The 139,177-nt window shown below is 45.0% G+C and overlaps 2 protein-coding genes across 2 annotated transcripts; one reads left to right on the top strand and one right to left on the bottom strand.

Annotated features, from left to right (window-relative positions):
- Positions 1-6,551: 6,551 nt before the first annotated feature.
- Positions 6,552-67,771, bottom strand: LOC132764234 (sodium/potassium-transporting ATPase subunit alpha-2). Its single transcript, XM_060758134.2, has 23 exons — positions 67,543-67,771; positions 49,241-49,345; positions 47,360-47,419; positions 44,183-44,386; positions 42,892-43,005; positions 39,504-39,638; positions 37,739-37,856; positions 37,364-37,632; positions 34,453-34,651; positions 32,452-32,561; positions 29,867-30,001; positions 27,183-27,372; positions 25,068-25,243; positions 21,846-21,982; positions 19,953-20,103; positions 19,318-19,486; positions 16,791-16,945; positions 14,481-14,604; positions 12,412-12,557; positions 12,165-12,295; positions 8,561-8,662; positions 6,890-6,981; positions 6,552-6,684 (listed from the first exon to the last, which is right to left on the bottom strand). The coding sequence occupies exons 1-23, from the start codon at positions 67,552-67,554 to the stop codon at positions 6,656-6,658; spliced, it is 3,063 nt and encodes a 1,020-aa protein (XP_060614117.1). The 5' UTR covers positions 67,555-67,771; the 3' UTR covers positions 6,552-6,655.
- Positions 67,772-96,565: 28,794 nt separating this feature from the next.
- IGSF8 (immunoglobulin superfamily member 8) lies at positions 96,566-130,867 on the top strand. Its single transcript, XM_060758136.2, has 7 exons — positions 96,566-96,874; positions 112,002-112,376; positions 115,220-115,693; positions 118,307-118,732; positions 120,391-120,795; positions 123,021-123,157; positions 126,674-130,867. Exons 1-6 carry the CDS (start codon positions 96,772-96,774, stop codon positions 123,134-123,136), a joined length of 1,899 nt encoding a protein of 632 aa, XP_060614119.2. The 5' UTR covers positions 96,566-96,771; the 3' UTR covers positions 123,137-123,157; positions 126,674-130,867.
- The last annotated feature ends 8,310 nt before the right edge of the window (positions 130,868-139,177 follow it).

A 139,177-nucleotide genomic window follows, 5' to 3' on the forward strand; every position in this document is an offset into this window, starting at 1 on the left:
TGGATCTGGTCTTTATTGCGGATGGGGGTAACGTCGGTGTAGAAGAGCTAAAAATTCTTCCGTTGTCATGGAGCGACCATTACCTGATCCGCCTTAGCCTTACCGCAATCTCGAACCTCTGCATGGGTGGTGGACCCATTAAATTGCCTTGAACAGGCAGGATTACTTTTAATATATGTGTGTTATGGCGGCAAATTTTATGCATATTTTGTTTTGTTAATCTTATGGTTATGTTGTTTTTACTTTGTATGTTCTGTGATTTTTACCTGGGAACCGCTCTGAGTCCCCTTGGGGAGATAGAGCAGTATATAAATAAAGTTTTTATTATTATTATTATTATTATTATTATTATTATTATTTGTCTGTTGATATGGCACCAAGTTGTTGCCGATTGTAAGGCCGCTCTGAGTCCCCTTCAGGGTTAAGAAGAGCGGGATATAAATACATAATAAATAAATAATAAATAAATAATTCAACTCAATGTCTTTCCTTTCCAGTTCTCTTTTGGGGGGAATGTTATATCCTTGATATAGTGTATGAAAGGCAGTCTAAGAATTTTCTCTGCCAGCTTTGCAACATTCCAATCATTTCTCACTTACCAGACAGAAAATTAGCCTCCTCTTGGCATCTCAGCCATGTAGCTTGCATTAGCCTTTATCTACTTGCTTGCCCTGAAGGCTACACCGTACCCTCTGACTGTCCTAGCTTAGCGGGAACAGGCTTGATTCATTCTTTGCCATCTTATTTCATAACTGTAATTTTGCTACCGTTATGAATCATTTGATATCATCAGATATCTGATATGCAGGATGTATTTTCATTCACTGGACCAAATTTTGCACAAATACCCAATACGCCCAAATTTGAAAACTGGTGGGGTTGGGAGGATTGATTTTGTCATTTGGGAGTTGTAGTTGCTGGGATTTATAGTTAACCTACAATCAAAGAGCATTCTGAACTCCACCAATGATGGAATTGAACCAAACTTGACACACTCAACTCCTATGACCAACAGAAATTACCAGAAGGGTTTGGCGGGCATTGATCTTGTGTTTTGGACTACATCCAGAGAGCACGGTGGACTCAAACAATGATGGATCTGGACCAAACTTGGTATGAATACTCAATGTTCCCAAATGTGAACACTGATGAAGTTTGGGGGAAATAAACCTTGACATTTGGGAATTGTAGTTGCTGGGATTTATAGTTCACTTACAATCAAAGAGCATTCTGAACCTCACCAATGATAGAATTGGGCCAAACTTCCCACACAGAACCCCCATGACCAACAGAAAATATTGTGTTTTCTGATGGTCTTCGGTGACCCCTCTGATACCCTCTCGTGACCCCCACAGGGGTCCTGACCCCCAGGTCAAGAAACACTGAGTTAAGGAAATGTTTACAAGGTTCCTTACGTTAAGAAGGAAGTCAACACAAGGCTCCTTACGTTTACCAACACTGATTGGGGACCCACCTACCTGCATGACCGTGTCTTTGTGTAGGAACCCACACGATCCCTTCGTTCATCTGGAGAGGCCCTGCTTACGATCCCACTGGCATCGCAAGCGCGATTGGTGGGGATGAGGGATAGGGCTTTCTCGGTGGTGGCCCCTCAACTCTGGAACTCTCTCCCTAAGTACATCAGGCAGGCCCCGTCGCTAGCAATCTTTAGGAGGAGCTTAAAAACGTGGTTGTTCCAGTGTGCCTTTCCAGAATAAGGAAACTCCTAGCATTATGTCCCAACACACTTTATCAGAGATCCAGGATATCTGCATGCCCACCCCCCTCCAAACACCCCCACCTTGTCATGCCCAGCACTTTTAATTTTAGTTTTAATTATTACACTTGGCCCGGCCATTGTTTTTAATTGCATCATTGGGTGCTGTTTAATGTTATTGCTTTGTTTTTGAGTTATTGTGTTGTTGTTGCTACTGCTGTTTTAATTGTTGTATTTGGGCTCGGCCTCTTGTAAGCCACACCGAGTCCTTCAGGAGATGGTAGCGGGGTACAAATAAAGGATTATTATTATTATTATTAAACAGAGTCAACATTTGCCAGGAACTGAGATGAAGCCAGTTGGAAAAACATCTATCATTCATTCACAACTTTGGAATTACATCAGCAAGAAATATTGCTATATAAGAGTCCTTATTACAATCCAAAATTGTGGCAGACCAGAGGAGTCTGGTCCACCTGCCATGCTCTTCTTCTTGGGAAGGAGAGAGATAGTGTACCTTTGGGCAGAGGCGACCCTAGGTAATTTTCAACAGTAAGCAAACAGTATTTTGCCCCCCCCCCCCCCAACCAATCACTGATAGATATTTTCTATTCGTCGTGGGAGTTCTGTGTGCCGTATTTGGTTCAGTTCCATCATTGGTGGAGTTCGGAATGCTCTTTGATTGTAGGTGAACTATACATCCCAGTAACGACAACTCGCATATGTCAAGGTCTATTTCTCCCCAGGAGCGCCCCTGGAAAAATCAACTATACTGCAAATGCTTACTTTGTGTAATGGGTTGAGCCGTCCCTGATTTTGGGAGTAGCAGATCTGCAGCGGAACACAGTCTGGTCATTTGCTCTTTTCTCACAGGAAGAGAAAGGAGTGTGATTTTGGAGTCATGATACAATTCTAGAGTCTAGAGTTGGAAGAGAACCCCAAGGGCCATCCAGACCAACCCCCTCCCATGCAGGAAGACACAATCAAAGCACTCCTGACAGATGGCCATCCAGCCTCTGCTTAAAAACTCCATAGAAAGAGATGCCACTGGACTCGGAAGCAGCTGAACAGCTCTCACTGACAGAACGTTCTTCCTAAAGTTGAGGTGGAATTGCTTTTCCATCATTGCAATGCATCCCAGAGAGGCGACCCTTTCCCATCATCCTAGCTGCAGGGTAACTTGAGAGCACAAGGAAAGTTTGTTTTCCCGCTGAGTGAATGATTGGGTTTACCTCCCAGAGTCAAATTCTGCATGCGTGTGGATGTGTCTTTGTGCCGCGCACACAGCTGGGGAAGGGAAGGTAAGGCCAGGCCAGAAGTCTGTGCGGATGGCCCTTGCAGAAGCCTTTAAGGCAAGCTATGTCCTGGAAGGTTATTTTTAGTCGTCCCCCTCTTTGCCTCCCCCCAAGAAGCCTCCTGCCCAGGACAGCTGGCGTTATTTTAATCAGCGCAAAATGCCGACTTGGTCCTGACAGCTTAAGTGAGCCGTGGCACTATTTTGGCCCTTTCTGCTGATGAGCAGCCTTATTTTTAAACCGCCTCTCCAGCTCTTCTTACCGTCATTAGCACCTGGAAGATGAATCTGGGGTTGGAAAAGGGGGAGATGTTGGGGAGACGGTCTGTGGGACAAGACGGGCCCCATGACGGGATGCCAAGCTGACCAAGGGTTGGTACCCAGAAAGAGAGAAATGAACCCAAGCCAAATCTTGGGACATCTGTGACCAATCCACTGGAGACAAACAGAGACACATTCGGAGCTAAGAAGATGGTCTTGTTAGCAAGAAAGTGCCATCTTTTGAAACATCTTGAGTTGCTTGAGGTGGTGGGTGTTTTGGGGAGGCAGAGAGGGACGCATGAAGAAATCAGGTGGCAATTTTGGATCAATGGACCAAAGTTTCATGTTGCATAATCATAGCACCCAGGTCCCATTTTAATCGTTGTGGCAGCATCTAGAACAGTGGTTCTCAACCTTTTTTCGACCAGGGACCGCTTTGACCAGGGACCACTTTGACAAGGGACCACTTGACCAGGGACCACTTTGACATGTGATCATTTTGACCAGGGGCCACTTTGACAAGAGACCACTTGACCAGGGGCCACTTTGACATGGGATCACTCTGACTAGGGACCACTTTGACCAGGGACCACTTTGACATGGGATCACTTTGACTAGGGACCACTTTGACCAGGGGCCACTTTGACATGAGATCATTTTGACCAGGGGCCACTTTGACAAGGAACCACTTGACCAGGGGCCACTTTGACATGGGATCACTTTGACTAGGGACCACTTTGACCAGGGACCACTTTGACAAGGGACCACTTGACCAGGGACCACTTTGAATAGGGACCATTTTGACCAGGGGCCACTTTGACAAGAGACCACTTGACCAGGGACCACTTTGACATAGGACCGCTTTGACCAGGGACCACTTTGACATGGGATCACTTTGACCAGGGACCATTTTGGCCAGGGACCACTTTGACTAGGGATCATTTTGGCCAGGGACCACTTTGACATAGGACCGCTTTGACCAGGGACCACTTTGACATGGGATCACTTTGACCAGGGACCATTTTGGCCAGGGACCACTTTGACTAGGGATCATTTTGGCCAGGGACCACTTTGACATAGGACCGCTTTGACCAGGGACCGCTTTGACCAGGGTCCACTTTGACCAGGGACCACTTGACCAGAGGCCACTTTGATCTGGGACCACTTTGATCTGGGACCACTTTGACCTGGGACCATTTTGACCAGATACCACTTTGACAAGAGACCACTTGGCCAGGGACCATTTTGACCAGGGACCATTTTGACTAGGGACCACTTTGACCATAGACCACTTTGACCAGGGACCAGAGTACCAAAAGGTTACAAATCAGTTTTTAGATTTAGTTTGGTTATTTGGGGTGCTGATTCAGACCACTACACTGGATAGATCACATCAGGTCTAGTTTCAGATACAGAACATATACCATCCAGTAGTCACCATCGGTTTGCCCACAGAAAACCATATTTAATCATCTGGAGCTGATGTGGTAGTAGTAATCTTTCATGGGTAGTCAGCCTCTCCCTTCCCAACATCCCCATTGCCTTGGCACTATAAGAGTGTTTCGTGAGACCAGTTGCTCTAGTTGCCATGTGGTTTCGAGTCAATGGTGTAGTGATGATGAGGCCATGGACCATATTTTTGTTCTTGTGGACTACTGGTGGTGCATGGACCACAGGTTGGGAACCCTGGGATTTGTAGCTTTTTCTGCCAGAGAATTCTAAGTACTTCCTGAAATCTCAGTTCTTGTGGGTTTTTTCGGGCTATATGGCCATGTTCTAAAGGCATTTCTCCTGACGTTTCGCCTGCATCTATGGCAGGCTTCCTCAGAGGCAGACTTCCTGAAATCCCTTTAATTCCATAACACTGTGTCCTGGGTGGTCTCCCTATGGATGTCCCAATCCTCAAACACTCTCTGCTTCATTCGGAAAAATGCTGCACTCGCACAGCTCAGGCGGTGTTGTATTTTGGTGTCGATGTTGACTTTGGTGGAGAGGTGGCTGCCAAGGTAGCCATCTGGGTAGACAGGTGGACAAGAAGTCAACCAAGGCCATAACAGGCAGTAGTCAGTCTTTGGTAAGCACTTTGGAGACTGGTCTTAGACTCCTGCTGGACAACTACCTGGAAGCTCAGGTTTGAGAGCCAAGAATGATGTCCTTGCACACTTGACCATTGTTTTCATCATCTCTATTATTATCAATAGTTTATCAGGTGTGAACTGACTATCGGGACTATCAGCAATCCAAGAAGCTTGGAATTGGCAAGGATCTGGTTGAATTATATTCTGAGCAGGGCTGATTGTTTTGCACAGGTTGGATGACATTTTTGTCATCCAGCCTGTTGCAATTTCCTTCCAATGTGTTGTCACTCCATTCCCAATGATAAACAGCATTGATATGGCCCCCTTTCTCCCAAGCTAGAAGTTAAAGCAGCTTACAAAGGATCACAATAAATTGTCTAAGGCTTTCATGGCCGGAATCACTGGGTTGTTGTAGGTTTTTTTTTCGGGCTATATGGCCATGGTCTAGAGGCATTCTCTCCTGACGTTTCACCTACATCTATGGCAAGCATCCTCAGAGATAGTGAGGTCTGTTGGAACTAGGAAAAAGGGTTTATATATCTGTGGAATGACCACGGTGGGACAAAGGACTCTTGTCTGCTGGAGCTAGGTGTGAATGTTTCACACCTAGCTCCATTCACAGATGCCTGACCACTGTCTCCCAAAGCAGTTGCTCTACCCTGAACTCAAGAATGGAAAATGGCATATTGGTGGACAGGAAACAAAATTTAAAGATGGGCTCAAAGCCACCCCTAAAAGCTCTGGCATAGATACTGAGAACTGGGAAGTCCTTGAGCGCTCCAGCTGGAGGTCAGCTGTGACCAACAGTGCTGCAGAATTTGAAAAGGCACCAATGGAGGGTGAAAGAGAGAAACGTGCCAAGAGGAAGGCGCGTCAAGCCAACCCTGACCGAGACTGCCTTCCACCTGGAAACCAATGCCCTCACTGCGGGAGAAGATGCAGATCAAGAATAGGGCTCTGCAGTCACCTATGGACCCACCAGAACACTGATCCTGGAAGACTATCCTACTCGGCCAATGAGGGATCGCCTAAGTAAGTAAGCCAGATGGTGGACACTGACAGCCCTAACTTGGGGGCGAGCATGGGCCCATTGAAACCAATACCTGCCAAGCAACGTTGTGGGACTGGAGTGAACCTACTGGTTGTGCAAAGTATTATATCAGGTGGAGACGCCTTATATGCCCTGGCAAGGCAGTGGGGAGAAGAGGTTAAGTTACATTTATTGCATCCTGCCAACTACGCATTTGGCTACATGTTGTGAGGGGCAGGGCTTCCGGTCGGAGGCTTCGACTTGACGTTGTGGGTTTAGTAGTACGTCTCCTTCTCCACCCAGCCTGGCAAAAGAAGGCAGAGAGGAGACACCAGTTAGGGTTAGTGGTGGAGGAAAACCAAGGAAGAAGGGGGGGGTCTGTGAGGTCATGCAGTCCAACCCCCTTCTATCATGCAGGAAGACACAATCAAAGCCATCCAGACAGATGGCCATCCATCTTCAGCTCAAAAGGGGATAAGGATGGTATAGGGCCGGAGGGAGATGCTCACCACCAGGATAGCGCCGGAGGAGGAGTTTCCTAACTTCGTCGTAGATGAAGATCAACAGGCTGTAGGGGAAGGCGCAGAACCACCAAGTGACCCTGGAGGAGAAAAAAAAGTGGTGGAGGGAGAGGAGAATTTTAGAAAGGGAGAATGAGCAAATACATCCATTTCAACATTTTGTGATGTAAAAATATTGAGGTTTGCTTTTGGGTAGTTGAATCTGCGGATGCGCCATCCACGGATACGGAGAGCCAGTTGGGGCTCAGCAAGTGTCTACATCCAGAGAGCACTGTGGACTCAAACCATGATGGATCTAGACCAAACTTGGCACAGATACTCAATATGCCCAAATGTGAACACTGCTGAAGTTTGGGGAAAATAGATCTTAACATTTGGGAGTTGTAGTTGCTGGGATTTATAGTTCACCTGCAATCAAAGAACATTCTGAACCCCACCAATGATAGAATTGAACTAAACTTCCCACACAGAACCCTTAAGAGAAAATACTGTGCTTTCTGATGGTCTTTGGTGACCCCTTTGACACCCCCTCATGACCCCCTCCCAGGGGTCCTGACCCCCAGGTAGAGAAACACTGCCTTCAGCTGTTGGGTAGTTTCCCAGTGAAGTCAGATTAGGTATCCGGATGGATGAAGCGAAAAATAAGATTAATTGGGCATTCTGAGAGATTTTGTGAGAAATCCTTGAAGCCCAGGTGCATTCGTCATGACTTCATGGCATCTTGGTTGGGCACATTTGGGAGTTGTCGTTGCTGGGATTTATAGTTCACCTGCAATCAAAGAGCATTCTGAACCCCACAAATGATAGAATTGGGACAAACTTCCCACACAGAACCCTTAAGAGAAAATACTGTGCTTTCTGAAGGTCTTTAGTAACCCCTTTGACCCCCCCCCCCCCCGAGGTCCTGACTCCCAGGTAGAGAAACACTCCCTTCAGCTGTTGGATAGTTTCCCAGTGAAGTCAGATTAGGTATCCGGATGGATAAAGCGAAAGATAAGATTAATTGGGCATTCTGAGAGATTCTGTGAGAAATCCTTGAAGCCCAGGTGCATTCGTCATGACTTTATGGCATCTTGGTTGGGCCTGGGCTTAAATTAAATTGTGTTTACTTGGTGTCTCTCAGAGGAGATAATGTTGCCATAAGGTTTGGGTTCCCGTCTCAGCTCTCAAGTTCATGATTCAAGTTTCCCGTGTTTGCCTTGGAAAAGGTGCCTGTAATCATGCTTATGGATTTATGTCTGCGATTTTGACTCTCTCGACTTCATGTATTTTGCCATTTTTGGATCACTGCTCTTTTGTATATGGACTTTCCTTTTCTACTGTTCAGGTCCTGCCTATCTGCACGACTACCTTCTCCCTTACGAGCCCACGCGGTCCTTAAGATCTTCCGGGGATGTTCTTCTCTCGCTCCCACCCCCCCTCTCAGGCACGGTTGGTGGGGACGAGAGAGAGGGTATTCTTGGTGGTGGCCCCCCGTCTCCTCTCCAAGGAGATTAGGCTGGCACCCTCCCTAGCCACATTCCGTAAGGAATTAAAGACGAGGATGTTTCGTCGTGCTTTCGATTGACGACTCCTATGACTCCTATGCAAGGAGGCAGGATATATAGAAAGGGCAGGACCAAGCGGGGATTGTACCCCCATCTTCCTCCGGACACTCACTTCAGTGGGTACATGCGCAGCGCTACACCCATCCCTGGGCAGTAGGACAAGAAGGCGGCCAAGGCTGTTTCTTCCAGGAGGCCAAAGATCAGGATTTTGTTCCTGCGAAAAGCAAAAGGGAAGAAAAGAGAGCGTCACTAGGTAGGATCTCAGAGGGGAAAAGATGACAAGGGAGCAAACGTAACCCTATGGCTGGTCTTGCCACCGATGGTAACCCGGATGTCTTGGACAGGTGAGATATGTCTGTAGGTGCATCAAAATAATTATAATACTCTATATCTATATTCACATTTTATCAAGCCATTTTATTTGGTTTGGTATTGTGATATGGCCTAAGGGCTACTCAATAAAATTTACTACTACTTCTATATCTATATATATAAATGCTCTGTTTGTTTTGAGTGACATAGAATCATAGAATCAAATAGTTGGAAGAGACCTCTTGGGCCATCCAGTCCAACCCTCTGCCAAGAAGCAGGAATATTGCATGCAAATCACCCCTGACAGATGGCCATCCAGCCTCTGTTTAAAAGTTTCCAAAGAAGGAGCCTCCACCACACTCCGGGGCAGAGAGTTCCACTGCTGAACGGCTCTCACAGACAGGAAGTTCTTCCTCATGTTCAGATGGAATCTCCTTTCTTGTAGTTAGAAGCCATTTATCCGCGTCCTAGTCTCCATAGAAGCAGTAAACAAGCTTGCTCCCTCCTCCCTGTGGCTTCCTCTCACATATTTATATATGGCTATCATATCTCCTCTCATCTTTCTCTTCTTCAGGCTAAAAATGCCCAGCTCCTTAAGCCACTCCTCATAGGGCTTGTTCTCCAGACCCTTGATCATTTTAGTCGCCCTCCTCTGGACACATTCTAGCTTGTCAATATCTCTCTTGAATTGTGGTGCCCAAAATTGGACACAATATTCCAGGTGTGGTCTAACCAAGGCAGAATAGAGCATGGGGAGCATGACTTCCCTGGATCTAGACACTATGCTCCTATTGATGCAGGCCCAAATCCCATTGGCTTTTTTGCCGCCACATCACATTGTTGGCTCATGTTTAACTTGTTGTCCACGAGGACTCCAAGATCTTTTTCACACGTCCTGCTCTCGAGCCAGGCATTGTCCCCCATTCTGTATCTCTGCATTTCATTTTTTCCTGCCAAAGTGGAGTATCTTGCATTTGTCACTGTTGAACTTCATTTTGTTAGTTTTGGCCCATCTCTCTAATCTGTCAAGATCATTTTGAATCCTGCTGCTGTCCTCTGGAGTATTGGCTCTCCCTCCCAATTTGGAGTCGTCTGCAAACATCGTAATTCAAAATCCGCTGGATGAATTGCTGCCAAATTTGGCCCAAGAAACCCACTAAACCAAGGAGTGACCATCACTCAAAAAATTGATTTTATCATTTAGGAGTTGTAGTCCTAATGCCGCAACCCCTTAATACAGTTCCTCATGTTGTGTGACCCCCAACCATAACATTATTTTTGTTGCTACTTCATAACCATCATTTTACTCCTGTTATGAATTGCAATGTAAATATCTAAATGCAGATGTATTTTAATTCACTGGACCAAATTGGGCACAAATATCCGATACGCCCAAATTTGAATACTTGTGGGGTTGGGGTGGATTGATTTTGTCATTTGGGAGTTGTAGTTGCTGGGATTTGTAGTTCACCTTCAATCAAAGAGCATTCTGAACCCCACCAACAATGGAATTGAACCAAACTTGGCACACAGTTCTCCCATGAACAACAGAAAATACTGGAAGGATTTGGTGGGCATTGACCTTGAGTTTGGGAGTTGTAGTTCACCTACATCCAGAGATCACTGTGGATTTCTTGGCAAAATGGGGTTGGACTGGATGGCCCACGAGGTCTCTTCCAACTCTAGGATTCTACAGCTAAAGGCAGGGTACAGCACAGTTAAGACATGGTACTGTGGTCTGCACGATGGCACAGGAGTGCCAATGGTAGTTGAAAATTAGGACCTCTCCCCATATTCTAGCAGCACAGCACTCCAGGGGTCATCTAGATTACTGTTTTTTTCATCTGTGGGTCCCAATCCCCATTTGGATCCCTTAATTGAATGTAGGGGTTGGAAGAATTTGTGTAGCTTGCCACCTTGTGGCTATTTCAGACTTATACAGACTTATACATGGGGTGTGGTTAAGAATCACAAGCGTAACTTATGCATTTTTGCTGGTGGTAGTGGTACTGAAATTAGGCTTTGAGTCTTCTTGCAGAGAGAAAGTCTAATCGAGTCTGACTCTGGGGGGTGGTGCTCATCTCCATTTCTAAGCCAAAGAGCCGGCATTGTCCATAGACATCTCTTAGGTCATGTGGCCAGCATGACTACATGACTTCCAACCAGAGTAGTGCCTATTGATCTACTCACATTTGTATGTTTTCAAACTGCTAGATTGGCAGAAGCTGGGGCTAATGACAGGAGCTCACCCCATTCCACAAATTCAAACCGCCAAGCTTTTGGTCAGCAAGTTCTGCAGCTCAGCGGTTTAACCCGCTGCTCCACCACAGCCAATTGGGGCATAAATAAATTATTAATAATAATTCATTAATGTATTGTCGAAGGCTTTCATGGTCGGAATCACTGCGTTGTTGTAGGTTATTCGGGCTGTATGGCCATGTTCTAGAAGCATTCTCTCCTGATGCTTCACCTGCATCTGTGGCAAGCATCCTTATTATTAATAATGTATTGTTAATAATGTATTAATAATAAATTATTAATAATTATAAACATACAATATTATTGGGTTGTTGTAGGTTTTTTTGGGCTATATGGCCATGTTTTAGAAGCATTTCCTCCTGACGTTTCACCTGCATCTTTGGCAAGCATCCTCAGAGGTAGTGAGGTCTGTTGGAACTAGGAAAAAGGGTTTATATATCTGTGGAATGACCAGGGTGAGACAAAGGACTCTTGTCTGCTGGAGCTAGGTGTGAATGTTTCAACTGACCACCTTGATTAGCATTTGATTGCCTGGCAGTGCCTGGAGCAATCTTTTGTTGAGAGGTGATTAGAAGTCCTTGTATGTTTCCTCTCTGTTGTTGTGCTGTTCTAATTTTAGAGTTTTTTTTTAATACTGGTAGCCAGATTTTGTTCATTTTCATGCTTTCCTCCTTTCTGTTGAAATTGTCCACATGCTTATGGATTTCAATGGCTTCTCTGTGTAGTCTGACATGGTGGTTGTGAGAGTGGACCAGCATTTCTGAGTTCTCAGATATTATGCTGTGTCCAGGTTGGTTCATCAATACAATATTATTATGTTTATTTATAATTGGGATATAAATAAACACAATAATAATAATAATAATAATAATAATAACAGGCTGCATTTCACAACCAATGGTATTGTACAACTGAAGAAATGTGGTTGATGTATGTTTGTACCACAAAGGCTCCCAGATGGCTTGATGGATCTGGACCAAACTTGGCACACGTACCAACCCTGCTAATATTTTCAGTTGGATAATGAATACATGTTTGCATAGATCAATAGATCCATTGATTGATCTACCAATAGATAGACCAGAACTTCTCAGGCAAGAAAGGGACATGAGTGGGAAAAGGCCTGATCTAGACTATGCACGTACTTCATGCCTTGCTGGAAGACGGAGTTCCTCCTGGTCTTGCAGATGATAAGGTCAGCCCACTGGACCACCACAATGCTGGCGAAGAAGGCTGTGTGGCAGGTGAACTCTACCACTTTCCGCTGTTCGTAGGTCTGCAAGCAGGAGGAAAGACAAAGAATTCATTGTTCCAGCCAACAGATTCCAGTATCTGAAGTGTAGGCTCCATTAGACTGCCATGGCTTTGCCACCTTGAAAGGGACTCACTCACCCACTCCTGACCATAGCTGTCCTCCAGGTCGTTTTTGGAGCGGTCGTCCCAGTCCAAACGGATCCCCAGCAAAGTGGTGGGCAGAAAACCATTTTCAGCCAGGATCACAAAGTACGTGAAAAAGCCTCCGAGGGCCTGGATCATACCTGGGCAAAGCAGAGCAGAGTTAGGCCTCTACTTTAGAGGGATCCAAGCAATGATATTCTCGCAGGAACAGTTTTTCCATAGAGGGGGAAAAGGCTGGAAGGGCTAAAATGCCACTTATTCTTATAATCATCGTCGTCGTCATCATTATCCAAAGAACGGTGTTATGCCTCTGCTTGTAGTCTGTCTGTGCGATCCTCAGCTGCTGCAAGAAGATTGAGCAGACAGACTACAAGCAGAGGCACAACACCGTTGCTCAGGTGATTCATTGGAACTTGTGCCACAAAAACCATCTGTCTGCGACAAAGAACTGGTGGGATCACAAGCCTGAAAAATAGATCATATCCTCATCTGCTGCAAGAAGATTGCGCAGACAGACTACAAGCAGAGGCACAACACCGTTGCTCAGGTGATTCATTGGAACTTGTACCACAAATACCACCTGCCTGCGACAAAGAACTGGTGGGACCACAAGCCTGAAAAAGTTACAGAAAAGGAACATGTCAAACTACTCTGGGACTTCCAAATTCAGGTTAAAATAAATAAGGGTTCAATATTGCAACTCCTTTTTGTGACCTTTGGACCACTTTGTGTATGCCTGGACAGATGGCAAGCTATTTAACCTCAGCTGACTGAAAGCCAAAACTAAGGTTACAATAACATTTATTATAGAACTCCAGTATGCTGATGACAATGTCATCTGTGCGCTTTCAGAAGACGACCTAAAAGTCACTCTAAACACCTTCGAGGAATAATAATAATAATAATAATAATAATAATAATAATAATAATACTTTATTTGTACCCCGCTACCATCTCCCAAGGGACTCGGTGCGGCTTACATGAGGCCAAGCCCAAAGCATACGAGAAGCATACGAGCAGCTCGGCCTGTCATTAAACATCGAGAAAACCAAAGTGCTCTTCCAGCAGTCACCAGGCAATCCCTCTCCAATGCCATAAATACAGCTTAATGGTGTAATATTAGAAAATGTTGACCATTTCCGCTCCCTTGGCAGCCACCTCTCCACCAAAGTCAACATTGACATTGAAATTCAACACCGCCTGAGCTCTGCGAGTGCAGCATTTTTCCGAATGAAGCAGAGAGTGTTTGAGGACCGGGACATCCACAGGGAGACCAAGGTGCTTGTTTATAAAGCTATTGTTCTCCCAACCCTGCTATATGCTTGCGAGACATGGACAATCTACAGACGTCACATGCAACTCCTGGAACAATTCCATCAGTACTGCTTCCGGAAAATCCTGCAAATCTCTTGGGAAGAAAGGCAGACAAATGTCAGCATGCTGGAAGAAGCAAAGACCACCAGCACTGAAGCGATGGTCCTTCGCCACCAACTCCGTTGGATCGGCCATGTTGTCCGGATGCCTGACCACCGTCTCCCAAATCAGTTGGTCTATTCCAAACTCAAGAACAGAAAATGGAATGTTGGTGGACAGGAAAACAGATTGAAAGATGGACTCAAAGCCAACCTTAAAAACTCGGCATAGACACTGAGAACTGGGAAGCCCTGGCCCTTGAACGCCCCAGCTGGAGGTCAGCTGTGACCAGCAGTGCTGTAGAATTTGAGCAGGCACGAATAGAGGGTAAAAGAGAGAAATGTGCCAAGAGGAAGGCGCATCAAGCCAACCCTGACCGGGACCCCCTTCTACCTAGAAACCAATGCCCTCACTGTGGGAGATGATGCCGATCAAAAATTGGGCTCCACAGTCACCTATGGACCCACCAAGAGAACACTGACCTTGGAGGACCATCATCCTTGAACTACAAGGGTTCGCCTAAGTAAGTAAGTATGCCTGGGAAGCAGAAGGCTCTGATTTCAAATCTCATTCTTAATCAAAGTTATGTTTGGTCTAACTTTAAAGAGGGTTGCCAGAGTGCTGCAGTTCAAAATAATCTTTCTGCTCACCAATCTGTCCATAGGCCATACTAATAAGACGTTCATTGACCAGCTTGTCGGTTTTCGGGTTGCGCGGCTGCCTCTTCATGATGTCGCTCTCGGCCGCTTCATAAGCCAAGGAGATTGCTGGCACCTAGAAAATATGATCAAGGGTCCTATGAATGTTATGGATTTGATTGCTCTTGGATTTGATTAATATGTGTTCTTTAAGAATGTTTAGGTTCTCCTCTGTGTGATTTGGTAATCCATTTTTACCAGAGGACTAGAAATGCATCAAGAGAACATTTCTCTTGGCCTTTGGAAGTCCTTCAGTGAGATTCAAGTGGGCATTGACCATGGAGTTATTTATGCTGGAGGACATAAAGAGGTGTCCTCTCAAGTAAATAAATTGTGCTTGCGTTATTAGTGGTTTTCACACTCTCGAGGACTACCGTCTCACCCGCCTCATAGGAAACCTGCTACAAAACAGGAGCTTCTTTGTTGAGTTCCAGGGCCAGAGAAGCAGATGGTGGAAACAGAAGAACGGCCTGCCTTAGGCAAGCGTGCTTGCCCCATCCACGTTCAACATCTACACAAATGACCAGCCACTGCCAGAAGGGACAGAGAGCTTCATCTATGCTGATGATCGTGCCATCACCGCTCAAGCAGGGAGCTTTGAGATGGTAAAACAGAAGCTCTCCGAAGCTCTAGGTGCTCTTACTGCCTATTACAGGGAAAACCAGCTGATCCCTAATCCATCTAAAACGCAGACATGTGCCTTTCACCTTAAGAACAGACAAGCATCCCGAGCTTCGAGGATCACCTGGGAAGGAATCCCACTGGAGCATTACAGCACACCCAAATACCTGGGAGTCGCTCTGGACCGTGCTCTTACCTACAAGAAGCACTGCCTGAACATCAAGAAAAAGTGGGTGCTAGAAACAATATCATACGAAAGCTGACTGGCACAACCTGGGGATCACAACCAGACACAGTGAAGACATCTGCCCTTGCGGTATGCTACTCTGCTGCTGAGTATGCTTGCCCAGTGTGGAACACATCTCACCATGCTAAAACAGTGGATGTGGCTCTTACTGAAACATGCTGCATTATCACGGGGTGTCTGCGCCCTACACCACTGGAGAAATTACACTATCTAGCCGGTATTGCACCACCTAACATCCACCGGGAAGTAGCAGCCAATAGTAAAAGGACCAAGGCAGTGACATCTCCATCTCATCCCTTGTTTGGGTATCAGCCAGCACCTCAATGACTTAAATCAAGAAATAGTTTTCTAAGATCTACAGAGACACTCGCTGGAACACCCCAGCAAGCAAGAGTCCAAAAGTGGCAGGCTCAAACCCAGAACCTCAATCAATGGCTGATACCAAATGAGGGACTCTCCCTGGGCACACAGAAGACTGGGCGACTTGGAAGGCGCTGAACAGACTGCGCTCTGGCACCACGAGATGCAGAGGCAACCTTCAGAAATTGGGCTACAAAGTGGAATCCACGACATGCGAGTGCGGAGAAGAGCAAACCACTGACCACCTGCTGCAATGCAACCTGAGCCTTGCCACATGCACGATGGAAGACCTCCTTGCGGCAACACCAGAGGCACTCCAAGTGGCCAGCTACTGGTCAAAGGACATTTAATCAACTACCAAGCTTGTAAATTCTGTGTTTTGTCTGTCTGTTTGTTTGTTTTTGTTAAAAATGTAATACAAATGTCTGATTGCTGATGACACGATAAATAAATACACTCTCAAGGAGGCCCTATGCTCTTAACTCCAGTTAAGCACAGGTTAAACCACCAGCTGTAGAAAATCTTGTCGATCGAAAGGTTGACAGTTCAAGCCCAGGTTGGGGTGAGCTCCCACTGTCAGCCCAACTTCTGCTCACCTAGCAGTTCAAAAACAGCAATGCGATAAAAAGGAGGTAATAAAAGGCAGACATGATGCCAATTTGATTGGGAGAGTGTCTAAGCTCCTCCGCATGGAAGATGGAGCGACAGCACCCCCTGTGTCTGGAGTCAAGCACAGCCTCCAGATGCCGGAGATGGAAAAAGATGGGAAGCCTTTACCTTTGTTTATGTACTGTCTGTCTTTGTTAATTGTATAACAGCATTGAATATACGTTTACCATATATATGTATTGTAATCCACTCTGAGTCCCCTCAGAAATATAAATAACATATACTATTATATTGCGGGAGTGCCGCAGTATATTAATATACTATTAATATACTATTAAGGGTTAAAACAAAACAGAGTATTGGTGCTTTGTAACCAATGTCCGTAGGGTTTCCTTCCTTGTTCCAGATGTTATGGCTGCACTCACCATGTCTGTGCCCAGGTCGATGCACAAGATGGTGACGGTGCCCAAGGGCAGAGGGATGTTGGCGATGATGAACAGGAGGAAAGGTGTGATCTCTGGAATGTTACTGGTGAGAGTGTAGGCAATGGACTTCTTGAGGTTGTCGAAGATCAGGCGACCTGCCAGACCGGATAAAAGAGACACGAGGAGAGGTTTTGAGGTTTACAGTTTGTGACATCCAGGTTCTAAACTTTCGTAGAGTCACAAAACAATCAATGACCTCGTGGGCCATCCAGTCCAACCCTCTTCCAAGAAGCAGGAAAATCATGTTCAAAGCACTACCAACAGATGGCCATCCAGCCTCTGTTTAAAAGCCTCCACAGAAGGAGCCTTCACCACACCTCAGGGGCAAAGAGTTCCACTGCTCAACAGCTCTCACAGTCAGAAAGTTCTTCCTAATGTTCAGGTGGAATCTTTTTCCCTTGGGAAGTCTGACTTGGCCACGGTGGTACATGCTCTGGTTACATCCCGTATAGATTACTGCAACGCTCTCTACGTGGGGTTGCCTCTGAAGACTGCCCGGAAGCTACAACTAGTCCAACCTGTGGCAGCCAGACTACTAATGGGAGCGGGGTACAGGGAGCATGCTACTCCTCTGTTGCGTCAGCTCCACTGGCTGCCAATCAGCTTCCGAGCACAATTCAAAGTGCTGGTGTTGACCTATAAATCCCTAAACGGTTCCGGCCCAATTTACCTGTCCGAATGGATTCTCCCCTATGAACCATCAAGGTTGTTAAGATCTTTAGGAGGTGCCCTGTTCTCGGTCCCACCTCCCTCGCAATCGCGTTTGGTGGGAACGAGGGACAGGGCCTTCTCGGTGGTGGCCCCTCGGCTTTGGAACTCCCTCTCGTTAGCGATTAGATCTGCCTCTTCCCTCCTGACTTTTACAAAGCTGGTAAAATCATGGCTTTGGGATACTGCATTTGCAGAATGATGATTGAGTCAATAACTGCTGACCTTTCTGGCGGATGGCGATGAATTTGTGATTCACTCTGACAAACTGACTTTTTTGTAACTTTTTTGTAAATTGTATGAATTGTATTTTAATGTATTTTATATGGATGATGTATATTGTTTTATTTTATTGTATTGAACCCTATGTTGTTAGCCAGCCTGAGTCCCTCCTCGGAGGATGAGAAGGCTGGGTTATAAAAACTCTAAATAAATAAATAGTTTGATACTTCTCTGCATCCTAGTCTCCAGGGCAACAGAAAATAAGCTTGCTCCCTCCTCCCTATGACTTCTCCTCACATATTTATACATGGGTATCATGTCTCCTCTCAATTTTCTCTTCTTCAGACTAAACATGTCCAGCTCTTTAAGCTGCTCCTCATAGGGCTTGTTCTCCAGACCCTTGATTATTTTAGTCGCCCTCCTCTTGACACATTCCAGCGTGTCAATATCTCTTTTCAATTGTGGTGCTCAGAATTGGACACAATATTCCAGGTGTAGTCTAACCAAGGCGGAATAGAGGGGTAGCATTACTTCCCTAGATCTAGACACTAGGCTCCTACTGATGCAGGCCAAAATCCCATTGGCTTTTTTTGCTGACGCATGACATTGTTGGCTCATGTTTAACTTGTTGTCCACGAGGACTCCGAGATCTTTTTCACACGTACTGCTCTTGAGCCAGGCATCCCCCATTCTGCATCTTTGCATTTCATTTTTTCTGCCTAAGTTTCATTTTTCCGCCGTGTTTTTAAGGGCCATCAAGCCAACTTTGACTTCTGGCAAGAATATCATATTTTTTGTAGCCAGTTTGTTTCTATTTTGTGGTTGAGAAAGCCTGTGACTTGTGCAAGACTTTATGGCAAGGTGTGGATTCGAACCCTGGTCTTTAGAGTCCAAGACTCAATCAATGCATCTTGCTGGCTGATAAATACCATAAATCTGATTAACGGGCCTTGCCCAGAGTGTGTGTATGTGACTATGTGGTACTGTTGAGACTAACTTCACAATTCAGCAGCAGATCAGTTGCACAACTTCAGCGCTTTCCAGTAGCTTCTTCCTGCACAGTATTTTCAGTCAACTGCTCCCACAGCCTGCAGTCACTCTGGAACCTTTTACAGACACTTGAGCACATGCCCGGCCATTGTCAGTTTTACCATTGTCTTTCCCCCAGTCTAGATGATATTACAAACTTACCACAGCATACAGTTATATCTTGTCTTTGCAGACAGGCTCTTTTAATTACATATAGCCTTCAACGAACAACATCACAGCATAAGGAGAGAGAAGACACTGTACATGACTTCCTTATATACAATTCATTCACACATAGCAATCACTGATTGGTTCCCAACTCACTGACTCAACCCAAACCCAGGATTGCATCATTCACAATCACCTGGACTAGGCCAGAACACATTCCCCAAATGAAGTTCTATATACAGTTAATGCATGACTCAGCATTTCCAATAGAAGCCCATTAGCAGTGCATGACTCAGCTATATTACATTACAATACATTGTAAAACCTGACAGGTACCCACCTTCCTCCACTCCTGTCACAATGGAGGCAAAGTTGTCATCCAGGAGGATCATATCCGCTGCCTGTTTGGAGACATCAGAGCCAGCGATGCCCATGGCAATGCCAATGTCGGCCTTTTTGAGGGCAGGCGAGTCATTTACGCCGTCTCCGGTCACAGCCACAATGGCCCCCTAAGCAGCAGGAAAAGACAGTCAACACATTGTTAATGCCAGCAGGAGAAGTCACATACACACCCTCTCTTTGTCTTTGTAGCTAACAACAATGGGAATGACAGTGTTGTTTCATGAAGACCATTCGGTCGCTACCTGCCAACCATTATCTATGATCCGGATGTTATATTGTTATTGTATTCATATGTTTTTATGTAATTATGATGTTGTTGCTCCTTCTTGTTAGCTATTCTCACTCTCCTTCGAATTCTGAATTCCAAACAGTCAGCCCGATCTAAGGTTCCCGTTTCATCAAGGTCAGTCTGCTCGTTAGTGTCAGCCTGTTTCCCTTCCTGCTCATTATCATGCTGAGAACTGCCCTCCTTCTCTGAGTCAATCTGCATCTGCACCTGGCTATTTTCAGTATCAACAATCTCATTCCTTGCTGTGGGAAACTGCATTTGCACACCCTGTTCTTCCCCCTTACCTGCCGCTGGCAACCTTCCACAATGATGAGTTTCTGCTGTGGGGAAGTGCGGGCAAAGACGATCTCAGTGTGGTTCTTCAGGATCTCGTCCAGGATTTCAGCAGTCATGTCCTTGAGGTCGGAGCCATGGACCACACAAGCCTTGGCTTCCCTGCGGGGTAGAAAAAACCACATAGGGGGGTGAATCCAATAAGAGACAGAGGGGAATGTGGGGAGATGGAAGGAATATCAGCATCTGGATGTCAAAGACCTACCTATCTGGGGTTGGCCTGGTTGACGGAAGTCAAAGGAACTATCTACTTGGAGCTGACCTCATTGATAGAGATCAGGGGATTGGCCTATCTGTGTCGCACCTCAGAGTAGATTCACCTTGCTGAAAACACCAAACTGCACACAGCCTTTATAGTTTATTAAAAAATAAAAGGTAAAAAGTGTCAGGATTTATTGCGGTATTATGTGTATGAGTTTTAAATGTAGTATTTGTGTAGCAAATATGGATGCCACTGAGAATGGAAATGCTGTGCTGAAATGTTTATGTTGAGGCTGTGATTAAGTGACCTTAAGATAAGCTCTCTTCTGCTGAGAACTTCTAAGGAGTTGCCGCTTGGAGCAAGAAAGATTAACAGCTGCAAAGTTCTGTTTTGACTTTCGTTTTTCCTCTCTCTTCCTGTGTGTCGCTTGCTATAGATGGATGTGTTTTTTCTGTGCTTAGTACACTGAGTTTTCTTTTGTAACCAAAGTCTCCAGAGTCCTTGATTTACAGAGCTGTGTCTGGTGGATCTAGCATTGCTTCTGTCAAGTTGCGCCTAAGCTTGACAAAAAGTTCTTAAAAGCAAATGTAATGTTCTAAAACAGGGGTCCTCAAACTATGACCCGGGGGCCGGATGTGGCCCTCCAAGGTCATTTACCTGGCCCTCGCTCAGGTTCAACCTAAGTCTGAAATGACTTGAAAGCACACAACAACAACAACAGCAACAATCCTATATCATCAGCCAAAAGTAGGCCCACACTTAATAATAATAATAATAATAATAATAATAATAATAATAACACTTTATTTGTACCCCGCTACCATCTCCCCAAGGGACTTGGTGCGGCTTACATGAGGCCGAGGCCGAACACAACAGTGCAAGCAATAATCACAACAATACAAGTAATTAAAATTAAAATAAAACATAAACAGTAAACATATAACATTAACAATAAGACAACATACAATATCCTATTGAAATACTAATAATTTTATATTTGTTGAAATTATTCTTCATTTTGATTATTGTATTGTTTTAAGTGTTTTTTGCACAACAAATAAGATATGTGACCTCCTTCTTGTTAGCTATTCTCACACTCCTTCTGTGGCAGCCATTAGAAGAAAATAAAATAATAATAAAGGGAAAATCATAATTTAGAATAAAAATAAGAGTTCTGAAATATTCACCACCAGAACTTTAGCAACACTGTAGAAGCAAAGCACCGGCGCCCTCTAGTTTTCACCACCAGAACTTTAGTTGTGTAAGTTCTTTAGAGCCATTTAGAACCATGGGTTGCCCATGCTTAGTGGTTATATACCACTGAAGAGAATATTTTGCTCAACAGAGTCTTTGGCGCTTCTCTGGAAGATCATACATTTACAAAAGGTTATGATTTTCAAATGGTGGTGAATGCCATTTTTTTCTCCAAAAGGTTAGGGAGATTCTGATTTTCCAAAAATCTAGTTGAGAGATATCAAAGGACTTTCCTACCTAGGGCTGATCTAGTGACTTATCTACTTGGAGCTAACCTCATTGATGGAGGTCAAAGGAGCTGCCTATCCAAGATTGATCTGGTTGAGGGATATCAAGGACCCACCTACCTGAGTTGACCTGGTTGATAAATGTCAACAGACCCACCTACCTGGGGTTCACTTGGTTGACAGGGATGTTGAGCCGGTCCGCGATGTCCTCCACAGTCTCGTTTCCTTCGGAAATGATGCCGACACCCTTCGCAATGGCCTTGGCTGTGATTGGGTGGTCACCGGTCACCATAATGACCTGCCGAAAAAGGAAATGGAAGGGAAGGTGTAGCGAATTTGTTGATCTATGTTAAATTTTTGATGTATAGCTCTATGTTGCAATGTGGCAGAATTAGCTCAAATAGGGTAGCAACAGTAGAGGCAAGATTAATTTGTATATGTACAGCCGATTGGTCGTATGCAGATGAGTGTAGGCCAGGATTTGAAAAGGCCACTGAGCCAGAATGGCAGTTGGGGGAAGAGAGATGAACATTCCAAAGGGGCGGAGTTAAGTTTAAAAATAGGCAGTTAGAGAGTCAGAAAAGATTCAGTTAGGGATTCCTGTTTGTGAGGTACGGTTAGGAACTTCTGTGAGAGAAAAGCAGTTAGGAAAATGGATCTCAAGTTTTAAGGAAAACAAAGAAGTGCCAGTGTGGTTTAAGGCTGAATATAGTTCTGTCAAGTGTGTATGAAAAAGTAACATATTTGTTGATGTGAAACAGTTGAAGTTTGATAGGAAAAGTTAACCAAGTGGATGATATTGAATGTAAGACTCAATACTGTAACAGAACACACAAATGTAACCATAAGCATTGGAGCCAGAAGCTATAAATAAACTTTGTTACTTCGTTTATTACAAGAGTCTCTCAAGCCTGTGATATAAAGCCTCAAGGTAAAAGCTCACAAGAAAGCCCCAGCCAATTTTAAAGGGAAACTGTTTCAGTACAAGAGAGTAAAAAGAAAATATTTTCCCCCCACATCGTCATACATAAAAAGGCACCTGTGAAAGGACTGAGATAGTGAAACAGCCCTCTCAGAAGGCTTAAGGAAAAGTGAGCAGGGGAGGATGTGAGGCAAGGGGAGACTTGGTAACATGACAGTTGGATCCTTAACTTTTGTCTGACCGAGAAGGCCTTTTTGGGCAGTCTGGAGATGGGATGGAGCCCACCATAGCTGGCTTATAATGACAATGGGAGGTAAATATTGCAGTGTCGGTACGAGGAGGACTCAGCTGTGGGAAGGAAGAAGGGTTGGGTTCAAATATCCAACCGATTGTAGACTATTAGCTAGTTTTTAAAAATTTACTCCTTGCTGCAACTTGCAATGACTCCCATGGAGGTCCACGTATTGACTTAGTGAGCGAGGAGGAACACACTTCTCATGTCACTTTCAGATTCCTGCCATAATTTCTGAAGGGGGACCCATATTCTCTTGTTGTGTTTTCGAATGAGCAACAGCAGTTGGTATTTAGTGACAAACAGTTACTCACATCCCCAAGGATTTATTTATTTACTAGCTGTACCCAGCCACGCGTTGCTGTGGCCCTCAGAAAAAAAAAGGATGCAGACATGAAACAATCTGGGCTAGGCAACTCCTCTCACCAAAGGTTTCCCGCTGACTAGTAGAAGCCAGGCTTTTAAGATGCAAGGTTATTCAAAGGTAATCCAGGTGGGCAATTGCAGCATTCACACTTGGCTCAAGTAGAAATAATTTATTTTTCCCACCCTGGACCTTTCTGTCAGGTTTTACAATGTATTTTAATGTAATATAGCTGAGTCATGAACTGCTAATGGGCTTCTATTGGAAATGTTGAATCGTGTATTAACTGTATATAGGGAATCATTTGGGGAATGTATTCTGGCCTAGTCCAGGTGATTGTGAATGATGCAATCCTGGGTTTGAGTGAAGTCAGTGAGTTGGGAACCAATCGATGATTGCTATGTGTAAATGAATTGTATATAAGGAAGTCATCTACAGTGTATATCTCTCCTTGTGCTGTGATGTTGTTTGTCGAAGGCTATATGTAATTAAAAGAACCTGTTTGCTAAGACAAGATAGAACTGTATGCTGTGGTAAGTTTGTAATATCATCTAGACTGGGGGAAAGACAATGGTAAAACTGACAATGGCTGGGCATGTGCTCAAGTGTCTGTAAAAGGTTCCAGCGTGGCTGCAGGCTGTGGAAGCAGTTGACTGAAAATACTGTGCAGGAAGAAGCTACTGGAAAGCACTGAAGTTGTGCAACTGATCTGCTGCTGAATTGTGAAGTTAATCTCAACACTTTCATATATCTATAAATATATTATTCTCTTCCCTTCACCAGTCCCTTCCTTCCTTCCTTCCTTCCTTCCTTCCTTCCTTCCTTCCTTCCTTCCTTCCTTCTTTCTCCCATCCCTGCCTCCTTTCCCTTCCTTCTCTTTCTTTCCTTCTACCTTTCCTTCCATTCATATTCTTCTCTTCACTAATCCTTTTCTTCCCTCCTTTCCCTTTCTTTCCCTTCCTTCCTTCCTCCCTCCCTCCCTCCCTCCCTTCCTTCTGGGGCAGTCTGTAAGGGTTTTTATGGGGTTTTTATGGGGGGGTATGGAAGGGTGGAAGGGGGGGCGGAGGCCAAGTGGGGGAGTTGCTAGTCTTCCCATGGTTCACATTTTCCCTTCACCCAACGGGTCTGGGGAGGGAGAGCAGTAGGCAGCCACTTGTGCAACCAGGCTTGCCTTGCAATCCTCCGGTCTTGGGGGGAGGGTTGCCTGATGGGCACTTGGGCCTCAAGGAGTCACTGTGGTGGCTCCAGATGCTGCCGGGGCTTGCCTCGCCAAGCCTCCATGCCCTCCATTGGTCCAGGCCTTCTCCTTCCTTCCCTCTTTCCTTTCCTCAATGCCACCCCTCGCCAAAAGAAAGAGGACTCTGCCTTCCTGAAAGGGACTCCATAGCTGGGTTTCTCTTCCTTCACAATGGTTTATGCATTATTCTTCTTGTGCACTGGGGAGGGGGGCTTTGTGCATGCTCTGTAAGGTATTTTTTTCTTTTGTGGAAGTTTTAAGTTATTTCTCCTTCATTTTTTAAGGACATAAATTGGATTAGTATATGTTTTGCTGCCAAATTTGATGTCAATTCATCCAGTGGTTTTTGAGTTATGTTAATCCCACAAACGAACATTACATTATTATTTGTATATATTTATTTACAACATTTATATGCTGCCCTTCTCACCCCGAAGGGCACTCAGAGTGGCTTACAAGATAGATAGATAGATAGATAGATACATACAATATATTATGTTTTCTCTCTGCTTCGGGCTTTGGCCCAGAAGCCTCAAGGTCTTGAACAATCCTGAATGGGTGACCTTACCTTGATCCCAGCGCTGCGGCATTTCCCCACGGCATCTGGCACGGCGGCTCGCGGTGGGTCAATCATGGACATGAGCCCCACAAAGCAGAGGTCGTTGATGGGGAAGTTGACTTCATCGACATCAAACTTAAAGCCCCGTGGAAACTGGTCTTCAGGGAGGTAATAGTGGCAGAAACCTATGGGTTGGAGAGATGGGAAGAGTGAATGGGTTGCTGGGAGAATCGTGCTTCTCAGAATGAGACCAGTTACCCCCAAAAGCCAAATTGTTTTCCCAATGGGAAAATAAAATCAAGAACGTCTTTGTGTTGTCGAAGGATGGAATCCTGGGTTGCTGTCTGGCCATGTTCCAGAAGCATTCTCTCCTGACGTTTCACCTACATCTATGGCAGGCATCCTCACAACCTCTGATGATGAGGTTGCTTCTGGAACATGGCCATACAGCCCTGAAAACTTATAACCACCCAAGAACCTCTCTACTGGTTGTCAAAGGTGTTTGGCACTCAAGCTGTTCTGCTCTTCCCTCTTGCATGTTTTCTTCTTCCCTCTTTACTTTCCTCCCTCCTTGAATGATCCTTTCTTTCTTTTCCTCCTCTATTTCCCTCTCTCCTAATTCCTTCCTACCTGTCCAAACGTATTGCCCACTATGAACCATCATGGAGATTAAGATCGTCTGGTGAGGCCCCGCTCTCGATCGTATCTTCTTCGCAAGCGCAGTTAGTGGGGATGAGAGACAGGGTCTTCTCAGTGGTGGCCCCTCACCTGTGAAACTCCCTCTTTAGTGATAGCAGAACAGCCCCCTCCCTCTTAGTGTTTAGAAAAAGAGTCAAAACCTGGCTCTTGGAGCACGCGTTTGAAAAATGGAGCAGTGCAGGAATGTTAGTATGGAATATGTGCAATCCATAGTTGAATATGTGCAATTCGACCATGGATTGGGCTTTAGACTATGACTCTGGATGACGTGATTCATTGAAATGTATTATTATTATGCATATTATGTTTTAATGTTTAACTTATGCTTTAACTGATGTGATACAATAATAATAATAATAATAATAATACAATAATAATAATAATAATAATCTTTATTTATATACCCCTTTATCTCCCTGAGGGGACTCAGAGCGGGGACTCAGAGCGTTCCAGAGTACCCCGAGGGGACTCAGAGCGTTCCAGAGGCAGGGGGCCACCACCGAGAAGGCCCTCTCTCTCGTCCCCACCAACCGTACTTGTGACGGAGGTGGGACCGAGAGGAGGGCCTCCCTAGAAGATCTTAGAGTTCGTGCCAGTTCATAGAAGGAGATGTGATCGCGGAGATAGGTGATATGTTTTAAGGCACCATGGAGGTGCAATTGTAAGCTGCCTTGAGTCCCCTTCAGAGTAGAGAAAGGCGGGATATAAATAAGGTAAATCAAGGTTATTAAGATCTTCTGGAGGGGCCCTGCTCTCGGTCCCACCACCCTCGCAATTACGGCTGGTGGGGACGAGGGACAGGGCCTTCTTGGTGGTGGCTCCCCGGCTGGAGATTAGATCTGCCCCTTCTCTCCTGACTTTTAGAAAACTGGTGAAAACCTGGCCCTGGAATTTAGCATTTGATGGGTGAGTCAATAACTCTTGACCACACGGACGGATGGCGATGAATTGTGACTTCATTTTGACGATTTGGCATTATGTAATTATATGATTGTATTTTAATGTTTTAGTGAATTATGGGATGTGATGTTTTTAAATTATTGTATATATAAAAGTTCTAAATAAATAAATAAATATTATTATTGTTATTATTATTATTAATAATAATAATAATAATAATAATAATAAATAATTCCTGCTTTCCTCTCTCCTTCCCCACCCTTCCTCCATGTATTTCCTTCCTTTCTTCCTTCCCTTCCTTTTTGTCCCTTTCCCTTCTTGATGTTTGTTACCCAGACCTGAATACTAGACTCCTTTGGATACAGCCTAGAATCATGTTGGCTTTTTATGCTAACACATTCCATTGTTGACTCAGCGTGTGGTCTACTAAGACTCCTAGATCCCTCCTTCCTCTCTTTCTGTCTTTCCTGCCCTTTCATTCCTCCCTTTCTCTCCCTCCCTTCCCTCCTTTCCCCAAGGCCTCACCCAGCACTCTTTCTCCCAGTCCTCCCAGTTCAAGGTATGCATTCTGGAAGGCGTCCCGCATCTCCTCGTCGAGGGGAGCCTCTTGTCCTTGGAGTAGGATGGTGGAGCAGCGGTCCAGGATCCGTTCAGGCGCCCCTTTCATGACCAAGACATAGCCATTGGGCCTGTCTTCTGGCTCATGGATGGAGAGCTGCAAGAAGAAAAGGAGGGAATCGGTAGGGAAAAGGCCCCAGTAAGAAGCTTTAGTTCAGCTCCAGCCATCCCTCTTCCCTCAGAGCTGTCCTTGGTACTAAACCATTTACAGGCAGTGCAGTAGGCATGGGCAATCCATGGTTCTAAATGGTTCTAAAGTACTTACAAAACTAAAGTTCTGCTGGTGAATATTAGGGGAGTACTTGTGCTTTGCTTCTGCAGTGTTGCTAAAGTTCTGGTGGTGAAAATTTCAGAACTCTAACAAAACTTTCAAAATTATTTCATTATTATTTCGTTATTGGAGATTTTTATGACAGAACCAATCAGGAACTGCAATTTATAATGACATTTTGAAAGTTTTGTTAGAGTTCTGAAATTTTCACCACCAGAACTTTAGCAACACTGTAGAAGCAAAGCACCAGCACCCTCTAGTTTTCACCAGCAGAACTTTAGTTTTGTAAGTACTTTAGAACCATGGATTGCCCATGCCTAACCGGCAGTCCTCAAGTTATGAACAAGATTCGTTCTGTAGATTTCTTCCTAAGTTGAATTTGTTTTTAAGATGGAACAGTTACATTTCTTAAGTGTAACTCCAACCATATACCTATACACTGGGTTGTTGTAGATTTTTCGGGCTATATGGCCATGTTTTAGAAGCATTCTCTCCTCACATTTTGCCTGCATTTGCCTGCATCCCCACAACCTCTGAGGATGCCTGCCATAGATCCAGGCAAAATGTCAGGAGAGAATGCTTCTAGAAGAACATGGCCATATAGCCTGGAAAACCTATGACAACCCAGTTATTCCAGCCATGGAATCATTTGGCTATCTATCTATCTATGTATCTATCTACACACACATACACATACACACACACAATAACGTGTGTGTGTGTGTGTGTGTGTGTGTGTGGCTGGGCTGACTACTAACACAGACAAGTTCCTGCCTCCACAAACAGCTCTAGCTCCCACTACTCAGGAGACACTAAAGGCCCTCCCTCCAATGACATTGCAGGTTATAGTGAGCTCCATGAACATGTCCAAGAGCCCTGCCAATGTCCTCCACCAATGCCATACTGTCCACCACCCAAGGAATGTTTTCATACAGAGACAGTGTCATCCTAGATTTGATGTGCTTCCTCCACCCCAGACATCCCAGTGTTCCTTACTCTCTCCATTGGTGTGGAATTTGCATGACCCCGCCCACTGCCTCTCCCTGAACCCTTTCTTATTTTTTTCTATGGCACACAGCAAACAGAGGAATTGATCAGCAACTGAATATACTAGAGAGGTTTGGGGAGAATTCACCATGATTTATAGGAGTTGTAGGTACTGGGATGTATAGTTCACTTCCAATCTAAGAACACTCTGAACTCCACCAGGAATGGACCTGGACCAAACTTGGTACACAGAACCCCCATGAATACTGGAGATCTTTGGAGGGCTTTATAGGAGTTGTAGTTCACCTACATCCAGAGCGCACTATGAACCCAAACAATGATGGATATGGACCAAACTTGGCAGGCATACCTTATATGCCCAAATTTGAATACTAGTGGGTTTGGAGGGAAATTGGCTTGGGTATTTTGGAGTTGTAGGTACTGGGATTTATAGTTCACCTGCAATCAATGAGCACTCTGAACTCCACCAAAGATGGAATTGGACCAAACTTGGCACACAGAACTGTCAGGATTATTTTAGTTATATGTGTGTTTTCAAATGTGCTTCTATGTGATTCCAAGATGGAGTCTACTGTGTATTAGAAATGCTGTGCAGAATGTTTATTGAGGCTGTGATTATGTAACCTTGAGATAAGTGAGATAATGTTTGCTCTTGCTGAGAACAGAAGGGAGTATCTAGTCTCAGCAGGAGAGAAGAGAGATAAGCAGATGTGAAGAGACTTTTCGTTTTTGTCTAGTTCCTGGTTGTAGCTCACTGTAGCAAGATATGTAGTTTGAGTGCTTAGTTTCTTTTGTAACTGAAAGCCTGCAGAGTCCTTATTTTACATCACAGTGTCTGCTGATCTAGCAAACCTTCTGCTGCGCACCCCCCAAACTCTGACAAGAACCCCCATGACGGGCAAAAAATATTGGAGGTCTTTGGGGAAAATTCACCTTGATTTGGGGGAGTTGTAGTTCACCTACATCCAGAGAACATGAGAGCCAGGTTTAAACATGTGAAAGGAGGTCACACTGAGGAGGGGACAAGCTTATTTTCTGCTTCTCTAGAGACCAGGATATGGAGCAAGGGAATTCAAACTACAGGAAAATTGATTCCACCTAAAGATTAGGAAGAATTGGTGGTTGGAGATGTTAGATGGTGGAATACAATGGTGCCTTGGTGTTTGGTGGAGTCTCCTCTGGGTTTTTTAACAAGAGAGGCTGGACGGCCATATCTCAGCTTTGATTATATGTGCCTGCATGGTAGGAGGTTGGACTGGATGGTCTCATGGAGTCTCTTCCAACTCTAGGACTTCTCCTTTCCAGCTCCCACCTGGTATTTGTTGGTGGAGTTGAAGGGAATCTCGGTGACTTTGGGGCTCTTGTCCCTCATCTTCTGGACACAGCCACAGGATAGCTCAATGCATTTCAGGAGGGCGGACTCGGAGGCGTCTCCAGCGGTGTCTTTCTGGAAGAAGGAAAAGGAGGAAGGAGGAAGTGAGAGAAGGTTGTCAACAAGCTCTGCTTCAACCAAGGATGGGAGACACACAGCTGTCTAGATATGGTTGGACCCAAGAGTGTAGCTGGGTCCCTTTGGGGAGAGAGGGCAGGTTATCAATCAATCAATCAATCAATCAATAATTATAATAATTATTATTATTATCCAGGTTTTGAACCACTAACGGGCCCCTGGTGGCGCAGTAGGTTAAACTGCTGAGCTGATGAACTTGCTGACTCTGAAAGGTTGGCAGTTAGAATACGAGGAGTGGGGTGAGTTTCCGCTGTTAGCCCCAGCTTCTGCCAACCTAGTAGTTCGAAAACATGCAAATGTGAGTAGATCCACAGGTACTGCTTCTGTGAGAGGTTCACCTCCATGCAGTCATGCCGGCCACGTGACTTTGGAGGGATTTACGGACAACTCCGGCTCTTCGGCTTAGAAATGGAGATGAGCACCACCTCACGGAGTCGGACTTGATTAGACTTAATGTCAAGCAGAAACCTTTACCTTTGAACCATTGTAATATGTTTTGAAATTTTATTTATTTAAAACCATTGCTTTCTGCTCTGGGGTGAGAAGGACAGCATATAAATGTTGTAAATAAATAATGGGCATCTAATGATTTCACTATGTAACAAATTTTGAAAAAGTCCGTTCCTGGTTTGAAAGACCTATTTGCTGTTTAGCTGTACAGTCTTTACTTTGAAAGTAGATCTTAATGATAATAAGAATAATAGTAGTAGTAGTAATAATAATAATAATAATAATAATAATAAATACATTTTCCGCCCTTCTCCCCTAAGGGACTCAGAGCAGATTAAAGAATTTTACATACATAGCCAAACATTCAATGGCTTTACAATCATTTACAATGAAACAGACAAACACAAACAAAGGTAGAGGCTTCTCCTTTCATTTCTGGCTTCATCTCTGGCTCTGGGGAGGTGCTTTCTCCATTTTCAAGCCAAGGAGCCTGTGTTGTCACCTCCTGGTTGTGTGGCCAGCAAGATTGTTTGGAGTGTCTCTTTGACTTTTCTCGCCGAAGCAGTACCTATTCATCTACTCACATTTTCATTTTTTTTGAATTGCTAGATTAGCTGGAGCTGACAGAAAGGAGCTCACCCTATCTCGCAAATCTTCAGGTCAGCAATTCAGCAGCACAAGGGTTTAACCCATTGCACCACTGCGACTCTTACTGTATTGTTTTATTCCAGAAACTTTGTTTTTATTATGCTGTGGCAGCCGTTAGGAGAAAATAAAATAATAAAGGGAAATCATAATAATTTAGAATAAAATAGAAGATTCATGTTCATACCTGATTCCTGAGAAGACCATTTTTAATGAGTGAATTTGCAAGCATGAAAAACCTACAGATGATATCGATTGACACTGGACCTGGTGTCAGTATGCTCTAGCCAATGTTTACATAGATATGAAGTCAACAAGAGAAGTTTGGCAGGACAAAGAAATCAATAGTATTGATCCAAGACTTCGAACATTTAAGGTCATATGGTGAGAGAGCGCCATCCTCTGACCACTTAATGTAAATAGCAGGCAATTTCAGAAGAGCTTCATCCTAAGTAAATTCCTTCATGGTCTTCATATTAAGAAATAAGTTATAATGAAGTAATTAAGGCTGAATTGACTAGAGGAGATTGCCTTGATCAAATCTTATGTTATAAGCATATAAAAGTTATAATTCAATTAGAGATTTAAGGAATTGAACATATAAGAGTCATCTTAGGGTAACGGGTGAAGGTTGGGATAAGTTACATAATCGAGCAGATGTTTGGGGTCACAATGTGGCTGCCAAGATCTGATAAAGATGTCCTTGGCAACTATACATGGAAACACCTGTTAATGATTGTATTGTGCAAATGTCAGACTCTTTCTGTGCATGTGTGGAAAGGGTGATATTCTGCAATAAAAGACCAAGGCGATTCAGACTCAGTGGTGACAGTCTTTTGTTCTGTACACCCTATCTTGCTTGATAGTAAAGGCCTGAGAATCGATTGCTGTCTCCGTTCTCTTCCTTCCTAATTGTACTCTAATGATCTCGGGTAACGTATATTCTGCAACAATACAATGTAGTTCTACTCCAGAAACTTTGTTTTTGTGGGTGCCACAAACTATGTTGAATTCGTTGAGACTATGAGATATATTATTGAAAAACTATAGCAAAATGTGCTGCAGGGTGTCCCCAAAAACATAGTTTTTGAAGTTTAATTATCTTCTTCCTATGTTTTTGTGATAGAACCAATTAGGAAATGACATTTATAAACCCGGAATGAAAGTTGTGTTACATAATGTTATCTGCCTCAGTTGGTTGCTGTTGTTGATATTATAGTCATCCTTCCAGATTCTCCAGGGTTAGGCACAAACAACAACATTCTCCTTGGGCCACCCGAGAACTTTAGTACCTTGGAAATTGGGATGTTCTCCTGCCCTGCTTTGAAGACGGCTCTGTTGCACAGCCCTGCGATGCGGGCCAAGGCAGTCCAAGTAGGAGAGCGTTTGTCAAAGGTGGCTCCTGGAGGGAGAAAGAGTGAAGTAGGGGGTGTCATTGAGAAAGTCCTTAAAGACAACCAGGGCATTCAATGTATAGGTTCTCCCTTTCAGCCAAATTAATCCCAGCTCCTTACACCCCTGAAGCCTGCAAGATGAAGGCAGAGCTCTGTCTCCTAAATTCCACCCATTGGAAACTCAAATCAACAACTCATTTTGCAAAAAAGGGGAGGAGAAGGAAGAAGACCAGCAGCAGCATCATACAGAGCAGATAGCTGTGTCTGTAATACCTATAGTTGCATTGGCTGTGAGATGCTGGGAGTTGCAGTCAAGAAAAGTAACTCTTCCAAGCTCTGCTTCCCAAGAGAAATCCACGATCCCTGTGCCTGCCTCCTTTTCCTCTAAATCAAAGCAGCTTTTGAGGTTTTAGCTCCCCCTGCTGGCCTTTACATAGGATTCGTGTCAGGAGCGACTTGAGAAACTGCAAGTCGCTTCTGGTGTGAGAGAATTGACTGTCTGCAAGGATGTTGCCCAGGGGACGCCTGGATGTTTTACTATCCTGTCCCCGCATGAGAAGCTGGAGCTGACAGATGGGAGCTCACCCTTCTCTCCAGGTTCAAACCGCTGACCTTTTGGTCAGCAGTCCTGCCGGTACAAGGGTTTAAACCACTGTGCCATGGGAGGCTCCACGTCTTCAAGTTGATTCCCATCGGCACCAGATCCCATCTGATCTTGGAAGCGAAGCTAAGTCATTGCTTTCAAACAGATTGTGTGGTTTGATTTTATGCTGCCTTCACGTCTTAGCATGATGGGAGGGACATAAAGAGTGGTCTAAACAACTAAATCAGTGTTTCTGAACCTGAGGGTTGGAATCCTTGGGAGGTCGCGAGGGGGTGTCAAAGGGCTTGCAAAGACCATTAGGAAACACAGTATTTTCTGTGTGGGAAGTTTGGCCCAATTGTATTATTGGTGGGGTTCACAATGCTCTTTGATTGTAGGTGAACTATAAATCCCAGCAACTACAACTCCCAAATGTCAAGGTCTATTTTCCCCAAACTCCACCAGTGTTGGGAATATTGAGTATTTGTGACAAGTTTGGTGCAGATCCATCATTATTTGTGTCCACAGTGTTCTCTGGTTGTAGATGAACTACAACTTCAAAACTCAAGGTCAATGCCCACCAAACCCTTCCAGTAGTTTATGTTGATCATGTGTGCCAAGTTTGGTTCAATTCCACCGATGGTGGAGTTCAGAATACGCTTTGATTGTATGTGAACTATAAATCCCAGCAACTACAACTCCCAAATGTCGAGGTCTATTTTCCCCAAACTCCACCAGTCTTCACATCTGGGCATATTGAGTATTTCTACCAAGTTTGGTCCAAATCCATCATTATTTGAGTCCACAGTGTTCTCTGGTTGTAGATGAACGACAACTCCAAAACTCAAGATCAATGCAAACCAAACCCTTCCAGTATTTTCTATTGGTGATGGGAGTTCTGTGCGCCAAGTTGGTTCAATTCTATCATTGGTGAAGTTCAGAATACTCTTTGATTATATGTGAACTTTAAATCCCAGGAACTACAACTCCCAAATTACAAAATCAATCCCACTCCCCAGCACCACCAGTATTCAAATTTGGGCATATCGGGTATTTGTGCTAAATTTGGTCCAGTGAATGAAAATATCAGATATTTAAATTACAATTCATAACAGTTGCAAAATGACAGTTATGAAGTAGCAACGAAAATAATGTTATGGTTGGGGGTCACTACAACATGAGGAACTGTGTTAAGGAGTCATGGCTTTAGGAAGGTTGAGAACCACTAATCTAAATGTTTAATTCCTGCATCCCATGAACAGCTCCGGAGCACACATGTTGCAGCCAGGAAGGAAATAATGAATGTCAATCCTCACCCGATTGGTCCTCAGTGGTGTCGGCCTCGTGGATTTGGTTGTCGAACCACATGTGGGCCACGGTCATCCGGTTCTGGGTCAGGGTCCCCGTCTTGTCTGAGCAGATGGTGGAGGTGGAACCCAAGGTCTCCACCGCCTCCAGGTTCTTCACCAGGCAGTTCTTGCGCGCCATGCGCTTGGCAGTCAAGGTCAGGCAGACCTGGTTGGAGGGAGACAGAAGTCAGGGTGAACCTGGGTGACTTTTTGGTAATGTCTCCTTGGAGTACAGACCCTTTAGTGGTGTCTTTTAGTAGAAGAGTAACTCTCCTTTTGGTCCCAATCACACATTCCCACCTATGACTCTCGGGGTCACACACTGGCCCAAATCCGACACCAGTTTCAAACAAAAACAAATGTTTATGGCTCGAATCTCCCATGAAGTTGAGGACCTTGAAATAAACCATCAAGCTTAAGGCACATGGAGATACACCTTTTTGGTTGCATGTCCATGTGGCACTATGTCTTTAGCTCAATGGTTCTCAATAGAATAGAATAGCTTTATTGTCATTGTACAATGAAATTAAGTGTTTTCCCCACTATATATTACAAAATCAATGCACCCATCCCTCCACGCTCCAGCCACTACCACCGCACAGCCCCCAATGCTTTGAACTGGACTATATGGCAATGTAGACTCAGATAACACAGTTCAAAGCAGATATTGTGGGATTTTCTGCCTTGATATTCTGGGTTATATGGCTGTCTGGAACGTCCCTCAGTCTGTCTGTCCTTGTCTTTGTAACTGTAAGACTGTAGGATCTATATAGCAATATTAAATAACCACTCACAAGTCGTTTCTGCTTTGAAATGGATATATTGCTTGTATCTCTGCAGCAAAGAAAGACACTACTGACTTTTTCCCACCACTACTTCCTTTAATACACCTTTCCTGCCCATTCCCCCCCAAGAGTTGGAAGAGACCTCATGGGCCATCCAGTCCAACCCCATTCTGCCAAGAAACAGGAATATTGCATTCAAAGCACCCCTGACAGATGGCCATCCAGCCTCTGTTTAAAAGCCTCCAAAGAAAGAGCCTCCACCACACTGCGGGGCAGAGAGTTCCACTGCTGAATGGCTCTCACAGTCAGGAAGTTCTTCCTCATGTTCAGATGGAATCTCCTCTCTTGTAGTTTGAAGCCATTGTTCCATTGCGTCCTAGTCTCCAGGGAAGCAGAAAACAAGCTTGCTTCCTCCTCCCTGTGGCTTCCTCTCACATATTTATACATGGCTATCATATCTCCTCTCAGCCTTCTCTTCTTCAGGCTAAACATGCCCAGCTCCTTAAGCCACTCCTCATAGGGCTTGTTCTCCAGACCCTTGATCGCTTTAGTCTCCCCCCTCTGGACACATTCCAGCTTGCCAATATCTCTCTTGAAATGTGGTGCCCAGAATTGGACACAATATTCCAGGTGTGGTCTAACCAAAGCAGAATAGAGGGGTAGCATGACTTCCCTGAACCTAGACACTATGCTCCTATTGATGCAGGCTAAAATCCTATTGGCCTTTTTTGCCGCCACATCACATTGTTGGCTCATGTTTAACTTGTTGTCCACGAGGACTCCAATATTTTTTTCACACGTACTGCTCTCGAGCCAGGCATCATCCCCCATTCTGTATTTTTGCATTTCGTTTTTTTCTGCCTAAGTGGAGTAACTTGCATTTGTCCCTGTTGAACTTCATTTTGTTAGTTTTGGCCATTCATCTCTCTAATCTGTCAAGATAGTTTTGAATCCTGCTCCTGTCCTCTGGAGTATTGGCTCTCCCTCCCAATTTGGTGTCGTCTGCAAACTTGATGATCCTGCCTTCTCACCCTTCATCTAAGTCATTAATAAAGATGTTGAACAGGACCGGGCCCAGGACGGAAACCTGCTTGTGGCACTCCACTCGTCACTTCTTTCCAAGATGAAGAGGAAGCATTGGTGAGCACCCTCTGGATTCGTCCATTTAACATTCAGTTCCCGGATGCTCCAGCAAACATAGCTAACCCTTAGGGATTCTGGGAGGTGAAGTCCAAAACATTTGGAGGGCCAAAGACTGAGACCCTGTGCTGTGGCTTTCTTGGGGAGACATAAAAGAAAGAACTGGGCAACAAGTCACATCAGAGGAAAGACATTATGAACCGTGGCTCTTCCTCTAACTGTGTCTCTTCTTCTAACCCAGGGATCCTCAAACTATTTAAACAGAGGGCCAGGTCACAGTCCCTCAAACTGTTGGAGGGCCAGATTATAATTTGAAAAAAGCATGAATGAATTCCTATGCACACTGCACATATGTTATTTGTAGTGCATAAAAACACTTAAAAATAATACAATAATTAAAATGAAGAACAATTTTAACAAATATAAACTTATTAGTATTTCAATGGGAAGTGTGGGCCTGCTTTTGGCTGATGAGATGGGATTGTTGTTGTTGTTGTTGTGTGCTTTCAAGTCGTTTCAGACTTAGGTTGAGCCTGAGCAAGGGCCGGTAAATGACCTTGAAGGGCCGTATCCGGCCCTCGGGCCGTAGTTTGAGGACCCCTGGTCTAACTCATGCTCTTCCTCTAACCTGGTAGGCTGTTAGGAATTATGGGAGTTGAAGTCCAAAACATCTGGAGGGCCAAAGTTTACCCATGCCTGTTCTAACTCAAACCCAGAGTTTGGAAAACTAACTTTTCCTGCAATTTATGATTTTTTTGTTGATTGTTTATTGTCCATTCATAGGTTTTGTTTTGCACTTGTTGTATTTTGCATGTCACACTTTGAGTGTTTTGTGAACCATCCCAAGTCCCTCTGGGAGATGATGGTGGGATATAAATAAATAAATAAATTATTTATTATTAATTATTATTATTATTATTATTCCCCCAAGTGCTGGGGCTGGAGGCACGCACCGTGACAGTAGCCAGTAGCCCTTCAGGGACGTTGGCCACAATGATGCCGATGAGGAAGATGACGGCCTCCAACCAAGTGTAGCCCAGGATGAGGGAGAGGATGAAGAAGGAGAGCCCCAGGAAGACGGCCACTCCGGTGATGATGCGGATGAAGTGCTCAATCTCCATGGCAATGGGGGTACGGCCCACCTCCAGGCCAGACGCCAAGGAAGCAATGCGTCCCATCACTGTGCGATCGCCAGTGGAGATGACAATGCCCCGGGCCGTACCTGTATTGAGACAAAGGGTGGGCTTACCAAGAGGCACGTGCCCTTCTTGCCCTCCTATTCCGGGGCCTATGCTGCTCCCCTAGTACTTTCCTTTATTTTCTCTTACCTTCCACGCAATTGGTGGAGAAGAAGCAAATGTTGCGAGTCTCCAGCGGGTTTTCATGGGTGAACTCGGGCGAACGGGTCTGCGGTTCCGACTCGCCGGTCAAGGAGGAGTTGTCCACCTGCCCAAGGCAAAGGAAGAAGCTGCCTTACGATCTCAGAAACATAGGTGGATCCTGCAACTGTTGTCGAGCACAGCTCCTCCCATCCCAATGATTTATAGTTCTCCAAGGACACCAAAATGAAATAAGTAATTTCCCCTGGTGGCATAGTGGGTTAAACCGTTAAGCTGCTGAACTTGGCGGTTTGAATCTGGGGGGTGGGATGAGCTCCCGCTGTTAGCCCCAGCTTCTGCCAACCTAGCAGTTCGAAGCTGGGAGCTCACACTGAACCCCGGATGTGAACCTGCGACTTTTCGGTTAGCAAGTTTAGCAGCTCAGCCGTTTAACTCACTGTGCCACCGAGGCTCCAATAATAAATAAATAATAAGGGGCCACGGTAGCACAGTGGGTTAAACTGCTAGCTGCCGGAAAGCTGCTGACCACAACGTTGGCTGTTCAAAGCCACAAGTCAGGGTGAGCTCTCGACTGTCAGCCCTAGTTTCTGTCAGCCTAGCAGTTTGAAACCATGCAATGCGAGTAGATCAATAGGTACTGCCTCGGTGGGAAGGTAAAAGGGTGCCCAATGCAGATATGCAGACATGCTGGCAACACGATCGGAGATGTCCATGGACAACAAGCTCCTTGGCATGGAAAATAGAAAAAATAGAAGAAGAGCGCCTCCTTGTGGCTGGAGTTGAGCATTGTCTTCAGACTCCGGAGATGGAAAAAGGGGAAGGCCTTTACCTTTGTTTGTTTTGAATGTTGATGTTCATTGTGGGTGTAAAAAGGCATTGAATTTTTGCTTCATATGTGGATTGTAATCCACTCTGAGTCCCTCCGGGGAGATAAAGTGGAATATAAATATAGTATATTATTATTATCACTAGCTGTACCCGCCACGTGTTGCTGTGGCCAACCTTCCCTCCCTCTTTCTCTCCTTCCTTCCCTCTTTTTCTTTCCCTATCTCTCTTCTTTCTTCCCTCTCTACCTGTTTCTTTCCTCCCTTTCTTTGCTCTTTGGTTACACATTTCCTTCCCTATCTTTTGTTCCTTCTCTCCTTCCTTCCCTCTCTTTTTCCTTTCACTTTTTTATTTCCTTCTCTCCTTCCTTGCTTCTCTATCTTTCTTTCTTTCTTTCCTTCCTTCTTTCCCTCCCTCCTTCCCTCTTTCCCTCCTTCTCTCATTACTTCTTGACTGTCCCTTCCATTTAATATTGTATTTATATCTTACATAGAAAGAAGGAAAGGAGGAAGGAAGGAGGGACATGAAGGAAGGAAAAAGGAAGGGAGGGAGGGAAAGAAGGGAAGGAAGGAAAAGAAAGAAGGAGGGACAGGGAGGGAGGGGAAGGAAGGAGGGAGGGAGGGAAAGAAAGGAGGGGGATGAAGAAAGGAGGGAGAAAAGGAAATGAAGGGGAAGGAAATGAAGAAAGGGAAAGAAGTAGGAAAGGGAGAGAGGGGGGAAAAGAAGGAAAGGAAGGAGAAGGAAAGAAAGGAAGGACGGAAAGGGAGGAAAGAAGGGAAGGGAGGGAGAGAAGGAAGGTCCTTCATTCAAGCACCGTGGACCTTCCTCGCCACTGACACCACCTTTACTGGTTTGTGCCAGATTATCATTATTATTATTATTATTACTACTACTACTACTACTACTACTACTACTACATCAACCTCACCTTACAGCCGTGAGAGGAGATAATCCTTAAGTCGGCAGGAACCCGGTCTCCTCCTTTCACCTCCACTAGATCTCCAACCACCACACTTTCAGCGTTGATTGAGAGCTTCTCGCCTTCCCGAACCACCAAAGCTTGCTGTGGATGAAAGGCATTAAAGCTGTAGCAGATGCCACAAAGGTACCCAGTTATCCACCTGACAGAGAAGGCAAAAGACCTTGGAAAACGACAACTTCCGGGAGTCCAAAGCATAAAGCCATGGCAGTTCAAGGGGTGTTTTGCTACTGTTATGAAACACAATGTAAATATTTGATATGCAGGATGTATCTTCATTCACTGGACAAAATTGGGCACAAATACCCGATATGGCCAAATTTGAATACTGGTGAGGTTGGGGGGGGGGGGTTGATTTTGTGATTTGGGAGTTGTAGTTCCTGGGATTTATAGTTCGCCTACAATCAAAGAGCATTCTGAACTCCACCAATGATGACATTGAACCAAACCTAACACCCATCACCAACAAAAAATACTGGGTTTGGTGAGCATTGATCTTGAGTTTAGGAGTTGTAGTTTTCCTACATCCAGAGAGTACTGTAGACTCAAACAATGATAGATTTTGACTAAACTTGGCACAAATACTCGAAATGCCTAAATCTGAACACTGGTGGAGGTTGGGGAAAACAGACCTTTGACATTTGGGAGTTGTAGTTGCTGGGATTTATAGTTCACCTACAATCAAAGAGCAGTTTGATCTCCACCAATGATAAAATTGAACCAAACTTGGCACGCCGAACTCCCTTGATCAACAAAAAATACTGGGTTTGGCGAGCATTGACCTTGAGTTTAGGAGTTGTAGTTCACCTGAATCCAGAGAGTACTGTGGACTCAAACAATGATAGATTTTGACTAAACTTGGCACAAATACTCAAAATGCCTAAATGTGAGCAGTGGTGGAATTTGGGGGGAAATAGACCTTGACATTTGGGAGTTGTAGTTGCTGGGATTTATAGTTCACCTACAGTCAAAGAGCAGAGAGAGACAGAATTGGGCCAAACTTCTCACACAGAACCCCAATGACCAACAGAATATACTGTGTTTTCTGGTGGTATTTTAGTGACCCCTCTGACACCCCCCTTCCAACCGCCCAGGGGATGAGAAACGCTACCGCATGAAGTTTCCAAACTTTGGAACACACATAGCATAGAATGGTATGCATTAGTGTTCCTGTCTTGGCCACAAGAGGACACTGAGATACAGCCTATCTCGCAATATGACCATTATTCTCTCTGCAGCGGTTTTTCTCCTTTTAGGAGATGGAAAATAGTTCCTGGAGCAGAAAAATTCATCTCCCTTGGCAACCTTTCTCAGGAGTCTGACGCACAAGAAGAAAGAAGCTTGCGGACGTGTAAGGCGTCTTGTTCTGACCGCCTCACCCAAAGCCTTCACACATTTCTGGGGTTTTTCTCCCTGCCTTGTGTGTTAAACAAACTCATCCAAATAAGCATTACGTTTCTTTTTATTAGACAGTTTTATATCTCACAACAAAGCTGGTTTTAAACAACAGAATAGCAGCCAGTTTGGGCAACTTTTGCAACATTGGTCGTGCGGTTAGTTAAACCACTATGTGTGTGTATCCAGGTGATGTTGCACTGCATGTCCCATTATTCCCTATCCCATTGACAAGGCTAAAGGAAATGCCAAGGATTCCATAGCACTGAGCCTTGGCAGTTAAAGTGGTGCCAAACTGCATGAATTACACAATGTAGATGCACCCAAAATTGCTTGGTTTGTTTAGTTCTTTTATATGATTACTAGCCATCCCCTGCCACACGTTGTTGTGGCCCAGTCTTGTTTATATGTGTTTTATGTGTGTATATATGTGTATATATGTGGTTATGTGCATGCATTGTAATACATAATTTTTAAAAATTGGCTTTTTAAGTCCCTTCCGCTGTGTTTTCCAGTGTTTTTATGAGTGATGGTCACTTGTTGGCCTGAGAGGTGTTTTTGAGTTATGTTAATCCCTCAAACGAACATTACATTTCTATTTACGTGGTGGCGCAGTGGTTAAACACTGGTCTGCTAAACTTGTTGACCGAAAGATCACAGGTTTGAATCCGGGGAGCGACATGTCAGCCCCAGCTTCTGTCAACCTAGCAGTTCAAAAACATGCAAATATGGGTAGATCAATAGGTAACAGCGCTCCATGGGAAGGTAACAGCGCTCCATGCAGTCATGCTGGCCACATGACCTTGGAGGTGTCTGTGGACATGTGTGTAAGTGTATATGTATGTGTGTGTATACTGTATGTGTAAATTTGTATGTGCTTGCATATATTTCTGTGTTTATATGTGTATATGTATATTGTGTATATATGTGTGCTTGTGTATATGCATGTATGTGTATATGTGTGCAAGTGTATATGTAGGTGTGTATATGTGCATATTTGTGCGTGCTTGAGTATATATATGTGTGTCTGTCTGTATGTGTGCTTGTGTATATGTATACGAATGTATATGTATATATGGTTTATTTGGGGGGGGGGGGTTAAAGTCCATTCTGCTAGTTTTTTGTGTGTGTTTTTAGAGGTGATGGTCACTTGTTGGCCTAATAGGTGTATTGTGTCCAAATTTGGTGTCAATTTGCCCAGTGGTTTTTGAGTTATGTTAATTCCACAAACAAACATTACATTTTTATTTATATAGACTAGCCGTCCCCTGACTACAACTCCCAAATGTCAAGGTCTATTTTCCCCAAACTCCATTTGTGTTCATATTTGGGCATATGGAATATTTGTGCCAAGTTTGGTCCAGATCCATCATTGTTTGAGTCCACAGTGCTCCCAGGATGTAGGTGAACTACAGCTCCAAAACTCAAGGTCAATGCCCACCAAACCTTTCTAGTGTTTTCTGTTGGTCATGGGAGTCCTGTGTGCCACGTTTGGTTCAATTCCATCATTGGTGGAGTTCAGAGTGCTCTTTGTTTGTAGGTGAACTATAAATCCCAGCAACTACAACTCCCAAATGACAAAATCAATTTTTTGAGTGATGGTCACTCCTTGGGTTAGTAGGTGTCTTGTGGCCAAATTTGGCAACAATTCATCTAGTGATTCTTGAGTTATGTTAATCCCACAAACGAACATTACATTTTTATTTATTATTATTTTCGTAAATATATATTCATGATTTTACTGCTATTTAGAAGAGGGAACTTGTTTGAAGTTGCCAATAGCAGATGGATGTCAACAATTGGGATTTGCAAAGCTTCAGTGCAAGGAATGGGGAGTGCAATCCACCGCCAAGTGGCTAGACCTCATGGTTCAAAGTCCCAATCCTTGACAGTTTCCCATCTTGCGGCATGAAACAGACACCGAGGAAATGCAGAAATGTACCTGTGGCACCATGTTTTTGAAGGAATCCATAATTTTGGAGCTCTTGGCCTCCTGATAGTAGGAAAAGCAGCCCGTGACTATCACGACCGCAGCCAGGACGACCCCCAGATACAGCTAGGAAAGAAATGTGAATATTGGTAAACCATGAAATCTAACAAATTCCATATCCTGGATAAAATCCAAATCATGTTAAACTGATATGTAAACACATAGTTCTTTATAATGTTTTCAGACCAGAAACCACCACAAAGCTCAAGCCCAACAACTTGGATCTTGGAACCATTGGGTTCCGGGTGTAAATGCAGCCAATACATCTGAATGAAACTTATTCTAATACTACTACTACAACAGCAGCAGCAGCAACCACTACTACTACTACCAACAACTTAGATCTTGGAACCATTGGGTTCTGGGTGTAAATGCAGCCAAAACATCTGAATGAAACTTATTCTAATACTACTACTACAACAGCAGCAGCAGCAACCACTACTACTACTACTACCAACAACTTGGATCTTGGAACCATTCGGTTCTAGGTGTAAATGCAGCCAATACATCTGAATGAAACTTATTCCAATACTACTACTACTACTACTACAGCAGCAGCAGCAACCACTACTACTACTACTACCAACAACTCTGATCTTGGAACCACTGGGTTCTGGGTGTAAATGCAGCCAATACATCTGAATGAAACTTATTCTAATACTACTACTACAACTACAACAGCAGCAACCACTACTACTACTACTACCAACAACTCTGATCTTGGAACCATTGGGTTCTGGGTGTAAATACAGCCAATACATCTGAATGAAACTTATTCTAATACAACAACAACAGCAACAAATAATAATAATAATAATAATAATAATAATAATAATAGCACTAATACTAATAATAATTATACTATGTAATGCTATTTTTGTTTCTGTATTATAAATGTCATTTCCTAATCGGTTCTATCTTTAAAATATGGAAAAAGTTTATCCAACTGCAAAAACTTTGGGTTGCTGTGAGTTTTCCGGGCTGCCTGGTAATGTTCCAGAAGCATTCTCTCCTGACGTTTTGCCCACATTTATGGCAGGCATCCTCCGAGATTGTGAGATCTGTTGTAAACTAGAAGAGTGAGGATGATATATCTGAGGAATGGTGTCCAGGGTGGGAGAAAGAACTCTTGAGGCAAGTGTGAATGTTGCAATTGGCCACCTGGACTAGCATTTAATGGCCTAGCAACATCCTGCTCGCTCCAGTTTGTGGCACCCCTTCCTCTTTGTCTATAGGGACTTACGTTGTCGTTGGATGGCTCGTCCTCCATGGCCGCTTGGATGCTGTAAGCCAAGAAGCAGAGGATGGCCCCGATCCACAGCAGGATGGAGAAGCCCCCAAAGAGCTGCCGGCAGAACTTGACCCACTCGGGAGTCGTGGGCGGAGGGGTCAAGGCATTTGGGCCATCGCGGGCCAGGATCTCTGCTGCCCGAGTATTTGTCAAGCCCTGTGGATGGAGGAGGAGGAAAAAAACATGGAATGGAGAGGGAGAGGAGGAGAAGAATTGGACCCAATGAATGAGGCGATACAAATATAGTAAAGGTGACACCCGGCTTGAAAATAGTCCGTGGGAAAGGGACCTAGGAGTCTTAAGAGACCACAAAGTCAAGAGCAGTGGTTCTCAACCTTCCTAATGTGGTGACCCCCAACCATAACATTATTTTCGTTGCTACTTCATAACCATCATTTTGCTCCTGTTATGAATTGTAATGTAAATATCTAATATGCAGGATGTATTTTCATTCACTGGACCAAATTGGGCACAAATACTCGATACATCCAAATGTTAATGCTTATGGGGTTGGGGTGGATTGATTTTCTCATTTGGGATTTGTAGTTGCTGGGATTTGTAGTTCACCTACAATCAAAGAGCATTCTGAACTCCACCAATGATGGAATTGAGCCAAACTTGGGATACAGTAATATGGATGGATGGATGGATGGATGGAGAGATAGATGAATGGATGGATAGATAGATACTTGGGTGCATCATTGAGCAGAGCAGTAATATGGATAGATGGATGGATAGATGGATGGATGGATGGATGGATACTTGTATGAAGAGCAGTAATATGGATGGATGAATGGATGGAGAGATAGATGAATGGATGGATAGATAGATACTTGGGTGCATCATTGAGCAGAACAGTAATATGGATAGATGGATAGATGGATGGATAGATAGATGGATGGATAATTGTATGAAGAGCAGTAATATGGATGGATGGATGGATGGATGGATGGATGGATGGATGGACGAATGGACGGATGGACGGATGGATGGATGGATAGACAGATGAATGGATGGATAGATAGGTACTTGGGTGCATCATTGAGCAGAGCAGTAATATGGATAGATGGATGGATAGATGGATGGATACTTATATGAAGAGCAGTAATATGGATGGATGGATGGATGGATGGATGGAGAGATAGATGAATGGATAGATAGATAGATACTTGGCTGCATCATTGAGCAGAGCAGTAATATGGACGGATGGATGGATACTTGTATGAAGAGCAGTAATATATATGGATGGATGGATGGATGGATGGATGGATGGATGGAGAGAAAGATGAATGGATGGATAGATAGATACTTGGGTGCATCATTGAGCAGAGCAGTAATATGGATAGAGGGATGGATAGATGACTGGATGGATGGATGGATGGATGGATGGATGGATGGAGAGATAGATGAATGGATAGATGGATGGATGGATAGATAGATAGATAGATAGATAGATAGATAGATAGATAGATAGATACTTGGGTGCATCATTGAGCAGAGCAGTAATATGGATAAATGGATCAATGGATGGATACTTGTATGAAGAGCAGTAATATGGATGGATACTTGGGTACATCATTGAGCAGAGCAGTAATATGGATAGATGGATGGATAGATGAATGGATTGATGGATGGATGGATGGATACTTGTATGAAGAGCAGTAATATGGATGGAGAGATAGATGAATGGATGGATAGATAGATAGATACTTGGGCGCATCATTGAGCAGAGCAGTAATATGGATAGATGGATGGATGGATGGATGGATGGATGGATGGATGGATAGATAGATAGATAGATAGATAGATAGATAGATAGATAGATGGGTGGGTGGGTGGATGGATGGATGGATGGATGGATGGATGGAGAGAAAGATGAATGGATGGATAGATAGATACTTGGGTGCATCATTGAGCAGAGCAGTAATAAGGGATAGATGGATGGATAGATGGATGGATGGATGGATGGATACTTGTATGAAGAGCAGTAATATGGATGGATGGATGGAGTGATAGATGAATGGATGGATAGATACTTGGGTGCATCATTAAGCAGAGCAGTAATATAGATAGATGGATAGATAACCAACAGAAAACACTGGAAGGGTTTGGTGGGCATCGACCTTGGATTTGAGAGTTGTAGTTCACCTACATCCAGAGAGCACTGTAGACTCAAACAATGATGGCACGAATACTTGTAGTTCGTGTACAATCAAAGAGCATTCTCAACTCCGCCAATGATGGAATTGAGCCAAACTTGGCACACAGAACTCCCATCATCAACAGAAAACACTGGAAGGGTTTGGTGGGCATTGACCTTGGATTTGGGAGTTGTAGTTCAGATACATCCAGAGAGCACTGTAGACTCAAACAATGATGGATCTGGACCAAACTTGGCACAAATATTACATATGAACACAGTTGGAGTTTGGGGGAAATAGACCTTGACATTTGGGAATTGTAGTTGCTGGGGGTTATAGTTCACCTACATCCAGAGTGCACTGTGGACTCAAACAATGATGGATCTGGACCAAACTTGGCATGAATGCTCAATATGCCCAAATGTGAACACTGGTGGAGTTTGGGGAAAATAGACATTGACAGTTGGGAGTTGTAGTTGCTGGGATTTATAGTTCACCTACAATGAAAGAGCATTCTGAACTCCACCAACAATAGAATTGGGCCAAACTTCCCACACAGAACCTCTATAACCAACAGAAAATACTGTGTTGTCTTTTGTGACCCCTCTGACACCCCCTCACAACCCACCCACGTGTCCCAATCCCCAGGTTGAGAAACACTGGTCAACAGCATGATGTGATAGCTGAATATAAGCTAATGCAATTCTAGGCTGCATCAATAGGAGTATAGTGTCTAGGTGGAGGAATATCATATCCCCGTCCTCTTCTGCTTGAGAAGGGAACAAGTTTGCTTTCTGCTGTTCCAGAGTCTAGGACACAGAGCAATGATATTCCATCTAAACATCAGAAAGAACTTCCTTTTTGGAAGGGGTAATTTCCCTAGGAGTTGCCAATGAAGGGACAGGGCAACACAATATATGAAGGTGGAGGTCTTGTAGGTGGTTTATCAATAATAGTGACCTTAAACACCTCATTCCGGTGGACTCACCCGAGACAGATCCACTTGATACTTCCTGCTGATCTCGTCCAGAGAGAGTCTATGGTCATCCTGGCAAAAAAGAACGAAGAGTGAGCGAGACACAGGCTTCGAAAGGCCATGAATCCCAGCCAAGGGCAGGAGAGCTGAATGTCCTTGGAGAGGAATCAGATCCCAAGGGAACGTAGGACTGGCAAATGAGGAGGCACATTCTTCCCGGCTCTCAGTTCCACCCAAGCATCTTCCCTTTTCTCTGGAGATCAAGCAGCCGAATCATCGAAAAAGGGACATTTGGAAACGGGAGATGGTCTTATATGCAACCATATGCCCAATTGGCACCCTTGGGACTGGTGTCACTGATTGAGTATGTTGTCATATACGCTTTCAATATTATTTTTTGTGTTTTGCTATGCGCTTTCTTAGATGCATTTGACAATATTGTGCCCGCCTCAAGAGAAAAGGAGAGGTGGGGTAATAAAAAAACATATTATTCTTATTGTAGTAGTACTATTATTATCATTGGGTTGCTGTGAGTTTTCTGGGCTGTAGGGCCATGCTCCAGAAGCATTCTCTCCTGATGTTTCACCCACATCTATGGCAAGCATCCTCAGCAGTTGTGAGGACCTCAAAACCTCTGAGGATGCCTGTCATAGATGTGGTGAATGTTTCTGGAACATGGCCATACATTTACGACACCATAAAAAAAATCTCTAGCAGTGTGCAAAAGAATGAGGAAGTACTCCATCAGTGTCACAAGTGGACGGTGAAGCGACAGCTCCCCCAGTGGCCAGAATTTGAAGCACAGAATCATAGAATTACAGAATCATAGAATCAAAGAGTTAGAAGAGACCTCATGGGCCATCCAGTCCAACCCCCTGCCAAGAAGCAGGAATACTGCATTCAAAGCACCCCTGACAGATGGCCATCCAGCCTCTGTTTAAAAGCTTCCAAAGCATACCCTCATAAAACTGGAAAGTTAAATAGCCTCTGTGTGTCTGTCTATATAGGTTGTGTGTCTATGGCATTGAATGTCTGCCATGTATATGTGCATTGTGATTCGCCTTGAGTCCCCTGCGGGGTGAGAAGGGTGGAATATAAATACTGCAAATAAATAAATAAATAAATAAATACAGCCCGGAAAACTCACAGCAACCCAGTGATTCTGGCCATGAAAGCCTTTGCAACACATTTGTATCATTATTATTATTATTATTATTATTATTATTATTATTACTATTATTGTTGTTATTATTATTATATTATTATTATTATTGTGTAGTAGTAGTAGTTGTTGTTGTTGTTGTGGTAATGCATGGTACCTTCCCATGGACCTCCTCCCATACCAAACCATACAGAATCCTAAGTTGTGTCTTGTCTATGTATATTATTTGCAAATCGCGATTCCAGTATATTACTGGTTCTTTCTATATCAAAAGGAGCCCCCAGTGGCGCAACGGATTAATCCGCTGAGCTGCTGAACTTGCTGATTTAAAGGTTGCAGGTTCACATCCGGGGAGCTGTTAGGATTTCTGGGAGTTGAAGGCCAAAACATCTGGAGACCCACAGGCTGAGAAAGTGAAGGAAGGGGAAGTGAAGGAAGGAAGGAGGGAGGGAGGGAAGGAAGGAAGGAAGGAAGGAAGGAAGGAAGAAGGGAGGGAGGGAGGGAGGGAGGGAAGGAAGGAAGGAAGGAAGGAAGGAAGGAAGGAAGGAAGGGATGGAAGGAAGAGAAAGGGAAGGAGACGATATATAGGAGGAGGGAAGGAAGGAAAGAGGAGAAGGAGAAAAGAAGGGAAGAAAAAAGGGACACCTCCCCTCTGAGAGTGTAAGCCAAGGCAACTGGTACCCCTCATAACATCCCCGGTTTCTTCTCTATCCCACCCCATTAGGTCTTACCAAGTTAACCTCCTTCTTGAGCTCATCCAGCTCTTTCTCCTTCTGCTTCTTCTTGCCTCCTCCATTTTCCGGCGTGGCCCCAGGAACCGTAGACTCTCGTCCTGCCTGCAAAGGGAAAGGCGGATATATTATGTCCAAGGAGATGGATATGAGCTACAGAGATGGAGAAAGGCTGCCTTTGGAGGGGTCTCTGACTTACAGAGACCTTTTCCAAGGGTTTTCTTTGCTATTCCAATGAGTTTTGCCATTCCTTTCCTCTGAGGTATGTGGCTTCTCCAAGGTCTCTCCACAGGTTTCAATGGACTAGGGTCAGAATTCGAACCCTAGTCTCCCTGTGTGACAGTCCAACAAACATTAATAATAATAATCATAATAATCATAATCATAATAATCTCCCAAAAAAGGACTTGGGGTGGCTAACAAGGCACTGAAATTATTAATAATAATAATAATAATAATAATAATAATAAACTATCTCCCAAAAAGGGACTTGGGGTAGCTAACAAGGCACTGAAATTATTATTATTATTATTATTATTATTAATAATAATAATAATAATAATAAACTTTATCTCCCAAAAAGGGGCTCAGGGAGGCTAATAAGGCACTGAAATAAATAATAATAATAATAATAATAATAATAATAATAATAAACTTTCTCCCAAAAAGGGACTTGGGGTGGCTAACAAGGCACTGAAATAAATAATAATAATAATAATAATAATAATAATAATAATAATAAACTTTCTCCCAAAAAAGGACTTGGGGTGGCTAACAAGGCACTGAAATAAATAAATAAAGTAAATAAATAACTAATAAACTATCTCCCAAAAGTACTTAGAGCGGCTAACAAGGCAGTGAAATAAATAATTATGATGATGATGATGATGATGATGATGATAATAATAATAATAATAAACTTTATCTCCCAAAAAGGGACTCGGGTGGCTAACAAGGCAGTTAAATTATTATTATTATTAATAATAATAATAATAAATTTTATCTCCCAAAAAGGGACTCGGGGCAGCTAACAAGGCACTGAAAGTGCAGTATAAACACCAACTATACATGAACGTAAAACAATATTGGCACATTGCCATTGGTTCTTCATTTGGTCATCTGTTTAGAGTTGAATGTTGTTGTTGTGTGCCTTCGAGTCAATTCTGGATTATGGTCACCATAACACAACACTATAATGGGGGAAACTTGGAACCAAGTCCCAGTGGATACCTAACGCTTGCAGTACACATTTTTGAAGCGTAAACAAAGATCGAGTTGTACGTGATTGCATGTTCCTTTATGGCAAATGGGGTTGGACTGGATGGCCTTGAGATCTCTCCCAGCTCTTGGATTCTGAGCCCAGTAAAAACAATATCCATAGTATGTAGCCATTTAAAGGCACAGAAAAAAGGGAAAGGTGGTAATTTGTGTCAGTGTATGATTTATGTATGATGTATGTTTAAATGTAATTTTATGTAGTAGAATTGTGATTGTAATAGACTGTAATAGAATTGTATTGCCAGGATGTATGTTTACACAAAAGAGCTGTGAGAATGTGACCCTGAGTTCTTGCTGTGTGAAGAATTAGGGAGTGTCAGAGATAACTCTATTCCAGCTGCAGTTTGTCTTTAGTGCCTATCTCTTTTGGTTAGTGTTCTTCACATCTTGTTCGCTCATGGTGTGTGTTGGATTTATGAACTGCTCAAGTAAAGCCAATGGGATTTTGGCCCGCATCAATAGGAGCATAGTGTCTAGATCTAGGGAAGTCATGCTCCCCTTGTATTCTGCTTTGGTTAAACCACACATGGAATATTGTGTCCAATTCTGGACACCACAATTCAAGAGAGATATTGTCAAGCTCGAATGTGTCCAGAGGAGGGTGACTCAAATGATCAAGGGTCTGGAGAACAAGCCCTATGAGGAGAGGCTTAAGGAGCTGGGCATGTTTAGCCTGAAGAAGAGAATGCTGAGAGGAGATAGGATAGCCATGTATAAATATGTGAGAGGAAGCCACAGGGAGGAGGGAGAAAGCTTGTTTTCGCTTCCCTGGAGACTAGGACGCAATGGAGCAATGGCTTCAAACTACAAGAAAGGAGATTCCATCTGAACATGAGGAAGAACTTCCTGACTGTGAGAGCCGTTCAGCAGTGGAACTCTCTCCGGGGAGTGTTGTGAAGGCTCCTTCTTCGGAAGCTTTTAAACAGAGGCTGGATGGCCATCTGTCAGGGGTGATTTGAATGCAATATTCCTGCTTCTTGCAGGGGGTTGGACTGGATGGCCCATGAGGTCTCTTCCAACTCTTTGATTCTATGAAAGCTGAAACCTGCTTTTTACTGGTGACTCCAGAGTCCATTATTCAGTGCTTCCATGATACTTCTCCTAGCGCTAACCATTTGGACCTCGTACCAGCCACTTTGGTGCTGATTCCTATAGGCAATGCCCTAATTTTCAAGGCTTGAAAGACTTCTAGTTAAAGGAGGGAACTTAAGGCGACTCGTAACCTGAGCCAGTTTCTCCCTGGCAGAGTCTTCAGGGGTTTCCTTCCTTCTGAAGCTTACATTTTGTGCCACACAGAGGCCGGGCTTGGAAAGTGAGGCATTGCCTTGGCAGCCCATTTGTCAGGGTGGGCGAACACAAGCAGAGAGAGAAAGAGCGAAAAAGAAAGAGAGATGTTGTTAGTACGCCAGGCATGTCTTGCCGAGATGCAAGCAAAGGAGCCCGACCGAAATCTGGCACGGACCAAAGGAAGTGGATGCAAGCCTTGTCCTTTCAGCCAGGCATTAAAAGGCCTCTATTCTCACTCTGGTCTCTCATTCAGTACGTCTTCTCCCCCTTCCCCTCCTTTTCCTTCTTTCCCTTTGTTGCTGGGATCTTGGCTTGGCAGCCTCGGGCACCTCATAGGCTCTTGGAGACATTCGAAAGTGTCCCTTCCCTGGCCTCACAAGGGGCAGCGAAGGAACGGCCAAGAAATCTCTCATTCCTTGCAACAGGAAACCTTATACACCAAGGATTCCCAAACTCTAGTCCAATGGTCAGGGATTCTGGGAGCTGGAGTCCACAAGACCTGGAAGGACCAGAATTTGGGAAACACTGCCTTCTATGCTGACTGCCCTTTGGTATTGCGATGCTGGAATGTGTCCAAAGAAAGGCGACTAAAATGATCAAGGGTCCGGAGAACAAGCCCTATGAGGAGCGGCTTAAAGAGCCGGGCATCTTTAGCCTGAAGAAGAGAAGGCTGAGTGGAGACATGATAGGCAGTAGGCATGTGCGATCCATGGTTCTAAAGTACTTACAAAACTAGGGGGCGCTGGTGCTTTGTTTCTAAAGTGTTTCTAAAGTTTTCGTGGTGAAAATTTCAGAACTCTAACAAAACTTGCAAAATTTCATTATAAATGGCAGTTCCTAATTGGGTCTGTCATACAAACATGGCAAAAGTTTATTACACAGCAAAATCTTTGTCTTTGTGCAAGGGACACATTTTGGTTTGTTGGGTCTCCACAAATTTAACAAAGTTGTTGCCTCAAAGATAAAGTTTCTGGAGTAAAGACGACACAATGAAACAGGAAATCACATTTTCAAACCAGGAACAGATTTTCAGTATTATTTAAAATGATTTATAAAAACTTTGAAAATCCACCGAAAATCAGTGGATAAGTCAAACGTTCTGAAATTTGGTGAGCTAACAGTGGTGAAATTTTGAGTTTTGTTAGAGTTCTGAAATGTTCACCACCAAAACTTTAGAAATACTTTATTTATTTATTTTTTGAAATATTTTTATTGGTTTATAGTAAAGATACATGGAAAGTGGGGGAATGTTTCGAAGAAGATAGTAAAGTTGGAAAGAAAGTATGTGATTGTAACTTCTATGCACATATAAAAGTTTAGAAATACTTTAGAAACAAAGCACCAGCACCTGCTAGTTTTGAAAGTACTTTAGAACCATTTAGAACCATGGATCGCACATGCCTAATGTTGTTGTTGTTGTTCATTCGTTCAGTCGTTTCCGACTCTTCGTGACTTCATGGACCAGTCCACGCCAGAGCTCCCTGTCGGTCGTCACCACCCCCAGCTCCTTCAAGGTCAATCCAGTCACTTCAAGGATACCATCCATCCATCTAATAGCCAGGTATAAATATGTGAGAGGAAGTCATAGGGAAGAGGGAGCAAGCTTGTTTTCAGATACCCTGGAGATTAGGACGTGGACCCCCCCCCCCCCCCCCCCCGCTATGTCAACTCCACTGTGTTCTATTTCTGAGCACAATTCAAAGTGCTGGTCTTGGCCTATAAAGCTCTATACAACTCCAGCCCAGCTTACTTGTCTGAACATATCTTCTTCTACATTCTACCTCGTAGTTTAAGAGCCACCAGGGAGGCCCTGCTCTTGGTCCCACCAGCCTCGCAAACACATCTGGTGGGGACGAGGGACAGGGCCTTCTCGGTGGTGGCCCCCCCACTTGTGGAATTTGCTTCCAGCGAGATTAGATAAGCATCCTCCCTCCTTTCTTTTTACGAAAAAACTGAAAATGCAGTTTTGGAACCAAGCTTTTGGCTAGCAGGCACAATGGCACTTTGAACATTGAACTGGACCATACGATTGTTATAATGGAAATGGCTTTATGATTGTTTAATTAATGTTTGTTTTTAATCTATTGTGTTTCTGGTTGCTTCTGGAGTCACTCTGGACCGTGCTCTTATCTACAAGAAGCACTGCCTGAACATCAAGCAAAAAATGGGTGCTGGAAACAATATCATACGAAAGCTGACTGGCACAACCTAGGGATCACAACCAGATACAGTGAAGACATCTGCCCTTGCGCTATGCTACTCTGCTGCTGAGTATGCATGCCCAGTGTGGAACACATCTCACCACGCTAAAACAGTGGATGTAGCTCTTAATGAGACATGCCGCATTATCACGGGGTGTCTGTGCCCTACACCACTGTAGAAATTACACTGCTTAGCCAATATTGCACCACCTGACATCCGCCGGGAAGTGGCAGCCAATAGTGAAAGGACCAAGGCAGAGACATCTCCAGATCATCCCCTGTTTGGGTATCAGCCAGCACGTCAATCAAGAAATAGTTTTCAAGATCTATAGAGACACTTGCTGGAACACCTCAGCAAGCGAGAGTCCAAAAGTGGCAGGGTCAAACCCAGAACCTCAACCAACGGCTGATACCAAATGAGAGACACACAGAAAACTGGGCGACTTGGAAGGCGCTGAACAAACTGTGCTCTGGCACCACGAGATGCAGAGCCAACCTCAAGAAATGGGGCCACAAAGTGGAATCCACGACATGCGAGTGCGGAGAAGAGCAAACCACTGACCAACTGCTGCAATGCACCCTGAGCCCTGCCACATGCACAAGGGAGGACCTTCTTGCGGCAACACCAGAAGCACTCCAAGTGGCCAGATACTGGTCAAAGGACATTGAATCAACTACCAAGCTTGCAAACTCTGTTTTGTCTGTTTGTTAAAAATTTGTTAAAAATGTAATACAATTGTCTGGTTGATACTGACCCGATAAATAAATAAAATCTATTGTGTTCAATAGAAATGAAGTTCAACGGGGACAAATGCAAGATACTCCACTTAGGCAGGAAAAACGAAATGCAAAGATACAGAATGGGGGACAATGCCTGGCTTGAGAGCAGTAGGTGTGAAAAAGATCTTGGAGTCCTCGTGGACAACAAGTTAAACATGAGCCAACAATGTGATGTGGCGGCAAAAAAAAGCCAATGGGATTTTGACCTGCATCAATAGGAGCATAGTGTCTAGATCTAGGGAAATCATGCTCCCCATGCTCTATTCTGCTCTGGTTAGACCACACTTGGAATATTGTGTCCAATTCTGGGCACCACAATTCAAGAGAGATATTGACAAGCTGGAATGTGTCCAGAGGAGGGCGACTACAATGATCAAGGGTCTGGAGAACAAGCCCTATGAGGAGCGCCTTAAGGAGCTGGGCATGTTTAGCCTGAAGAAGAGAAGGCTGAGAGGAGATAGGATAGCCATGTATAAATATGTGAGAGGAAGCCACAGGGAGGAGGGAGCAAGCTTGTTTACTGCTTCCCTGGAGACTAGGATGCAATGGAACAATGGCTTCAAACTACAAGAGAGGAGATTCCATCTGAACATGAGGAAGAACTTCCTGACTGTGAGAGCCGTTCAGCAGTGGAACTCTCTGCCCTGGAGTGTGGTGGAGGCTCTTTCTTTGGAAGCTTTTAAACAGAGGCTGGATGGCCATCTGTCAGGGGTGATTTGAATGCAATATTCCTGCTTCTTGGCAGGGGGTTGGACTGGATGGGCCATGAGGTCTCTTCCAACTCTTTGATTCTATGATTCTAAGAACTTCCTGACTGTAAAAGCCGTTCAGGAGTGGAACTCTCTGCCCTGGAGCATGGTGGAGGCTCCTTCTTTGGAAGCTTTTAAACAGAGGCTGGATGGCCATCTGTCAGGGGTGATTTGAATGCAATATTCCTATTTCTTGGCAGGGGGTTGGACTGGATGGCCCATGAGGTCTTTTCCAACTCTTTGATTCTATGATTCTATGATTTTATTTTGTTGTTATAATGTGATATTTGCAGCATCGAATTGTTGCCATTGTTAGCTGCTCTGAGTCCCCTCTCGGGGGTTGAGAAGGGTGGGGTAGAAATGTTGTAAATAAATAAACAAACAAACAAACAATGGCTTCAAACTATAAGAAAGGAGATTCCATCTGAACATTAGAAAGAACTTCCTGATTGTGACAGCTGTTCAGCAGTGGAACTCCCTGCCCTGGAGGACCAGGGGATCCAGTGCGAGGCAATGTAAAGGCACTAGAAGCAGTTTTTTGTTTAATGTATTGTCGAAGGCTTTCATGGCCGGAATCACTGGGTTGTTGTAGGTTTTTCGGGCTATATGGCCATGATCTAGAGGCATTCTCTCCTGACATTTCGCCTACATTTTTGTTTGACTTTTCGAAGTTGACGTTGATGGGAAAGCTCCCCCATTGCCAAGGACAACTGGCATTTGCAAAGGGACGCCTTACAGAGTTGCCTCAAGGGAATGAGAAGCAGGGCTTGGGAAGGTTTCGACGTTGAACTCCAGTTCCCAGGAGCCATGCTGTCTTGGGGATGCTGGGAGTCAGCGTCTCCCAAATCTCTCCAGACGCCGGGTCACGCCTTCCATGCCAACTGTGCCCAACTCCTTTCCTTACCTCAAGCCACCCCCAGACAGGACTAAACATGATCCTCTCTGTGTTATCCCTCATTTATAAATAGAAACAAATTAATAGGCTTTGGCACTGCCGGGGGGGATTTCTGCATACCGTCGCTGCCCTCGGTTTCCTGTCAGCCCCCTTCTAGATTCCTAGCACTGGGCAGTTTCTGGTTTATATATGACTACCTTGGATACTTGGTGTCACCCTGGTTATTTGAAAAGGTCGGTGTTTTAATTGTACAAAAATGCATATGGTTGTGGGTGAACTACAACTCCCATCATGCCAGGTTAACCCCCAGAAACTCCATCAGTACTTAATGTGCCGTCGCACCTGGAGGCTATAACTCTTAGTGAAAGAGGCATGGAAAGAGGCATGGACGTGGCATCTTTCCCCAGGGGATTGCTTCTTGCCCTCCCATAGGAAACTGGAACTCCCAAAGACCAAAACACAACAGATAACTCGAAATGGTACTTATTGTTCACAATGAGTTATCTTTCTCAGGCATAAGCTTGATGTTTCAACAGGGATAAAGGAAATATACTTTACAATCTCTGAAGCCCAAGGAGTTTGCAACTGAGAAGCTTTTCCTGTTTCCTCTTTCCTCAATGGCTGTGAATATCGGAATAAACACAACCCCAGTCCAATGGCCTTTGTTGAAGGGACAAGACCTTCCTCTGCTGCCAAAAGAACTGGTTTGAAGGCACTTGGGTCTCCTCAATGTTGTCCAGGACGATCTGGACATAAAGCATGAGTCCCAAGGGTAAAAAACCTTAGAATTGGTGCTGAGAGGTAATTTATGCAGGGGCTTTTAGAGCCAAGTCTCTTACTCATGTCCATCTGATAGACACTCTGATGGCAGAATGAGAGAAGGGAAGCACTCCCCTCCTCCAGGAAGAGGTGGAGCCAGGCAATACTGATTGACAGCTATAAATAACCAATCAATCCAACTATACATAAGCAGGGTAAAAAGGCAAGATTAAGCATGATACAACACTTTAAATCTTGCAACTAACAGTTCTACACATAGGTGGCGCCACTCGCGCTGTCGCACTTAAAGTTGGTTACGTTGGGCAAGTTTGTTCTAGATGCATCATCGGTGGGGTTCAGTGTGCTCTCTGGCTGCATGGTAAACTACAATTCCCACTACGGTGAGACAGTCCCCCAAAGTCTTCCAGTAGGTTGAGTTAGTCATGGGGGTTCTGTGTGCCAAATTGTGTTCAGGTCCAACATCAGTGGAGGTCACAGTTTCCCTGGTTGTGGGTGAACTACAACTCCCAGAAAGGAAGGACAGCTCCCCCCAAACCTCTCCAGTAATCACATTTTGACATATCAAGTATGTGTGCTGTGTTTGGTCCAGATGTATCAGTGTTTGGGATCACAGTGCTCTCTGGATGGAGGTGAACTACAATTCCCATAAACAAGGTGAATTTTCCCCAAAGGCCTCCTGTATTTGTTGCTTTTCCTGGTGGTTCTGTATGCCAAGTTTGGTCCAATTCCACCTTTGGTGGAGTTCAGTGCTCATTTATTGCAGGTGAACTATAAATCTGAGTATCTACAACTCCAAAATGTCCAGGCCAATTCCCTTCATAACCCACCAGTATTCAAATTTGGGCATATCAGGTATGCGTGCCAAGTTTGGTCCAGATCCATCATTGTTTGGGTTCCTAGTGCGTTCTGGATGTAGGTGAACTAGGTTAAAGTAAAGGTTTTCCCCTGACATGAAGTCCAGTTGTGTCTGACTCTGGGGTTGGTGCTCATCTCAGTTTCTAAGCCGAAGAGCTGGCGTTGTCCGTAGACACCTCCAAGGTCATGTGGCTGGCATGACTGCATGGAGTGCCATTACCTTCCCGCTGGAGCGATACCTATTGATCTACTCACATTTCCATGCTTTCGAACTGCTAGGTTGGCAGAAGCTGGAGCTGACAGCAGAAGCTTACACCACTCCCCGGATTCAAACCTGTGACCTTTCGGTCAACAAGCTCAGCAGCTCAGCGCTTTAACCCACTGTGCCACCAGGGGCTCCAGTGAACTACAACTCCTATAAACACCTCCAAAGGGGTTGGTCATGAGGGTTCTGTGTGCCAAGTTAGTTCCAGGTCCATTGTTGGTGGAGTTCAAAGTGCTCTTAGATTGCAGGTGAACTATACATCCCAGTACCTACAACTATTATAAATCATGGTGAATTCCCTTAAACCTCTCTAGTATGTTCAGTTGATGATCAATTCCTCTGTTTGCTGTGAGATAGTGAAAATAATAGGAAAGGGTTAACGTAGAGGCACCTCTGTGTTGTGCCATGGCAGTTAAAGTGGTGCCAAACTATATTAATTCTACATCGGGTGCGCCCAATGTTTCCTCAAAAATCCCTTTTTGGCCCCTTCCAGCTATATAAAATCCTCATTGATCTGGATTATATGACAGTGTGGACTCAGATAATCCAGTTCAAAGCAGATATTGTAGATTACTTGCCTTGGTGTTCTGGGTTATATGCAGGGGCGGCTCAACCATTACGCAAAGTAAGCGTTCGCAGTACAGTTGATTTTGTCCAGGGGCGCACTTGAGGCGCTGTTGGTGAAAATAGACCTTGACATATGCGAGTTGTAGTTACTGGGATGTATAGTTCACCTACAATCAAAGAGCATTCTGAACTCCACCAGTGATGGAATTGAACCAAATGTGGCACACAGAACTCCCACGACAAACAGAAAATATTGGGGGGGGGGGGGGGACGCCAAAATACTGTTTGCTTACCGTTGAAAATTACCTAGGGCCGCCTCTGTATATAAACCTCACTTGCCCAGTTTCCAACAGACCTCACAACCTCTGAGGATGCCTACCATAGTTGTGGGCAAAATGTCAGGAGAGAATGCTTCTGGAACATAGCCATACAGCCTGGAAAACTCACAGCCACCCATAAAGGAATTACTTATGAGTCATCCATTTCCTGCTTCTTGGCTATCTTATCTTATTCACTCCCAAATATCACTTTATGACCCCCACAAGGAACGGGTTCAAATTACTTATTTACTTGTTATCTTCAGGAACTTTGTTGCATTGTCAATACAAACCGATTAGTGTTCAAACTGTTGTTGGGAACGGATTTGGATGGCCTTGTATGTTTTCAATGCCTTCCTTTGAGGAAGCGGGTTCAGATTCTAAGCCTTTGTCATTTCAAGGTCTCCTTCCAAATTTACTATTTTGCCGTACAGCTTTCAGTCGACATTTTGGATTGCCAGCCTCTCTGAATTATTCTATTCTTCCTTAGTAACCTAAGCCATCTTGACTGCGCCCTTGAAATAGAACAAGGCGGAATATAAATGTATTGATTGTCATAGCCTCAGCTCCAATAATAATAATAATAATAATAATAATAATCATCTATATAAATAAAAATGTAATGTTCAATGTATTGTCGAAGGCTTTCATGGCTGGAATCACTAGGTTCTTGTGGGTTTTTTCGGGCTATAGGGCCATGTCCTAGAGGCATTTTCTCCTGACGTTTCGCCTGCATCTATGGCAAGCATCCTCAGAGGTAGTGAGGATGCTTGCCATAGATGCAGGCGAAACGTCAGGAGAAAATGCCTCTAGAACATGGCCCTATAGCCCGAAAAAAACCCACAAGAACCTAATGTAATGTTCATTTGTGGGATTAGCCGAACTCAAAAACCACTGGACGAACTGACACGAAATTTGGACACTATACCCCTAACAGACCAACGAGTGACCATCACTCATAACCCCCCCCCCCAAAAAAAAAACAGCGAAAAGGACTTAAAAATCTCCAAAAGCTTAATGACGAAAAGCTAAATGATGATGTATCAAAAAGGGAAGGAAGAGGGAGTGAGAGAAGGGGAGAAATAAAGGAAGGAAGGAAGGAAGGAAGGAAGGAAGGAAGGAAGGAAGGAAGGAAGGAAGGAAGGAAGGAAGGAAGGAAGGGAAAGAGGGAGGGAGATAAAGAAGGAAAGAGAGAAGGAAGGAAAGAGGTAGAGAAGGAAAAAAGGAGAAAAAGAGGAAGGAAAGGAAAAAAGGGGGAAGGAAGGAAAGAGGTAGAGAAGGAAGGAAGGAGAAAAGGAAAGAAAAAAGGGAAGGAAGGGAAGAGGGAGCAAAGGAAGGAGGGAAAGAGGGAAGGGAGGAAAGAGAGGATGGAAGCAAAAAACAAAGGAAGGAAGAAAGAAATGAGAGAAAACAAAGATAAAGAAAAAGGAGGGAGGAAGGAAAGGTAGAGAAGGAAGGAGAGAAGGAAAGAAAAAGGGAAGGAAAGAGGGAGCGAAGGAAGGAGAGAAAGAGGGAGGGAAGGAAAGAGAGGATGGAAGCAAAAAACAAAGGAAGGAAGGCAGAAATAAGAGAAAAAAGAGATAAAGAAAGGAAAGATAAAAAAGGAAGGAGAGAAGGAAAGAAAAAAAGGAAGAGGGAGCAAAGAAAGGAGGGGAAGAAGAAAAGGAAGAGGGAGGGATGGTTGGCCACAGCAACACGTGGCGGGTACAGCTACTCGATATAAATAAAAATGTAATGTTCGTTTGTGGGATTCACAGAACTCAAAAACCACTGGACGAATTGACACCAAATTTGGACACAAGACACCTAACAACCCAATGTTTGTCCTTCACTCAAAAAAAATGATTTTGTCATTTGGGAGTTGTAGTTGCTGGGATGTATAGTTCACCTACAATCAAAGAACTTTCTGAACCCCACCGATGATAGAATTGAACTAAACTTGGCACAAGCTCTCCCATGACCAACAGAAAATACTGGGTTTGGTGGCCAGTGTCCTTTGGTTTTGGAGTTGTAGTTCACCTACATCCAAAGATGACTGTGGACTCAAACAATGATGGATCTGGACCAAACTCTACAAGAATACTCAATATGCCCAAATGTGAACACTGCTGGAGTTTGGGGAAAATAGAATCTTGACATCTGGGAGTAGTAGTTGCTGGGATTTATAGTTCACCTACAGTCAAAGAGCATTCTGAACCCCACCAACGATAGAATTGGGCCAAACATCCCACACAGAACCACCATGTGGGGCTAGTAATAATAATAATAATAATAATAATAATAATAATAATAGGCACACTGGGTACAGTGCCTAAAGACCTTGGCCTGCACTTAAAAACAATCGACGCTAACAAAATTACCATCTGCCAACTGTAAAAAGGCCCCCCTACTCGGAGCTGCACGCATTATTCACTGATACATCACACAGTTCTAGATGCTTGGGAAGTATCCGACGAGTGATCAAATGATGCTCATCTCCATTTCTAAGCCGAAGAGCCGGCATTGTCCATAGACACCTCCAAGGTCATGTGGCCAGCATGGAGCGCCATTACCTTCCCGCCGGAGCGGTACCTATTGATCCACTCAAATTTGCATGTTTTCAAACTGCTAGGTTGGCAGAAGCTGGGGTTCACAGCAGAAGCTCATGCCATTCCCCAGAATCGAACCTGTGACCTTTCGATCAACAAGCTCTATGTTTTTACCTGTATGTAATGATTGTATTTTGATGAAATGATGAAATGGTGCTCATCTCCATTTCTAAGACGAAGAGCCAGAGTTGTCCGTAGACACCTCCAAGATCATTTGGCCAGCATGACTGCATGGAGCGCCGTTACCTTCCCGCCGGAGCGGTACCTATTGATCTACTCACATTTGCATGTTTTCGAACTGCTAGGTTGGCAGAATCATAGAATCAAAGAGTTGGAAGAGACCTCATGGGCCATCCAGTCCAACCCCATTCTGCCAAGAAGCAGGAATATTGCATTCAAATCACCCCTGACAGATGGCTATCCAGCCTTTGTTTAAAAGCTTCCAAAGAAGGAGCCTCCACCACACTCTGGGGCAGAGAGTTCCACTGCTGAACGGCTCTCACAGTCAGGAAGTTCTTCCTCATGTTCAGATGGAATCTGCTTTCTTGTAGTTTGAAGCCATTGTTCCTTGTCCTAACCTCCATGGAAGCAGTAAACAAGCTTGCTCCCTCCTCCTCCCTGTGGCTTCCTCTCACATATTTATACATGGCTATCATATCTCCTCTCATCCTTCTTTTCTTCAGGTGAAACATGCCCAGAAGCTGGGGCTGATAGCGGAAGCTCACCCAGCTCCCCAGATTTGAATCTGTGACCTTTCGGTCAGCAAGTTCAGCAGCTCAGCAGTTTAATCCACTGCACCACTGATGGTTCCAAATGGATTAAACATGAGCAAAATCATGCAAGTCTGAAACCTCGCAGGGACCATTTTCTCAACTTGGTTCAATGAATGATGCTCATGTGCCCTTGATCTGCAACATGCTCCATGCCAGTGCCGAGAGTCTTAAAGTGTGGCAAAAGTAGGGCCCGCCATGTTGAAAGGTTTAAATTCTCTGATCCATATATTCATGCACAGACAGAATACTCTGTTAACATGGTATTTTCCAAATGCTTTGGACTCCAGTACCCACCAACACTGGCCACCATGGCAGGAATCATGAATGATAGGCTTTGTAATCCAAAAAACAACTAGAAGGCATCACTTTGGAGCAAAGCAAGGCACATACTATCCAGTTCCAAGTCACACAAAACTGTACAGCTTAGAAAAAACTTCCTATCATGGGCTCTTTGTCACCACTCTCTCTGCAATATTGCTAATATTTTCTCAAAACTCACACAACATTGGTCTTCTATCTTCTATGCACATAATAATAATAAAAGTAAAAATATGTATGTGTGTATGTGGCTGGGATGTCCAAATTTGAATACTGGTGGGTTTTGATGGGAATTGGCCTGGACATTTTGGAGTTGTAGGTACTGGGATTTATGGTTCACCTGCAATCAATGAGCACTCTGAACTCCACCAAAGATGGAACTGAACCAAACTTGGCACACAAAGCCCCCATGACCAGCAAAAAATACTGGAGGTCTTTGGTGAAAATTCACCTTTATTTGAGGGAGTTGTAGTTCACCTACATCCAGAGAGAACTGTGAACCCAAACACCAATGGATCTGGACCAAACTTGGCACACATACCTGATATGCCGAAATTTGATTTCTGGAGGGGTTTGGGGGAGGGGGGATTGACCTTCCTTTCTGGGAGTTGTAGTTCACCTACATCCAAAGAGAACTGTGAACCCAAACACCAATGGATCTGGACCAAACTTGGAACATATACCTGATATGCTGAAATTTGTTTACTGGAGGGGTTTGGGGGGAATTGACCTTCCTTTCTGGGAGTTGTAGTTCACCCACAACCAGAGAAACGGTGATCTCCACCGATGATGTGACCAAATTTGGCACACAGAACCCCACTCAACCTACTGGAGGGGTTTAAGGGGACTAACTCGTTAAAAAAATGACTTTTTTCAAATAACCCAGGCAACGCCAGGTACCCAAGTTAGTATATATACAAATTTGAGGTATATATCAAAATGTGTATCCTGATTTTTCCCCCTGGAAGTGGGAAGGCAACACCATGACACAGAGAACTAAACCAATAAATGACTTAACAAGCCAAGGTTTCGATTACAGTAGAGCAGCGTTTCTCAACCTGGGGGTCGGGACCTCTTGGGGGGTCGTGAGGGGGTGTCAGAGGGGTCGCCAAAGACCATCAGAAAACAATATTTTTATTGGTCATGGGGGTTCTGTGTGGGACCTTTGGCCCAATTCTGTCCTTGGTGGGGTTCAGAATGCTCTTTAATTGTAGGTGAACTATAAATCCCAGCAACTACAACTCCCAAGTGACAAAATCAATCCCCCCCCCCCCCCCCAAACCCCATCAGTATTCAAATTTGGGTGTATTGGGTATTTGTGCCAAATTTGGTTCCAGTGAATGAAAATACATCCTACATATGAAATATTTACATTATGATTCATAACAGTAGCAAAATTACAGTTATGAAGTAGGAACGAAAATAATTTTATGGTGGGGGGGGGGGTCACCCAGAGGCAGCCCTAGGAAATTTTCAACGGTAAGCAAACAGCATTTTGCCCCCCCCCCCCAAACAATCACTGATATATATTTTCTGTTCGTCGTGGGAGTTCTGTGTGCCATATTTGGTTCAATTCCATCATTGGTGGAGTTCAGAATGCTCTTTGATTGTAGGTGAACTATACATCCCAGTAACAACTCGCATATGTCAAGGTCTATTTTCCCCCAAGTGCGTCTCAAGAGCGCCCCTGGGCAAAATCAGCTATACTGCAAATGCTTACTTTGCGTATGGGTTGAGCCGCCCTTGGGGTCACCACAACTGTATTAAGGGGTCACGCATTGGGAAGGTTGAGAAACGCTGCAATAGAGTCTCGCTTTTCCAACCTTCGCTCATCCAATGTTCTGTATTATTCAACGCAGTCTGCCTCCCACCCGGATGAACGGCTGTTTCAATACATTGTGATGTTTTGGTGCTAAATTCGTAAATACAGTAATTACACATATCGTTACCATATATTGAACTTGTAAAACATGATGTTTGGGTGCGTAATTTGCAAAATCATAACGTAATTTGACGTTTAATAGGCTTTTCCTTAATCCCTCCTTATTATCCAACTGTGCCAACTGCGACCATACCTCATGAAGGCGGATCTGGCCAGGGTGCTCCATGCCTTAGTCACCTCTAGACTGGACTACTGTAATGCACTCTACGTGGGGCTGCCCTTGAAGACGGCCCGGAAATTTCAGATGGTCCAACGGGCGGCAGCCAGGTTGTTACAGGGAGCAGTCAACCCTCCTGTTGAAGGAGCTCCACCGACTGCCATTTATTTTCTGGTCCCAATTCAAGGTGCAGGTTCTCACCTACAAAGCCCTGAACGGTTTGGGACCCACCTACCTGCGTGACCGCATCTCTGTATACGAACCCACATGATCTCTTCGATCTTCTGGAGAGGCCCTGCTCACGCTCCCTCCTGCGATTGGTGGGGACGAGAGCGAGGGCCTTTTCGGTGGTGGCCCCTCGACTCTGGAACTCACTCCCTAAGGACATCAGCATGCCCCAACCTTGGCAATCTTTAAGAGGAGCTTGAAGACGTGGTTGTTCCGGTGTGCCTTCCGAGAATAGTGATCCCATAGCACTTTGTCCTCTAAAGCACTTCATATTGTTTTAGGTCTGCTTGTATGTTCCCATAAACCACGCTATCACTTCCCTCGCCCTTGTCCAGCATTACTTTAATTTTAATGACATTTGGCCTACCCATCGTTTTGAAGTGTGTTGTCCTATTTGATCATGTTTGTGTTATTGTTTCACTGTTTTGTTGTTTTTAAACTGCTTGCATTGTTGTTGTCATTGCTTGTATTGTTGTATTTTGGGCTCGGCCTCATGTAAGCCGCACCGAGTCCCTTGGGGAGATGGTAGAGGGGTATAAACAAAGTATTATTATTATTATCCAAGATTTTAGCTTATCCAATGTTCCACCAGCCCGTTTATGTTGGATAAGTGAGACTCTATTTTCTTTCGCTCAGACCTAAACACACAGTGAACATGCATATAAACAAGGAGATGGAACGGTTTCATAAACCCTGGCCACGAAATGCTTTTCTGACAGCTGGGATGGCAGATTTGGCCAGCTGCAGCTCCGACGCTATTGCGGGACCTTTGAGGCCCCCAAAAGTGCTGGGAGAACAAGACCACAAGTGCAGAAAATCCAAACACAGCACTAAGGCGAAAATCCGGACCAATAAGTGACCTGGTAGCAAAATTTCAGCATCACAAAGACCAACTATCCAGCTCTTGCCCGCCTAGCAAGAACTAACAAGGGAGCCATTGTGCACAGTACATAAAATAGGAAGCAAAATGTATGGAATGAGTTGGACAGTTGATTCCCCCCTTTCTATAGTGCCTCTAAATCATTGGTTCTCAACCTTCCTGATGCCGTGACCCCTAAATACAGTTCCTCATGTTGTGGTGACCCACAACCATAAAATTATTTTCATTGCTACTTCATAAGTGTAATTTTGCCACTGTTATGAATCATCATGTAAATATCTGATATCATAGAATCATAGAATCAAAGAGTTGGAAGAGACCTCATGGGCCATCCAGTCCAACCCCATTCTGCCAAGAAGCAGGAATATTGCATTCAAAACACCCCTGACAGATGGCCATCCAGTCTCTGTTTAAAAGCTTCCAAAGAAGGAGCCTCCACCACACTCCGGGGCAGAGAGTTCCACTGCTGAACGGCTCACACAGTCAGGAAGTTCTTCCTCATATTCAGATGGAATCTCCTCTCTTGTAGTTTGAAGCCATTGTTCCGCGTCCTAGTCTCCAGGGAAGCAGAAAACAAGCTTGCTCCCTCCTCCCTAGGACTTCCTCTCACATATTTATACATGGCTATCATATCTCCTCTCAGCCTTCCCTTCTTCAGGCTAAACATGCTCAGCTCCTTTAGCCGCTCCTCATAGGGCTTGTTCTCCAGACCCTTGATCATTTTAGCCGCCCTCCTCTGGACATATTCCAGCTTGTCAATAACTCTCTTAAATTGTGGTGCCCAGAATTGAACACAATATTCCAGGTGTGGTCTAACCAAAGCAGAATAAAGCTTGGGGAGCATGACCTCCCTAGATCTGGACACTATGCTCCTATTGATGCAGGCCACAATCCCATTGGCTTTTTTTGCCACCACATCACATTGTTGGCTCATGTTTAACTTGTTGTCCACAAGGACCCCAAATGGATGCTTGCCATAGATGCAGGCGAAACGTCCGGAGAGAATGCTTCTAGAACATGGCCATATTGTCCAAAAAAACCTACACGAACCCAGTGATTTCAGCCATGAAAGCCTTCGACAATACATTTATTATTGTTATTGTTGACTTTCTTCAGGTTGTGGCAAGGGATGCGCATTGCGCAGCAGTTGATGTCAGAGCTGGAAAGAACTATTTGGACGTAAACAACAGCATGATCTTTCCATGAAGAGAAGACTCCATGGGAGTGACCCTATCAGGGCACCCAGCTGCACAAACAAGCTGATCTGGCTTCCTTGATTTCATTCTTGACTTTCTTTTCTTTTTGCAAAACTTTCTTCTTTCATCAGAGAGAAGCACCCTCCTTTTGGCATTCCGGCGCACCCACATACCCATACTTTTCAACCCCATAACCACATCCAAACAGATTCCCCTTTCAAAAGATGGCAGTGCTGAAATACTCACCCCTTTCCCCATGTTTGCTGGAACTGGAGATGGAGGGGCAGGAGGAAAGGGGAAGGGGTGCAAAAGAAGAAAGGATGAGAATGAGGTGCAAGAAAAAGACTAAAAGGGGGCTACGAGAAACAGATGGGCAAAGCGGGCATGGGGAAAGCTGGTTCTTTAAATAGCCGGTGGGTTCCCTCTCCGCTCCTTCTCTGGACAGAAGCACTTGTTGAAACTGGATCTTGAGTTGAGAGAGAGAGACTCCTCCCTCCCACCCCCAGCCCTGGCACCCTCCCCTTTTTCTCATGCTTGCCCAACCTCTCCCCTTACCCAACCCTTGCTAGAGCAAAGCCCACTCTTTCCCTCCTTCGCCCTAAAAGATGGATCTCTCTCTCTCTCTATGGCCCATATTGGTAGGCAATAACACACTATCATGCCCTTGCCCATTTTGGGTTAGAGAAGGGCTGGGAAAATATAGCTTCTGGGGACCTCCAAAAGTATAGAAGACTTTTTTTTTTTTTGCTCCAAAATGTACCCAGGGGAAATGTTACAAAAAATATAAACATAAAAGCTTGGAAATGCGGAAAGACAGAGGGATCATATTTCCACATGTGGTGGTTGTGTATAAAGTCTAAAACATACCGGGGGGAAATCCATGAGACATTGCAGGAAATCTATATAAATAAAAATGTAATGTTTGGGTTGTTGTAGGTTTTTCGGGCTATATGGCCATGTTCTAGAGGCATTCTCTCCTGATGTTTCGCCTGCATCTATGGCAAGCATCCTCAGAGGTAGTGAGGTCTGTTGGAAGTAGGAAAAGGGGTGGGACAAAGGACTCTTGTCTGCTGGAGCTAGGTGTGAATGTTTCAACTGACCACTTTGATTAGCATTTGATTGCCTGGCAGTGCCTGGAGCTATCTTTTGTTGAGAGGTGCAGAGGCGGCCCTAGGTAATTTTCGATGGTAAGCAAACAGTATTTTGCCCCCCCCCCCCCCAATCACTGATACATATTTTCTGTTCGTCGTGGGAGTTCTGTGTGCCATATTTGGTTCAATTCCATCATTGGTGGAGTTCAGAATGCTCTTTGGTTGTAGGTGAACTACACATCCCAGTAGCTACAACTCGCATATGTCAAGGTCTATTTTTCCCCAAGAGCGCCTCAAGAGCGCCCCTGGGCAAAATCAACTATACTGCAAATGCTTACTTTGCGTAATGGATTGAGCCGCCCCTGGAGAGGTGATTAGATGTCCTTGTTTGTTTCCTCTCTGTTGTTGTGCTGTTCTAATTTTAGAGTTCTTTAATACTGGTAGCCAGATTTTGTTCCTTTTCATGGTTTCCTCCTTTCTGTTGAAATTGTCCACATGCTTGTGGATTTCAATGGCTTCTCTGTGTCGTCTGACATGGTGGTTGTTGGAGTGATCCAGCATTTCTGTGTTCTGCAATAATATGCTGTGTCCAGGTTGGTTCATCAGGTGCTCTGCTATGGCTGACTTCTCTGGTTGACGTAGTCTGCAGGGCATCTAATCACCTTTCAACAAAAGAGGTGTTTCCGGTCTAAGGGCCACCATCGAGGCTTTGGCTTGTAGAGCATGGGATTCTGACTGTGGCACCCTCAGGAAACTGCCTTGGCCAAGAAATGGAGAGCAGTACTGGATCTGTAGATTGCCAAGCCGACTATGAGCCAGAAGTAGCCAAATTATCTAAAGAAACAACAGGCAAGCAATTTAACGACATAATGGAAGACTGGAACCTGAACTCCAGGAGATGCCCCCTACTTGGAAGAAACGAGCTATGCTCCAACAGCTCCAAATTAACCTCAGTGCTTAGTCTCACTCCCTCAGATCCAAAATTCCAGGTAATAGATGAGTTCCTGGAGAGCCATTCAGACACTGCCCCTCCTCCCTGCAACCAATGGACATACAACAACAATGATTGATGGGCCATTGGCCCTATGATTGCAAACCAAGTGAAGCCACCTTATTGCAAAATGCATGGAACTTTGGAATACATGCAAACACTCAATAGAAAGGAAAAGAAGTTGGAGCTCCTGGTACAGCCGTACCAGCACAATGTGTAACCAGTTACTACACAACTGATACCAATAGCAGTTGCACAAAAAAAGAACAGAAAGTTGGAGCTTTTGGTACAGCCGTACCAGCACAAGGCATAACAACTGGGTGGAATACTCATTATCGTTTTATTCCCATAGGTCTATAGAACATCTATGGGCATGCTCTTTTCTTAAGAAACTACTTTTTGAATGTTAAAACTCATGCAGGAAAATTGCCAATGGAACCATTGATTTACAATTGGGCAAATAGGTAGAGACTGCCGTCATTCTCCTTTTTTAAAACATCTCTTTTAAAGGGAAGACCCAAGGTTGGAAGAAAGCTTTTCTACACATTTGTTGACAAGGCAAACAAACACTCAGCCCAGTTCTTCTGATGCAAAGGGGAGTTAATGAGTGTTTGAGACACGGATCTGTGTCTTAACCAGGGTCTGGATGTCAAGGATCCTTTTATCGGACTGATAAGGAGAAAGAGCTTCGGAAAATGAGGCGGCAGGAACTTTCCAAAGCTGGTATCTCCTTCTTTAGAAGCAAATCCTTGGAGGAAACACCTTATCAATGGCACAGAAGAGAGCAAAATAGTTTCCATACTTCTAGCAATGCAGTAACTTACAATTGTGCAATTGGTCGTGGAGTTTAAGCTTCCAAAAACAGGCAAGAATGACCCTGGGAAGCAAACCCAACACACAGAAGATGAAGCCTATTCAGAAAAAGAAGAAAAAAATCTACTAAAGTGTTTATGGAACAACTAAAATGCCCCAAACGCTCCATGCAAGTGGAAATGGATTTTCTTTGCAAGGGTTAAAAGAGGAAAGGGACGGAAAACCAAGTCCTCCTCCTTCCCAGGACTTTTAATGAAAGTCCTTCTCCCCTGCTGATCCACTGGGAATTAGTGCTAGGTTTTGGAGAGCTGGGTTATTTCTTTCCAAATCTCTTTTTAATGTGAGTTCTTTTTTTTAAAAAAAACATACCCGAACTTTCTGTTTCTTTGCCGCGTATGCGTGTGAGGGATCTGTTCGAAGCATTACGATTCCATCTTTGGTCAGAAGCTTTTAAAATAAGACCTAGGCCCCTTCTACACTGCCACATAATCTAGGTTATCAGAACAGATAATCCACATTTTCTGCTTTGAACTGGAGTATATGAGTCTACACTGCCATATAATCAAAGCATATAATTTGGATTTTATATGGCAGTGTGGGAGGGGCTCTAGCATGCCTGGCTTCTTCCCTTCCTTCCTCTCTTCTCTCCTTCCTTCCTTCCTCTCTCCCTTCTTCTTTCTTAACTTCCTTTTTTTTCCTTCATCTCTTCTTCCTTCCTTCCTTCCTCCCTTCCTCCTTTCCTTCCTTCCTTCTGGCCTTCCTTCTTTCCTTCCTTGCTTCTTTCCTTTGTTTCCTTCCTTCCTCTTCTCTCCTTCCTTCCTTCCTTCCTTCCTTCCTTCCTTCTTGACTTCCTTCTTTCTTTCTTTCTTTTCTTCCTTCCTTCTTACCTTTTTAATTTTCTTCCTTCCTCCTTTCCTTCCTTCCTTCTTTGCTTCTTTCCTTTGTTTCCTTCCTTCCCCCTTCTCTCCTTCCTTCTTTCCTTCCTTTCTCCCTTCTTTCTTTCTTTTCCTTTACTTCCTTCTTCCTTTCCTTCATCTCTCTCTTCTTCTTCATTCATTCTTGCCTTTCTTTCTTTCTTTCTTTTCTTCCTTCCTTCTTCCCTTTTTATTTCCTTCCTTCCCCCCTTCCCCCTTCTCTCCATTCCTTCCTTCTTTCTCTCTCACTCTCTCTTTCTCTCTCCCATCAGTTACTCACGCCAATATCTCTTCTTTCCTCCAAGATACTGAATCCTGGAGAGTTTCTTTAAAAGTCGGGCTAAAACCAGGAGCGGATAGAATGGCCCCAGTATGTGGCTCACAAGAAACAAAAGTGGAGCCTTCCTTCCACGAGGTATATTTTGCTACAACCCCCAATGCCTTTGAAAAGGGGGGTGCCTTTGCCACCTTCCTGGAAATTAGTTTTGTGAGTCCAGCCATTAATGCCGTTCTTGCTGTGTCTGAAAGCCAGCTTGCTCCACACCCTCTTTTACTTATCTGTTGAGAAGCAGGCCACCATAGCTTGTTTGATAGCGCTATGTAACACAATTTTTGCTCCTGGGTTATAAGTGTCATTTCCTAATGGGTTCTATCATAACCATATGGAAAAAATTTACTAAATTGCAAATATCTTGTTTTTTGCTGGACATCCTGGAGCACATTTTGCAAGAATTTTTCAATGAATATCTCCTGGAGTCTCAACAGAGTTTGTGACAGCCAAAAACTGAAGTTTTCTGGAGTAGAACAACTACTTTCAAAGTAAGGAAAGCACAATTAAAACAGGAAATAACACTTTAAAACCAGGAACAGAACATTTTTCAAGTTTTGTTACATAGTGTATTTAAGGGACTGGGGAGGCCCCTGGGATCTTTTGCATGGCCACAGCATGAGGTGATGGCAGCTACCCAGGAGAGGTTTAAAGTGGGATAGAGAGATTAGGGGAATCTGAGGAAGAGGGGGGAGGAGGAAGACAAGAAGAGGACAAAGAATGAAGGAGGAAAGAAGAGGAGGAGGAAGAGTAAGGTGGAAGAAGAGAAGAATAAGAGAAGGATTGGGAAGAGAAGAGGAAGACAGAAGAGGAGGATGGCGAGGAGGAAGAAGGAGGAAGACAAGAAGAGGATAGGAAGAAAGAGAAACAAGTGAAGGAGGAAGGAAGAGGAGGAGGAAGAGTAAGACAGAAGAATAAGAGAAGGAATGGGAAGAGAAGAGGAAAATGGAAGAGGAGGAGGGAGGAGGAGGAAGGAGGAAGACAAGAAGAGAATAGGAAGAGAAGGACAAAGAGAAATAAGTGAAGGAGGAAGGAAGAGGAGGAGGAAGAGTAAAACAGAAGAAGAGAAGGATAAGAGAATTAATGGGAAGAGAAGAGGAAGACGGAAGAGGAGGATGAGAAGAAGGAAAGAGAAGGAATGGGAATAAAAGAACAAAGAGAAACAAGTGAAGGATGAAGGAAGAGGAGGAGGAAGAGTAAGAGAGAAGAATAAGAGAAGGGATGGAAGAGGAGGATGAGGAGGAAGAAGGAGGAAGACAAGAAGAGGATAGGAAGAAAAGAACAAAGAGAAACAAGTGAAGGAGGAAGAGAAGGAGAAGGGATGGGAAGAGAAGAGGAAGACGGAAAAGGAGGATGAAGAAGGAGGAAGACAAGAAGAGGATAGGAAGAAAAGGACAAAGAGAAACAAGTGAAGGAGGAAAGAAGAGGAAGACGGAAGTAGAGAAGAATAGGAGAAGGAATGGGAAGAGAAGAGGAAGACAGGAGGAGGAGGAGGAAGAAGGAGGAAGACAAGAAGAGGATAGGAGGAAAATAAGAAAGAGAAACAAGTGAAGAAGGAAGGAAGAGGAGGAGGAAGAGTAAGATAGAAAAAGAGAAGGAATGGGAAGAGAAGAGGAAGACGGAAGAGGATGAGGAGGAAGAAGTAGGACGACAAGAAGAGGATAGGAAGAAAAGAACAAGAGAAACAAGTGAAGGAGGAAGGAAGAGGAGGAGGAAGAGTAAGACAGAAGAAGAATAGGAGAAGGAATGGGGAGAGAAGAGGATGAAGAGGATGGGGAGGAGGAAGGAAGAAGACAAGAAGAGGATAGGAAGAGAGGGACAAAGAGAAACAAGTGAAGGAAGGAAGAGGAGGAGGAGGAGGAGGAGGAAGAGTATGATGGAAGAAAAGAACAGGAGAAGGAACGGGAAGAAAAGAGGAAAATGGAAAGATGAGGAAGATGGAAGAGAAGAATAGGAGGGAGGGAGGGAGGGAGGGAGGGAGGGAGGAAGGAAGGAAGGAAGGAAGGAAGGAAGGAAGGAAGGAAGGAAGGAAGGAAGAAGACAAGAAAGGAGGAAGGGAAAGAAGTCTCCTCCTCTGGAGGTTTTTAAGCAGAGGCTGGATGGCAGTCTGTTAGGGGCGCTTTGATTGTGTATTTCTGCACAGCAGAAGAGGGATAGACTAGATGGCCCTTGGGTTGATGTGTGGGAGAAAAGCAGTAAGAGGAGGAAAAACTGGGTTTTTTAAAAAAGCAGCTGAATTAACTGAATGCAAGCTACCACCCCCCACCCCCACTTTGAATCAAGGGAAATAATCCAAGAACAAAAGCAGAGGTGAAACTGGGCTGTTTTAGTATCACCTGGTAGAGTGGCATTTCTCAACTTGGGGGTCGGGACCCCTGGGAAGGTTGCAAGGGAAGACCATCAGAAAATACAGTATTTTCTGTTGGTCATGGAGTTCTGTGTGGAAAGCTTGGCCCAATTCTATTGTTGGTGAGGTTCAAAATATTCTTTGATGGTAGCTGAACTATAAATCCCAACAACGACAACGCCCAAGTGTCAAGGTCTATTTTCTCCAAACTCCACCAGTGTTCACATTTGGGCATATTGAGTATCATGCCAAGTTTGGTCCAGATCCATCATTGTTTGAGTCCACAGTGCTCCCTGGATGTCGGCGAACTACAACTCCAAAACTTAAGGTCAATGCCCACCAAACCCTTCCAGTATTTTCTGTTGGTCATGGGAGCCAAAACTAACAAAATGAAGTTCAACCGTGACAAATGCAAGATACTCCACTTAGGCAGAAAAAACGAAATGCAAAGATACAGAATGGGGGACAATGCCTTGCTTGAAAGTAGTACGTGTGAAAAAGATCTTGGAGTCCTCGTAGACAACAAGTTAAACATGAGCCAACAATGTGATGTGGTGGCAAAAAAAGCCAATGGGATTTTGGCCTGCATCAATAGGAGCATAGTGTCTAGATCTAAGGAAGTAATGCTCCCCATGCTCTATTCTGCTTTGGTTAGACCACACCTGGAATATTGTGTCCAATTCTGGGCACCACAATTCAAGAGAAATATTGTCAAGCTGGAATGTGTCCAGAAGAGGGCGACTCAAATGATCAAGGGTCTGGAGAACAAGCCCTATGAGGAGTGGCTTAAGGAGCTGGGCATGTTTAGCCTGAAGAAGAAAAGGCTGAGAGGAGACATGATAGCCATGTATAAATATGTGAGAGGAAGCCACAGGGAGGAGGGAGCAAGCTTGTTTACTGCTTCCTTGGAGACTAGGACACGGAACAATGGCTTCAAACTACAAGAATGGAGATTCCATCTGAACATGAGGAAGAACTTCCTGACTGGGAGAGCCGTTCAGCAGTGGAACTCCCTGCCCCGGAGTGTGGTGGAGGCTCCTTCTTTGGAAGCTTTTAAATAGAGGTTGGATGGCCATCTGTCAGGGGTGATTTGAATGCAATATGCCTCCTTCTTGGCAGAATGGGGTTGGACTGCATGGCCCATGAGGTCTCTTCCAACTCTTTGATTCTCTGATTCTGTGTGCCAAGTTTGGTTCAGTTCCATCCTTGGTGGAGTTCAGAATGCTCTTTGAATGAAGGTGAACTAGAAATCTCAGCAACTACAACTCCCAAATGACAAAATGAATCCCCTCCCAACCCCACCAGTATTCAAATTTGGGCATATTGGGTATTTGTATGAAATTTGGTCTAGCAAATTGCCAATTTGGGTATGAGGTTGGCTTGAGAGAACTGGCCCATAGCATTAGAAACTAGGATGGGGGGGGGGGGGAATAAGCCATTCACCAGAGGAGCTTTGCTGAGTTATCCTCAAGAGCTCAGTGACTCAGTTTCCCATCCCCCGGGGGCTGTCCGCACTGACCTGCAAAGCATGAAGTTGGGAAGGACGTGTAAACAGAGACTCTGGCTAATTTTAGAGGCCTTTGCAATTCATCCTTGCTCTTTCATGATGTAAGCAGAGGGAAACGGGGCTGCATCTCCCTGCCCCAAGGACACAAACGGAAGGCGACAGACTCCCATTTCCCACTTTTCATAAAATCATAGAGTTGGAAGGGACCACATAGGACATCTAGTCTAACCCCCTGCCGTGCAAGAAAAGCACAATCAAAGTATCCCTGACAAATGGCAATCCAGCCTCTGTTTAAGAGGGAAATGAAAAGTAATGCCTCCACCTTCTGACCTACAAGAAGCACTGCCTGAATATCAAGCAAAACGTGGGTGCTAGAAACAATACCATACGAAAGCTGACTGGCACAACCTGGGGTTCACAACCAGACACAGTGAAGACATCTGCCCTTGCGCTTTGCTACTCTGCTGCTGAGTATGCATGCCCAGTGTGGAACACATCTCACCACACTAAAACAGTGGTTGTGGCTCTTAATGAGACATGCCGCATTATCACGGGGTGTCTGCGCCCCACACCACTGGAGAAACTACACTGCTTAGCCGGTATCACACTACCTGACATCCACCGGGAAGTAGCAGCCAATAGTGAAAGGACCAAGGCAGAGACATCTCCAGCCCATCCCTTGTTTGGGTATCAGCCAGCATGTCAACGGCTTAAATCTAGAAATACAGAGATAATATCTACAGAGATATTACATTTTTAACAAAAACAAGCAAACAAACAGACAAAACACATAATTTGCAAGCTTGCTGGTTGATTATATGTTCTTTGACAATACAATAAGATCTACAGCAGTGCTTCTCAACCTGAGGGTTGGGACCCCTGAGGGGGGTCGCGAAGGGGTATCAGAGGGGTCGCCAAAGACCACCAGAAAATACATACACTGTGTATTCTGATGGTCATGGGGGTTCTGTGTGGGAAGTTTGGCCTAATTGTACCATTGGTGGGCTTCTGAATGCTCTTTGATTGCAGGTGAACTATAAATTCCAGCAACTACAACTCCCAAATGTCAAGGTCTATTTTCCCCAAACTCCACCAGTGTTCACATTTGGGCATATTGATTATTTGTGCCAAGTTGGGTCCAGATACATCATTGTTTGAGTTCACAGTGCTCTTTGGATGTAGGTGAACTACAGCTCCCAAACTCAAGGTCAATGCCCACCAAACCCTTCCAGTATTTTCTGTTGGTCATGAGAGTTGTGTGTGCCAAGCCTGGTTCAATTGCATCGTTGGTGGAGTTCAGAATGCTCTTTTAATTTAAATGTACCATAAATCCCAGCAACTACAACTCCCAAATGACAAAATCAATCCCTCCCACCCCACCACTATTCAAATTTAGGCATATTGAGTATTTGTGCCAAATTTGGTCCAGTGAATGAAAATACATTCTACACATCAGAGATTTACATGACGATTCATAACATTAGCAAAATTACAGTTATGAAGTCGCAACAAAAATAATGTTGTGGTTGGGGGTCACCACAACATGAGGAACTCCATTAAGGGGTCGCAGCATTAGGAAGGTTGAGAACCACTGATCTACAGAGACACTTGCTAGAACACCTCAGCAAGCGAGAGTCCAAAAGTGGCAGGCTCAAACCCAGAACCTCAACCAATGGCTGATACCAAATGAGAGACTCCCCCCTGAGCACACAGAAAACTGGGTGACTTGGAAGGCGCTGAACAGACTGCGCTCTGGCACCACGAGATGCAGAGCCAACCTTCAGAAATGGGGCCACAAAGTGGAGTCCACGACATGCGAGTGTGGAGAAGAGCAAACCACTGACCACCTGCTGCAATGCACCCTGAGCCCTGCCACATGCACAATGCTTTCTTGTGGCAACACCATAGGTACTTCAAGTGGCCAGATACTGGTCAAAGGACATTTAATCAACCACCAAGCTTGCAAATTATGTATTTTGTCTGTTTGTTTGCTTGTAATATGTAATACAAATGTCTGGTTGCTGATGACATGATAAATAAATAAATAAATAGCTTGTGTTCATCTGTGAACTGTTTGAAAGTATTCCTTGAATGCACTTGTTTCTTCCTGATTTTGGAAACTAAGCAGGGCCAGTCCTGGATGGTTCTTGGGTGGGAGATCACAGAGACAGGCATCTCCAGGTCAGGCTACATGGCCAATCACTGTTGACGATACCGGCTCAGTCAGGGTCTGTTTCCACCTGCCTTTCCCTTTCTTGCCATGTCCTCAACTACCCGCTTTGGGCCCACTCTGCTTTTTCCACTTCGGCCATGTGTGGCACCCTGGGGGCTTTGATCTCAGCCGGCGCAATCCGATCGCATCAGCCACCCCTTCTTGCCCCCGGATTCCTGTTTGTGGCTATAATTGGGCCCACGCTGAGCCCCTGGCAGCCGTGGCCAAAGAGAATGCAGGCTTTGCGCAACAACAACTAGGTTTTGCAAGGTTTTTATATCCCCCCCTTCGCCTTGCTGACATTGCAAGTCTTTGCAACCCGCGTCTCCTTCGTTCACTGGAACCCTGATGGGCCAGACTCCAGCCGATGTCCGGCACTTGCCGTACGGTCAGCAGGTTCTTCCGTGGCCATCAGGAACCGGCCAACTTTTGCAGAGTCCCTGTGGGGCGGAAAGCAGGCACAATGAAAGGGAAAAGGTAAATGCAACCGCAGAGACTGCTACAAGTTGACTTTCCACTCTCTTTAAGCCAGGGAAATTCCATATCATGAAGTCAAGCATCCTTAACAGTGTGGTTAAGATCATAGGTCAAAGTGCTGACCCTACATAGCTGACATCCATGTGATTGGTCCAAGCAAGGATTAGTGCTGAGCAAGGATTAGAACCCTTGTTTCCTGAAGTCATAAGCTTGACCTACACAGCCATATAATGCAGTTTTAAGCTGCATTATGCAGTCAGTGTAGACCAATATAATGTCACTCAATGCAGTTAAACAGCATTATATGGGTCTACACTGGCCATATAGTACAGTTCCAAAATGCATTTTATGGCAGCAGAGATCCAACTATAGTTCAGCACTGAAATCACTAAACCATATGGGTTTCTAAAGCAGACAAGACAGATAGATGAGAGATGGTAAATAGTAGATACAATAGATAGATAGATAGATAGATAGATAGATAGATAGATAGATAATAGATGGATGAAACAGAATTTAAATAGATGAGACAGATAGACAGGCAGATAGATACATGAGAGATGGATGAGATAGATAGATAGATAGATAGATAGATAGATAGATAGATAGATAGATAGATAGATGAGAGATGGATAAGATAGACAGACAGAGACATATAGATGAGAGATGGATGAGATGGGCAGACAGACAGACAGGCAGACAGGCAGATAGATAGATAGATAGATAGATAGATAGATAGATAGATAGATAGATAGATGGAAGAGATAGAAAGAAAGAAAGAAAGAAAGAAAGAAAGAAAGAAAGAAAGATTGATGAGAAATGAATGAGAGAGAGAGAGATTGAGAGATTGGAGAGAGAGATAGAAAGATGGAAAGACAGATAAGAAATGGATGAGATAGATAGATAATAGATAGATAGATAGATAGATAGATAAAAAATGAATGAGATAGATAAGAAATAAATCAGATAGATAGATAGATAGATAGATAGATAGATAGATAGATAGACAGATAGAGAAATGGATGAGATAGGTAGAGAGAGAGAGAGAAATGGAGGAGATAGAGAAATGGAGGAGATAGATAGATAGATAGATAGATAGATAGATAGATAGATAGAGAGATAGAGAGATAGATAGAGAGAGAGAGAAATGGATGAGATAGAGAAATGGATGAGATAGAGAAATGGATGAGATAGATAGATAGATAGATAGAGATAGATAAGAGATGGATGAGATAGAAACAAAGATAGAAAGATAGATGAGAAATGGATGAGATAGATGGATGGATGGATGGATGAATAAATTGATAAGACAGATAGCCAGATGGATGGATAGATGTGAGATAAATGAGATAGATATGATAGATAGACAGGCAGGCAGACAAATGAGAGATGGACAAGAGTGATATGTAGGCAAATAGATTATAGAGATAGATAATAGTTTATTTATCGTGTCAGAAGCGATAAGTCTTCAAAGAATCTTGGAGCTGATTTTGAATTGTAAACATCTAGAAAGACTTAGGCATATTTATTTATTGATCGTGTCAGAAGTGAATTGAAGATACAGTTATAATGTATTTAAAAACACAAACAAAGTTAAAAACTTGGCATTCTACTAATTGTCCTTTGACCAGAAGCTGGCCACTTGGAGTGGCTCTGGTGTCGCTGTGAAAAGGTCCTCCATTGTGTATGAGGCAGGGCTCGGGCTGCATTGTAGCAAGTGGTCTGTGGTTTGCTCTTCTCCACACTCGCAAGTTGTGGACTCTGCTTTGTGGCCCCATTTCTGAAGGTTGGCTCTGCTCAGTGACTGTTCAGTGACTTCCTATGTGCCCAGGAGGGAGTCTTTCATCTGGTATCAGCCACTGATTGAGGGTTTATAGTATTTATAGTATTTATATAGTATAGTATAATATAGTATAGTATAGCCTCAGGACATTAAAATCCATAATCCACTCAAGAATGCATTGTATCCCTTCGTCCTGCCTCCCTCCCTTCTGATTCACTGGAGCGTCGAGGTGGCAGGAGCCTCCTGATTGGTTCTGGCGCACCGTGGAAGCCCTGTGATTGGCCCTGATGCATGGGGGATGGCCAAGCCTCCTCCCAGCTGTTTGCAGGTCAGCCAATCCCTTTCGAGCTGGGCGGGAGGGGGTAGTGGGAATTTTGAAACTCACAACTCTGTATTTTCTATAAAAATGGCATTTATTTCTGTAACCACATGCTCTGCTGGACGAATGATCGCGGCTTTGCATCCTTTTCACCTGAATCGCTAATAAACCTCGGTGGCACTTCCTTCAACTTTGGTGAGATTCTTTTTGGGAACTTAGGGAAAATAAATTGCTTAAAATTGGGCTTCTCTTTGCTCGCCAACGTAGCAATCCCTCTTTGGTGGGACCGCAGGGTCTCTCCTCCTGGGGTAGACCCTTCTAAAGTTCCTATCGACTTCAGGAGGGAGCAAGCTTGTTTTCTGCTTTTCTGGAGACTAGGACATGGAACAATGGCTTCAAACTACAAGAAAGGAGATTCCATCTGAACATTAGGAAGAACTTCCTGACAGTGAGAACTGTTCAACAATGGAACTCTCTGCCCTAGAGTGTGGTGGAGGCTCCTTCTTTGGAGGCTTCTAAACAGAGGCTGGATGGCCATCTGTCAGGGATGTTTTGAATGCAATTTTCTGCTTCTTGGCAGAATGGGGTTAGACTGGATGGCCCACCGGGTCTCTTCCAACGCTATGATTCTATGATTCTAGGAGGAAAGAAAGAAAGCGAGGAGGGCAGGGCTTGCCAGCCTCCCTTTGAAGAGAAGCCTGACCGCCATGCCAGGAAAGACAAGGGACCTTCACTTTTGTAAAAGAGGAATGTTTGTTTTTCCCCCAACACTCCATCTGCACGAAAGGAAACTAGGTCTCCCTCCCTCCCCCTCCTTCCCTCCCTTCTTCCTCTCCCTTCACCCTCATTATAAAGGGATGAGAAGGTTTCTGCCTCAATTGTCATTCAGGGAGGTTTGCTGAAACTGAATTGCGGAAAGGAAGAACTGGAAGGAGAGAGGACACAGACCTGGTTTCTGGCCCTGTTTTGGAGGGTGCCAGGAAAAATAAGGATAACAAGAAGGGAACTCTTTTCCAGCCAAAGTCCTGGAGTTAAGCACAGAATAAAGAGATATTCGGAAGGAGGAGGAAGGCCAAATGCAGCTGGATAAACAGGGGAAAGAGGAAAGCAAGAAAAGCCCCCTCATTCCCATGCAACTAAAAATCTTAATATCAAGGTGGCTACATGGCTGAAATGGATTTATTTTTTTCATTTACAGAATGGATGATATTTGCAAAATGAATACAGGTAGACACCACTTCACTGCCATGGTGATATCAAAGTGGAAGAAGTTTTTCAGCAACCGAGGTTTATTTGTGATTCAGCTGAGATCAGATGCATTGCAGGAATCATTCCACTGCAAGCATAATTTTACAGAATTTCCAAGCATTTTTATAGCATGCAGACAAAGGAAAACAGTTTCAAAATTCCCGCCCGCCCTCTGCCGGCCGGCTTCGTACTGATTGGCTGGCCGCGGAACAGCTGGGAGGAGGCTTGGCGGCACGCCCCGCCTCTGGACCAATCAGCGAGCTCCGCCGCCTCTGGGAGGCCAATCAGTGCCTTCCTAGCGCCTCTGAAAATGGACCAATCGGCAGCTAGGAGGCGGGATGAAGCTTGACAAAGACTGAGGTAATGATCAGCTTAGGGGCATCCGCCAGCTGGAATGTGAGGCTTTTGTCCTCACTGGCGGGGTGTGAGATAAGGGAACAATGGGCTTCCTGGTCTGTGATGGGATTTGGAGGAAATATGAAAAGGCTTTTTTCGGTCTCGGACCTCAAAGGGGGATCAACAATACCTGGGTGATTCAATCAATCTTTGTTTCCGAGTTTCTGTTGGCCCCCTCCCCTCGCTGGTCTGCTCCGAGGGCCAGGGTTGGGGGGAAACAACAGTATGGTCCATGCAAATGAATCAATCAAGGGTGATTGAGGGCGAGGCTGGAGCCCTTCCCCAGGCAGTTCCTGGTCACAGCAGTTTTGTGGGGCAAGGGTCAGAGAGGGCAAGGGTACAGAGGAAATTCATAAGGTTACATACATATATCAAAATCATAGGCAATAGGCATCACTGATACAGAGTTAGTTCATAAGAGGAACCCCCATCCCACCCCATAAAGTTTATTTCAATATTTGATCTTTATTAAGGTCCAAACTGGAAATCCCATGCTCTTAGGAAGGGCGTGTGGAAGCAGAGGTTGCTAGCAGTTCAAATCAAGCATTGATAGAAAGTTCATGGCCAGGGTTGTGGCAAACAGTCCAGTCCACTCAGCAGAGAGTCATGGATTCAGGCTGGAATCAGCAGATGGGCGCTGAGTTGATCAATAACAGAATCCATCGTTCAGCCCTTGGGGAACTACAACTCTCACAAAAGGGCAGAAGTCCCAAGATCCAGCCATTTCCCAAAAAGCCTCGTGGGGTCCTTGTTGTTGTCAGTGCCTTGGCAATGTGGCCAAGACTTAACCCTTGTTGTGTAGTCTGGTGACCTTGCCCTTTGCAGAACTATAAGTCCTTATCCCTTAATTCTGAGGGGGGGGGGGTGCCTGACATCAATGGCTCAATGCTTTGGAATCATGGGAAATGTAGTTTTCCAAGATCCTTTGCCAAGACCTGGTGCTTCATCAAGCTGCAACTCACAGGACTCACAGGACTCCACAGAATTGAGCCATGGCTTTGAAAGTGGTGTCAAACTGCCTTCATTCAGTTCCAGGCCAGCGTACCTGTCTGAATGTATCTCCTTCTACATCCCACCTCGGAGTTTAAGATCTTCTGGGGAGTGCTCTCGGCCCTGTCTCTGTCGCAAACGCACTTGGCGGGGACGAGGGACAGGGCCTTCTCGGTGTGGCCCCCAACCCGTGGAATTCACTCCCTGGGGAAATTAGGTCACCCTCATCCCTCCTCACCTTTAGAAAGAAGTTCAAAACATGGATGTGGGACCATGCCTTTGAGTAATTAGGCGGATAATGACAATGTTGACAATGGCTTGGAAATGGACGATGGATAAGTTTGATGGAGTATTCAATTCACAGAATTTAGCTCTATAGCAGCCACCAGACTGGTAATTGTTAGTAGATTTTAATTGTATTGACTCAAGACAGATACTGACAAGCTGGAATGTGTCCAGAGGAGGGCGACTAAAATGATCAAGGGTCTGGAGAACAAGCCCTATGAGGAGCGGCTTAAGGAGCTGGGCATATTTAGCCTGAAGAAGAGAAGGATGAGAGGAGATATGATAGCCATGTATAGATATGTTAGAGGAAGTCATAGGGAGGAGGGAGCAAGCTTGTTTTCTGCTGGAAACTAGGACGCAAACAATGGCTTCAAACTACAATAAAGGAGATTCCATCTGAACATGAGGAAGAACTTCCTGACTGGGAGAGCCGTTCAGCAGTGGAACTCTCTGCCCCGGAGCATGGTGGAGGCTCCTTCTTTGGAAGCTTTTAAACAGAGGCTGGATGGCCATCTGTCAGGGGTGATTTGAATGCAATATTCCTGCTTCTTGGCAGAATGGGGTTGGACTGGATGGCCCATGAGGTCTCTTCCAACTCTAGGATTCTATGATTCTATGTGTTTGCAGACAACACTGGCTCTGTTTTTCACTCCTGCCTTCTCAGTTGCATTCTGATCTTGCTTTAGTCATACATTTTCCAGTTTTTAATCTTTGAAAATGGTAAATAATATGGATCTGTTACCTGCCCCAAGTCGAAAGTATACAGGCTTTGCAGCAAATAGGCTGGACCTCTGAACAACACAGCTGTAAAGAGACCAGGACAAGGGCATGGTCTTTGAAGGGAGTTTGGCTCATTCCTGAATCCCACGCAGAGCGAGAGTGGAATTCGGGAATCCTATGTAGGCTGTATGCAGATCCCTAAGGATACAGTCTACTTTCCAGGCTTCCAGCCTTTTATAGGACTCAGAAAAGTCCTTTTTAGATACAGCATCTCCCGCAAATCTTTTCCTTCACTCTGTTTGTGGGAATTGCCATCCAAAAACCCAAGAACGAAACTTCTGCAAGCTTGGCTCTCTACCAAACTGCTTGGCTGCATCCCAGTGCAAGTTACAGAAAGGTGTTTTGTGCATTACACAGCACACATGTGCAAAACACCCTCCAATAGTGCAACTATGACAAAATTATAGGGAACTCAGGGTGGTTCACAAATTACATAGTAACTATACAGGTAAAGGTAAAGGTTTTCCCCTGACATTAAGTCCAGTTGTGTCCTACTCTAGGGGTTGGTGCTCATCTCCATTTCTAAGACGAAGAGCCAGCGTTGTCCATAGACACCTTCAAGGTCATGTGGCCAGCATGACTGCATGGAGCACCCTTATCTTCCCACCAGAGCGGTACCTACTGATCTACTCACATTTGCATGTTTTTGACTGCTAGGTTGGCAGAAACTGGGGCCAACAGCGGGAGCTCACCCCACTCCCTGGATTCGAACATGTGACCTTTTGGTCAGCAAGTTCAGCAGCTCAGCGGTTTAACCCATTGCACCACCAGGGGCTCCAGACCTGCTAGGTTGGCAGAAGCTGAGGCTAACAACAGGAGCTCACCCCACCCCCCAGATTTGAACTGGCGACTTTTCGGTCACCAAGTTTAGCAGCTCAGTTGTTTAATCATTTTCATGGTTTCTCCCTTTCTATTGACATGCTGGCGGATTTCAGTGGCTTCTCTGGTGGGCATGAACTTTGCATTTTGGAGTTGTAGTTCACCTACACCGGGGGCTCCTAGTAACTATATATGTATCTCTATGTATGTTACATAATTATTATATATGTATCTCTTTTTCTTCCTCTTTAGTTTCTGTTTATTCTTTTTTACTTTCTTTTTTTCTTTGCTTGTTTGAATGTTGGTTTAGTTAGGAATCAGAGTATCTGTCTTCAAGCAAATAAAGGAATAACTTCTTCCCTTTTTTTTCCGTGTCAGGAGCAACTTGAGAAACTGCAAGTTGCTAATGGGGTGAGAGAATTGGTCATCTGCAAGGACATTGCCCAGGGGATGCCCAGATGTTTCTGATGTTTTACCATCCTTGTGGGAGGCTTATCTCATGTTCCTGCATGGGGAGCTGAAGCTGACAGAGGGAGCTCATCCGTGCTCTCCCCGGATTCAAACCTCTGACCTGTCGGTCTTCAGTTTTGCTTGTACAAGAGTGGTTCTCAACCTTCCCAATGCCATGACCCCTTAATACAGTTCCGCATGTTGTGGTGACCCCCTAACATAACATTGTTTTTGTTGCTACTTCATAACAGTTGTTTTACTACTGTTATAAATCATAATGTAAATATACGATATGCAGGATGTATTTTCATTCACTGGAACAAATTTGGCACAAACACTCAATACGCCCAAATATGAATACCGGTGAGGTAGAGTGTGTCATTTGGGAGTTGTAGTTGCTGAGATTTATAGTTTGCCTATAATCAAAGAGCATTCTGAACTTCACCAGCGATAGAATTGAATCAGATTGGGCACACAGAACTCCCATGCCAACAGAAAACACTGGAAGGGTTTGGTGGGCATTGACCTTGAGTTTGGGAGTTGTAGTTCACCTATATTCAGAGAACACTGTGGACTTATGCAATGATGGATCTGGACCAAACTTGGTACAAATACTCAATATGTCCAAATGTGAACACTGGTGGAGTCTGGAGAAAATAGACCTTGACATTTGGGAGTTGTAGTTGTTGTGATTTATAATTCACTACAATCAAAGAACATTCTGAACTCTACCAATGACAGAATTGGGTCAAACTTCCCACATGGAATCCCCATGACCAACAGAAAATACTGTGTTTTCTGATTATCTTTGGCGACCCCTCTGACACCCCCTCGCGACCCCCTCAGGGGTCCCGACCCCCAGGTTGAGAAACACGGGTTTAACCCATTGCATCACTGGAGGCTCCTCACTTCTTCCCTTAAAAGAGGGGCAACAAATAACTTGGCATAAGACTAAAATGAAAGGGATATGAACCCAGGACTTCTGGTCATTCTGCATTCTGTCTCTGTTCCCCTTCTGCCATGCTGTGTGGTGACCTGGGTTACAATCTCTGCCATTTCCCCATCTGTGGTGACACAACAGGGATGTGTTTTCTATCATGCTGAGTCTGGGTCCAGCTGGATGGCCTTGTTCCTCCTTCAAACTGTTTTGGAGCATCCTTCAAGCCTGTTGGGACCACCGAAGGGTTGCTGTTCTGTCCCACAGAGGATTTGCTCTGGCGGCGTTCCTGTTTATGGCTTCCCTGCCGAGCCTTTGGCAACTTGTCCAGAGCATCCTTTATTTACACAGCTCAAGAGGTGGGCAGGATGAAGTTTAAGATAAACAGCATTCTTTTCTTCCCAGGCACTTTGGCATCTTGGGCTGTTTTCCGCATCGCAGTTCCATTTCCCCGCTTGCACATTTCACCAGATTTGAGTTTCATCTCCAAGGTCCTTTCAATGTGCCTCAGACCAAACCTTGCAATCTAGGAGCCTCCTGGCTGGCAGTCGTGGCATGTTGCTGCCAAAAACTGAGTAGCAAGTCCACACCAAGACACAGAAGACTGGGATTGCAAGCCTGCCTCTTGTCATTCCATCATTGCTGCAAGTGTGTTGTTCATGTATTTGTGCTATTGAGGATTCCATTCACCCTTACAAAAATATACAGCTATGATCCCCCATTGGCAAGTTGGACATGAGTCCCCATGCATCATCATGGACACATCAACAAGTTGGAGATGAGTCTGCATGGGTCTTCATGAACTCATTGGCAATTTGGATCTGAGTCTCCATGGCTCTTCATGGACACATTGGCAAGTTGGACCTGAGTCTCCATGGGTCATCACAGACACATTGGCAAGTCGGATCTGAGTCTCCATGGGTCATCACAGACACATTGGCAAGTTGGACCTGAGTCTTCATGGGTCTTCAACAGCACATTGGCAAGTCGGATCTGGGTCTCCATGGGTCATCACGGACACATTGGCAAGTCGGATCTGAGTCTCCATGGGTCTTCAACAGCACATTGGCAAGTTGGATCTGGGTCTCCATGGGTCATCACGGACACATTGGCAAGTTGGATCTGAGTCTCCATGGGTCTTCATGGGCACATAGGCAAATTGGGCAAGTTGGACACAGGTCTACATGGACTCATTGGTAATTTGGACCTGAGTCTCCATGGGTCATCACGGACACATTGGCAAATCGGATCTGAGTCTCCATGGGTCTTCATGGGCACATAGGCAAGTTGGGCATGAGTCTCCATAGGTCTTCATGGGCACATTGGTAATTTGGACCTGAGTCTCCGTGGGTCATCATGGACACAATGGCAAGTTGGACAAGAGTCTCCATGGGTCTTCATCGGCACATTGGCAAGTCAGACCTGAGTCTCCATGGGTCATCACAGACACATTGGCAAGTCGGATCTGAGTCTCCATGGGTCTTCATGGGCACATAGGCAAGTTGGGCATGAGTCTCCATAGGTCTTCATGGGCACATTGGTAATTTGGACCCGAGTCTCCGTGGGTCATCACAGACACATTGGCAAGTTGGACCTGAGTCTTCATGGGTCTTCATCAGCACATTGGCAAGTCGGAACTGGGTCTCCATGGGTCATCATGGACACATTGGCAAGTTGGATCTGAGTCTCCATGGGTCTTCATGGGCACATAGGCAAGTTGGGCAAGTTGGACATGGGTCTACATGGACTCATTGGTAATTTGGACCTGAGTCTCCGTGGGTCATCATGGACACATTGGCAAGTCGGATCTGAGTCTCCATGGGTCCTCATGGGCACATAGGCAAGTTGGGCATGAGTCTCCATAGGTCTTCATGGGCACATTGGTAATTTGGACCTGAGTCTCCGTGGGTCATCATGGACACAATGGCAAGTTGGACCTGAGTCTTCATGGGTCTTCATCAGCACATTGGCAAGTCGGATCTGAGTCTCCATGGGTCATCACAGACACATTGGCAAGTCGGATCTGGGTCTCCATGGGTCTTCATGGGCACATAGGCAAGTTGGGCAAGTTGGACACGGGTCTACATGGACTCATTGGTAATTTGGACCTGAGTCTCCGTGGGTCATCATGGACACATTGGCAAGTTGGATCTGAGTCTCCATGGGTCCTCATGGGCACATAGGCAAGTTGGGCATGAGTCTCCATAGGTCTTCATGGGCACATTGGTAATTTGGACCTGAGTCTCCATGGGTCATCATGGACACAATGGCAAGTTGGACCTGAGTCTTCATGGGTCTTCATCAGCACATTGGCAAGTCGGATCTGGGTCTCCATGGGTCATCACGGACACATTGGCAAGTCGGATCTGGGTCTCCATGGGTCTTCATGGGCACATAGGCAAGTTGGGCAAGTTGGACACGGGTCTACATGGACTCATTGGTAATTTGGACCTGAGTCTCCGTGGGTCATCATGGACACATTGGCAAGTCGGATCTGAGTCTCCATGGGTCTTCATGGGCACATAGGCAAGTTGGGCATGAGTCTCCATAGGTCTTCATGGGCACATTGGTAATTTGGACCCGAGTCTCCGTGGGTCATCATGGACACAATGGCAAGTTGGACAAGAGTCTCCATGGGTCTTCATCGGCACATTGGCAAGTCAGACCTGAGTCTCCATGGGTCATCACGGACACATTGGCAAGTTGGACACGGGTCTACATGGACTCATTGGCAATTTGGACCTGAGTCTGCCTGGGTCTTCATGGACACATTGGCAAGCCGGGTCTGAGTCTCCATGGGCATACAGGCAAGTTGGGCATGAGACTCCATGGGTCTTCATGGACACATTGCCAAGTTGGACATGAGTCCCCATGAGTCATCATGGACACATTGACAAGTTGGACATGAATCTCTGCAGTCATCATGGGCACATTGGCAAGTCAGACCTCAGTCTCCATGGATCATCATGGGCACATTGGCAAGTTGGACCTGAGTCTACCTGGGTCTTCATGGACTCGTTGGCAATTTGGACCTGAGTCTCCATGGTTTTTATGAACACATTGGCAATTTGTCATGATTCTCCATGGGTCACCATGGACACACTGGCAAGTTGGACTGAGTCTCTGAGGATCATCATGGGCACACTGGCAAGTTGGGCATGAGTTTCCATGGGTCTTCAAGGGCACATTGGCAATTTGGAGCTGAGTTTCCATGGGTCATAATGGGCACAATGGCAAGTTAGATATGGGTCTCCATGGGTACATTGGCAAATTGACCCAATAGGCATCTAAGGGAGACAGCGGTACATTTGTAAGGAGAACAGAGTCATATGTTTTATTTCCTTTTGCAATTGTTGGGCTCATGACCAACTTGCCAACTTGGAAGTTACCAAAGTCTGTGATCTGAAGTCCTCTATGACCTAAAGTCCTACCGTAGTTCTTCCCAGATAAGTAGTAACAGCAATGTACAAATAAAGACATACCTCAATGACAAAGCACAAAACAGGGGTCAGATGTGTTTGAATTGCCAGATTGTTACCACAATACAGAGTGTTCAATCTTCCTCTAAATAATTGTAGTGCAATTAAACAGAAACACTATGTCTCTCCAGCCGTTTTGGAACCTCAGTTCCCATCGCTCCCAATGCATCCAGATGGGAAAAGTTGGCATACACCATATTGTTTTTTTGTGCCAATGGAGAACAATTTGTTCAGACGCGGGGGAGAAGAAAGGAGAGAGAGAAAGAGGGAGGGAAAGAAAGCAGGAAAGAGAGGCGAAGGGATGGAAGCGAAGAGCAAGGGAGGGAAAGAGGGAGAGAAGGAAGAAAGGAGAGAAAGAAGGAAAAGAAAAGAAAAGGGGGGAGGGAGGGAGGAAAGAGAGAAGGAAAGGAAAAAAGGAAGGAACAAAGGAAAGAGGGAGAGAAGGAAGGAAGGAAGGCGATAGAGAAAGAGGGGTGGAAGGTTGCCCACAGCACCTACTAACCCAAGGAGTGACCATCACTCAAAAATTGAGTTTGTTATTTGGGAGTTGTAGTTCCTGGGATTTATAGTTCACCTACAATCAAAGAGCATTCTGAACTCCATGGAATTGAACCAATGACAATCCATGACAAACAGAAAACACTAGAAGGGTTTGGTGGGCACTGACCTTGAGTTTGGGAGTTGTAGTTCGCCTACATCCAGATAGCACTGTGGACTCAAACAATGATGGATCTGGACCAAACTTGGCACGAATGTTCCATAAGCCCAAATATGGACACAGATGGAGTTTAGGGGACATTGACATTTGGGAGTTGTAGTTACTGGGATTTATAGTTCACCTTCAATCAAAGATCATTCGACAGAATTGGGGCAAACTTCCCACACAGAACCCCCATACAGAAGGCCCTCCAGTCCAACTCCCTCCACCAGGGCAAGAAAATGTAATCAAAGCCCTCCTGACAAAGAGCCATCCAGCCATAGATTAGATAGATAGAAATGATTCACACATTGATATAGTACCATAGATTTGAAAGGGACCCTGAAAGAAGGACAATGATATGTTGCATGTTGCAGAGTAGGCAAACCAGACAATCTCCACATCAACACTGACAAAGAAACAGCAAGAAAAACTGTTGACCCACAAGCATAAAGACATCACATATATTAAAAACCAGAACTTTCTCGTTGCTTGATTTTCCAGGTCACCAGACTGGGCCACAGCAACGCATGGCAGGGGACAACTAGTAGTAGATAAAAGTAATTATGCCTTGTTTCAGATGGATTTCTGTTAATAATAATAATAATAATAATTTGTGCCAAGCCAGTAAAGGAAATCCCAATGGTGATCACCACACTGAGTGCAGTGCCTAAATACCTTGGTCTGCACTTAAAAACAATCAGCGCTAACAAAATTACCATCTGTCAGCTGTAAAAGGCAACCCTACTTGGATCTGCATGCATTATTCGCTGATACATCACACAGTCCTAGACACTTGAGAAGTGTCCGATGTGTGATCAAATACAAAAGCCAACATAATGATCTTTTTTGCTATGTAATAATTTTGTTGTGTATGTAATAATTATAATTATAATTATTTGATACAAAATCCAGCATATAGACCTCATTTGCTGTGACATACTGTGCTTTTGTGTCAGTAAAATAATAATTATAATAATATCCAGGAATCTAATTGCCTTTCCCTGTTTTGGATAGAGATTTATGATGATGATGATGATGATGATGATGATGATGATGATGATGATGCAATTTAATTACTTGCCTCTTCTTGTGGCTCAAGGCAAGTGCAAACTGGTATTATTAATAATGGATAAAAGTAATCTTATGGGGACGCATAGTGGCTGTTGCTAAGATTGCATCCTGCTGGCTGGGCCTTTCCTTCCTCTAAGCACTGCTTCTGCTTTGCACGCAGATGCATTAAACATCAAGAACGCCAGGGTGATGCGCAGGCCATCTTGTGCCTTGCCTTAGATTAGTAGAAGCAGGAAATGTTGCACGGCACAACAGAAAAAGACGTTATTTTTGCATGGGGAATTTGCCCATTACACTGCCTTGTGCAGAGTTTGACATAGGATCCACATCTTGTGTGCTATTTATTTATCGTGTCATCAGCAACCAGAAATTTGTATTACATTTTAAACAAAAACAAACAGACAGACAAACAAAACACAGAATTTGCAAGCTTAGTAGTTGATTAAATGTCCTTTGACCAGTATCTGGCCACTTGGAGTGCCTCTGGTGTTGCCGCAAGAAGGTCCTCCCTTGTGCATGTGGCGGGGCTCAGGTTGCATTGCAGCAGGTGGTCAGTGGTTTGCTCTTCTCCGCACTCGCATGTCGTGAATTCCACTTTGTGCCCCCATTTCTTGAGGTTGGATCTGCATCTCGTGGTGCCAGAGCGCAGTCTGTTCAGTGTCTTCCAAGTCGCCCAGTCTTCTGTGTGCCCAGGGGGGAGTCTCTCATTTGGTATCAGCCATTGGTTGAAGTTCTGGGTTTGAGCCTGCCACTTTTGGACTCTTGCTTGCTGGGGTGTTCCAGAGAGTGTCTCTGTAGATCATAGAAAACTATTTCTTGATTTAAGTCGTTGGCATGCTGGCTGATGCCCGAACAAGGGATGAGCTGGAGATGTCTCTGCCTTGGTCCTTTCACTATTGGCTGCTACTTCCCGGTGGATGTCAGGTGGTGCAATACCAGCTAAGTAGCGTAATTTCTCCAGTGGTGTAGGGCACAGACACCCTGTGATAATGCGGCAAGTCTCATTAAGAGCTACATCCACTGTTTTAGTGTGGCGAGATGTGTTCCACACTGGGCATGCGTACTCAGCAGCAGAGTAGCATAGTGAAAGGGCAAATGCCTTCACTGTGTCTGGTTGCGATCCCCAGGTTGTGCCAGTCAGTTTTTGTATGATATTGTTTCTGGCTCCCACTTTTTGCTTGATATTCAGGCCGTTCTTCTTGTAGGTCAGAGCATGGTCCAGAGTGACTCCCAGGTATTTGGGTGCGTTGCAATGCTCCAGTGGGATTCCTTCCCAGGTCATCCTCAGAGCTCGGGATGCTTGTCTGTTCTTGAGATGAAAAGCACATGTCTGTGTTTTAGATGGATTAGGGATTAGCTGGTTTTCCCTGTAATAGGCAGTAAGAGCACCTAGAGCTTCGGAGAGCTTCTGTTCTACCATCTCAAAGCTCCCTGCTTGAGTGGTGATGGCACAATCATCAGCATAGATGAAACTCTCTGTCCCTTTTGGCAGTGGCTGGTCATTTGTGTAGATGTTGAACATGGATGGGGCAAGCACGCTTCCCTGAGGCAGGCCGTTCTTCTGTTTCCGCCATCTGCTTCTCTGGCCCTGGAACTCAACAAAGAAGCTCCTGTTTTGTAGCAGGTTTCCTATGAGGCGGGTGAGGTGGTCGTCCTTTGTGATATTATACATTTTTCTCAGGAGGAGGCAGTGGTTCACATTATCATAAGCTGCTGACAGGTCTATGAAGACCGCTCCTGTGGTCGGCATGACTGCATGGAGCACCGTTACCTTCCCATTGGAGCAGTACCTATTGATCTACTCACATTTGCATGTTTTCAAACTGTTAGGTTGGCAGAAGCTGGGACTCACAGTGGAAGCTCTGGCCACTCCCAGGAATCAAACCTGCAATCTTTCGGTCAACAAGCTCAATGTTTTTACCTGTATGTAATTATTGTATTTTATTATGTTATATGTGGGGGCATCGAATCATTGCTGGCTGTAAGCCGCCCTCTTCTCAACCTCTTCAGAGGTTGAGAAGAGCGGGGTACAAATATTTGAAATAAATAAAAAATTAAAGATATGCATATAACAGTAAAATATACTATGTATACAATAGTAAACATATACTGCATATACAGCTGTAACCATATACTATTCATACAACAGTAATCATATACTATACAAGAGTAAACATATACTACTAGCTGCCCTCTGCCACCCATTGCTGTGGCCCAGTCTGTGTATATGTGTTTTGTGTGTGTATATATGTGTATATTTATATATTTGTGTATATGTGCATTTATGTGGTTATGCGCATGCGTTGTAATGTATTTTTATTTTGGCTTATTAAGTCTTTTCCGCTGTGTTTTTCAGTGTTTTTATGAGTGACTGTGGCCAAGCCTTCACTCCCTCTTTCTTTCCTTTCTTTCTCTCCTTCCTTCCCTCCCTCTTTCCTTCCTTCCCTCTTTTTATTTTCCTTCTTCTTTCCCTTTTTCTTCCTTCATTCTCTACCTGTTACTTACCTCCCTTCCTTTGCTCTTTGGTTCCTTCCTTCTCTCTTTCCTTCCTTCCCTCCTTCCCTCTCTCTTTCCTTCTTTCACTTTTTTATTTCCTTCTCTCCTTACCTCCTTCACTACCTTTCTTTCCTTCTTGCCTTCCTTCCTTCTTTCCCTCCTTCTATCCCTCTCTCCTTCCTTCCTTCCTTCCTTCCTTCCTTCCCCCTTTCTGTGTTTTGTGTGTATATATATGCATATATGTGTATATATATTTGTGTATGTGTGTTTGTGTATATGTGTGGTTTTGCGCATGTGTTGTAAGGTTTTTTTTTTGGCTTTTTAAGTCTTTTCTGCTGTGTTTTTCAATTTTTTATGAGTGATGGTCACTTGTTGGCCTGATAGGTGTATTGTGTCCAAATTTGGTGTCAATAGGCTCACCGGTTTTTGAGTTCTGTTAATCCCAAAGATGAATATTACATTTTTATTTATAAAGATAAAAGTAGCCATCCCCTGTCATGCGTTGCTGTGGCCCACTTTGGTAGTCATGGGGGTTCTGTGTGGGAGGCTTGGCCCAATTCTATCGTTGGTGGGGTTCAGAATGCTCTGTGATTGTAGGTGAACTATATCTCTGCAACTACAACTCCCAAATGTCAAGGTTTATTTCCCCAAACTCCACCAGTGTTCACATTTGGACATATTGAGTATTCATGTAGATTTTGGTCCAGATCCATCATTGTTTGAGTCCACAGTGATCTCTGGATGTAGGTGAACTACAACTCCAAAACCAAAGAACACTTCCCACCAAACCCTTCCAGTATTTTCTGCTGGTCATGGGATAACTGTGTGCTAAGTTTGGTTCAATTTCATCATTGGTTGGTGGAGTTCAGAATGCTCTGTGATTCTAGGTGAACTATAAATCCCAGCAACTGCAACTCCCAAATGTCAAGATTATATTTTCCAGTGTTTACATTTGGGCATATTGAGTATTTGTGTAGAGTTTGGTCTAGATCCATCACTGTTTGAGTCTCCAGTGCTCTCTGGATGTAGGTGAACTACAACTCCCAAATTCAAGGTCAATGCCTACCAAACCCTTCTAGTGTTTTCTGTTGGTCATGGGAGTCCTGTGTGCCAAGTTTGGTTCAATGTCATAATTGGTGGAGTTCGGAATGCTCTTTGATTGTAGGTGAACTATAAATCCTAGCAACTACAACTCCCAAATGACAAAATCAAAACTTTTTTGAGTGAAGGATATAGGTTGGGTTGTTAGGTGTATGTTGTCCAAATTTGGTGTCAATTGGCCCACTGGTTTTTGAGTTCTGTGAATACCACAAACGAACATTATATTTTTATTTATATAGATGCATACAACAGCAAACGTTTACTCTGCATACAACAGTAAGCAGTAAACATATTGTGCAGGTACAACCGCACCAGGAGCTCCAATGTTGTTTGCTTTGCATTTGATGTTTGTTGTGGTCCTAAGTTTCAGGGACTCTGCAGATAGGTGGCTTCTTTTGGCTGCAATCATAGGGCAAGCCACCTGTCAATTATAGTTAGGTCTCTTTTTGGGTTTTTGGAGGGAATAGGAGCCTTTTTGGGTTCAGTCCACACAGAGAAGCCTTTCATGCAGGACATAATACCAAGAGCTCCTGTAGAAAGCTTTGTCTTCTACAGCTTGGCCGGGGAGATATACAGCTCACCGCTTGGCCAAGGTTATACAGCCCACAGCTTGGCCGAGGATCATACAGCCTTACAGCTCTTTTGCTGTGGGACTTCAGTCAGCCATCACTGAAACCTGAACTCCTTTTTCCCTGGAAGTCTACAAAGCTCTGCTTGGTAAGCAGGCATGTAGCCGGGGGGGGGGGGGGGGGGGGGGGGACTTGAGGGGCTTCAGCCCCCCCCCCCCGAAATTCTCATGGTGGTTCGCGAAAAGGCCTTGCTGGTGCATTATTTAAACTGTTATGTTTATTCATATCATGATCTGATCACCATACTCAATATATCCCATGTGCATGGGGGTATTGGGGTAATGATACAAAAGGTTTGCTAGGCTAGACCCTCTTTCACTCAGACTCAGCCCCCCCGAAACTCACCCTCCCCGAAATCCCCCTAAAAAAAACTCACACCCCCCCCCCCCCCCCCCCCCCCGAATCGAAATCCTGGCTATGGGCCTGTTGGTAAGGGTAACTCGCGGAAGCCAGAAGCAGTTGGTACCGGGTGTAGGGGCAAAGACAGACTGCCCAGATTAGAAGTTAAGGATTTCCCCATTAGTTAGTATACAGTTTATGAAGATAGCGCCTGTTCCCTGTGGACAAGATTGGAGAGAGAGCCAATAGACTATTAAGAAAGCCTTAAAGTACCTGTTTGTTTTCAATAATAAAGAATTTGTTGAACCTTTAAGCAATCTAAAGACTCTGTTTTAAGGAAATCCAAAGGCCGTTAATCTGAGGCAGCCCCAGCGTCCCGTTGGGCACACGGAATTTATGTCCTGTCTACAGTCTTATGCACAGGCCCAGCGTGCAACAGCACACATATACTACGTATACAACAGTTCTTGTATACTGTACATACAAGAACAGGAAACATACTATGCATACAACAGTGCGGACTCTGTCTGCTGGTTTTAACTTCTTCACTGTTCGACACCCAAAAGATGTCCCTAATATACCCTTCGACTATTAGTAGCATTCTTCTAATTTGAAAAAAAACCAATAGTCAAAATGTGTTTCTATCTTTGGTACAAAAAGGCCACAAATGAGTTCTGAGCATGCACAGAGTCACTGCAGGAAGGGAAGAGGAGGGAGGGTCTTTTCCATGAGCCACTCACTCACCCATCCCTCCCTTGTCTCCTCCTCTCCACATCTGGCGGGGGCGTGGCGAGCGAGAAGGCGGGCAAGCCAGCCAAGAAGCCCCCTTCACCCCCTTATCTCTTGAACAAGGGGGCAGCCAGAAGGCCAGGGCGAGGGGAAACCTCATTTTGGGGAGGGGGTCAAAGGTTGGCTCAGATCCGGGCGCCAAAGAGGAACAAGAGGGAGAGGAACTGCAGCAGCAACAGCATCCATGCGCCCTGCCCACTCGCTCCCACCTTTCTGTTCCTCTCTTGCAATGGATGCTCCTCGCAAGACCCCCCCGTGGCTGATCCACGTCTTTTTCCTTCTGGTCGGTGAGTCCAATGATGTGGGGGGAGGCGGCAAAGGAAGGATTCTTTCATTGGAGTGTGTTTTTGGGGGGAGATCTTCCCTCGTTTTGAGATGCGCCCAAAGGCGCAAAGGCGCACAAGACAACGCCTTGGAGACGGTTGGGGGGACCCTCTTTGCAAGAGAGCCATTCAAAATCGGGGGGCTCTTGGATCAAGTGGGGAGCCGTGTTTCATAGCTAATCCCTTGCTCTCCCTTCCCCCCTTAATCCTTTCCTCTCACGTTCCTGCTTTCCTTTCTCTTTTTCCCTTTGAAAAACGTCTCCAAAAAGAAGCAATTCCTGCAAAAAGGGAGGTGGAGAGATGGAGTCTTTGGGTGGGGTTTATGCTTGAGCAATTGGGTTTGACAGATAGACTCTAAGAAGTGAGATAGCTGGGGACTGGGGAAATCCAAGACTGATTCATTGGGTTGTTGTGGCCATGTTCCAGAAGCATTCTCTCCTGACGTTTCACCCACATCTATGGCAGGCATCCTCAGAGGTTGTGAGGCCTGTTGGAAACTAGGCAAGTGGGGTTTATATATCTGTGGAATGATGTCCAGTGTGGGAGAAATACTCCTGTCTGGATTGCTGTGAGTTTTCCAGCCTGTATGGCCATGTTCCAGAAGCATTCTCTCCTGACGTTTCACCCACATCTACGGCAGGCATTCTCAGAGGTTGTGAGGCCTGTTGGAAACTAGGCAAGTGGGGTTTATATATCTGTGGAATGATGTCCAGTGTGGGAGAAACACTCCTGTCTGGATTGCTGTGAGTTTTCCAGCCTGTATGGCCATGTTCCAGAAGCATTCTCTCCTGATGTTTCACCCACATCTATGACAGGCACCCTCACAGGTTGTGAGATCTGTTGGAAACTAGTCAAGTGGTGTTTATATGTCTGTGGAATAATGCCCGGGTGGGAGAAAGAAGTCTTGTCTGTTGGAGGCAGGTATAATTGTTGCAGTAGGGCAGCTTGATTAGCATTCCATAGCCTTGCAACTTCAAAGCCTGGCTGCTTCCTGCCTGGGGGAATCCTTGGTTGGGAGGTGATTAGCTGGCCCTGATAGTTTCTTGTCTGGAATTCTCCTGTTTTTGAGTGTGGTTCTTTATTTACTGTCTGGGCTTTAGAAGTTTTTTAAATAATGTAAATAATGTAAATAATGTAATACAATATAATACAATATAATACTACAATATAATACTACTAATAATACAATATAGCAATATAATAATCATATATTACATAATACATGTAATATTGATAATAATATTGCAGTATAGTGGTATAGTACAATATAGTAATATATAATAATAATATTGTGCTATGTGTTGTTGTTGTCCATTCGTTCAGTCGTTTCAGACTCTTTGTGACCTCATGGACCAGCCCATGACAGAGCTCCCTGTCGGCCGTCACTACCCCCAGCTCCTTCAAGGTCAATCCAGTCACTTCAAGGACTTGGTCGGCCCCTCTTCCTTTTTCCTTCAATTTCCCCCAGCTTCATTGTCTTCTCTAAGCTTTCCTGTCTTCTCATGATATGGCCAAAGTACTTCATCTTGGCCTCTACTATCCTTCCCTCCAATGAGCAGTCTGGCTTTATTTCCTGAAGTATGGACTGGTTGGATCTTCTTGCAGTCCAAGGCACTCTCAGCACTTTCCTCCAACACCACAGTTCAAAAGCATCTATCTTCCCTATGGTCCAGCTCTCACATCTGTAGGTCACTATGGAGAATACCATTGCTTTGACTATGCGGATCTTCGTTGCCAGTGTGATGTCTCTACTCTTCACTATTTTATCGAGATTGGCCCTTGCTTTCCTCCCAAGAAGGAAGCGTCTCCTAATTTCCTGGCCGCAGTCTGCGTCTGCAGTAATCTTTACACCTAGAAATACAAAGTCTGTCTCTACCTCCATGTTTTCTCCCTCTATTTCCCAGTTGTCAATCATTCTTTTTGTGCTATGCTAATAATATAATAAAGTGTAGGTAAAGATAAAGGTTTTCCCCTGACATTAAGTCGAGTCGTGACCAACTCTAGAAAGGAGATTCCATCTGAACATGAGGAAGAACTTCCTGACTGTGAGAGCCGTTCAGCAGTGGAACTCTCTGCCCCGGCGTGTGGTGGAGGCTCCTTCTTTGGAAGCTTTTAAACAGAGGCTGGATGGCCATCTGTCAGGGGTGATTTGAATGCAATATTCCTCTTCTTGGCAGATTGGGGTTGGACTGAATGGCCCATGAGGTCTCTTCCAACTCTTTGATTCTATGATTCTGTGGTGCTCATTTCTAAGCCGAAGAGCCAGTGTTGTCCATAGACACCTCCAAGGTCATGTGGCCAGCATGATTGCATGGCGTGCCGTTATACTGTATGTACATATAACTTGTCAGCCGCTCTGAGTCCCCTTCAGGGTGAGAGAGGGTGGGGTATAAATGTCATTCAATAAATAAATAAATTTTGTTCATTTTCATGGTTTCCTCCTTTCTGTTGAAATTGTCCACATGCTTGTGGATTTCAGTGGCTTCTCTGTGTAGTCTGACATGGTGGTTGTTAGAGTGCTCCGGAATTTATGTGTTCTCAAATAAAACTCTGTGTCCAGGTTGGTTCACCAAAAACGGGAATTCCAGACAAGAAACAATCAGGTCAGCTAATCACCTCCCAACAAAGGATTCGCTCTGGCCGGAAGCAGTCAAGCCTTGAAGCTGCCAGGCTATTCAGTGCTAATCAAGGTGGTCCCAATGGCAACATTCACATTTGCCTCAAGCAAAGAAGAGTTCTTTCTCTCACCCTGGACATCATTCCACAGATATATAAACGGCACTTGCCTATTCCAACAGGCCTCACAACCTCTGAGGATGCCTGCCATAGATGTGAGCGAAACGTCAGGAGAGAATCATAGAGTCAAAGAGTTGGAAGAGACCTCAAGGGCCATCCAGTCCAACCCCCTGCCAAGAAGCAGGAATATTGCATTCAAAGCACCCCCGACAGATGGCCATCCAGCCTCTGTTTAAAAGCTTCCACAGAAGGAGCCTCCACCACACTCCGGGGCAGAGAGTTCCACTGCTTAACAGCTCTCACAGTCAGGAATTTCTTCCTCATGTTCAGATGGAATCTCCTCTCTTGTAGTTTGAAGCCATTGTTCCGCGTCCTAGTCTCCATGGAAGCAGAAAATAAGCTTGCTCCCTCCTCCCTGTGGCTTCCTCTCACATATTTATACATGGCTATCATATCCCCTCTCATCCTTCTCTTCTTCAGGCTAAACATGCTCAGCTCCTTAAGCCGCTCCTCATAGGGCTTGTTCTCCAGACCCTTGATCATTTGAGTCGCCCTCCTCTGGACACATTCCAGCTTGTCAATATCTCTCTTGAATTGTGGTGCCCAGAATTGGACACAATATTCCAGGTATGGTCTAACCAAGGCAGAATACAGCATGGGGAGCATTACTTCCCTAGATCTAGACACTATGCTCCTATTGATGCAGGCCAAAATCCCATTGGCCTTTTTTGCCACCACGTCACATTGTTGGCTCATGTTTAACTTGTTGTCACGAGAACACCAAGATCTTTTTCTGCTCTCGAGCCAGGCATTGTCCCCCATTCTGTATCGTTTTTTCTGCCTAAGTGGAGTATCTTGCATGTGTCCCTGTTGAACTTCATTTTGTTAGTTTTGGCCCATCTCTCTAATCTGTCAAGATCATTTTGAATTCTGCTCCTGTCCTCTGGAGTCTTGGCTCTCCCTCCCAATTTGGTGTCATCTGCAAACTTGATGATCCTGCCTTCTAGCCCTTCATCTAAGTCATTAATAAAGATCCTGAACAGGACCGGGCCCCGGATGGAACCCTGCGGCACTCCACTCGTCACTTCTTTCCAGGATGAAGAGGAAGCCTTGGGGAGAATCACCTCTGGGTTCGTCCATTTAATCAATTACAGACCCTCCTCAGATCCAAGATCTTTTTCAAACACGCTTGGCGGGGATGAGGGACAGGTCCTTCTCGGTGGTGTCCCCCCGCCTGTGGAATTTGGTCCCCGGGGAAATTAGGTCATCGTCATCCCTCCTCACCTTTAGAAAAAAAGACACTATGCTCCTATTGATGCAGGCCAAAATCCCATTGGCTTTTTTTTGCCAATGGGAGGCTGGATGGCCATCTGTCAGGGGTGATTTGAATGCAATATTCCTGGTTCTGAAACATGGAAAACTCACAGCAACCCAAGACTGCTTGTTTTTAATCTCTCCTTCCTTTCCTCCCCTATCCTGCCTTCATGGAAAGAGAGAATGAAAGCAAGAAAGCAGTTTGGATAGGATTCAACACTGCTTGGCTGGATTTGGCCTTGGGGACGGGAGAGATTGCTTTTGGGGGCAAGTTTTGAGAGTTGCTGACCACTCCCACCCCCCAAAGAAACTTCTTCAAACTGTAAATTATCTGCCTCTTGAGCATTTTCTGTTTTTTCCCCATGCCAAGTATTTCCGGATTAGGACAGTGTTCATTGAGGGATGGAAAAAACATCAGGATGGAGCCAAGGATATCCAATTTTATTTTTATTTTTGTGTGTGATTACTTTGTATTTTTGCTGAGACTTGCAACAAGGACAGGCCTGGATCAGCCTCCTTCCCCTCCTTTGCCTGCTGCCCCTATGCCCTGATCCACTCCCTTTAATCTGGAGCTGGCTGGGAGTTTGGAAGGGACATCTGGGGTCCGGTGGGGGAGGATGGGAGGTGGAGTGGGTGAACAGATGGGAGAGTGGGTGGTGGCAGCACTGGCAGCTGGCATGTGTGGGAGACCCTGACTGAAAGGAAAACTCTGATCGCCCTGGCTTTGCACCATGTCTTTTTTTCATTGCAATTTAATTTCTTTCTCTTTCGCTTATCAATGCTGAGCTAGGCCCTTTGGTACTGGGAACAGAGAAATATCTGTGCTGAATTAGAACTAAGTCTTATCTGTTTCATACTGTACACCCAGTAGCTGCAGCTTCATTTATCTCCCCCCCTCTCTCTCTTTCACACGCAAACACAGGCATATATATATATATATATATATGCTCTAGGCCAGTGGTTCTCAACCTTCCTAATTCTGTGACCCCTTAATACAGTCCCTCATGTTGTGGTGACCCCCACCATAATATTGTTTTTGTTGCTACTTCATAACAGTCATTTTGCTACTGTTATAAATCATAATGTAAATATCAGATATGCAAGATGTATTTTCATTCACTGGACCAAACTGGGCACAAATACCCAATGCACCCACATGTAAATGCTAGTGGGGTTGGGGGAGGATTGGTTTTGTAATTTGGGAGTTGTAGTTGCTGGGATTTATAGTTCACCTATAATCAAAGAGCATTCTGAACTCCACCAGCGATGGATTTGAACCTAATTTGCCACACAGAACTCCCATGACCGACGGAAATCACTTGAAGGGTTTGGTGGGCATTGACCTTGAGTTTGGGAGTTGTAGTTCAGCTATATCCAGAGAGCACTGTGGACTCACACAATGGTGGATCTGGACCAAACTTGGCACAAATACTCAATATGTGCAAATGTGAACACTGGTGGAGTCTGGGGAAAATCGACCTTGATATTTGGGAGTTGTAGTTGCTGGGATTTATAGTTCACTACAATCAAAGAACATTCTGAACTCCACCAACAATAGAATTAGCTCAAACTTCCTACATGGAATCCCCATGACCAACAGAAAATACTGTGTTTTCTGCTGGTCTTTGGCGACCCCTCTGACACCCCTTCGCGACCCCCTCAGGGGTCCCGACCCCCAGGTTGAGAAACACTGCTCTAGGCCAGTGTTTCTCATCCTGGGGGTCGGGACCCCTGGGTGTCAGAGGGGTCACCAAAGACCATCAGAAAACACACTATTTTCTGTTGGTTGAGGGGGTTCTGTGTGGGAAGTTCGGCCTAATTCTATTGTTGGGGTTCAGAATGCTCTTTGATTGTAGGTGAACTATAAATCCCTGCAACTACAACTCCCAACTCCAGCAAAGGATCACTGCCTTGTTGTGGCACTGGAGCTTGAGCACCTCAATGATGTCATGAGCGAAACCGTGAAAGGCCACACAAGACGGGACGGTCGTAGGAGAGAGGTCAGACCAAGCGTGATCCCTGGGGAAGGCAATGGCAAACCACTCCAGTATCCTTGCCAAGAAAACTAAATGGACCAGTACAACCATATGCTGGGGAAAGTGGAAGGAAAAAGGAAGAGGGGCCGACCAAGGGCAAGATGGATGGATGGCATCCTTGAAGTGACTGGACTGACCTTGAAGGAGCTGGGGGTGGTGACGGCCGACAGGGAGCTCTGGTGTGGGCTGGTCCATGAGGTCACGAAGAGTCGGAGACGACCGAACGAATGAACAACAACAACACAACTCCCAAATGTCAATGTTTATTTCCCCCTCAAAATCTACCAGTGTTCACATTCAGGCGTATTGAGTATTTGTGCGAAGTTTGGTCCAGATCCATCATTGTTTGAGTCCACAGTGCTCTCTGGATGTAGGTGAACTATAACTCCCAAACTCAAGGTCAATGCCCACCAAACCCTTCCAGTATTTCCTGTTGGTCATGGGAGTTCTGTGTGCCAAGTTTGGTTCAATTCCATCGTTGGTGGAGCTCAGAATGCTCTTTGGTTGTAGGTGAACTATAAATCCCAGCAACCACAAGGACTCCAAGATCTTTTTCACATGTACTGCTCTCGAGCCAGGCATTGTCCCCCATTCTGTATCTTTGCATTTCGTTTTTTCTGCCTAAGTGGAGCATCTTGCATTTGTCCCTGTTGAACTTCATTTTGTTAGTTTTGGCCAATCACCTCTCTAATCTGTCAAGATCGTTTTGAATTCTGCTCCTGTCCTCTGGAGTATTGGCTATCCCTCCCAATTTGGTATTGTCGCTTCTGGTGTGAGAGAATTAGCCATCTGCAAGGACGTTGCCCAGGGGACACCCAGATGTTTTACTATCACAGGGAGGCTTCTCTCATGACCCTGCATGAGAATCTGGAGCTGACAGATGGAAGCTGACTCCACTCTCTGGATTTGAACTTCTGATATTTTGGTCAGCAGTCCTGCCAGCACAAGGGTTTAACCCATTGCACCATTGGCTGCTCTTTGGTTGACTAGTAAGAATGAAAGAAGAGGTGCCATGGAATCTCACCAAAGCAACATGGTCCAAGCATGGCCTTTTTAGTAGCTACCCCATTCCTTGCAAAATGTTCCACTTCTAGGAACTATGTAGGGGAAATTTGAGGAAGGGACACCCATTATCACCCCTTTCAGCTTCTGAAACCGAGCCCCCAGTGGCGCAGTGGGCTAAACCCCTGTGCTGGCAGGAATGAAGACCAACAGGTCATAGGTTCGAATCCGGAGAGAGGCGGATGAGCTCCCTCTATCAGCTCCAGCTCCTCATGTGGGGACATGAGAGAAGCCTCCCACAAGGATGATGAAAACATCAAATCATCCAGGCATCCTCTGGGCAACGTCTTTGCAGACGGCCAATTCTCTCACACCAGAAGTTTCTCAAGTCGCTCCGGACACGACCAAAAAAAAGCTTCTGTAAAGTAAATCTGGCCTTTTTCCATTGCAGCCCCTTTCCTTCTGCTGACAGTGTGCTCTTTGGCTGACAGCGGTGGTTTAATCTGCCTTATCCTTGGCTCGCCTGTTGTTGTTTTATTATCCTTGGATCCAACGGAGGGGCACTTAGCGCATGGATTTAAAAGCTAACCACCATGAAATGTGAACATAAATTTCCTTGTCCCGCCAGTGCATTGCTTTAGTAATGACTCTTGATGCATTTCTGGCAAAGGTGTCAATATTAGATTTCCATTTTTTCCCAGAGTTCCTATGTGAATTGATTTGCGGGCATCAAGGGTTTGGAGGAGCTCACCATGTGGTGTTGGAGGTGGTCAAGTTAGACACAAAATTTCCAAACTTCTGTTAGGATAGTTTGTGTTTAGGAACATAAGCTTGAGGGTGTTTTGTGAAACCTTTACGCAAAAGCATTGTAAGGGTGCCGCAAAAAATAAAGAAAATAAAATTTAAAATGGATTTGAAAATAAAACCAATTCTTTGATTTACGGTCTCTGTAATAGCTATTTTGTGCAACTGCTATTGGTATCAGTTGTGTAGTAACTGGTTACATATTGTGTAGTAACTGGTTACATATTATGCTGGTACAGCTGTACCAGGAGCTCCAACTTCTTTTCCTTTCTATTGAGTGTTTGCATGTATTCCAAAATTCCATGCATTTTGCAATAAGGTAGCTTCCCTTGGTTTGCAATCATAGGACCAATGGCCCATCAATTATCATTATGTTCTTTAGTTCCCGGTGGCACAGTGGGTTAAAGCACTGAGCTGCTGAGCTTGTTGACCGAAAGGTCGCAGGTTCGATTCCGGGGAGCGGCGTGAGCTTCCGCTGTCAGCCCTAGCTTCTGCCAACCTAGCAGTTCGAAAACATGCAAATGTGAGTAGATCAATAGGTACCGCTCCGGCGGGAAGGTAACGGCGCTCCATGCAGTCATGCCGGCCACATGACCTTGGAGGTGTCTATGGACAACGCTGGCTCTTCGGCTTAGAAATGGAGATGAGCACCATACCCCAGAGTCAGACATGACTGGACTTAGTGTCAGGGGACTACCTTTACCTTTACCTTTCTTTAGTTCCGCCCCTTTTTCTGGGTTAAGGAGGGAAAAAGGGGACCTCTAGTTCAGTTCACACAGAGAAGCCTTTCGTACAGGACGTGAGTCAGTTCCACCTGTAGAAAGCTTCATCTTTTACAGCTTTTGCTGGGGGGAATCCAGTCCCACAGCTCTACAGAGAACTACAGCTTTTGCTGGGGGGATCCCAGTCCCACAGCTCTACAGCTTTTGCTGGGGAGAATTCAGTCCCACAGCTCTACAGAGAAGCATAGCCTTTGCTGGGGGGATCCAGTCCCAAAGTGTTACAGCCAGCCTTCGCTGGGAATTGAAGACCTTCTTTCCTCTTGGAAATCTACAAAAGGACTCTGGTAAGGATCACTCGCGGCAGCCATAACGCAATTTGTCAGAGTCAGACGATGCCCGGCGGAAGGAATGCTAGATCAACAGACACTGAGTTGCAAAATAAGGACTCTGCGGGCTTTGAGTTACAAAAGAAACTAAGTTTACAAAGTACATTCAACAGACACGTCTTACTACAGCGAGCTACAATTCAGGAACTAGTCAAAACCCAAAGCCTCTTCACATCTGCTTATCTTCTCTTGCTGAGACTGGTTACTCCCTTCTGTTCCCAGCAAGAGCAAACCTTATCTTACTTTTCTCAAGTTCACTTAATCACAGCCTCATAGTGTAAACATTCTGCACAGCATTTCTAATTCACAGTATTTATTATTTATTTCGGTTGCTTCTACCCTGCCCTTCTCACCCCGGCGGGGGGGGGGGGGGGACTCAGGGCGGCTTACAAAAGCAAGGCGCAATTTGATGCCCGCATTACGTAATAGCAAAGGACAATAACAACAGTTAACAAACAGCAGTTTTAGCAGTACCAATTAACAGGAAACAGTGATTATAAACGGCAAAAACAACCATAAAAACAATAAAAACAATAAAAGCAATAAAATCAATACAAACCTCATTGATGGTCAGCGTTTCACAGACTCATAGTTTAAGTTCCAATTTCCACAAATTGTCGGTCCTATCCATCTGGTTTCCATATCTAATTGTCAGGATGCCCAAAGGCCTGGTCCCACAACCACGTCTTTACCTTCTTCCTGAAGACAAGGAGGGATGTTGATGCCCTGAATTCCCCCAGGAGTGAGTTCCTCAGGTGGGGCGCCACCACTGAGAAGGCCCTGCTCCTCGTCCCCACCAGCCTCACTTGTGATAGCGATGGGGTTGAGAGCAGGGCCTCCCCAGATGATCTCAGATTCCGGGGTGGGACGTAGAGGGAGATACTTTCAGACAGATACGCTGGACCAGAACCGTAAAGGGTTTTGTAGGTCAAAACCAGCACCTTTGCTCGGAACTGAATCGGCAGCCAGTGGAGCTGACACAGCAGGGGGGTGGTGTGCTCCCTGTATGTCGCTCCAGTGAGCAATCTGGCTGCCGCTCGCTGCACCAGTTGAAGTTTCCGAACAGTCTTCAAGGGCAACCCCACGTAGAGTGCGTTGCAGTAGTCTATACGGGATGTAAAAAGAGCATCCATCTTGGCAATACATAGAAGCACATTTAAAACACATACATAACTAAATTAATCCTGACACAATTTGGACCGGGTGTAGGGGCCCACGCCAGCAGAGCCTAAGACGGATTGCCCAGATAGAGGTCAAGGATTTCCCAGATAATGAAGAAACAGTTCATGAAGATAGTTGCCTGTCCCTTGTGGACAAGATTAAGCAAGCCACCAGTTGATTCCAAGCCTTGAAGTATTTGTTTGATTTATTGAAGATCTAAGCAATAATAAAGAACTTTGTGAAACTTTCCAAGTTTCTAAAGACTTTGTTTAGGGAAATCCAAAGGGCCTCTAATCCGAGGCACCCCCGGCGTCCCGTTGGGCATACAGAACACATCCTGTCTACAGACCTTTTCACAGGCCCAGCACGTGACAGCATACACATGCCAATATTTTCAACAAGAGTGATTCAAACGAAGTTGATTTTTCTATTTTGAATGATGTGCTTTCTTGTACGCTTTTTGAGATAAATGATACTTGGGATACAACAACAACACTTTAGTTGTATTTCGCCCTAAGTCCCTGAGGGGACTCAGGGCAGATTCCAGCATATACAGACAAGGCAAACATTAAATGCCTCGAAACAATGAAACACATATGCACACAGATGAGAACCACTGGGGTAAATAAATACTTTCTCAAAGCGGTCACAGCAATGCCACAGCCAATTTTGCAACCGTTAGTGAACTGTTGTGTCCATCCTTTCCAAACTGATACAAAGAGTACGTTTCAAGGTTCGTTGTTTCCCATTGTGTGAAAAACACTCAGAGAGAACTCCAGGGCTTGAAATAATTAAATTTGTTTCTTTTCAGCTCTCGATATTTCCCATTAGCAGGAATTTATTTTATTTATCGTGTCATCAGCAACCAGACATTTTTAACAAAAACAAAACAAACAAACAGACAGAACACAGAATTTGCAAGCTTGGTAGTTGATTAAATATCCTTTGGCCAGTATCTGGCCACTTGGAGTGCCTCTGGTGTTGCCGCATTGTGCATGTGGAAGGGATCAGGTTGCATTGCAGCAGGTGGTCTGTAGTTTGGTCCAGTGAAATTTGGTCCGAATTTGGTCCAGTGAATGAAAATACATCGTGCATCTCAGATATTATTTACATTACAATTCATAACAGTAGCCAAATTACAATTATGAAGTAGCAAAAAAATAATTTTATGGTTGGGGGTCACCTCAAAATGAGGAGCTGTATTAAGGGGTCGCAGCATTAGGAAGGTTGAGAAACACTTCTGCCGCATGCTGACCGTCATACTGGAAAACCGAGAGATTACTAAACTGAAACTTTTAAATCAAATCCTCAAAAATGGGTGGGTGGCCATCTGTTGGGGGCCCTTTGCTTGTGTCAAAGGTTATTTTGGAATCAAGAGTCCACCCAAAACTGCTTCTGGTTCTGACCCCAAACTCTGTTTGCCAAACCAGGGCAGTTGATGCAAAAGCAAGCTGGTGATGGCAGCCTATTTTCGGTTGGGCTATTTTTCCTGAAAATATGTCATGCGGGAGTCACACTGCGGATGTTGTCATTACCCCCAAACCACAATGGAGATGGGATGTGACCCAGATCTATTCCACTGGCCGTGTGTGACCCAGATTTATTTTGGTATCTTCATGTGTGTGTGTGAAGGCAACCGCTTGTGGGAGAAGAAGCGACCCTTTGTGTTTTGCTGTCATGCGATGCTGTGATTCTCTTTTACATCCACGGAAGGAAATAGCATTGACATTTCCGCCCTTTTGCTGAATAGAAAGTGGTTGCCACCACCAACATACCCTTTGACTAACCTCTTTTGGCCAGTTAGGCCTCTGCTGTCCCACTTTACTGGCTGCCTTTGCAATGTCCCAGTTTCTCTCTCCTCCTTCCACCTTTGCCCTTAACTTACTTGAATGGCTGCAAACGAAGTTTAAAGGGCACTGAATTAACTCAGCAGAGGAAGAGGAGGAGGTATTTATTTATCTATCTATCGTGTCATCAGCAACCATACCATTGTATTACATTTCTAACAGAACAAAACAAAAAAACACAGATTTTTGCAAACTTGGTAGTTGATTAAATGTCCTTTGACCAGTATCTGGCCACTTGGAGTGCCTCTGGTGTTGCCGCAAGGAGGTCCTCCATTGTGCAAGTGGCAGGTCTCAGGGTGCATTGCAGCAGGTGGTAAGTGGTTTGCTCTTCTCCGCACTCGCATGTCGTGGATTCCACCCTGTAGCCCCATTTCTTAAGATTGGCTCTGCATCTCGTGGTGCCAGAGCGCAGTCTGTTCAGTGCCTTCCAAGTCGCCCAGTCTTCTGTGTGCCCAGGAGGAAGTCTCTCATTGGGTATCAGCCATTGATTGAGGCTCTGGGTTTGAGCCTGCCACTCTCGCTTGCTGAGGTGTTCCAGCGAGTGTCTCTGTAGATCTAAGAAAACTATTTCTTGATTTGAGATGTTGGTTTGCTGGTTGATATCTAAATAGAGGATGGCCCAGAGATGTCAATGCCTTGCTCTTTTCATTATTGGCTGCCACTTCCTGACAGATATCAGCTCATCCCTTGTTTGGGTATCAGCCAGCATGTCAATGACTTAAATCTAAAAATAGTTTTCTAAGATCTACATAGACACTCGCTGGAACACCTCAGCAAGCGAGAGTCCAAAAGTGGCAGGGTCAAACCCAGAACCTCAACCAATGGCTGATGCCCAATGAGAGACTCCCCCATGGGCACACAGAAGACTGGGCGACTTGGAAGCCGCTGAACAGACTGCGCTCTGGCACCACGGGATGCAGAGCCAATCTCAAGAAATGGGGCCACAAAGTGGAATCCACGACATGCGAGTGTGGAGAAGAGCAAACCACTGACCACCTGCTGCAATGCACCTGAGCCCTGCCACATGCACAATGGAGGACCTCCTTGCGGCAACACCAGAGGCACTCCAAGGGGCCAGATACTGGTCAAAGGACATTTAATCAACTACCAAGCTTGCAAATTTTGTGTTTTGTCTGTCTGTTTGTTTGTGTGTTTTGTTCTGTTAGAAATGTAATGCAATTGACTGGTTGCCCTGACACGACAAATAAATAATGCGTAGTTGAGCTTGTTTTATAGCAAACAGTGTCAGAGTGGTCAGAACCCAATGTCCACAGAGTTATTTCCCCTGCAGATCCTAGTACAGTGTGTGAGGGGGAAACCTAATGAACCCCAGATGGCTGGTGCAACTGGGATAGAATTAATAGATCTGCCCTCAATATAGTTCTGTTGGCTGCCTAAATGACCTGATTTCTAGCTCTGCGTTTAATCATTGAAATAATTAAAATTAGTAATGAGCTGTGCCTGAACTGTCGGCTGGATGTATTCATTTATTGAATGCACACCCCACCTATCGCTTGGGGAGGGATCCAAGGTGACTTCCAGTGATTTAAGACAAAGTTGAGCTAAAATCCTATACTTTGAAATAGAATCATAGAATCAAAGAGTTGGAAGAGACCTCATGGACCATCCAGTCCAACCCCATTCTGCCAAGAAGCAGGAATATTGCATTCAAATCACCACTGACAGATGGCCATCCAGCCTCTATTTAAAAGCTTCCAAAGAAGGAGCCTCCACCACACTCCGGAGCAGAGAGTTCCACTGCTGAACGGCTCTCACGATCAGGAAGTTCTTCCTCATGTTCAGATGGAATCTCCTCTCTTGTAGTTTGAAGCCATTGTTTCGCGTCCTAGTCTCTGAGGAAGCAGAAAACAAGCTTGCTCCCTCCTCCCTGTGGCTTCTTCTCACATATTTATACATGGCTATCATATCTCCATGCAGTCACGGTGCTCCATGCAGTCATGCCGGCTACATGAACTTGGAGGTATCTACGGACAACGCTGGCTCTTCGGCTTAGAAATGGAGATGAGCACCACACCCCAGAGTCAGACATGACTGGACTTAATGCCAGGGGACTACCTTTACCTTTACCTTATCATATCTCCTCTTATCCTTCTCTTCTTCAGGCTAAACATGCCCAGCTCCTTAAGCCGCTCCTCATAGGGCTTGTTCTCCAGACCCTTGATCGTTTTAGTCGCCCTCCTCTGGACACATTCCAGCTTGTCAATATCTCTCTTGAATTGTGGTGCCCAGAATTGGACACAATATTCCAGGTGTGGTCTCACCAAAGCGGAATAGAGCATGGGGAGCATGACTTCCCTAGATCTAGACACTATGCTCCTATTGATGCAGGCCAAAATCCCATTGGCTTTTTTTGCCGCCACATCACATTGTTGGCTCATGGAACGGATACTGAATGGCCATGAATATATCATCCTGCATGAAAGACTGAATAGCACCTGGGGTCTGTTCCAACTTAAGCATTCTATGATTTTATGTCTCATCAACAAACATATCTGTCTGGAAGGTGGGACCAAAAGAAAGCCCTTGCCTTGAAGATCCTACAACTGGAATTGTATTAACAAGCTGGAATGTGTCCAGAGGAGAGCGACTAAAGTGATAAAAGGTCTGGAGAACAAGCCCTATGAGGAGCGGCTTAAGGAGCTGGGCATGTTTAGCCTGAAGAAGAGAAGGCTGAGAGGGGATATGATAGCCATGTATAAATATGTGAGAGGAAGCCTCAGGGAGGAGGGAGCAAGCTTGTTTTCTGCTTCCCTGGAGACTAGGACGCGGAACAATGGCTTCAAACTACAAGAGAGGAGATTCCATCTGAACATGAGGAAGAACTTCCTGACTGTGAGAGCCATTCAGCAGTGGAACTCTCTGCCCCGGAGTGTGGTGGAGGCTCCTTCTTTGGAAGCTTTTAAGCAGAGGCTGGATGGCCATCTGTCAGGGGTGATTTGAATGCAATATTCCTGCTTCTTGGCAGAATGGGGTTGGACTGGATGGCCCATGAGGTCTCTTCCAACTCTTTGAATCTATGATTCTATTATCTTGACTAATCTGTCCTCCTTTTTTTGGCACAGCGCTAAGTGATGCCAGGGAGGTCCACCTGCCCCCGGGGCCCTTGTACCGTGTGGAGGGCACACCTCTTTCAATCCCTTGCAATGTCTCAGAGTACGAGGGCCCGACTGTGCAGCAGTTTGAGTGGTTCGTCTACCGCCCTGCGGCTCCCGACATCTCCATCGGCATCATCAGCACCAAAGACCCCAAGTTCCCCTATGCTGTCTTTGGGGCCCGAGTGCAATCTGGGAACGTGTCCATCCACCGGGTGCGAGGGGATGCCGTGGAGCTGCGGATCAAGGATCTACGCATGGAGGACTCGGGCGTCTACGAGTGCTATACCCCAACCACTGACTCCAAGTACCACGGCACCTACAGCGCCAAGGTGGAACTAAGAGGTAGGACATATTGATAGCACAGGCTCAAATTCGAGGTGTAATGTATACAGTAGACGCACCTACTTTCTTTGATTACACTATATAACACGATTTTTGTTCCTAGGTTAAAAATGTTATTTCCTAATTGGTTCTATCATAAAAACATGGAAAAACTCCAAATACTTTGTTTTGGCAGGACATCCTGCAGGATATTTTGCCATAGTTTTTCAATGAATACAGGGTATTGTCGAAGGCTTTCATGGCCGGCATCACTGGGTTGTTGTAGGTTTTTTGAGGCTATATGGCCATGGTCTAGAAGCATTTTCTCCTGACATTTCGCCTGCATCTATGGCAAACATCCTCAGAGGTAGTGAGGTCTGTTGGAAGTCGGAAAATGGGTTTATATATCTGTGGAATTACCAAGGTGGGACAAAGGACTTTTGTCTGCTGGAGCTAGGTGTGAATGTTTCAACTGACCACCTTGATTAGCATTTAATGGCTTGGAAGTGCCTGGGGGAATCTTTTGTTGAGAGGTGATTTGATGTGCCTGATTGTTTACTCTCTGTTGTTTTGCTGTTGTAATTATTGAGTTTTTTTTAATACTGGTAGCCAGATTTTGTTCATTTTCAAACAATCAGGCACATCAAATCACCTCTCAACAAAAGATTCCCCCAGGCACTTCCAAGCCATTAAATGCTAATCAAGGTGGTCAGTTGAAACATTCACACCTAGCTCCAGCAGACAAAAGTCCTTTGTCCCACCCTGGTCATTCCACAGATATATAAACCCATTTTCCTACTTCCAACAGACCTCACTAACTCTGAGGATGCTTGCCATAGATGCAGGCGAAATGTCAGGAGAAAATGCCTCTAGACCATGGCCATATAGCCCGGAAAAACCTACAACAACCCAATATCACACGGGTTCTCAAACCTTTTTCAGCATCAGAGCCCTTATTGAAGCACAAGTTTCTCATGGAGCACCACGAAATGTTTATATATTATATTATGTTATATTATATTATATTATATTATAATCTTATCTATTAGTCATGGGCAAACATAAGCTTAACAGTATTTAAATGGAAGATCCCAGGGGCCATTCAGTCCCACCCACTTCTACCATGCAGGAAAAGCACAATCAAAGTACTCCTAACTGATAGCCATCCAGCCTTTGTAATAGTAATAATAGTAATAGTAATAAGAGCAACCGCAGGGCCATCCAGTCCAATTTCCTTCTGCCATGCAGGAAAAGCACAATCATTCCGCCTTTACAATAATAATAATAATAATAATAGGAGCAACCACAGGGGCCATCCAGTCCAACCCCCTTCTGCCGTGCAGGAAAAGCATAATCAAAGCACCCCCAACGGATGGCCATCCAGCCATAATAATAATAATAATAATAATAATAATAAGAGCAGCCCCAGGGGCCATCAAGTCCAACTCCCTTCTGCCATGCAGGAAAAGCACAATCAAAGCACCCCCAACGATAGCAGCAGAAACCTCAGGGGCCATCCAGTTCAACCCCCTTCTGCCATGCAGAAAAGCACAATTAAAGCACCCCCAACAGATGGCCATCCAGCCTTTGCAATAATAATAATAATGATAATAATAATAATAATAATAATAAGGAGCAACCACAGAGGCCATCCAGTCCAACCCCCTTCTGCCATGCATGAAAAGCACAATCAAAGCACCCCCAACAGATGGTCATCCAGCCATGATGATGATGATGATGATGATGATAAGAGCAGTCCCAGGGGCCATCAAGTCCAACTCCCTTCTGCCATGCAGGAAAAGCACAATCAAAGCACCCCCAACAATAGCAGCAGAAACCCCAGGGGCCATCCAGTTCAACCCCCTTCTGCCATGAAGAAAAACACAATTAAAGCACCCCCAACAGATAGCCATCCAGCCTTTGCAATATTAATAATATTAATATTAATAATAATAATAATAATAATGATGATGATGATGATGATGATAATAATAATAATAATAATAATAGGAGCAGCCACAGGGGCCATCCAGTCCAACCCCCTTCTGCTATGCAGGAAAAGCACAATCAAAGCACCCCCAACAGATGGCCATCCAGCCATGATGATGATGATGATAAGAGCAGTCCCAGGGGCCATCAAGTCCAACTCCCTTCTGCCATGCAGGAAAAGCACAATCAAAGCACCCCCAACAATAGCAGCAGAAACCCCAGGGGCCATCCAGTTCAACCCCCTTCTGCCATGAAGAAAAGCACAATTAAAGCACCCCCAACAGATAGCCATCCAGCCTTTGCAATATTAATAATATTAATAATAATGATAGTAATAATAGTAATAATAATAATAGGAGCAGTCACAGGGGCCATCCAGTCCAACCCCTTTCTGCCATGCAGGAAAAGCACAATCAAAGCACCCCCAACGGATGGCCATCCAGCCATAATAATAATGATAATGATAAGAGCAGCCCCAGGGGGCATCAAGTCCAACTGCCTTCTGCCATGCAGGAATAGCACAATCAAGGCACCCCCAACAGACAGCCATCTAGTCTTTGTAATAATAATAATAATAATAATAATAATAATAATAATAATAATAATAATAGGAGCAACCCCAGGGGCCATCCAGTCCAACACCCTTTTGCAATACAACCTTCATTTGTTGAATAACAAAGTTTATGGAGTATAACAACTACTTTGAAAATAAGGACCACATAATTAAACAGCAAATAATGCTTTCAAACCAGGAACATTTTTTTTTCAAATTTTGTTATATAGTGTTATCCCTGATGTCATGGACAGGTATTCCCCACTCTTGGTGTTGAAGGTGCATTGTGGCTGCTGACCTTCCTTTCCTCTTGCCCCAACAGTTATGCCCAACAAGCTCTCGGTATCTGCGGCTGCTTCTCCCTCGGTCACAAAGCCCCCATTCCAAGGCCGTGGGCCTGCCGCTGCCACCCCATTGCCAGTGACGCTCCTGGAGAGCCAAGACCTTCAGCTCACCTGTGCAGTGACAAGTGAGACCCGCCAGCACACCCATCTCTCAGTTTCCTTTGGCTTTTCCACCTCCGTGGATCTTCGGACACAGCAGGAGGTGATCGGGGTCCGGAGAGATTTTGCTGTGGAGCCCGGGGAACGTTTTGCTGAGCGTCACAGAACCCGAGAGCTGTCTGTAGACAAGGTGGGCGACCGGCAGTACCGGATGGCGTTGGGTTGGCTAAGGCCACAAGATGCTGGCGTGTACCACTGCACAGCCGGAGAGTGGATCCAAGACCCTGACGGCAGCTGGACACAAATTACTACGAAACAGATAGCGCTGGCACAAGTCTCCATCCAAACCATAGGTGAGTCTTTCACAGAATCATAGAACCTCAGAGTTGGAAAGGATCCCAAAGGCTATCTAGTCCAACTTTCTTCTGTCATGCAGGGGTCTACAACTGCCATAGAATCATGGAGTTGCGAAAGACCCCATGGGCCATGTAGTCAGGCCTTTCTGCTTTAGAGGAATAATAACCAAAGTATTCCCAAGAGCCTCTGTTGGAAAACCTCCGGAGAAGGAATGTTCTGTCATGTGCTGGGCCTGTAAAGAATTGCCTTTAAAATAGGACGTGCAACTTGAGCCAGGGCCCCCCGAAGAGAAGTTCTCAAGGATTTTCCATCACAAATGGTCTTTAGATGGCTTGTGAAGTATAACAAAATCCTTTATTAATGAACAATCAAACAGAAACTTCTCTTGTCTTCAATAAAGTTAAACAAATGCTTCCAGGCCTTTATGCAACTGGTGGCTTCCTAATCATGTCCACGAGGGACAGGCAATTGTCTTCAATAACTGTTTCTTTACTTTAAAGGAAAATCTTTTTAACTTCTCCCAGGCTGACTGTAATCTAAGCCTTACTGATGTGGGCTCCGCTACCGGGTCGAACTGCGTCTCGAGCACCGAGTGGACCTACCAGTAAGGCCAGTAGATTCTCCAGCTGGAGTTCTTTGGTCTTCCAAACTGTTTACGCTCCGAAATTCCTCAAAGCTTTAGGGCTGCTTCCCTGGAAATCTTTGGATGCTCTTAAGACTGTTCTCCCCCGGAAAGTTTTAAGGGTTGAAGCTTTTGTACAGGAGAAGCTTGTACACATCCTCTAAATTAGCTTTCCTTGCTGAGACTAACTAAAAATGGCTCCCTTCCCTTCCCAATTTCCCTCAACAAGGGGCGGAACCAAAACTTAACAGTGATGGACAGGTGACTTGCCCTACGACTGCAACCAAAGGAAGCCACCTTTCTGCAGAATCCCTGAAACCTTGGACTGCAAGCAAACATTGAATACAAAGCAAATAAAGTTGGAGCTCCTGGTACAGCCGTACCAACACAAAGAGTCTACCACACTCTGAAGTCTGATCTAGACACTATACTCCTATTGATGCAGTCTATAATCATATTGGCTTTTTAAGTTGCAGCGTCACACTGTTGACTCACGTTCAGCTTGTGGACTACAAAGTCTCTTAGATTGCTTTTTGATATACTGTTGTCAAGCCAAGTCTCAGCCATCTATATAAATAAAAATGTAATGTTTGTTTGTGGGATTAACAGAACTCAAAAAACACTAGACGAATTGACACCAAATTTAAACACAATACACCTATCAAGCCAATGAGTGACCATCACTCCTAAAAACACTGAAAAACACAGCAGAAGAGACTTAAAAAGCCAAAAAATATAAAATACATTGCAATGCATGTGCAAAACCACATATATATATACACACAAACACACAAATATACACAAATATTTACACACACATATACAAATGTACACACACAAAACACATATATACAGACTGGGCCACAGCAACGTGTGGCCGGGCACGGTTAGTCCTACTTCGATTTCTTCTGCCTATGTGTTTCAATTTAGTTCCTTGCATTTCTCCCTGTGGAAATTCATTTTGCTATTTTGGACTCAGCTCTTCAATCTGTAAAGGTCTTTTAAAATTCTGATCCTGTCCTCTGGGTTGTTAGCTACCTTTCCAAATTTGGTGTCATCTACTGGAAATTCCATAATCTATTGGAATTAAGTGTATCACAACTTCAAAACGATCTTGACAGGTTAGAAAGATGATGGGCCAAAACTAACAAAATGAAGTTCAACGGGGATAAATGCAAGATACTCCACTTAGGGAGAAAATGCAAAGATACAGAATGGGGACGATGATGCCTGGCTCGAGAGCAGGATGTGTAAAAAAAAAAGATCTTGGAGTCCTCGTGGACAACAAGTTAAACATGAGCCAACAATGTGATGTGGTGGCAAAAAAAAGCCAATGGGATTTTGGCCTGCATCAATAGGAGCCTAGTGTCTAGATCTAGGGAAGTCATGCTTCCCATGCTCTATTCTGCCTTGGTTAGACCACACCTGGAATATTGTGTCCAATTCTGGGCACCACAATTGAAGAGAGATATTGACAAGCTGGAATGTGTCCAGAGGAGGGCGACTAAAATGATCAAGGGTCTGGAGAACAAGCCCTATGAGGAGCGGCTTAAGAAGCTGGGCATGTTTAGCCTGAAGAAGAGAAGGCTGAGAGGAGATATGATAGCCATGTGAGAGGAAGCCACAGGGAGGAGGGAGCAAGCTTGTTTTCTGCTTCCAAGGAGACTAGGATGCAATGGAACAATGGCTTCAAACTACAAGAAAGGAGATTCCATCTGAACATGAGGAAGAACTTCCTGGCTGTGAGAGCCGTTCAGCAGTGGAACTCTCTGCCCCGGAGCGTAATGGAGGCTCCTTCTTTGGAAGCTTTTAAACAGAGGCTGGATGACCATCTGTCAGGGCTTATTTAAATGCAATATTCCTGCTTCTTGGCAGAATGGGGTTGGACTGGATGGCTCATGAGGTCTCTTCCAACTCTTTGATTCTATGATTCTATGAATCTCCATTTAATATTGCCATTGTCTGTCCTTTTGTTTTCTGCTTCCAGCTAGCCGGCTAGCAGTGTCTGCAAGCCCTCCCAGAGTTGGCATCAGCTCCGGAGAAGCCCTGGAACTCCTTTGCAACATCTCAGGAATTGAGGCTGTCCTTTTACCTCATGTTACCCTCTCAGTCAGCTGGCATCTGGGCAAGGGAACTGCGGACGAAGGACGTCTCGTGGCCCAGCTTGGCGTAGATGGAGCGGTCATCTTGGGCGAGAGCTATGCCAACCGCAACGTGGGCAACCGACATGTGTCTTTACAAAAGTTGGAGTCTCCTGCTGGCTTTTATCAGCTGCGAATAGAGGCGGCCCAGCCAGGGGATGTGGGCACGTACCAGTGTGTGGTGCGGGCATTTGTTCATTCTCCTACTTCACAGTTGCGCGAAGTGGCTAGTGGAAGGTCGGAGGCATTGACGGTGGACATGAAATCAGAAGGTAAATGCTTAAACACAGTGTTAACTTGAGTCCCTGTGTTGGCCAAGGCTGGGTTTATGGGAATCATAGAGTTGGAAGAGACCACAAAGGTCATCCAGTCCAACTCCATTCTACCAAGGCCTTCCCAACCAAGATATCTCAGAAGATATCAGGAGTCCAAAGAAAATGTCAAATCAAAGCATTCATAACAATGTAAACAAGCATGGTAGAATCTTGCCCATTGTTTCTGATTGTACTTTTATTTATCGTGTCATCCGCAACCAGACCATTGTATTACATTTCTAACAGAACAAAACAAACAGATTAAAAAAACACAAATTTTGCATACTTGGTATTCTATTAAATGTCCTTTGACCAGTATCTGGCCACTTGGAGTGCCTCTGGTGTTGCCGCAAGAAGGTCCTCCATTGTGCATGTGGCAGGGCTCAGGGTGCATTGCAGCAGGTGGTCAGTGCTTTGCTCTTCTCCACACTCGCATGTCGTGGTTTCTACTTGTAGCCCCATTTCTTGAGATTGGCTCTGCATCTCGTGGTGCCAGAGCGCAGTCTGTTCAGAGCCTTCCAAGTCGCCCAGTTTTCGGTGTGCCCAGAGGGAAGTCTCTCATTTGGTATCAGACATTGATTGAGGTTCTGGGTTTGAGCCTGCCACTTTTGGACTCTCGCTTGCTGAGGTGTTCCAGCGAGTTTCTCTGTAGATCTAAGAAAACTATTTCTTGATTTAAGTCATTGACGTGCTGGCTGATACACAAACAAGGGATGAGCTGGAGATGTCACTGCCTTGGTCCTTTCACTATTGGCTGCTACTTCCTGGTGGATGTCAGGTGGTGCAATACCGGCTAAGCAGTGCAATTTCTCCAGTGGTGTAGGGCGCAGACACCCTGTGATAATGCGGCATGTCTCATTAAGAGGCACATCCACTGTTTTAGTGTGGTGAGATGTGTTCCACACTGGGCATGCGTACTGAGCAGCAGAGTAGCATAGTGCAAGGGCAGATGTCTTCACTGTGTCTGGTTGTGATCCCTAGGTTGTGCCAGTCAGCTTTTGTATGATATTGTTTCTAGCACCCACTTTTTGCTTGATATTCAGGCAGTGCTTCTTGTAGGTAAGAGCACGGTCCAGAGTGACTCCCAGGTATTTGGGTGCGCTGCAATGCTCCAGTGGGATTCCTTCCCAGGTCATCCTCAGTGCTCGGGATGCTTGTCTGTTCTCAAGGTGAAAGGCACATGTCTGTGTTTTAGATGGATTAGGGATCACTTGGTTTTCCCTGTAATAGGCAGTTAGAGCACCTAGAGCTTCAGAGAGCTTTTTTTCAACCATCTCAAAGCTCCCTGCTTGAGCGGTAATGGCACGGTCATAAGCATAGATGAAACTCTCTGTCCCTTCTGGCAGTGGCTGGTAATTTGTGTAAATGTTGAACATTGATGGAGCGAGCACGCTCCCCTGAAGCAGGCCGTTCTTCTGTTTCTGCCATCTGCTTCTCTGGCCCTGCAACTCAACAAAAAAGCTCCTGTTTTGTAGCAGGTTTTCTATGAGGCGGGTGAGATGGTAGTCCTTTGTGATATTACACATTTTTCTCAGGAGGAGGCGGTGGTTCACAGTTCTAATTGTACTACCCTTCTGTTTTGGGCATCTCCTCCTATGCCCCTTTTATTTCCACAGCTGTGGTTCTTGACGCCACTGCATGGCTTCTCTTCCCCACTATCTACCGGGGGGACATGGCTGACGTGCGATGCAACATCTCGGTGGACTCCATCCAACCTGTCTACCTGGCGCTCAGCTGGTGGGTAGAGCAACACGAAGAGGAGTCGGAGCCTCGTGGCACCATGCTCGCCGCAGTGAGCCGCGAAGGAGTGGCCGACCTTGGGACCCGGCTCTCCGGCGGTGCACTGAGTGTGGACAAGGTCGGGCCGCTCAGCCACCGCCTCCGTCTCCACGGGGTCCAACCCTCGGATGAAGGGAAGTACCACTGTGCCGTGACCGCTTGGGTGCGCTACCCTGACCAGAGTTGGTACAAGGCTGGATCCGTGAAGTCGAATGTTGTCACCGTGTACCCATATGCACTGCGTGAGTCGAGGCTTGGCGGGGAGGGCAGGAATGTGACCTTTTTAAACCGGGGGCCAGTTCACTGTCCCTCAAACTGTTGGAGGGCCGGACTATAGTTTTTTTAAAAAAAAATCAATAAAAAAATTCCTATGCACATTGCAGATATCTTATTTTGCTGTGTGGAAGGGCCCTTCGAGGGGGTTCTTTCTAGCCCTCTTGAGGCAGTAATTCCAGGAGCAGAGAATGGGAAATCTTCCTATTTCTAGTCTGAACAAAATCTGGCTACCAGTATTAAAAAAAACTCTGAAATTATAACTGTAAATAAAGAACAACACTCAAACACAGGAGAACTCCAGACAAGAAACAATCAGGGCCAGCTAATCACCTGTCAACAAAGGATTCTCCCTAAAAACTTTCAGGCTATGAAATGGTAATCGAGGTGGCCAATTGAAACATTCATACCTACCTCCAACAGACAAGAGTTCTTTCTCCCACCCTGGATCTTCCACAATTTTCCTAGTTAAAGACATGAAGTCCAGTCGTGTCTGACTCTGGGGTGTGGTGCTCATCTGCATTTCTAAGTCTAAGAGCCGGCGTTGTCCGTAGACACCTCCAAGGTCATGTGGCCGGCATGACTGCATGGAGCGCCAGGGCAGCCTCCCTTGGCTGGCTCACGCTGCCCATTGGGCCCGATGGGCATCGTGAGCCTGCCAAGGGAGGAGCAACCCCGCACGGCCTACTTGCGTGTAAAGCACCTCGCAAAGTGCTTTACGAGCGAGTAGGCCACGCGGAGCAGCTGCCCTTGGCTGGCTCACGCTGCCCATCAGGCCTGACGGATAGCGTGAGCCTGCCAAGGGAGGGGCACTGTGTGTAGGGGGGGGGCGCTCCTCCTCCGTGGGCCGGATACGTGCCGCAGGCCGTAGTTTGGGGACCCCTGTTCTAAATGGTTCTAAAGTACTTACAAAACTAAAGTTCCGGTGGTGAAAACTAGAGGGCGCTGGTGCTTTGCTTCTACTGTGTTGCTAAAGTTCTGGTGGTGAAAATTTCAGAACTCTAACCAAACTTTCAAAATGTCATTATAAATGGCACTTCCTAATTGGTTCTGTCATAAAAATCGCCAATAATAAAGTAACAACAAATTTTCAAAAGTTTTGTTCGAGTTCTGAAATTTTCACCACCAGAACTTTAGCAACACTGTAGAAGCAAAGCACCAGCGCCCCCTAGTTTTCACCACCAGAACTTAATTTTGTAAGTACTTTAGAACTATTTAGAACCATGGATTGCCCATGCCTAGGAGATACACCAGTGTTTCTCAACCTGGGGGTCGGGACCCCTAAGGGGGTCCTGAAGGGGTGTCAAAGGGGTCGCCAAGGACCATCAGAAAACATAGTATTTTCTGTTGGTCATTGGGATTCTGTGTGAGAAGTTTGACCCAATTCTATTGTTGGTCGAGTTCAGAATGCTCTTTGATTGTAGGTGAACTATAGATCCCAACAACTACAACTCCCAAATGTCAAGGTCTATTTTCCCCAGACTCCACCAGTGTTCACATTTGGGCATATTGAGTATTTGTGTCAAGTTTGGTCCAGATCCATCATTGCATGAATCCACAGCACTCCTCTAGATATAGGTGAACTATAACTCCCAAACTCAAAGTCAATGCCCACCAAACCCTTCCAGTGTTTTCTGTTGGTCATGGGAGTTCTGTGTGCCAAGTTCGGTTTAAATCCATCGCTGGTGGAGTTCAGAATGCTCTTTGATTATAAGTGAACTATAAATCCCAGCAACTACAACTCCCAAATTATAAAATCAATCCTCCCCCCCAACCCCACTAGCATTCACATTTGGGTATATTGGGTATTTGTGCTCAATTTAGTCCAGTGAATGAAAATCCATCCTACATATCGGATATTTACATGACGATTTATAACAGGTATCAAGTAGCAACAAAAATGATATTATGGTTGGGGGTCACCACAACATATGGAACTGCATTAAGGGGTCACGGCATTAGCAAGGTTGTGAACCACTGAGATGCACCTTCTGTCTTGGACCAAGTATGTGGAACTCCATCCCTCTAAAGCCTAGATTTAATTTCCTGGGGTTATATTTCCTAGACCAGGGCTGACAATAGAGCACGTGTGAGAAAGTTGGAATCTCAAGCCTTCTATAGGGGGATGTCCTTTGTGGGTCTCTGCCTTGGCCCCATTGCCTATTTTGACGCTCTTCTCAATCCTTCTCCCTAGCCATGGACACTTTGTTCATCCCACTGCTGGCTGGCGTCTCCAGTGCCATCTTCATGGGGGTCACCATCCTCGTCTCCGTCACCTGCTGCTTCATGAAGAGGCTCCGAAAGAGGTGAAGGCTGCCAGGGAGGAAAGAGGTGAGAAGGAAAGGAAAAAAGCAAGATATTCCGAGGGGGTTGGGTGTCCTGCATGTCACTCAGGGCCTGCCTTAACTTGTGTACTTTGTTATATGTACTTTGCTCCTGGTGGAGAAGCATAAATTCAGAATCATGGAATATCAACAAGAAGAAGAATAACAACAACACTTTATTTATATTCCGCCCTATCTCCCCGAGGGGACTCAGAGCAGATTATAGCATATATACAAACACAGGCAAACATTCAATGCCTTGATACAATGAGACAGACAAAGGCAAAGGCTTCCCCTTTCACCTCCAGCTTTTAGAGGTGGTGCTCAACTCTGACTCTGGGAGAGATGTTGATCTCCATTTCCAAGCTGAGGAGCCTGTATTGTCCATAGATGCCTCTTAGTTGTATGGCCGGCATGACTGCTTGGAGTGCCTGTTTGCCTTCCTGACGAGGAGGTACCTATTGATCTACTCACATTTGCATGCTTTCAAACTGCTAGGTCGGCAGGAGCTAGGGCTAACAGCAGGATCACCCTGTCCCACAGATCTGAACTGCCAACCTTCAGGTCAGCAGTTCAGCAGGACAAGGATTTAACCCATTGCACCACTGCAGCCCTCTCTAATAGAGCTAGTAGAGACCACATGGGCCATCTAGCTCAACCCCTGTCATGGAAGGGGGTTTTTTTTGTATGTATCAGGAGCAACTTGAGAAACTGCAAGTCACTTCTGGTCTGAGAGAATTAGCTGTCTGCAAGGATGTTACCCAGGGGATGCCTGGCTTCAGACCTGGTCACGGCACCGAGACGGCTTTTGTCGCCTTGATGGATGACCTCCGCAGGGAGCTGGACAGGGGGAGTGTGACTCTGTTGGTCCTCTTGGACATCGCAGCGGCTTTCGATACCATCGATCATGGTATCCTTCTGGGATGACTCTCCGGGATGAGTCTTGGAGGTATGGCGCTGGCATGGCTCCGGTCCTTCCTGGAGGGTCATTCCCAGATGTTGAAGCTGGGAGACACCTGCTCGGACCCCTGGCTTTTGACCTGTGGGGTCCCACAAGGCTCCATTCTGTCTCCAATGCTTTTTAACATCTACATGAAACCGCTGGGAGAGGTCATCCAGAGTTTTGGAGTTGGGTGCCATCTCTATGCAGATGACACGCAACTCTACTACTCTTTCCCACCTAATTCCAAGGAAGCCCCTCGGGTGCTGGACGAGTGCCTGACCGCTGTGGCTGTCTGGATGAGGACGAACAAGCTGAAGATCAATCCCGACAAGACAGAGGTCCTCCTGGTAGATCGTAAACCAGATCGGGGTATAGGGTGGCAACCTGTGTTGGGCGGGGTTGCACTCCCCCTGAAGCTACAGGTCCGCAGCTTGGGTGTCCTCCTGGACTCAGCACTTACGCTTGAAGCTCAGGCGTCGGTGGTGGCCGGGAGGGCCTTTGCACAACTAAGACTCGTGCGCCAACTGCGACCGTACCTCGTGAAGGGGGATCTGGCCAGGGTGGTCCATGCCTTAGTCACCTCCAGATTGGACTACTGTAATGTACTCTACGTGGGGCTGCCCTTGAAAATGGCCCGGAAATTTCAATTGGTTCAACGGGCAGCTGCCAGGTTGTTAACTGGTGCTCCTTACAGGGAGTGCTCAACCCTCCTGTTTAAGGAGCTCCATTGGCTGCCGTTCATTTTCCGGTCCCAATTCAAGGTGCAGGTTCTTACCTACAAAGCCCTAAACAGTTTGGGACCCGCCTACCTTCATGACCGTATTTCAGTATATGAACCCACACGATGTCTTCAATCATCTGGAGAGGCCCTGCTTGCACTCCCACCTGCATCGCAGGTGCGATTTGTGGGGACGAGAGAGAGGGCCTTCGCAGTGGTGGCCCTTCAACTCTGGAGCTTACTCCCCAAGGACAACAGGCATGTCCCAACTATGGCAGTCTTTAGGAGGAGCCTGAAAACGTGGTTGTTCCAGTGTGCCTTCCCAGAATAAGGGAACTCCAAGCAATATGTCCCTAAATGCACTTTATCAATGATCTAGGATTGTCTGCATGCCCATCCCTCTCCAAAAACTCTATCCTAGTTATATATTTCACCTGGTCATGCTCAGCATTATTTTTAACATTTTTCATTATTACATTTGGCCCAGCCATAGGTTTTTAAGCGTTGTCGTACTATTGTTAATGTTTACTTCTTGATTTTTGTTTATGAGTTTCATTTTATTGTTTTGTATTGCTGTTGTTGTTGTTTTTGCTGATGTATTGTGGGCTCGGCCTCATGTAAGCCGCACCGAGTCCCTTGGGGAGATAGTAGCGGGGTACAAATAAAGTATTATTATTATTATTATTATGTTTGATAATTCTTGTGGGAGGCTTCTCTCATGTCCCCGCATGGGGAGCTGGAGATGATAGAGGGAGCTCGACCCACTCTTCCCGGATTCGAACTGCTGAGCTTTTGATCAGCAGTCCTGGCGGCACAAGGGTTTAACCCAGGGGTCCTCAAACTACAGCTCGCGGGCCACTTCCAGCCCGCCAAGGGCACTTATCCGGCTCGTGGAGGAGGAGCGCCCCCCCCCCCCCCACATAGTGCCCCTCCCTTGGCTGGCTCAGGCTATCCGTCAGGCCTGATGGGCAGCGTGAGCCAGCCAAGGGAAGCTGTTCCACGTGGCCTACTTGCGCGTAAAGCACCTTGCGAGGTGCTTTACACGCGAGTAGGCCAAGCGGTGCTGCTCCTTCCTTGGCAAGCTCACGCTGCCCATCGGGCCCGATAAGCAGCATGAGCCAGCCAAGGGCAGCTGCTACGCGCTGACTACCCACGCGTAAAGCACCTCGCGGGGTGCTTTATGCGCGAGTAGGCCGCGCGGGGCTGCTTCTCCCTTGGCAGGCTCACGCTGCCCATCGAGCCTGATGGGCAGCGTGAGCTTGCCAAGGAAGGAAGCCACATGACCTTGGAGGTGTCTACGGACAACGCTGGCTCTTCGACTTAGAAATGCAGATGAGCACCACAACCCAGAGTCAGACACAACTGGACTTCATGTCAGAGGAAAACCTTTAACTAGGAAAATTGTAGAAGATTCAGGGTGGGAGAAAGAACTCTTGTCTGTTGGAGGTAAGTATGAATGTTTCAATTGGCCACCTGGATTACCATTTCATAGCCTGATAGTTTTTAGGGAGAATCCTTTGTTGAGAGGTGATTAACTGGCCCTGATTGTTTCTTGTCTGGAGTTCCCCTGTGTTTGAGTGTTGAGGGCTAGAAAGGACCCCCTCTAAGGGCCCTTCCACACAGCCAAATAAGGTATGTGCAATGTGCAGAGGAATTTTTAATTGATTTTTTTTATAGTCCGGCCCTCCAACGGTCTGAGGGACAGTGAACTGGCCCCCGGTTTAAAAAGTTTGAGGACCCCTGGTTTAACCGATTGCGCCATTGGAGGCGTCATGCAGTAAAAGCACAATCAAAGGCTGATACAAGAGTGTTTACATGGATCGGTCCTGTCTCTCCCTTCCAAACCCACTCTTCTGTTGCAGGTTCTTCATCCATCTTCATTGCTTGTCCCGTTCAATCGTTGTGATGATCTGCGGTCCATTCTCTCTGTGTCGGCAAGCAGCTGGGGCAGGAAACCCCCTTTATCGTCAGCCGTCCTGCATTGGTATCACTTTCTGTGGACTGAACACATGGTTGCAGCATTGCACTCTGTTTCCCAACAACTCTTGGATGTGGTTCCTTTTGGTTCCAACTCAGATTGCTTTCCAATTTGTTTCTGTACCAATGTACTATCCTTTTTTTTCCCAACTGGCACACATGTTCGTTTGCACATGTCACAAGAACCACTTCATCCAACCACTGCTAGGAACCTATTCCAAGGAGGATACTCATCCTCACAACTTTTTGTTTTGACTTTCCGTTTACTAAAACCTGTTCCAAGGAGGAGACTCATCCTCACAACCTTTTGTTTTGACTTTCTGTTTACTAAAACCATGGCCAAACCTCAACTCATCTCAACCTCTCATCTGATTTTGGGCAAAAAGAGAGACTAAAGCTTTGGATGAGAGGCCGCGAGGAAAGTGTCTACAGAAATGCTGCTGCCTCGACAGCAGGGTTGGGACTTAAAATGGAGCTGTCTTCCCAGGTTCCTTTGCTGAGGGTATCCAGGCTCAGTTTCCAGTGGCATCGTTGGGATGGGCAATGGAGAAGAACCCTGTTTGGATATCGTCCAGTGGAAGTTGACAATGCCAGGGTAAAATACAAGGGTGTCTTCCCACATTGTCTGACTTGGAGAGCCAAAGCATCCTCTCTGCTGTCTGATGGATGCTCCTAATACATAAGTTAATGCCACTGTTCTTGCTCACCAGCCATGTTGTTCCATAAGTTTCAGTCACATCCAGAATGGGATTCCTTTTCACTGAAGGACAAAATGAATACAAATCTCTGGGAAAACAAACTGGAAGGAGGCGTCAAAGCCATTGGGGGTAGTTGTCCTGCACTGCAGAATGGGTGGGGAAGAGGGGAGGGAAGGAACCTTCATTGGTGACAAATGAACTGCTGGGAGGGAACTCAAAGTCAAACTCTTTGGCTTTGTTTTGTTGGAGTTGTGGATTGGAGAATCTGCTTGCTAGAAGGAAACCTTAGGGCTGAGCACAGAAGTCATAACAACCAGATTTGGCATCGACCAAGGCTGGTTTCTCCCCAGGCGAGGAAGTTTATTTACAGCTTTTATATTCCGCCCTTCTCACCCCGCAGGGGACTCAGGGCGGATCACAGTGTACACATATATGGCAAACATTCAATGCCAATTTTTGACATATAAACATATACAGACATACACAGAGGCTATATTTAACTTTTTCTGGCCGCCAGGAGAGCTGTCGCTTTCATCGTCCATCTGCGACACTGATGAAGCACTTCCGCATTCCCCGCATGCTTCCCCACTGGAATGATTTGCTGGAGTCTTCTTTATGGCCTCATAGGTAAAGGTAAAGGTAGTCCCCTGACATTAAGTCCAGTCATGTCTGACTGGGGTGTGGTGCTCATCTCCATTTCTAAGCCGAAGAGCCAGCGTTGTCCATAGACACCTCCAAGGTCATGTGGCTGGCATGACTGCATGGAGCACCGTTACCTTCCCGCCGGAGCGGTACCTATTGATCTACTCACATTTGCATGTTTTCGAACTGCTAGGATGGCAGAAGCTAGGGCTGACAGCGGAAGCTCACGCCGCTCCCCGGAATCGAACCTGCGACCTTTCGATCAACAAGCTCAGCAGCTCAGTGCTTTAAACCACTGCGCCACCGGGGGCTCCAATACAGACATACACAGAGGCTACATTTAACTTTTTCTGGCCGCCAGGGGAGCTGTCGCTTTCATCGTCCATTTGCGACGCTTATGAAGCACTTCCGCATTCCCCGCATGCTTCCCCGCTGGAATGCTTTGCCGGAGTCTTCTTTCTGGCCTCATAAATCAGTTAATTTAGCCTCCCTACACTTTAAGGTGGTACCTTATTTTCCTACTTGACAGATTCAACTGTCTTTCGCGTTGCAAAGGTCGACAACAGGTTACACACAATTGGTTGGAAACCCACTCCAACCTGGGCTGGCTTCAAACTCATGACCTTTTTGGTCAGAGTGATCTTAATGCAGCTGACACTCAGCCAGCTGCGCCACAATCCCGGTGCAGATCTGCACAGAACAGAACCTTTACAAGAATTGTGTTGTTGAAGGCTTTCATGGCTGGAATCACTAGGTTGCTGTGAGTCTTCTGGGCCGTATGGCCATGTTCCAGAAGCATTCGCTCCTGACATTTTCCCCACATCTTTGGCAGACATCCTCAAAGGTTTTGAGGTCTGTTGGATACTAGGCAAGTGAGGTTTATATATCTGTGGAATGATGTCCAGAGTGGGAGAAAGAACTTTTTTTTTACTGTTTCAGCAATTTTATTCTGGGTGTGATGAGGACTTAAATTTTGTTGAAAGCAGCTACATCCATTGGGTTGTTGTAGGTTTTTTCGGGCTATATGGCCATGGTTTAGAGGCATTCTCTCCTGACGTTTTGCCTTCATCTATGGCAAGCATCCTCACAGGTAGTGAGGTCTGTTGGAACTAGGAAAAAGGGTTTATATATCTGTGGAATGAACAGGGCGGGACAAAGGACTCTGGTCTGCTGGAGCTAGATGTGAATGTTTCAACTGACCACCTTGATTAGCATATAATGGCCTGACAGTGCCTAGAGCAAAATTCATTATTCCACAGACATATAAATGCCACTTGCCTAGTTTCCAACAGATCTCACAACCTCAGAGGATTCCTGCCATAGATGTGGGTGAAACGTCAGGAGATAATGCTTCTGGAACATGGCCATACAGGCTGGAAAACTCACAGCAACCCAGACAAAATTCTTTCTCTCACACTGGACATCATTCCACAGATATATAAACCTCACTTGCGTAGTTTCCAACAGGCCTCATAACCTCTGAGGATGCCTGCCATAGATGTGGGTGAAACATCAGGAGGGAATGCTTCTGAAACATGGCCATACAGGCTGGAAAACTCACAGCAATCCAGACAGGAGTATTTCTCCCACACTGGACATCATTCCACAGATATATAAACCTCACTTGCCTAGTTTCCAACAGGCCTCACAACCTCTGAGGATGCCTGCCGTAGATGTGGGTGAAACGTCAGGCGAGAATGCTTCTGGAACATGGCCATACAGGCTGGAAAACTCACAGCAATCCAGACAGGAGTATTTCCCCCACACTGGACATCATTCCACAGATATATAAACCTCACTTGCCTAGTTTCCAACAGGCCTCACAACCTCTGAGGATGCCTGCCATAGATGTGGGTGAAACGTCAGGAGAGAATGCTTCTGAAACATGGCCATACAGGCTGGAAAACTCACAGCAATCCAGACGGGAGTATTTCTCCCACACTGGACATCATTCCACAGATATATAAACCTCACTTGCCTAGTTTCCAACAGGCCTCACAACCTCTGAGGATGCCTGCCATAGATGTGGGTGAAACGTCAGGAGAGAATGCTTCTGAAACATGGCCATACAGGCTGGAAAACTCATAGCAACCCAGACAAAAGTCTTTCTCCCACCCTGGACATTCCACAGATATATAAACCCCACTTGCCTAGTTTCCAACAGACCTAACAACCTGTAAGGATGCCTGCCATGGATGTGGGCAAAATGTCAGGAGAGAATGCTTTACGAGAATTGTTCATATGTATTTTTGTACACGCTTGCTGAGCGCTAACAGAGTTGAATTTGTAATGGTAGGACTACCCCGAACGTTAAAATTCTGCCACAAGGCATCAAAATCCTCCAAAAAGCCAAGCCTTTAAAAGGGCCATTATTCAGTGTGGAAAGAGAGATATATTTTTAGATCTGATGGGCTCAGCAGGGAAAGGGAGGGAGTAAAAAAAGAGGGTGAGATCCAGATCAAGGAGCTGGTTGAGGATGTGAGATGGGATCCAATATGACAGGCTGCCTTTGCCAGCCTATGGCAGAATACATTGTGGAAGAAGGCTTTTATATGTGTGTGTATGTGGAAGGGGAGAAGATGCCATTATGATGAACGGGGGGGGGGGGGGGACTTTGCCAGGCTGTAAACAGTGGTCAAAAGAATGCAATCACTTGAAACATCCCAAGGGTTTAGAGTCAAAATTCAGTAATTTTAATGCAACAGAGTGTAATTTTGATTAAAAAAAATATTGCAGCCAGCACAGACTCAAGTGTTTCTTAATGCTCACATTTGTTGCACTCCAGGCCTGGAAACACCTATCACCACCGCACCACACAAGACCTATGACCACCGCACCACTCCATCCATGTTCAACATCTACACAAATGACCAGCCACTGCCAGAAGGGACAAAGAGTTTCATCTATGCTGATGATCATGCCATCACCGCTCAAGCAGGGAGCTTTGAGATGGTAGAACAGAAGCTCTCCGAAGCTCTAGGTGCTCTTTCTGCCTATTACAGGGAAACCCAACTGTAATCCATCTAAAACACAGACATGTGCCTTTCACCTTAAGAACAGACAAGCATCCCGAGCTCTGAGGATCACCTGGGAAGGAATCCCACTGGAGCATTGCAGCGCACCCAAATACCTGGGAGTCACTCTGGACCGTGCTCTGACCTACAAGAAGCACTGCCTGAACATCAAGCAAAAAGTGGGTGCTGGAAACAATATCATACGAAAGCTGACTGGCACAACCTGGGGATCACAACCAGACACAGTGAAGACATCTGCCCTTGCGCTGTGCTACTCTGCTGTTGAGTATGTATGCCCAGTGTGGAACACATCTCACCACACTAAAACAGTGGATGTGGCTCTTACTGACATGTGGCATTATCACGGGGTGTCTGTGCCCTACATCACTGGAGAAATTACATTGCTTAGCCGGTATTGCACCACCTGACATCCGCCGGGAAGTAGCAGCCAATAGTGAAAGGACCAAGGCAGAAACATCTCCAGCTCATTCCCTGTTTGGGTATCAGCCAGCACATAGAATCATAGAATCAAATTGTTGGAAGAGACCTCATGGGCCATCCAGTCCAACCCCCTGCCAAGAAGCAGGAATATTGCATTCAAATTACCCCTGACAAATGGCCATCCAGCCTCTGCTTAAAAGCTTCCAAAGAAGGAGCCTCCACCACACTCCGGGGCAGAGAGTTCCACTGCTGAACGGCTCTCACAGTCAGGAAGTTCTTCCTCATGTTCAGATGGAATCTCCTCTCTTAAATCTAGAAATAGTTTTCTAAGATCTACAGAGACACTCACTGGAACACCTCAGCAAGCAAGAGTCCAAAAGTGGCAGGCTCAAACCCAGAACCTCAATCAATGTCTGATACCAAATGAGAGACTTCCCTCTGGGGACACAGAAAACTGGGCGACTTGGAAGGCGCTGAACAGACTGCACTCTTGCACCACGAGATGCAGAGCCAACCTTAAGAAATGGGGCTATAAAGTGGAATCCACGACATGCGAGTGTGGAGAGGAGCAAATCACTGACCACCTACTGCAATGCAACCTGAGCCCTGCCACATGCACAATGGAGGACCTTCTTATAGTAACACCAGAAGCACTCCAAGTGGCCAGATACTGGTCAAAGGACATTTAATCAACTACCAAATTCACAAATTTTGTGTTCTGTCTGTTTGTTTGTTTTGTTCTGTTAGAAATGTAATACAATTGACTGGTTGCCCTGACACGACAAATAAATAAATCACACAAGAGTCCAGGAATATAAGCAAACAGTTTATTGTAAAAACATATATAATCTGGAATAAGAAAAGAAGATATAAAATCCAAAAAAATAGCAACAGGTGGTAAGCACAAAATAATCAAAATGTTTCATAAAGTTCCAGAGGTGACAAAGTCTACGAACAACCAGAAATCACAGATACAGCATAAATCCACAATCAAGACAGTCTAACTAGTATAACTTGAACAGGAATGCATGAACAAGACATAGAAAATTTCCAGGATATATTAAATCCAAAATCAAAGCTTGACTTGAACCAGGAACAAGAGAACTCACTCTAACGCAGCATTGCCTGAACTGACATTAAGGTAAACAACTTGTTGTTTAATAGACACCCATGAAATCATTCAGTTTCTCATGAATGTCCTTCACAACTTTCCCATGTAATCTCTCCGAATGATGCAATCTATATTCGGCTCTGATTTATAATTGAAGACTTTTGTTGATCTTTGTAGTTACAGGTGAGCTCTCATGGGAACCCTCCTTATCACTCAGCTCTTCACTTGATTCCTTATCTGCTGTTGCTACTTCTGTCTTTCCTGAATGCCCTTGAGGACCTGCACTTTCTGAGCCAGTTTTCTCACAGAGAGAACCATCATTTCCCAGACTTGAATTTCACATACTTGAGAGCCCATCACTTTGTGCCACAGGAAAGCTCACAATCCTCTCTAAATCATCAGTTAAACCATTCGCCTCTAGTGGCTGATTGGTCACAACAAAATTGGTCACAAACGTCTTGGAAAATTGCAAAAACGTGGAAACGATGGTGTGGAAGAATTCCCAACTTCAAATGGTAGATGTTCTGTCACACACTGGGCCTGTAATAATTGACTTTTGGGATAGGACGTGCATCTTGTGCCCAGCGGGAAGCCAGGGGCGCCTCGAAAGAGGCCTTTAAGGATTTTCCTGTAGAGATAGTCTTTAGAGTCTTTAATGATGTAACAAAGTCCTTTACGACACCAAATTGGGAGGGATAGCCAATACTCCAGAGGACAGGAGCAGGATTCAAAACGATCTTGACAGATTAGAGAGATGGGCCAAAACTAACAAAATGAAGTTCAACAGTGACAAATGCAAGATACTCCACTTTGGCAGGAAAAACGAAATGCAAAGATACAGAATGAGGGATGCCTGGCTCGAGAGCAGTATGTGTGAAAAAGATCTTGGAGTCCTCGTGGACAACAAGTTAAACATGAGCCAACAATGTGATGTGGCGGCAAAAAAAGCCAATGGGATTTTGGCCTGCATCAATAGGAGCATAGTGTCTAGATCTAAGGAAGTAATGCTACCCCTCTATTCCGCCTTGGTTAGACCACACCTGGAATATTGTGTCCAATTCTGGGCACCACAATTCAAGAGAGATATTGACAAGCTGGAATGTGTCCAGAGGAGGACGACTAAAATGATCAAGGGTCTGGAGAACAAGCCCTGTGAAGAGCAGCTTAAGGAGCTGGGCATGTTTCGCCTGAAGAAGAGAAGGTTGAGAGGAGATATGATAGCCATGTGTAAATATGTGAGAGAAGCCACAGGGAGGAGGGAGCAAGCTTCCATGGAAATTAGGATGCGGAACAATGGCTTCAAACTACAAGAGAGGAGATTCCATCTGAACATGAGGAAGAACTTCCTGACTGTGAGAGCCGTTCAGCAGTGGAACTCTCTGCCCCGGAGTGTGGTGGAGGCTCCTTCTTTGGAAGCTTTTAAACAGAGGTTGGATGGCCATCTCCCAGGGGTGATTTGAATGCAATATTCCTGCTTCTTGGCAGCGGGTTGGACTGGATGGCCCATGAGGTCTCTTCCAACTCTTTGATTCTATGATTCTATCAATAAATAACTCAAGCAATATGGCATGCCTTATAATACAACTCCAGGGATGGGGCTCCCCATCCCCCCATTTCTTGGGTGCCATAGAATATAACTTTAGAGATTCTGTTTTTATTCCCTCCCGCTACCCATTTTTGATGGAGCTGTCCCACTTCTTAAAGAGTTTTGCAGAGATGTTTACTGGCAGACATTGAAATAAATGTAGGAATTTGGGTAGAATCTTCATTTTATAAATTTTAAGTCTAGTAGTGATGTCCTGAAAATTCTTCCCCCAGCTGTTAAGTAATTTACTTGTAGTTTTCCAAAAGTGGTGGAAGTTTGATTGGATAATGTTTATTTATTTTTTTTTTTGGATTTTCTACTCCTAAGTCAGTGTTTCTCAACCTGGGGGTCGGGACCCCTGAGGGGGTCATGAAGGGGTGTCAGAGGGGTCACCAAAGACCAGCAGTAAACAGTATTTTCTGATGATCATGGGGATTCCATGTGGGAAGTTTGAGCCAATTCTATCGTTGGTGGAGTTCAGAATGTTCTTTGATTGTAATGAACTATAAATCCCAGCAACCACAACTCCCAAAAGTCAAGGTCTATTTTCCCCAGGCTCCACCAGTGTTCACATTTGCGCATATTGAGTATTTGTGCCAAGTTTGGTCGAGATCCACCATTGCGTGTGTCCACAGTGCTCTCTGGATATAGGTGAACTATAACTCCCAAACTCAAAGTCAATACCCACCAAACCCTTCCAGTGTTTTCCGTTGGTCATGGGAGTTCTGTGTGGCAAATTAGGTACAAATCCGTCGCTGGTGGAGTTCAGAATGCTCTTTGATTATAGGCGAACTATAAATCCCAGCAACTACAACTCCCAAATTACAAAATCAATCCTCCCCCAACCCCACTAACATTGGGTATTTGTGCCCAGTTTGGTCCAGTGAATGAAAATACATCTTGCATATCTGATATTTACATTATGATTTATAACAGTAGTAAAATGACTGTTATGAAGTAGCAACAAAAACAGTGTTATGGTTGGGGGTCAACACAACATGAGGGACTGTGTTAAGGGGTCACAGCATTAGGAAGGTTGAGAACCTCTGTCCTAAGTATTTAAGTGACTTAATTTCCCAGTTTCAGTCCTATAACATTTCGGGTGATTTTTAGTTCTTTCGATGTTAGATTCTTATGGAGAATTTCTGTTTTACCTTATTTATTTATTTGTCGTGTCAGAACAACCAGTCTAACAGAACAGAACAAAGCAAACAAACAGAAAAATACACAACTTGTGAGTTTGGTAGCTGGTTAAATGTCCTTTGACCAGTATCTAGCCACTTGGAGTGCTTCCGGTGTTGCTGCAAGAAGGTCCTCCCTTGTGCATGGGCTCAGGTTGCATTGCAGCAGGTGGTCATTGGTTTGCTCTTCTCCACACTCGCATGCCGAGGATTCCACTTTGTAGCCCCAATTCTGAAGGTTGGCTCTGCATCTCGTGGTGCCAGAGCGCAGTCTGTTCAATGCCTTCCAAGTCGCCTAGTCTTCTGTGTGCCCAGGAGGGAGTCTCTCATTTGGTATCAGCCATTGGTTGAGGTGCTGGGTTTGAGCCTGCCACTTTTGGACTCTCGCTTGCTGAGGTGTTCCAGCGAGTGTAGATCTTAGAAAACTATGTCTAGATTTAAGTCGCTGGCGTGCTGGCTGATACCCAAACAGGGGATGAGCTGGAGATGTCTCTGCCTTGGTCCTTTCACTATCGGCTGCTACTTCCCGGCGGATGTCAGGTGGTGCAATACCGGCTAAGCAGTGTAATTTCTCCAGTGGTGTAGGGCGCAGACACCCCGTGATAATGCGGCATGTCTCATTAAGAGCCACATCCACTGTTTTAGTATGGTGAGATGTGTTCCACACTGGGCATGCGTACTCAGCAGCAGAGTAGCAGAGCGCAAGGGCAGATGTCTGTTTTACCTAAGTTAATTGTAAGCCGTGACATTTCCCCAAATTCCTTTATTATTTTGACCAGTGAACTTAGCGACTCTTTCTCCTCGCTTAAAATTATCATGGCGTCATCTGCATAAAGATTTATTTTTATTTCTTCTTTGCCCGCCTTTTATCTTTTGATGGTTTGGTCCTGTCTAATTAAATTTGCTAAAGGTTCAATGGCCAATGCCAATCATAATGGGGAGGGGAGGGACCGTTTAGAATGCTCAGGTTTGAAAGATGACCGTTGGAAACGTCAGTTGAGCCTCGAGCCTGTTCGAAGTGAGAGTTGAGCCTTGAATGTAGAAGTCTGTCAGAGTGCAGAAGCTATTGTTCGGAAGTTGAAACTGTGTTTTTTTATTTGAAAGTAAACTATTATTAAAGAGAGCTATACAAAGTAATATAGTGGGTGAGATAGATTTATTTATTTATTTATTTATTTATTTATTTATTTAAAACTTTTATATACCAGTCTTCTCACCTCCAACGAGGGACTCAGGCCGGTTTACAACAAGGGAGTGTCTCTGTAGATCTTAGAAAACTGGGTTTAAGGCTGCCACTTTTGGACTCTCGCTTGCTGGGGTGTTCCAGCAAGTGTCTCTGTAGATCTTAGAAAACTATTTCTAGATTTAAGTCGTTGACATGCTGGCTGATACCCAAACAAGGGATGAGCTGGCGATGTCTCTGCCTTGGTCCTTTCACTATTGGCTGCTACTTCCCGGCGGATGTCAGGTGGTGCGATACCGGCTAAGCAGTGTAATTTCTCCAGTGGTGTAGGGCGCAGACACCCCGTGATAATGCGGCATGTCTCATTAAGAGCCACATCCACTGTTTTAGTGTGGTGAGATGTGTTCCACACTGGGCATGCATACTCAGCAGCAGAGTAGCACAGCGCAAAGGCAGATGTCTTCACTGTATCTGGTTGTGATCCCCAGGTTGTGCCAGTCAGCTTTCGTATGATATTGTTTCTGGCACCCACTTTTTGCTTGATGTTCAGGCAGTGCTTCTTGTAGGTAAGAGCACGGTCCAGAGTGACTCCCAAGTATTTGGGTGCGCTGCAATGCTCCAGTGGGATTCCTTCCCAGGTGATCTTCAGAGCTTGGGATGCTTCTCTGTTCTTGAGATGAAAGGCACATGTCTGTATTTTGGATGGGTTAGGGATCAGCTGGTTTTCCCTGTAGTAGGCAGTAAGAGCACCTAGAGCTTTGGAGAGCTTCTGTTCTACCGTCTCAAAGCTCCCTGCTTGAGCAGTAATGGCACAATCATCAGCATAGATGAAACTCTCTGTCCCTTCTGGCAGTGGCTGGTCATTTGTGTAGATGTTGAACACTCGCTGGAACACCTCAGGAAGCGAGAGTCCAAAAGTGGCAGGCTCAAACCCAGAACCTCAGCCAATGGCTAATACCAAATGAGAGACTCCCCCCTGGGCACACAGAGGACAGGGCGACCTGGAAGGCGCTGAACAGACTGCGCTCTGGCAAATAAGATATGTGTAGTGTACATAGGAATTCATTCATTTTTTCTTTTCAAATTATAATCTGGCTCAACAACAGAGAGGAAACAGGCAGGGACATCTAATTACTTCTCAACAAAAGTTTGCCCCAGGCGCAGTCAGGGCATTGTATGCTAATCAAGGTGGTCAGTTGAAACATTCACACCTAGCTCCAGCAGACAAGAGTCCTTTGTCTCACCCTGGTCATTCCACAGATATATAAACCCTTTTGCCTAGTTCCAACAGACCTCACTACCTCTGAGGATGCTTGCCAAAGTGCAGGCGAAACGTCAGGAGAGAATGCCTCTAGACCATGGCCATACAGCCCGGAAAAACCTACAACAACCCTGTTCCAACAAATGTTGGAAATGTGGGAAAGAAAAAGGTACATTCTACTTCATAACTGTCGTTTTGTTACAGTTATGAATTGTAATGTAAATATCTGATATGCAGGATGTATTTTCATTCACTGGACCACATTTGGCACAAATATCAGATACATTCAAACTTGAATGATGATGGGTTTGGGGGGAAATAGACCTTGACATTTGGGAATTGTAGTTGCTGGGATTTATAAGTAAATGTAAAGATTTCCCCCTGACATTAAGTCCCGTCATGTCCGACTCTGGGGATTGGTGCTCATCTCCATTTCTAAGCCGAAGAGCTGGCGTTATCCATAAACGCCTCCAAGGTCATGTGGCCAGCATGACTGCAAGGAGCGCCGTTACTGTCCCGCTGGAGTGGTACCTATTGATGTACTCACATTTGCATGTTTTTGAACTGCTAGGTTGGCAGAAGCTGGGGTGACAGTGCAGACTACTTCAACCAGAGAAATCAGCCATAGCAGAGCACCTGATGAACCAACCTGGACACAGCATTTTATTGAGAAGACAGAAATGCTGGACCACTCTCACAACCACCATGTCAGACTACACAGAGAAACCATTGAAATCCACAAGCATGTGGACAATTTCAACAGAAAGGAGGAATCAATGAAAATGAACAAAATCTGGCTACCAGTATTAAAAAACTCTAAAATTGCAACAGCACAACAACAGAGAGGAAACAGGCAGGGACATCTAATTACCTCTCAACAAATGTTTGCCCCAGGCGCAGTCAGGGCATTGTATGCTAATCAAGGTGGTCAGTTGAAACATTCACACCTAGCTCCAGCAGACAAGAGTCCTTTGTCTCACCCTGGTCATTCCACAGATATATAAACCCTTTTGCCTAGTTCCAACAGACCTCACTACCTCTGAGGATGCTTGCCAAAGTGCAGGCGAAACGTCAGGAGAGAATGCCTCTAGACCATGGCCATACAGCCCGAAAAAACCTACAACAACCCTGTTCCAACAAATGTTGGAAATGTGGGAAAGAAAAAGGTACATTCTACCACACATGGTGGACTTGTAGCAAAGTAAAAAATTACTGGAAACAGATCCACGTATATCTTGAAAAAATGTTAAACACAAATTTCAAAATGACACCT

Source organism: Anolis sagrei, chromosome 12 (assembly GCF_037176765.1).
Source record: "Anolis sagrei isolate rAnoSag1 chromosome 12, rAnoSag1.mat, whole genome shotgun sequence".
Classification (NCBI taxonomy): Eukaryota; Metazoa; Chordata; class Lepidosauria; order Squamata; family Dactyloidae; genus Anolis; species Anolis sagrei.

Coding starts and splice junctions, on each gene's coding strand:
- LOC132764234 (XM_060758134.2), bottom strand. Junction 47,420..49,240: donor TCAAGAAGGAGGTTAACTTG/GTAAGACCTAAT, acceptor CTTTTTTGCCAG/GATGACCATAGACTCTCTCT. Junction 12,296..12,411: donor ACAGCTATGGTCAGGAGTGG/GTGAGTGAGTCC, acceptor TCCTGCTTGCAG/ACCTACGAACAGCGGAAAGT.
- IGSF8 (XM_060758136.2), top strand. CDS start 96,772: ATGCGCCCTGCCCACTCGCTCCCACCTTTCTGTTCCTCTCTTGCAATG. Junction 96,875..112,001: donor CGTCTTTTTCCTTCTGGTCG/GTGAGTCCAATG, acceptor TTTTTGGCACAG/CGCTAAGTGATGCCAGGGAG. Junction 115,694..118,306: donor AGTCTCCATCCAAACCATAG/GTGAGTCTTTCA, acceptor TTCTGCTTCCAG/CTAGCCGGCTAGCAGTGTCT.